The 144,179-nt window shown below is 35.3% G+C and overlaps 1 protein-coding gene across 7 annotated transcripts; it reads left to right on the top strand.

Moving 5' to 3' along the window:
- Nucleotides 1-20,619: 20,619 nt before the first annotated feature.
- Nucleotides 20,620-109,489, top strand: LOC307056842 (sodium channel protein type 2 subunit alpha; the record flags this gene model as incomplete). 7 transcript variants are annotated; one of them, XM_079709804.1, is made up of 26 exons in its annotated part: nt 20,620-20,886; nt 21,776-21,894; nt 32,183-32,272; nt 33,003-33,131; nt 33,520-33,611; nt 34,683-34,955; nt 37,894-37,957; nt 39,517-39,658; nt 39,799-40,005; nt 41,384-41,671; nt 46,615-47,001; nt 52,771-52,903; nt 57,187-57,425; nt 63,162-63,335; nt 65,247-65,603; nt 71,230-71,709; nt 81,416-81,536; nt 89,842-89,996; nt 91,591-91,764; nt 95,253-95,375; nt 96,376-96,657; nt 97,961-98,014; nt 101,034-101,175; nt 101,567-101,664; nt 106,421-106,691; nt 108,205-109,489. In XM_079709804.1, the coding sequence occupies 26 exons, from the start codon at nt 20,620-20,622 to the stop codon at nt 109,398-109,400; spliced, it is 6,057 nt and encodes a 2,018-aa protein (XP_079565930.1). In that variant the 3' UTR covers nt 109,401-109,489. The 7 variants fall into 7 exon arrangements, with proteins under 7 accessions (XP_079565930.1, XP_079565931.1, XP_079565933.1 ...); XM_079709805.1 differs by having other exon boundaries at nt 46,615-46,962; XM_079709807.1 differs by having other exon boundaries at nt 46,615-46,911.
- Nucleotides 109,490-144,179: the final 34,690 nt, after the last annotated feature.

Raw genomic sequence — 144,179 nt, forward strand, 5'->3', positions numbered from 1 at the left:
TTCCTGATGTTGGTGGAATATTACTCAGCCATAAAAAGGAACGAACTTGGGTCATTTATAGAGATGTGGATGGACCTATAGTCTCTCATACAGAGTGAAGTAAGCCACAAAGAGAAAAACAAATATCGTATATTAACGCATATATGTGGAATCTTGAAAAATGATACAGATGAACTTATTTGTAGGGCAGGAATAGAGACTAGACATAGAGAATGTATATGTGGACACAGCAGGGGAAGGTGAACGTGGGGCGAATTGGGAGATTAGGCTTGACATAAATACACTACAATGTGCAAAATAGATAGCTAGTGGGAACCTACTGTATAGCACAGGGAGCTCAGCTCGATGCTCTGTGATGGCCTAGATGTGTGGGATGGGGGTAGTCTGGGAGGGATGTCCAAGAGGGATGGGATATAGGTTTACATATAGCTGATTCACTTCATTGTACAGCAGAAACTAACACAACATTGTAAAGCAATTTTACTCCAATAAAAAAAAAATGTCCTCTTAATCTTAGAGTATATTTCAACATAGCATATCCTCTTTTGTAGTAATTTTGTTTCATAAGGAGGTATCTGCACCGATTATTACAAACATACACCTTACTTTAAACAATCATATGTCTGGTGATTTTTCCTCTGTTCATTCATCCTTACAGAGAAAACTCTATGCTGTATAATATTGGAATTTATGATGGTTCTATCAAGTATTGTTGGTTTCCTCTAATTATCTAGAGATCCTTTAGGCAGAAGAGAAAGCTTTAAATTCCCAGTTGTTATAACTTTGCCCTTTGAATGGTCCAGTGACCCAAGGAAAACAAGAGCTAATCACAGCAGAGACTGTGTAGGCTTGGCAGCCAGAATCGAATCTTGGGAAATAAAGCATTATTTCCTGAATTCAGTTGTCTTCATGGAGAGCAGTATTCCTTTTATTTGTCTGGCATGGCTGCCTGCACCTGTTGTAAGCTGTGCAGAGACTTTGCCATCTAGTGAACATCCCAGAAATATTGGTGAAATCTGCAGTGTCCTATGATTGCTACAAAACCTACACTCTTCCTTCAACCTTTGCCACAGGCTCCAGCAGTGATGATGCTGTTCTATGGGCACATTTTTCATTTATTTCTGAGTGAAAACTGATCTATCTTATGCCGCAGTTCTGCATATGTTTGGCTTTCCTTCAGTCTGCTGCTGGTGGTCTATATCTAGAAAGACACTTATGGCATGTGCAGATATGTCTTCCTAGTTTCCAGAAATGATACACATTTTCCCTCCTCAACTCGTCTCAGAGTATGCAACGCTCTTTTCACTTGTATCTGACATTTGAGAGGGTGGTGCATTGAAAGGAGAGGAATTCTGTGTCTGTGATTGAGAGACTGTTTCACCCAAAGTAAGTGCCTTCAAAACCTAAGATTAGTGATGAATAAAGGAAAGAGATATAATAGAAGTATTCACTGACTCTAATAAATATGTATAGTTTTATTTACTTAACAGAAAACACTTCCCATTTTTATCATTCAGTTCAAATAACTTTTGTTCCTTTTCTTTTTAAAAATCTCATAGCTTGTTTCTCTTCTTTAGAGATAACAAATCATTACCAGTGGAAAGAGGACTGGACTGGGAATCAGAAAAACAGAGCTCTGGCCCAGATCTGATACTAACTACCTATACTCTTAAATTCTATAAGCTTCAATTTTACCACCATTAAAGTGAAAAAAAATGGACTACATTCTCTCCTGAAGTGCTCCATAGTTCTTCTAGTTCATATTAATAGAACCATTGATGATGACATGTTTAAAAAACTATAGAGTTATAGGTGGACAAGGTTATTTCTTGTTTAGAAGACAAGAAGCTCCTCTCACTCCACGTCTGGAATACTAGTAAAACAGAAGTTATGTAGTAAACAGAGTGCTGTAAATGATTTATATTGGCTTTCCCCTACTAACTTTCTCGGTCCTATTGATTTTGTATCATTTGCAAAAATAAAGTATGCTGAATTACCTGAAGTAGGGGTACATCTATGAGGTGAGAGTGATTCAGGGGATACCTCATATGGACCTTTTTTTTTGCTGCAAATAATCCTTAATAGAGAATATTGCTATGGTTCCTTCTTCACGTGCTTGAGCATCCCATCACTTTATCACTCTGCATCACTGCGTATGATGTTGAATGTGTTTTAGCTGTTTGAAAAAGAGAAAAGGTATGATCTTTCCATCTTACTAAAGTGTTGATTTGTAATAAATAGTAATTTACTATCACTAATACTGTTTCTTTGGGTATTGCTTAATCTGTACGATGAAAAGTGGCTTTTGAATACTATAGTTATCTCTCAAATGGAATGGCTTCTATTTTTTTAAACTGATAATGAAAAATATTGCAAGTGAAAAAAAAAGTTGCAGTTCAAAGTCTTAAAGCCAACTAGTGTTTTGTCCAGATGGCTATCCTGTTTGGAAATGGTAAAAATGTACAGACTATGGTTCACAAAATACTGAAGTCTGGATGTTTTGCTTTTCTGTGTGTATGTCTTTTATGTTCATCTCTAATAATGATTGGTACTCTTTTAGCATGCTCTTCCACGTTATCCCTTAGTGATGAAGCTGCATTTTGTTGAATTTTTAAGTATTGGTGGCTTTTTTTTGTTTCATTATTGGCCTCTTTGGTGAAGCTTTAACTCAACTTTCCTTTAAATGAAAATTCATTATTCACTTTTTATATTGATTGACTGTTTAAAATATCAGAATATTCTTTCTGAATACTATTTCCATGTTCAGCCAGGCTAACAAAATTCAAATAAAGGAGAAGGTTATTTTTTTACTTTTTTGTTACATTTCTTTTTACTATAATAATTTTTAAAATATTTTATATTAGTAAAAGATAAATCTAATATTTCAACTCCTTTTTCTGGAAGACTATTATTTTTTTCCTTATTATAGAAAAAACAGTCTATGATAGTCTAATGAACTGTGGAAATATCCACTTACTCTTAAAAACCATATGTATCTAATATTAATAAAGGTTATGTTTATTAATCATTGAAACTTCACTCAGTTTTTTTTCTTTTATGAAATAATAAGAAATATTCATTCTTCACAGTTCAATATCCAGCTGACTTGGATTTCTTCCTGCAAAAAATTCCGCACTAGTATCCTTGATTTTAATCTTCCTCTTTCTCCAATATCTCAAAGCTGAATAATTTTTCTTTAATAAAACTTTCATTCTTTTTCCTCTTTAAATTTGGGATGGCTTCACATGAAATTAGACTTTAAAGACGAAGATTAGTGAGGGCTGGGAAAACCAGAGAAGTTGTCTACCCCCTGTGCATCAAGTCCCCTGGACAAGAACCCTGGAATCATTTTCAGCTTCTGCAGTTCTCCTCCACCAATGTGAAAACTTCAAGCTTTACTGAAGCAACCTCAGAAATGCTCAGATCATCTCCTCCTAATCCCATCGCTTCTGCCTCATTTAAAAAAAAATTTTTTTTATTAGTTTCTGCTTTATAACAAAGTGTATCAGTCATACATATACATCTGTTCCCACATCCCTTCCCTCTTGAGTCTCCCTCCCTCCCACCCTCCCTATCCCACCCCTCCAGGTGGTCACAAAGCACCGAGCTGATCTCCCTGTGCTATGCGGCTGCTTTCCACTATCTATCTATCTTACGTTTGGTACTGTATATATGTCCATGACTCTCTTTCGCTTTGTCACAGCTTACCCTTCCCCCTCCCCATATCCTCAAGTCCATTCTCAAGTAGGTCTGTGTCTTTATTCCCGTTTTACCCCTATGTTCTTCATGACATTTTTTTCCTTAAATTCCATATATATGTGTTAGCATACGGTATTTGTCTTTCTCTTTCTGACTTACTTTACTCTGTATGACAGACTCTAGGTCTATCCACCTCATTACAAATAGCTCAGTTTCGTTTCTTTTCATGGCTGAGTAATATTCCATTGTATATATGTGCCACATCTTCTTTATCCATTCATCCGATGATGGACACTTAGGTTGTTTCCAGCTCCGGGCTATTGTGAATAGAGCTGCAATGAACATTTTGGTACATGTCTCTTTTTGAATTATGGTTTTCTCAGGGTATATGCCTAGTAGTGGGATTGCTGGGTCATATGGTAGTTCTATTTTTAGTTTTTTAAGGAACCTCCATACTGTTCTCCATAGTGGCTGTACCAATTCACATTCCCACCAGCAGTGCAAGAGTGTTCCCTTTTCTCCACACCCTCTCCAGCATTTATTGTTTCTAGATTTCTTGATGATGGCCATTCTGACTAGTGTGAGATGATATCTCATTGTAGTTTTGATTTGCATTTCTCTAATGATGAATGATGTTGAGCATTCTTTCATGTGTTTGTTGGCAGTCTGTATATCTTCTTTGGAGAAATGCCTATTTAAGTCTTCTGCCCATTTTTGGATTGGGTTGTTTGTTTTTTTGCTATTGAGCTGCATGAGCTGCTTATAAATTTTGGAGATTAATCCTTTGTCAGTTGCTTCGTTTGCAAATATTTTCTCCCATTCTAAGGGTTGTCTTTTGGTCTTGTTTATGGTTTCCTTTGCTGTGCAAAAGCTTTGAAGTTTCATTAGGTCCCATTTGTTTATCTTTGTTTTTATTGTCTTTCATCTGGGCTCTTACAATAGGCTTTTGTCTTACCTTGCGCCCTAAAAGGCTTCACACTCCAGACCTCTTCCACACTATTAGAATAATATCTAGGAAATAAACCTGGTTGGGTTGCTTTTCTGAATAATGTTCCCCAAGAATTCCTGTGCCCTTAGTATAAAGTCCAGATTGCTTAACTTGCACGTGAACTCCACCCCATGGACTTTATACTCCAGTCTATATACATCCAGTTCTACTGGATATAAAGCCTGGGGAGATGGCAGTGGTCACAGTCTGACCTGGTATAGTAGACCTAAAATAAAATTTTGAAATCTTAACACTGTAGTAGGAAATAGAGCCATGGCTAACATTTTACAGTTTACATAGATGATTTTAGTCAGAGTCCAAGTTCTAATCTCTGAGTCCAAGTTCTTAACCATGACTAAAATAACCATTTTAGTCATGGTTAAGAACTTGGACTCAGACATTAGGTTGCCCCAGTCCAAATTCTGGCTTTTCTAGTTACTCATCTGTTCTTGGGCAAGAAATAAACCTCTTTGGACTTCCTTGTGTGAAATAATTGTTCCTACCCCATAGGTTATTGTGAAGATTGAATTAAATAATACAGTGTACATGTAAAACATTTAGAACAGTACTTGTCCTTAGTAAGATTTCAACAAGTATTAGCTTTTTTTGACTAATTTTTTTAAATGTTGGTTATTATGATGTTCCATTGTGTTACATTTCTGGAGAAGTGAGATAGTAAATTTTTCCTAATTTTAAGCTTAAATTCATCTCACACAAGGACATCATATCCTCTTTTATTGAAATGGGAAAACAATGCTAATATAATAATGATACTATGTATGTATGAATTATTACCTAAATTTATGTTTTTTTAAAAGTCTTCTCCATTTCTCTATTTTTATTATTATATCTTATTTCTTTTGTAAACAACCAAACAATCTGCTTCTTATCAGTGATAATTTAAATGACCTTATTATTCTTTCCTGTATTTTCCAATCCAAATCTTTTCTTCTTTTTTTTAAATCAATATCTGCACAGGACTTTACTCAGAAGATTGAGGTGATCAGATGAATTTGATCTTCTCTGTTGTCGATCTTAATTTAACTGTATTTTCATCCATTTACTTGGACTTTTCCCCATACTTAATGTTATTCTTCTTGATTTCAAAGCTTAATGATTTATTCTTTGTTCTTGACCCTATCCTATCCTCATATTCCAAGAGAAATTCCCCTTAAGCAAGTACTCTCTCCACATCTTTAATTTCCTATTTCATTAACTCCTTTTGTTCTGCCTTCGAGCAAGCATAGCTCTCTCTTACATTGAAAAATGATGTGCTCTTTGGTTCTATTTTGTCCCTGTTTTTCTTCCCTTGAAAGTGAATTTCTTAAACAAGTTTTGTGTACCAATTTCCTTTATTTCTTTATAACCTACTTGTTGCTTATCTACTCTCACTACTGTACTAAAATTGTAATCTTACTTGTATATTTAGTATTTTCATATTAATATTTTATAATATTTAAGATATTTTATAATACACACTTTTCTTCTTAATATTTCATTTTCCTTCTTAAAAACTTCAGCAAATTGCACTGACCTTTGGCATTCTATTTGACACCTTCCCCGCTCTCGCCTCTAATATCCTTCCCTGATTAGATCTAGGCAAGAACTTCCTCTTCAGTTCAATTGATCTTTTCATTTGCTATTGCCCTGACTTGTCTTGTTTTCTCTTGTAGGTCAGAGCCAAGCCCTGCTTAGGGCTGAGCCTTTGATTATGATTTCCCTTCCCATAGGAATGTCCTCTTCTTCTGGTACAGCTTTTAAAGCTTAGCCTGAGTTCCGCCTCATCTAAGAAGCTTTTGTTGATCACTTCAGCCCTCAATGCCTTTAACCTCTTATAAACAGTGAGAGGTATAAAATGAATTCTTTTGGGGGGAGAGTCAAAATATGTAAGTTGCACTCTTGCATCTGTTGTGTATTTGCTGTGGCCAGTGACATAGCTGACTAAAAACTTTAGCTTCTTCATCTATTAGATGAAGTTATTCATACCTCCCTGATCTACCTCCTAGGGTTGTTGTAAGTGATAAATATAATATATATATATACAAACATTTTGTTAAATTAAAAAAAATCTGTCACAAACAAATCAACTTGTTAGCTGTATTGTTTTTGTACATTTTTCTCTTATGCTGTTACTGTACTCAGTACTGTCATTTAAATTTCCATGTGTTTATTTGGACTAAATTAGGTTTCAAATTCTTTGGGTGAGGCTGCGGTGGGGGGGCAAGGAAGATTGATAGTGATATGATCAAAGACCAAAAAGAGCCATCTCCCAATTATCTTAGAGCTAATTATCTTAGATGCATAATTGGCTTGTACTTCCCTTTAAAGTGTGAATCCATGTCAGAGGAGCTTATATTCTTATCTCGACCACATGGAGAGAGTAAATTGAAGATACCTGATAGAAACACTCTATCAACTGAAAGAGGGTCAACAAGAGAGTGAACAAAGATGGTTAGCTTGCCTCAGCTCACCCTGGTCTGGCTTGGTGTAGTCACACAGACTTACTGGAAAACAGGAAGTAGAAGAAAGGCAGTAGAGCTTGGGCTCATCCCATTTTCTTTAGTTGAAGTATAATTTGCATAAAATAAGATATGAATTAGTTTGAGTCTCAACAACTGTATTCCTTGTGTAACCACCATCTTGATCAAGATGTAGAACACCTCTATGCCCAGAACATCCCCAATGCCCTTTCCCGGTCAATTCCTTCTGCCTCCAGAGACAAACACTGTTCTGATTTCTATCACCATATCTTAGTTTTTCCTGTTCAAAAACTTTACATAAATGAAACCGTAAAGTATGTGGTGTTTTTTTCTTGGCTTCTTTCATGGAACACAATGTTATTTTGAGATTCAGACATTTTGTTGCATATATAAGTAGTTCATAACATTTTGTCAAGTAGTACTCCATTGGATAAATACATCTTTATTTATTTTTCATTAGCCTATTGATGGACATTTGAGTTGTTTCTGAGTTTTAACTATTATGAAAAAGGTGCTATGAACATTCCTGTATAGGTTTTTTTCATTCTCTTGAGATTCTCAGCAGACTGGATAAAAAACAAGATCCAATGATATGCTGTTTTTAAGAGATACATTTTAAGTATAAAAATACAGACGGGTTGAAAGTAAAAGAATGGCAAAAGATATAGCGTGTAAACACTAAGCAAAAGAAAGCTGAAATGTCTATATTAATATCAAATAAAGTAGACTTCAAGACAAGGAATATTAATACAGATAAAAATGGTCATTTCATTGGGATAAAAGGTCAGATTTGTAACGAGACATAGCATTCTTAAATGTGTATGATGAAATCATTACATTCTAAAACAGAAGAAAAAATTGACAGAACTAAAGTGAGAAATAGACAAATGCACAATTATTTTTAGAGATTTTAACAGTCTTCTTTCAGTAATTGATAAAACAAGTAGGAAAAAACCTGTAAGGACATAGGAGACAAATAGTATTATCAATTATCAAACATGAGGCTCAAATTGACAGTTATAGAATATTACAATTAACTACAGAATATACATTCTTTTCAAGTGCACATGGAACTTTCACCAAAGATCATATGCTGGGCCATAAAATAAGTCTCAATCTATTTGATTATTTGGCTACAATGGAATTCAGTTAGAAACCAATAACAATAAGACATCTAGAAAAAGTCCTTTTTTTTTGAAAAATTAAGCAACTCACTTTTAAGTCAATCCATGAACCAAAGAAATCATAAGGAAAATTAGGAAGTGTTCTATACTGAATGACAGACTACAACATGTTAAAAGTCTGTGTGTTTATGTCTTTTAACTATAATGTTGTCTCAGGGACTAATTAATCAAATTTACATTTTCTTCAGAAGAATTGGGGAAGAGAATGGGCAGAAAAGCAGACTAAAGGCTTAGAATTATAGGGATCAACCCACCACCAGCCAGTGTTTTTATTTTACTACAGTTGTTATTGAGTCACTGTACCTTGGTTGAACTAATAGGTAATATCCTTTCAATGTCAATAAAAAGAATGCTAAATAAATGTTTTGGCAATTTCACCCTGATAAATCCCATACTGGGATGTGTATGGTGCTTCCATTTCCATCCAATGAAACACTAGCAGAAATAGTCTGAATAGCGTTAATATTAACAGATTATAACTAAAGAGTAAGTTAGATGGTGATTAAAGATTTGAATAGACAACCAATGAAAATTGAGAAATCTCTGTTCTGAGATCTGAGACAAAGCCATCTGTCTCTGATTTTAGTTCAGTCCTTAATGAATATAAGTAGTCTGACTAAATGATCTCTTGGGAGGCCCCCTTCCAAACACAAAACCTGTGATTTTAATTAGCATTGGTTATGGTGCCAATACAAGGAAAAGAATTTGCTCAGTGCCATAAAGAAAGTAGGGGTTTAATTCTAAATATAAATCATATCTTCTAATTTGCAAATTCTTTTATTTGGAAGAACATTTTCTTTATAGAACTCAAACCATTCTCTCTCTCTCTCTCTATCTTTTATGAGAAACCAAAAGAAAATTCAGTTTGCAATTTGTGATCATGATTCAAACTTTAAAAAAAATGTGTGTCATTTCTTGCCCTTTGATAATTTCCAAGTGATGAGGCTGCTTTTACAGATCGGTCCTTGCTTTTAATGATTTCAGTATATTTTGGTTGGGAGTGAGAAAAATAAATTGGAAATGTCATTCATGAGTATGAGCCTGGAAACGAATACATAGAAGGCAAATGATCACTTTATTGGGGAGAGGCGGTATGTCTTCCTGAGGCTTTTGCCCTTTTCCCTTTTTAAGCCTGCTATTTTTCCTGTTTTAGTTTGCAGATGAAACTGGTACAGCAATATGGTGGGAGGGAAATCATGTGACCTGACATATGTGGGCTTCTGCATCTATATGCATGGATAGGGAGCTGTTCAAAATCTAACCATCTTATGAGTTCTAACCATACTTTTATAATTCACATACATGGAGTTATGTAGGGAAACTTTTAAACATAGAACGTAAGTGGTCACTTCTTTTTGTTTAAAATACCCTTTCTCCATTCATTTCTACAGGCAAATTTAATGTTTTAATAATATGAAGAAAAATAATAAAATGAGTAAACAATGTTATAGGGCTCTACAGTTCAAAAAGTGGTTTACTTTAAATAATCTGATTTCATTCCAACAACAACCTTATGGATTTGATCAGGACAGGAATTATCCTTGTTCTAAAGAGAGGGGGAAAAAAAAGAAGAATTAGAAATAAAGAGAGAAGGGAGGGAGGGAGAGAGGCAGGAAGGAGCCCTTAAGGCTTGAGGGAAGAGTGGCTAATTCTCTATTTGTTCTCTCTAAAATGTATTAGGAGTGATTAGAAGCCAGGGAATATGCTAGTGAAGATAGCTGCCACCATGTTGAATAGACAAATGCATTAGCAGCACACTTTTCATACATAAAAACAAACAAAAAGTTTTATAAGCAATACCTGTTTCACAGCTGTGATTTTAATTGGTGCTATATCTTTTAATTGGTCTGTTTTAAAACTGCATCACGGTCCCAAAAGAATATCCCTTTTCTAATCTTTTAAAATTTCAACAAATATTTCTAGGCATTAAGGATAGGCAACATTTTGCAAGCTTTGCCTGCTTCTCTGATGTTGAGCTGTTTTTAGCTGCTAAATTTGGCTCCTGTATACTCCATATCTATCCATAAGGCGGTTCTTGGGTCCACTCTGCAGACGGCCATCCAGGTTTAGATTTTTCTGAGCCACCGGGCATGGCTATCCTGCTTTTAACATCTCCAATTTGTGCTCAGGCTAAGGACATTGAGTGGCAGTGAGCTTTCCTTCATTTCTGGGGTGATTGTTGCTTCTCAGGTTCTGGCTTGGGCTCTGATCTTGACATTTATGTCACAGGTGTCCCCGGTGAAACTGCTGGGAAAGCAGATGGCAGGCCTAACTGAGGTTGGCAGCATCTGCTGCTATACTCACTGTCCCTGCTACCTGCTCCACTTTCTTCTTCCTGTTGATAATGTGTTGCCTTGCATGGTCATTTCATTCTTTCAATGTTATTTACCGTTCTTTAGGCCTTTCCAAACCTGAATACCTTTTTGCAACTCTTTCGATGCATTTGCTTTGCTTGCGACCCTGTCATCCAGGAAGCCTCATGACATGGCTGGCTTCTGTGAGTCCTTCAGGGATTTTGCTTGAATGTTACTTCCTCAGCAAGACTTTCCTTGACCACTCTATTTCAAATTACAACACACCCTTCTTCTCCCTCACTCTCTACCCTGTCTTTTTTTCTCTCTCTTTCCTACATTATCTTTTTCTATAGCAATTACCACCACCTGCTATATTCTATAATTAATTTTCTTGTACATAATCTGTAGTACTAGGATACATAAAATATAAGCTTCATGAGGGCAGAGATTTGTCTGTAAGCATCTGGAAGAATGCTGGGTTTTAATGAGTGCTTAAAAATTTTTTTGTTAAATGATAAACTGGATTGTAAATTGCAAAAGATCGGACTTCTAGCTTTATATTTAGTCTTATTTATTCTGCTTCATACAGTGTTATTTGTAAGAACTTGAAGGGGTCCTAGAGTCTGTCATACAGAGTGAAGTAAGTCAGAAAGAGAAAAACAAATACCATATGCTAGCACATATATATGGAATCTAAAAAAAAAAAAAGGTTCTGAAGAACCTAGGGGCTGGACAGGAATAAAGACGCAGATGTAGGGAATGGACTTGAGGACACGGGGAGGGGGAAGGGTAAGCTGGGACAAAGTGAGAGAGTGGCACGGACATATATACACTACCAAATGTAAGATAGATAGCTAGTGGGAAGCAGCAGCATAGCACAGGGAGATCAGCTTCGTGCTTTGTGACCACCTAGAGGGGTGGGATAGGGAGGGTGGGAGGGAGATGCAAGAGGGAGGGGATATGGGGATATATGTACACATATAGCTGATTCACTTTGTTATACAGCAGAAACTAATACAACATTGTAAAGCCATTATACTCCAATAAAGATGTTAAAAAAAAAAAGAACTTGAAGGGTATAGGAAAAAAATGGAATAAGTAGCATCTTCTGTGTGTGCTGGGTAATTTACTTATCGTCTTCAATCCTCATTATAATCCAAGTACTTTGTTTAAAGAACCACAGCTAGAAAGTGGCAGAGTAAGGATGAAAACTAGTTCTGTCTGGCTCCAGAGTTACTGCCTTTTCTTCAGAAGCCTGGTGTACACCAAACAATAGTAAGTCAGTTAGAGCTCCTCAAAATGAGTGATGATGCGTAAATCAAGAAGATGAGTGCCAAAAAAGTTTGGTGGGAAAAAAAAGAACCTTAAATTAGCTCCCTAGAAAATAAGCAACAACCCCAAAAGAAGGAAATCCCAAACTATTTATAGCCATAACCCTCTTGGCTTAAGTGCCTGGACCTCCAAGGTAACTAATTTTTAAAAGGAAGACATATATCTGGACAGATATTTTCACATATTTGCTGAAAATATATTTTTACAATGTGAACTCAACAAAGACAAATAGATTCATTCTTTATCCTAAAAAGAGGCAACAAAAACTTCAACCATTGCTTTTCAGTGTTTTCTTATTGCATTCCAAGAAGCAGTAATTGATTGTATTTTTAAAACAAGCCAGATTTTATGTTAAGATCCTTTTTTACTGTGTCTTCTTTCTGACCTCTTTTGGTCTAGTTATGCAAATGCAAATTAAATCTCATTTTTAATGCAGTTCCCCATATTTATGGAGAAACCATATGATGCAATAAGCACTGGAGAAGAAGGCGGTTAGCAGGTCCAGACAAGCTCCCTGCCCTCATGCTGCTCATTACCAAGCAGCGGCAACCACTGATCGGGGAGACAAAATGTTTTATCACCATCTTCTGGTTGTTGAGTTATCTCTAATCCAGAATTTATGTAAAAGACCATAATAATTAATTTAATTTTGTCTTCATTTTTCTTACTTTAGTAAAAGATAATTTGATGCTCTGCTTTTTAGACAATCATACAATCTGTAGGTTGGAAATATTTTTGGAATTGTTTATTCCAATTATTTGCCCAGACAAGCATCCTTTCTATAGTATCAGCTTGAATATCTCTGGTAACTGAGAATTACTTCTTATTAAAGAGTAGCTCTTTGGTTTATGCAGGTCTAAGAATTTGAACATTATTTATATTGAATCAGTTTTTTTCCTGTGACATTCACGTGCATCTTAGATCTGTTCTCTTGAGTCACAAGAGCCAGTTGTACATCCAGGCCCCCTTCAACATCACAGCTTGTTCAATACTGTCTCTTTGATGTCTTTTGTTATTCAATTCTTTTATTGGGTATCTACTTTGTGCAAGGTATTGCTTTATGAACTTCAAGAGTTACAAAGAGGAGGACATCATACACTTACCTCAAGGCAGTTACATAAATACAACAAATAGTGTGTAAAAAACAAGTGTTATTTAGCTCAAAAAAGTGAAGGACATAACAGGATGGAAGGATGTGGAAGTATTTATGGAAAATGCAATATTTGAGATTTAAAACTGCTATTGTCTCATCAGGTTGAATTGGTAATATAGTGAATGTCAGGTCATGAAAACAGCATAAACAATTGTTTGGAAGTGAAGATACAGAGATCACAGTGCAAGTTTAGGAAAACTTGAACAAATTATTTTGTCTTTATGACATGTGAGGGTAGGGGTTGACAGGATGTAAGACTGGAAAGAAAATTTGGAGCGTCCTTTAAATGTTAGGCAGGGGAATTTGTACTTTATGTGGATGGTAATGGAGAATCCTTGACGATACTTGGATGAGGATGACAAATGTAAGTCTCTAGTTTCATTAAAACTGACCTAGAAGTAGTAATTTAGGGACAAATTAAAGCAAAGGAAAATGTATGTAGAGGTATGCATTAAGAAGTAAATACTGCACTATTTTTCTACCATAAATATAATGGAAATTCAGAAAATGAAGAAGAAATTTCTTAATGTTTTCCAGAACAATGGCTCGTGAAGAATTGATAAGATTGTGAAAAGCAAATTCATGAATGTTGAACTTTCTGGGCTGGTGAAATAAGCTAGAGAAACAGAAACAAACATATCTGTGTATATGTGCACATGTGTGTGGTGTGTGCATGTGTGATGGAGAGGAGAGGCAGTGACGATAGTAGTCTGACTTTAGGTTAAGGGCACGTATTAGGAAAGGTGAGGTCAGCTCAAACTATAGAGGTGCCATAAATGTATGCAGTCACGTATAAAGTTCTATATAACTGAAACAACGACCACAAAATCAGAAACCTAGAATTAGTTGGTGTCATGACACATAAATTATCCCCAAAAGGAAAGAAAGTGTACTCAGTAAAAAGACCAAGAAAGCTCCTGAATAAATATAGGGTTACGACTGTTAATTCATCAGTGATTTACTGAACGGTTTATCTCAGGTGAGTACTATGCTGGACACTGGAAACCACAAACAAAAATGGGATAAGATAAGGAAGATGGGATAATGGAGAGAGAAGCTTTACAGAAATAACTTTAATAAAAAGTTCAAATGACAAACAACAGCACTAAGGTGTCTCTGAAGAAAGGAAAAGAAGCCAGCATTTACTAAGAATCTGCTGTGTCCCAGTCATAGTGCTTAGTTTGTTCTTATAAATTTATTTCATAAAACTCAAAATTAGCCTTCATGTCTACTGATGAGAACACTGAGGTTCAGAGTTTAAAGCTTATTCCAGTGGAAGTCAAGCGAACCCCACAATAGCAAGATTAGGAAGGGGAAGCTGAATTACCCTAGTGGGTCACCAGTTTGTTTAATAGCAGTGGGCTTAGTGTACCCTACAAACATCTTAGCTATAGATGGGGATCCAGTGACTTAAAAAAATCAGACTTATTTCACATTATCCTTTTCAACTTGTGTATCAATGGTACATTTCTCACTCCTGAGGCAAAATGGGACAATGAAGTATATTTGAATTTGAAATCAGACACATGTGAGTTTAAATGCTGGCTCTGTGTGACCATGTCAGGTTACACAGCCTATATAAGCCTGGATCACCATCACATTAGAAAAGTGACCACAATACTACTTCCTTCACAAAATAGTACAAGAAATAAATGTAGCAACTAATAGCAAGAACCAGGTAGAGTGCCAGAATTTAGGTCATGCTAACATGATGTGAAGAAACAAATCCATGGTCTCTTACGCACTCATTCTCATTTCTAGTTCTTTGTCTCTCTCAGGCACACACATGCACGTGCACACACACACACAGGCATGCACAGGCATGCACAAATTTTGTATCTAGGACACTTTGGAATGTAGCTATCTTTTGAGTATCGTTTTTCATTCCAAAGACCTGCTCCTGGTTCTGCCTGATTGTTCTCTCCTGGGGAAGATACCCAGACATTCAGATTTACTATCCCACTTATGAGGTTAGAGGCCACTTTTTTCTCCCCTGTAAGAAAGGATGAGGGCTGAGGGGGACAGTTTTAGGTAGCAATCCTCAGTGAAACAGAAGGAAGGAAGAAAATTGAGCTGGAAATATTCAAGCCTTTGGAGAACATGGAAATGTCTCACTCTCATGGGGAGGACCATACCTTAGGAAATTTCCTTCCTTAGTTGACTCTTAAGATCCAGAAGTAGAATTCAACGATTCTAGTATGATCGATCCATCAAAAACAAACTAGAATGTAATCAGATTAGAGGTGAACTTCCAGTTGATAAGTCATTTTGGCAGGGTTGAAGTATTTCATGGATGTGAACATGCATTTAATATATCTGAAGATAAAGAAAGGATGTAGAAACAAGTTGCCACCCTACCTGCAATAAAATGAAAATGCTTGTATAAAAATATATTTCATATATAATTGATTTTTTCCCAGGAAAGTTGATGAAAGTGATTATTGTTACCTTGAATGATATTTCCCAGGGATCACGATAGCATTGGAGTACATCTCTGTTAAAGAAAAACAAAATGTGTTTAAAAACATAACAGTCATTTAAAGGAATATCTGTACTTTTATAAAGAATATTGCTCAACAAATATCATATGATTATAAAATATTGAAAATAAGGTTTTTAAAAAGTGTTGTAACTAAAACTAGCATTTAAAGAATAATGACATTTTATCTGAACAGTACGTACTGAGCATATGTCTTTTATTTTCTGTTATGCTCTTTTTCTAATCTGTAGTGAGAAAACATGTAAGTCTGGTAGTTCAGAACTTTCTCACTCTTACGGAAATTGTTAGTTACGGAAATGAGCTAGTGGATCAAGGTTAAAGAAAGAAGGATATGCAAAAACACAGTAAGTGACAATCAAAAAGTTCATGAGAAAATAGAGTCAAACCTATAGATAAAGGAAACTAGAAAATACAGAAAATAAATCTCCAGGTAATACTTAGCAAATCTTTCCTTAGCTTATGTTTCCAGTAATACTTTAATGTGTTGAAGAAAATTAAATATTACAATTGTAAAATAGGATTAAAAGATCACTTTCAGAAAAAGATATTCCTTAGTCTTTCTCAGCTTTCTTAACTCTTAGGTACAAAATCCTCTAAGGTTTTTGAGCACTTATCCACAATCATCAATTATAATATAAACTATTTTATAGTTATTTCCTTATCCATAAAATGTAATAAGCCACTAATTTTCTTAGTATAAGTTTAATTTTAGAGTACTTATTAATATAAATGTGAATCTTTGTGGAAAGGAATTGAGTCATATACTATTATTTCTTTGTTTTGTTATTGCTCTTTCATATCACTGTAATACAACTTTTTGTAGATATCAGCATGTGTAATAATATCATTAATTTTTCTTTTATATTTTAATTTAGAAAATTAATGTTCCTCTTTTATAAGTGAGACAAATTTTAAAAAAAGAAGACATCGAAAGGGAAACAAATCTCATTGGAATTTAGAAATCCAGTTCTTAATATTCTTTCCAACCACTTAAAATTATATTGCTTGCCTTTCCCATTATTTATGGGTCTTCCAAATACAGTGTCTGGCCTTAAAAGTTGTAATACAAAATCTTCTGTCTGAAAAGCAGTACAACTGAATGAAATTTAAAAACCATGTAACATATGTCATTTAGCATTCTCATAAAATGTCAGCATGATGTTAACAAGGGTCAAGGCAAATGCAAGAAAAACTAATATGCATGACTTCTGAAAACGTCATCCTGGGAGATCAGAAACAAGAGACTATGATTCTTATCTATATTTTACAAAAGACATTTTGAGACGGAAAAAGTAGTCAGGTGTTGTTCATTGTATGTCTTGGATGTTTTGGTAAAATATTTTGTGTTCACCATTTTAAATATCCTAAGACACATTCACTGGCTAGGATCAATGGGAGAGAAAGGGGTGACCCTACAATTAATGTACACGCACATATCTTGGTGTGTTCCTGATACTGAGTGATTCCACAACCCTGACTGTTCATAGGTTTCAAGTAGGATTTCCTCCCTAGTCCAGGATGAGGCATTGGCTTAGGAGAAGCCAATCAAAGCACAAAGCATGGCATCACCCTGGACAGCCTGATTACTTCAGAATGAGCATGTGACCCAACTGAAGCCAGTGAGATGCGGTGAGAGTTTTTCTGTGTCTTTGTTCCGATTGGATTTAAATCTGGGAGATTGGGAGGCCAGAGATGCTATAGCATCTTACTACAATGAGGAATGAAAAGCTATCACCATAGAAGTCAGAGCCAAAGGATGCAGTATGACTAGGTGCTCTTAACATCAACTGGGCATGCCTATAGCTAGCCCTAAACAATAAATCTTGACAATGAATTCCCATGTTGCTTTCCTTTCTTTTTTTTTCTCCCTTCCTCCTTTCCTCCTTTTCTTTTTCTTTCTTCCTTTCTTTCTTTCTTCCTTCCTTCCTTCCTTCCTTCCTTCCTTCCTTTCTTTCTTTCTTTTCTTCCTTCCTCTCTCTCTCTCTCTCTCTCTCTCTCTCTCTCTCTCTCTCTCTCTCTCTCTTTCTTTCTTTCTTTCTTTCTCTTACCTAAGCCACTTTGGGTCATTTTTTTGCTTCTATAACCAAAACAGACATGCTAGAATGAATTTAAAAATTCTTTTTGGCTATATCTTATTCTTGCTTGTTTCAATCAAATACCTTTTCTAATGAAAATGGTGAAGCTAGAAAATATGTAAAAAATATATTGACTTAATAATTATGACTGTTTCTGATTATAATTGATGCCATTTACTGATTTTTATTTAATCTTTATTTTAGGATTTAGTTACATGAGGTGTTTTTATTTTTTGTTTTTGTTTTTGTTTTGTTTATGACTGAATAAAGCTCACAGATTTTAAGTTTGAATCCTGCCTGTGTGATCTGAGGTAACTTTTCCTAACCTCAGTGTACTTCCTTTCTTCAGTCTTCAAATAAGGATCATGAAAGCCTTTATCTGATGGAGTTACGGGAAGGATGAAATGATATAGTGCATGCAGACTCAGCCTGCTCAGTGACTGGCACATACTTAGCCTGCAAATCTTAACTATGTTATTAATCTAAGTATTGGCATTTAGTATCTCACTGGCTTTCATTTTTTTCTGGTTGCTTTTCAGCCACTTAAATTAGAGATAAAATAATATTGGTGTCCCATTAGTTTAGTTTTATTTCTAGGGAAAGTTAACTTAGATAGCACAAAGGCCACCTCTTTGTTGAACTATCAAAGCCCTTTATTGGATTTCAGATACTCTGGGACTGAGGATGATGTTAAAGCTCATGTATGTAAGACTTTCATTAATATAATTGATGTTTTATGAGTTTTTATTTTTAACCCTTTATTTACTTTCTTTTTACTTTGAATTATTTGTATGATTCAATTTGGCTTAGCAAATAAAAAGCATGAATGGAAACATTATCAGTTAACAAAATTAGTAATTCAAACCAGCTAAGTCTTAATGTTCTGTTCTAAGAAAAGCTTGTAGAAGATTAGAGCTCCATTACTGAGAGCTTTGGGCTGCTTCAAACATGCTTCTGTGTGTACACTGAGGGGTTTCTCTTCACAGTTCCCCGCCCTCTAGTGGTAGTTATAATAATGCCATTTTGTAGTCCCCGCACAGGAAATGCCTGTTCTTACTTCAGTTACCAGAATCCTTTCACAGGAAGTTAGGTGTGGTCTTTGAAGGAGAATTAAAAAAAAATGAAAAAAAGAAAAAAAGCATGATGGAATTTTAGCTGCAGTCTTCTTGGTGCCAGCTTATCAATCCTAAACTCTGGGTGTAAAAGATTCTGCAGGGGTAATGTTTTAATATTCTTATTATGCTTATTCTCTGTGATGCTTCTTTACCTTTACAGTAGAATCCTTGGGGGAATCTGCAGAGGACCACTTTCATTTTGAAGCTGCTGTCTGCATGTTTTAGCATGTCTCTGCTATTAGAGCATCCAGGCATGGCAGGTTCCTCCTTGAAGTGTGCAGGGACCTTCTTCATGCCTATGCCTGTCACTAGGCATAAGGGTCTCTGGGGATGGGTGAGGAAAATGAGGGATGTGTTGGAGGCTCTGTGATACTGAGAGGGCAGTTTTCTAGCTGTTGGCTGAAAGGTCCTGGTCTACTTCAAAAAAAAATGTGGACACGGTACAGTAACTTATGTTATTTAAGATTTCCCTGTTGGATCTAGCATATCTACAGAAATGATCTGGATGTGAATGAATTTTACTTTTAGAAAAGACACCTCGTATAATTAAATGGTAATTCTCATTCCTGTAGGGTAAGGGTTAAAATGGATTGATATTTTAAATAGAAGGAAAAACAGATAAGTGATTGTATATAGATGGCATTCAGGAGTCAAGATTTTGGTTGTATTATTTCAAAAAGCATAGAAACTCATGCCACTGATTCAGAGATAACGTTTGAAATGATTAGTGTGCTCTCTTGAGCTATATATGTTAGCCCAGTAAAATATGATTAGAATACAGTAAAACTCCATTTATGTTATCACAAAGACCAACATTAATAGGAGTTCATGTAAAAGATAAACTATCTTAAACTTACTATTTTTTTCAAATCCAAATCTGCTACATGGATTCTTAAGAAATGGGCACTGTTTGAGAAAATGAGCTATCTCTACAGTATTTCCTAAGGTACTGCAAATTTGTTAATTTAAGAAACAATTACACTAGCTAGCAGCAGGTTGCTAAACCAGGGGCTCCAAGCTCCAGACCTCTTGACGTGGGTGACTTCCTGCCTGGTTTGGCAGGAGCTGGGTCCCTTCCTGTGCAGCTTCCGAGCAGCTCCAAATGCAATCCGGCATTCCCTGCTCCTTCCTGCTCCCTTGCTTTCAAGCAGTATCTACCTATGTTTCCACAGCCTGGCATTACAGGATTTCCAGAGCTCTTTACCAGGTGCATTGATTTTGAATAAGCTCTTTGAGGTGGGAAAGTAGGCCAAAGGGAACATGGAAAAAAATGGAGAGATACATGCAAGATCTTCGCACAGCCCAGGTTCTGCAATTTTTGATAATTATTCATCTCTTGTTACGGATTTCGGATATTTTTTTCAGAAGGGATGCTAAAAAAGATGGCTGCCAAAATATTCACACAAGTGAAACAGCAAGCACAAACCAGTATTCTCCATTTCTGAGCTCTGAGTTGGATATTTTCACTTAAAACATTTTGGGAGTGGGAGATTAGATTACCTCATAGACACCTACTGAATGTGAAAGATAGATCTCCATGCAAGCAGATGAATACATGCAGGAGAATCCCCCGAATGCCAAGTGCAGCTTCCTTAGTAAAATATTACAGATAGCTTGGTTTATATATTTTATCTCAGTATCATGTAATTGGCCACAGTCACATTTTATCCTAATGACCGTTGCTTCTCTCTCTCTCTCTCTCTCTCTCTCTCTCTCTCTCTCTCTCTCTCTCTCTCTCGTTTCCATAGCACTTTCTTATGCAAGGAGCTAAACAGTGATTAAAGGAGCAGGATGAAAAGATGGCACAATCAGTGCTGGTACCGCCAGGACCTGACAGCTTCCACTTCTTTACCAGGGAATCCCTTGCTGCTATTGAACAACGCATTGCAGAAGAGAAAGCTAAGAGACCCAAACAAGAACGCAAGGATGAAGATGATGAAAATGGCCCAAAGCCAAATAGTGACTTGGAAGCAGGAAAGTCCCTTCCATTTATTTATGGAGACATTCCTCCAGAGATGGTGTCAGAGCCCCTGGAGGACCTGGACCCCTACTATATCAATAAGAAAGTGAGTTCTTAGTCAAGTTGCCTTTACTTCCCCTACTTCCTAATTGCTTCCGGGCTAGGGCCAGGGATGTCAGGTGAAGAATGTTGCGCCTCGTCCCCTCTGTCTGAAGTATCATTAGGGTACTAGGTGGGCTTGACCATGTAATGGCCCCATTACCCTAGAAGCCTTTTGGAATCACTTATTTGAACCCATGTCCAGGACAGGCAGAGAACTGAAGGGGCATCCTGCAGTGGGGGAAATGAGGAAAGGCAAAAGTCTGTTCACCTTAGAGTGTGGTGAAGCAGAAAGTTAAGACGAGTATATTTTTTTATGCATTAAAAATAATATTTCCAGGAGTAGTATCCAAATTCCTCTTTACAATATCTAGCTCTACATAAGGTACTTTGATCTTCAGCAGGTTTATTCCTTCACACCCTAAACTTTGCCCATTCCATGGCTCCCCCCAGAAGAAATAAAAGCAGATGGCTTTTAAGTGCCCAAAAAAGAGTGTGATCAAACAACACCTCTGGAAAACCCTGAAGTTCCTCTGAGAAAATTTTTATCTAACTGAAAAACTAATCAAAGCCTCATTTTTGAGCTCTTTGTGAATTATAATTACAGTTTTAAAATACTGATATTAAAACTTGATAAGGATGCTAAGTATTCCTATGGCAGTGACTACAGATTTTCTTTATGTTCTTAAATCCTCATATCACTTACCAAATTAAGGAGAATTTATAGGGCTCAGAAAGAGAAAGCACATAGCATCATGTCATATGTTGGTAATTAGTATATTATTATATTATTTTATAAGACAATATTTCTAAAAAATTCACTTTTTTCTTAAAATGTTCTTAATTTTAATACTAAGATTCTAAATTCTGTTTTATGTGTTTGTTTTCTTTTTCAGACATTTATAGTATTGAATAAAGGGAAAGCAATCTCTCGATTCAGTGCCACCCCTGCCCTGTACATTTTAACTCCCTTCAACCCTATTAGAAAATTAGCTATTAAGATTTTGGTACATTCATATCCTTTTTTCGAATAGTCATTTAATATGATTTTGCTCTTTGACTGACTTATTGAGTTGGGAATTTTTCAGAAATATGCGTGGTTGGCAATGTTATGTGCTCTTTCTTTTTTTTTCCCTCTTACTCAACATTTAGCATTATTGCAAAATGGGATCATAGGTAAGTGAAACACTTTGCCCCATCTTCCGAGTATTTCTTCTTTCCCTGACTTACTACTTCTTTCTTTCTTCTTTCCTCCTCTTCTGCCTCTGAATTGCCTACTACATCCAAGACTTCTTCAATAATTTTGATGGTATTACCAGGCTCTCCTTTTACAAGTCTTCAAATTTTACAAGGTTATCTATATAATGGGTAAATTCTGTGAGTTAATTTTCTTCACTACTTTACATTTGGAAAATATATGCATAATCTGAATTATACAATTTTATATCTTTTTTATCTGAATTTTACTTCTTTCTGCTTTTCATTTTAGCATTTGAAAGCTTTGAGTTAGTAAATGTTTATAATTGTGATGGAATACACATTAGCCTTTCAAATGTCACTTTTTTGGGTCACTTGTTCCTATGTTTATTCAAGTCTCAGGTCCTGCTACAATTATCTCTTTATAAAGGCTTAATTTCTATTTATCCATATACATCCTCATTTCATGCTTCATTCTCCTCATGAAGTATCTACTTCCTAGAGATGGGATTGATGATGCCTTGGTGGGAGATGGTGATTTGATTTACTTCTGAAGGTTAAATAGAGTAGTTGTGAATGAGAAGTTTTATTCCAGGCCAGGGACAGTGATCTGGCTGACAGCCAGCCCTGGAACAACCAAGGAAGCAAAGGTTTGCAAGACTGGCTGTGCTAGGCAGAGGCATTTACAGGAAGCGCACAGAAGCCTTGGGATGAGGAACTGATATATATCAAGAACTAGAGGTAAGGAAGGGGAAACTGAAAGTTAAGCAAAGTCTCAGGTAGGACAACTTTAAATTTTGTTTCCTAATTAGAAAGAGTCATTGCCTGCAATTTACAACATGGTCAACCCAGGGCTTGGCTTTAAGGCTTACAAAGTAAAAACTTCCTCTAGCAGGCCCAGAAAATATTTGAATTAGATATGGTAGGGAATTAGAAAAGATAAGGACTTCAAGAGATGGGATAAGCTTGGTACAGGGAAGTCATCTAATTTCTGGGTGGAGGGGCTGTAAAGCATGTCCCCAGACTTGCCTGGCATTGTGGCAAATGATGTCTTTAGAAGCGTGGCATTCTGGAATTCAGTTTCCTTTTAACCTCTAGGTCATTCCTTTTCCACCACCACCCCAGTTTTGCATAGACATCAACATATTTTAATTTCATACTTTAATTTCATGTTTTAACATTTAATCATTTCTTGTGAGTGTTTTTTAAGCAATAATGATTCCTTACTTCTGTTTTTCAAGTAAGAGAACCTAGTTGTACAGGGAGAAAAAATGCTTTGAGTTAGCTTTAGGAATGAATAATGAAATTGAGATTTAGATTTGAGTCACTTGAACTATAAATTATGGTCCATTATTATGTTTGAGTATTTATAATCTGGGCACTGAATAAATCGTTCCATAAATTATTTATTATATTTAAAAATAATTGTACATCCCTATGTAATCACAATTTATACATGAAATTATGTGGAAAATTCAGACTTAGCCCAATGCTCTGTTCATAATAAATACTGAGGGAGTACATATTGAATAAATAAGTGACAAATGAGTCAAGTGGTTAAATAATTAAATGCAAAACAAGTGACAAAATGGAAGGTTTGAAGAGGTCAGAAAAATCTATTTTTCTTGAAAATGAATGATTAAGTAAAATTAAGAAAGCCCAATGTTAAAGGAAAAGGCAGGAATTTTTGTTGTTTTTGTTGTTTTAAAACTTTTGTGGGGAGATAGTATATTTTTTTGAAAATCTATAATCTCCACTCCAAAAAATTCTATATTAGGAGACCCAGGAACCCTAACTTAATGCCCTCTGGGAATAGAGACTTCCAGTGGTAGAGGATGAGAGCAGTTTTAGAAGTTCTGATCAGAGACTCTGGGCATTGAGAACCGAGTTTATGGTGGGGGCTATTCAGGAATCAAGATACAATTTAATTTGAAGGTTTGCACTTGCTTCCCAGAAAACAAATAAAACCTCCAAGGGGCAAAGTTGTTAGGAGGCCTGCAGTGGTGCAAGTTGAAATGTGAAGGCAGCCAGGTAAATCTAAGATTTGCCAAACTGAACGGTTGACTCTCCCAGAACCTTACAAATGGCATATAGTTATAAATTTCTTCCAACGTAGAAAAAGTAGATTCTTAAAAATCTCTGATTGCCTGAATTAAAATATTATATTTCAGATATCTCACCTTGGAGTAGAGATATGAGAAAAGGCAGGTAGACTGATAGACACATTCTTCAGTCTTTTGGTGATAAGGCACATTTGCCTGGAGATCCTAGTAAACTTTGATGTAAATAATACTGTACAGTTTGCAGGTGATTTTCCCAGTGATTTTGTCTTATTCCTCACAACACAAATCCTAAGCTCAAATCCTGGTTTTCTGACTTCAAGTGTCTTTTGCTGTAAGATAACAATGCTTGGGGTTGGTAATGGTGGGTTTTGGGCACAGTTAAGCGGTTGTTGTGTATTTATTATCACTAGATTATAATCCAGAAAATGGCCACTCACAATCAAGAAATTTGTATTTTAAACCTAGATTGGTATTTATATTTCCACCAAAACTCCTGACTTATTTCTTAAAGAGTTATCTTCATTAGGAGCTGTTGCATATCAAATTAGCTTTGTTTCTTGATTTTGGCAGAAAAATCTTATGCTTACTATATTTTTGTCAGGGTATATTTTGAAAACTGAAAATGCTGTTGATGTGCCCATTACCTTGTTTCAATAGTTAAATAAAATATGGTTATATTTTCTAGATAGTAAACATGTAAAAAATAATCCATATTCCTAAAATTCCCTATCAGAATTTTCAATGTGTTGCATGTCAGTTTTTATTATTTTACTTTAATATGCACACTCTCCTTTACTTTGCATTTGTTACTCATTCATTTGTTCATTTGCAAATATTTACTAAGTACCTACTGAGTGGCAGATGTTCTTCTAGACACTGGGATGCAACATAGAACCAAATCTAGTCCCTGCTCGCATGTGGTTACATTCATGTGTATGTGTGTGTTTGAGAGGATAGAGATAATAAAAATAAATCAGCTAGTGTCAGTTAGTGATAAGTGCTATTAAGAAAAATAAAGCAGTGTAAAAAGAGAAGAGTGGCAAGGTCCTGTTTTAAATCATATGATCAGGAAAGTCCTCTCTGAAAAAATAGCATTTGAGTAGAGAGCCAAAGGAAGTGAGGGAGTGAGACATGGAAATCTGAGGGGAAAAGGGAATAGCAAATATGAAGGCAAAGGATAAAAGTGGAAGTGTACCTGGTGTGCTCTAGAATCAGCCACGAGCCCAGAGTGCCTGGAGGGGAGTGGGAAAGGCAGAGAGTAGGAGAGGATGAGGTCAGTGAGAGTGAAGGTCGGGGCTGAAGTTGTAGGCCATGGTGAAGACACCAAATTTATGCTGCATGAGATGGGGAGAGATGACTGGAGGCTTTTCAGCAGAAGAGTGTCATCACCTGACTCAAATTTGAGAAAGATCACTCTGCCTGCTGCATGGAGAACAGACTGCCTGGAGGGGAAAGAATGGAAGCAAGAAGATAGTTTGGGGGCTTACTGCAATTATGAAGGCAGGGGATGCCGGTGGCTTGGCCTTTGGTGGAAACAATGAGGGTAGCAGATGTCATCAAATTCAGATGTGTTTTTCAGAAGAGCTGAATGGGATATGCTGAGCAATTGGACATGGGGTGTGAGGGAATGAGCAGAGCTAAAGAAGACTCCAAGTGTTTAGTCTGGTCAAGAAAGAAAAATGTAGTTACTTGAGCTTGGGACAACATTAGGTGGAGGGATATGCTGGGTAAAATCAAAAGCATGGATTTGAACATATTATTTTTTTGAGGGGTCTATTAGACATTCAGTGGAGGAGTTGAGAAGTTAAATGGAAATACAAGTCTGGAATTCAGAAAAGGGTTGGGCTGGAGGTATAACTGAGAGATGTCAGTGTATGGATGGTACTTAAAGTGATGGCAAAGACCTGAAACACTCCAAATCACACAATAATGCAGAACTACCTATCATTCATAACGGGTAGGAAAATAAACAGCTTTTGGTTTCAGAACACCTGGATTCAAACCCCACCTCTGAGATTTACTTCTTGGCTCCATGACCTTGGGCCAAGTTACTCCAACTGTTTTGAGTCTCAGTTTCTCTATCTATAAAATTGCAATTGTTATTTATACATCAGTAAAAATAACTACATAAGTACCTGACACCATGACTAGCACTTGGTAGGAACGTGATAACTGGTAGCTAGGACAGCTATTGTTGATAGTAGTAGCTACAATTCTAGGAGCAGCTGCTGCAAGATTGGCAAAGGAACACTCTCATATTGTTTAAGGAATTCCACAAAGAATTCTGTAGAAATCTCTACTGTCTTGAGGCTTGATTTTGCAAACAAAATGTTTATACAGCACCAAAGTTAGGAGCTGTTAATCGACCAAAACATAATGTGGTCAGTTCCAGCCTTCTCATTTTGCAGATGAGTTCATTGAAGCCCACACATGTTTAGTCTTTTTCTAAGACTACATTTTATACAAATGGCAGAGCTAAAACTTCAGGCTAGGTCTTTTGCAATTTCCATCTAACAGAAGAAAACTGATTTCTGAGCCCTCAGGTATAAATAATGTACTGGGGGCATTGCCAGTATCTCTGTCTCTGTGTATTTCAAAGGTTATTTTCAGTGGCTCCAGCTTACTATTTCATTAAATAGGAAGCGAGCTTTTTAGCTCATCCCAAAATTATATGGTATCTATGTAGAAATTTAAAAATCACGGTTTTCATCTATGTAGAAATCAAAACCCCAAAATTATATAGGTCTAAGAGAAAGGAAGGTAAACAGCTTATGATCTCTATTTTTCCTGCTTTCAATGCTCAAAAGTTATCACATAGTTAGGAATTTGTTAATAACAAAATTAAACAACTCAAGAGTTAACATTATGTGTGTGTCACATATATATGTGACATTTAGTCAATATTTCTGCTGTCTCACAAATATGCACCAATATGTAGAAAGAGGCCTGTCTTACTTTGCTTTGAATTCTCCATTTTTATGTTAGAAAAACTCTTACATAAAACTATCTTCTACCTTTAGTTCATATATATTTTAAGTTGAAAATTTCTCTGCAACTTCTCTGGATATTATGTATTATTACAAACCCCCTGGACAGAACAAACGATGTCTTCTCCTTAAGAATAACAAAGAAATGCCCTACATTTTTATGTTTAATAAACAAATGATTAGTAGTAATAAAAATGATTGTATCCTCTAAGAAAAGTATTAGTACTCTTATCTGCATTGACACAAGAAAACTGAGCCTTAAAGAATTAACTTGCTGAAGCCCATGTGTTTGGTAAAGGATGCATCTGATCCACAGTTCATCACTTTAAAACTCATGCTACTTCATCCTACCTACATGGATATAGGGGTAGACATCTAGTTTCCATGTCAAAAGTTACATAAACCATTTTCAGTATAAACTTGAAGTCTTTCCTCATCATACACACATAGGAAATATTTTAGACTTGCCAACTGATGGGTTAGTATCAATCAAAAGGTTAACACATTTTTATTAATACCTGGTATAGAGAAATTAATAGATTTAAAAATCCTTTTTTTCCTGATATTATATGAGGTTAACCTACCTCTATTTTATTTTATATACAAAGTCTCTTAAGGAAATACTATTGTAGGATTCATTGTTCTTTCGAAAAATATACTTTAGTTGATGTCATGGAATATATATTTAGAAAATAAATATATGCATTTTGTTACCAGTTCTAACCCCTTGAAATCTGCCTTGACATGGAGTTTCTATACTTTTTCAATGTATGGTATCACCAATACCATGTCTACATTCTTTTCATATTTGTGTATTTGTTATCATTATCTGAAATCCTACTATTTCAATCACTCACCAAACTCCAAGAATCTTAAAGATATGTGACTGATAAAATAAATTTATAGTGATTTTAAAAAGTAATTGACTTTGAAACTCTCTATTTAGAGATTATCTATTAAACTAAAAGCATAAAAACCTGACTCTAGTTATCTCTTATTTGGTTTAAAAGCAAAATAGTTTTATTTGCTTTCCTTTTTGAGCATCTGTCAGGATCTTTAACTTAAGCATATTTTTTATTATTAAAATGATAGTCATACAATATGAAAAACACGAGTTTGAGTGTAATGATTTATTAATTTTGACTTACTGGGTAATATTCACTCTTTCTATTATTTATTAATATTTGAATATATATTTTATGTTATTATATATACTTAATTTTTATCATTATAAGGAGTAAATATTTTTAAGGGTCATAAAACCATGGCTTGTCTGTTATGTGACATAAATCTCATGAGGCTATCAATTTCCACTTTATATTTATCCAGTGTTCTCTCTTTCAAAAAAAGTGTAGAAACTTGTGAACTTGATATATGTGAAAACAAATTTCATGCTGTATTTCTGATCCATATTAATAAATATATCATTAAAAAGGGAAAATTTACTTCACTTAGTAATAAACAATCTTCTGAACTGACATCATTCAATAGTCAATGGACACTGCAAAATGGCAAGGGTATGGTGGTGAACAATATAGACATGGCCCTCGTGAAGTTGACTGCCTAGCAGGAAAAAAATCAGTGTTAACATTAGTCATTGGAGGAATGGTATCAGGTGCTACAAGTATATATTACTGATAGACCTAATCAGGAAATGTGCTATTGTGCACAGCATTTTACTAAAAATAACTTCTAATCTGAGTGCTGGAGGAAAAGTTGGAATTGGCTAGGTGAAGTAGAGAGCATGTCCAGGGAAAAGAGGTGATATTTGCTAAGATCCTGACTTGAACAAGAGCTTATTTAATTCCATGACCTAAAACAATTGCAATAATATTGGACTGGGGAGAGTGGAATGAAGAGTAACAAAGCTGAAATTGGAGAAGTAGAGAGGAGTTAGATCTCCTAGACTCTTCACTCTTTGTAAGATATTTGATAGCCATCCTAAGGTAGTGGAAAGCTATTGAAATTACATTTACAAAGGTCATTTGGTACAGTATGCAGAAAGGATTGAAAGGAGTCAAACATGGATTCAGAAAGACCAGTTTAGATGAAATTGCGGTAATCTAGGTTAGATTTGATGGACACCTGGGCTATGTAGTGATATGAGGATTGGGGAAAAAGTTCACTGAATCCAGGCATAGCAGGTAGAATTGACAATATTTGGTGTTAAGTTGAATGTGGAGGTTTAGGGAAGAGAAAAATGCAAGATCGCTCCTAGGTTCCTGGCTGGATCATGAGCCATTTTCTGTGATACAGAGATGTCAAAGGGGCAGTATTTGAGAGGAGCAGAGGGATAGGATGAAAAGATTTTTTAGTTTAGTTTTAGAACTGAAAACATTTGAAGTGTCAATGAGATGAGTAAACATAAGTGCAGATGTAATATGTACAATTGGGTACCATGGACAGTTGAGTTCAGAAGAGAGGGCTAGTCTGGAGAGAAATACTTGAGATCAGTGGGCATGTAAATGTACTTGGAGCTATGTATGTTGATGAGCTTTACTAGGATAAATATAGCAGGAGAGGGAAAAATGGCTTGGATATCCGATGTCCTTTTCAAAAAGGGAAATATAACATTTCAAAGGATACAAAAAAATTGTTGTCCATGAGACATGAAAAATCAAGGGATTGGGACTTCATGAAAGCAAAAATAAGAGAACATAATGAAAGGGGGAAGAATCATGCTTGTCAAATGCTGCTGAGAGAGCAAGTCAAATAAGAACTCAAAATTATCCTTTTGTTTTCAGGGACAAAACATGAAGATGTTTGTCACATTTAGAAAGAAAACTGGTAGGCTAAGGATGTGTTAGATAAATGAGGGAAAGTAAAGATAAACATCTCTTCCAAGAAGTTTGGCTGTGAAATGGAAAAGAGGAGTAGTTAGTAGTAAGTAGTTAGAGGATTGTGGTTTATAGGAAAGTATTTTCTTTTTTTCCTCCAAGATAAGAGAGGCTTAAGCAAGTTTGTGCTGATAGGAAGAGATGGATAGAGTGGGAAGTGTTAAAGGTAAGAGAAGGAAGAGATAAGAGATTTCTGAAGTGTTCTGGAAAGGTAGAAGGTGTCCAGAGTATGAGTAGAGGGATTGAAAACTCCCCCCATTGAAACAAGAAGGAGGAAAGGATCTTAATACAGAGAGGTTTGTCACTTTGGGGGTGGGAAGTAAAGATATGGCATTCTGATCCTATCTCTTCTCTCAGTGAAGTAGGAAATAAGGTCATGAGTTTGAAATGGGGAGGGAAGGAAGAAGATTGGAGATCAGAGAAGAGTGGAGAATATTTGGAATTGTCTTTGCAGAGTAGGAGGTGCAGTGAAGTGGAGAAATATTTAGACTGTGTTGAGTGTGGGTGAGGCTGGGAACCATGTATTTTGAATGGTGCCAACCGACCAAGGGGAGTCATTTTCTCCAGTAGAGCCTAGCAGCCTAACAGACACAGAGGATCCTCTAGTTTTTTATACTAATAGCAAGTCATCTTTAATTTTGTCTTACTCTTTGTTTCTTTTTAGCAATAAAGGAAAAATGTTTCTTCTTTGAAATGGTGTTTTTCTGTGTTCTCTAGGTTGTAGTGCCCTCATGTGGCTGATCCACATCATTCACTTATGACTGTTTTCATGTGGATGCATTTTAACAAGCTGAGAATTAAGCATGTGCCTTGCATAGTGATTGCTTTGACTAAAGTCAGTTGCGGGTGCAAAGAAGCTTCCTTTATAGATTAACACATAATACATAACACAACATATAGACAACACAACACTATTCTATTTTACTACACTTAAAATCGTGCTGATATTTTGCTATGTGTAAGTAATGTGAAGATTTATAATAAAAATAAAGAGTGAGAAGTGATATTAATAGCATTTATTCACTGGAATTTTTATAAAGCTTCTAAATCTATATTGATAAAGCTCTTGTTTTGCATAAGTACAGCTGAATCCTTCTTGTGCTTTTTATTAACTATGAAAGAAAGTTATTTCAAGTATTACTACTGAAAGTTTTCTTAAAGAGCTTTTGTTGCTGTTTTTCAGTATAAAGGAGAGTGAACTGCATTGGCTATGTCTACACAGGCAAAGTGGGGTAGAGTGAAACAAACCACATGTTTGTTAGAAGTAGTGTTCTCTATGATTTAGGAAATTAAGAAAGTAATTTATTGAGTATCTACCATGTACAAGGCACATTACGTTGTAGGAGGTTTAATATATTTTAACTAATTTGATCCTGACAGCAATCCTGTGGAATGGTTATTCTTTCTCCTTTTTATAGCAAAGTGACCAAGGCTTAGGGAAATTATTAAGTAATTTGGCCACAGTTACAAACCCAAGAAATGTCAGTACTAACACCAGCCATCTTCTCTTACTATTCAGAATTTAATGAGCAATCACTGTATATTATATATTCCACTTAGAAAGAATTTTATTGAAGATATTCCACTCAGGTGACCCTTAGGATGGAGTTATAATGCATTCAGTTACAGTCGGCCCCCCCCATCCACGGGTTTCATATCCATGTGTTCTACATTCGCAGATTCAACCAACAGTAGGTGGTGTACAGTGTTCAGGATCCATGGTTCCTTGAATCTGAGGATGCAAAAACCATGGATACAGAGGGCCCACTATGGGACTTGAGCATCCATGGATTCTGGTATCCGCTGCAGGTCCTGGAACCAATCCCCCATGCATACTGTGGGACGACTGTAATTACTGGAATTCTCTTGTTGAATTTTTGTCAGTCTTCATACATGCTGAGCTTGCACTCCAGTCATTGAGTCTGTCATTAAAGAAAGAAAAAAACTTAAATTGATAAATTATTTACCAATGAGCTAATTTCTTTTCATTTAATCTTTTTCATTACTAAAATCACATAAGTAGCCTCCAAATAATTGATGGCTTGGCCTAACATGACTTGGTTATGGAGTTGTTAAAATTACAGAAATGGAAAAAGCAAACTCAATAATAAAATAATAAGGGCATAAGAGTTCTAAGCTTCATGGTGGTGAAAGACATAATGGTGTATGAAAGTGAAATTTTCCACTGAATTTTGTCTTCCTTGACGGTATTCTTCTACTTTATTCAATGTGCTCATTATGTGCACTATTCTTACCAACTGTGTATTTATGACCATGAGTAATCCTCCAGACTGGACAAAGAATGTGGAGTAAGTAGAAGATTTTTTTTTTAAATCTTGCAATATTGTTGTCCCTTTATGTGCATTTAACATCTTGAGACCTCATCAGTTTCTTTATCAAATCATACTAGCTACTACAAACCAGTTAGACAGTGATTCAAGTTCATTTCAACCACTGATTTCCTGTAGGACAAAGCTTGCACTGGCTCATTAAGTTGCTCCAATTACTGCACTGATTTGACTGCCAATATTTGTAGCTCTTTATCTTCCTTATGAGTCTCACACTCTTTCAAAGGTCACCAGTGATTACTAATATCTGATGATAAAAATTATACCTAGTTTGTATGTTCTTTTCCTCATGGCTATCACCTTTCTATGTTTTATTAGTATATATTTCATGGCTGTTAATGATGCGCATTTTATTAAACAAAAAATCTTCATTTATTTTTGTTAATAACTATTTCCTTAAATTAGACCAAAACTAGTGAATTTTAGGTAATATCTTCATATAGAACCATATTATTTGGGCCTTTAAATGAATTAATGTAGCAAGTACAATACTCATTTATAGTCAATGAGAATGTCTCAGAATGTAATGTTTCTTTCTTCCTTAACTACTACCTAAGGTCTACATTATAGGGAGACCAATATAGAACTATATGGAAGCCTCTAATTTGTATTTGTTGTTCTTCTCCTTTAAGATATGTACATGTAAATTACCTACTAGATCTTTAATGTGGGCTTGGCTATTTTCTCTCAGGTACACCTTTACAGGAATTTACACTTTTGAATCACTTATAAAAATACTTGCAAGGGGCTTTTGTTTAGAAGATTTCACATTTCTACGGGATCCATGGAATTGGTTGGATTTCACAGTCATTACTTTTGCGTAAGTATCTTAATACATTTTCTATCCAGGAAGAGTAAATCATTAGTGGGAGCCTACACTGTATTTCTCCTTGGTGGTTTCCCTTAACAGATCAAGCATTTTTCTTGGTTATTATGTGAATTTAGGATATTTTTCTTCCAATCAGATTGTGCACTTTGGAGAAATTATGGACTATCATAGTAAATTACATGGCTTTGATTTCAATTAGTGCTGTAAAGCAATAAAATAAATTTCCCAAGTAACAGAGATTATGATTGATGACAATGCCATTTTTCTCTTAATTGGGAAATCTGATGGCAACACTCATTGAAGTTGAAAGATCTTGATGAAAGACCAACTTAGACTTAGATTTCCCTAAATTCTGAATAACTCTGATTTAATTCTACAGGTATGTAACAGAATTTGTAAACCTAGGCAATGTTTCAGCTCTTCGAACTTTCAGAGTCTTGAGAGCTTTGAAAACTATTTCTGTAATTCCAGGTAAGAAGAAACTGGTATAAGGTGGTAGGCCCCTTATATCTCCAACTGTTTCTTGTGTTCTGTTATTGTGTTTGTGTGTGAACTCCCTATTACAGATATGTGACAGAGTTTGTGGACCTGGGCAATGTCTCAGCGTTGAGAACATTCAGAGTTCTCCGAGCACTGAAAACAATTTCAGTCATTCCAGGTGAGAGCTAGGTTAAACACCGAGGCTGACTTTAGCAGCATTGGTGCTACAATCACAGCTTTTGTGCGTAAGCCTTGTTGCTTCTCACCTATTGCAAATAAATTTGTTAAAAAAGCAAGAATCAGTACATCATATTTTGGGTGGATTTGATTCTTTGCTTTTACTAGTTGCTTTCTTTAAAATGATCTGTTTTAAATCAGCCTTTGAGTTTAACAAGTTTTTGCATGAGGCATTTGCAGTAACAGGCTACATGGTCTGCGTCCTGTAACATCAAGCTTTCTGCATAGAAGCTAAACTGTAAGGCATTCAAACTGCTGCAAATTTGTCCAGTTAGGTCTAAAACTGGTAATTTTCTTAACTTCAGATAAATGAAAGAGCAAGGGATAGCATGAGTGCTGCATGGGGCTCAGTTTTCAGATGTCTTCCTTTTTTAACCCATACTCAAGCTTGCAGAATTCACAAATATATAACCTCATAATTCAGTGACTTCAAGATTTCTTACTACTTTATTCATATAGATTTTTATAAAATCAATAAGAGGTTAGGGAGTAAGACATCTGCAAATAAAGGCAAAAAATTTATACAAGGTTGATGTTTAAGCATGAATAACAAAACCATTTCTTTTGCTCTAAGGAGTATTTGGAAATACACTTTTGGTTTATTTTCATTCACGGTTTTCTAATGAACATACAAATTCTGCTTTCATTCATTTTCACCAGCTAGCAGGCTTTTCATGAAAATGTTATTCAATCACAAACATTAAACTAATATTGTTGGCATTCTGCATGACATCTTTATTTTCCAGGACAAGCTCATGATGTTTTTGTCTGTGAAGTAGCTGTCGAATAGTATATTTAAATTCCTCCCTTTGATTTTATGTGTAGGCCTGAAGACCATCGTGGGCGCCCTAATCCAGTCAGTGAAGAAGCTCTCAGATGTAATGATCCTGACTGTGTTCTGTCTGAGCGTGTTTGCACTAATAGGATTACAGCTATTTATGGGCAACCTGCGAAACAAATGTTTGCAATGGCCCCCAGATAATTCTTCCTTTGAAATAAACATCACTTCCTTCTTTAATAACTCATTGGATGGGAATGGTACCACTTTCAATAGGACAGTGAGCATGTTTAACTGGGATGAATATATTGAAGATAAAAGTAAGATATACTCTTTTAACCATTAAGCTGTTTAGTCCTTTAAATATTAAAAAAATATATATAGTGAAAATTGTCTCAATTTTGATGTGAGCCAAATTACTTAGACCAATTTAAGATAATATATATGATACAGAAATCAAATGGTATCTTACTCCTTTTTCCTTATCTTTCAATCAACGTGATAAAAGTTACCATTTGAAGATGTGTTCTTTTCCAAACCAGTCTTGACAGTAATACAATATAATGCTTTATAAACAAAAATATTTATTTGTTAGGGATTGATCAGGAGTTTCCAGTCATCTTAATAAATAAATCAGTAGTTTGAACTATTCAATGTATTTTGCTGAAATGGATGATTAAGAAGACTGAGGAAAAATAATCTGGCCCTATTTGGTTTGACTCAATATATGTATTGAGTGCATATGATGTATCTGGAAATGGAGAAACTAAGATGAAATCTGAATTTGTGTACTCATCAGAGAGTTAAGCAACCTCAGTCCAGCAAGTTACTTATTGATGAGAAAGTGTAAACTCAAAACCTACCTTTATAATATTCTTATTCCAGTTTATCTCTTTGGTATCAATCATTGTGTTAGAGTTGTTTATCAATACAGTTTGATTTTATTTTAGAGATGGACATCAGAATATACTTATGCTTTAGTATAATTTCTTATCATTGAAGCCAGCCCCTCTGTCATTGGAATGTCCAAGTCCCTCCCTCTCCTTTTTTTTTTATTAATTTATTTTATTTATTTATTTTTGGCTGCGTTGGGTCTTCGCCGCTGTGCGGGGCTTTCTCTAGTTGCGGAGCACGGGCCCCAGGTATGTGGGCTTCAGTAGTTGTGGCACATAGGCTCAGTAGTTGTGGCTCACGGACTCCAGAGCACAGGCTCAGCAGTTGTGGTGCACGGACTTAGTTGCTCTGCGGCATGTGGGATCTTCCTGGACCAGGGCCCGAACCCGTGTCCCCTGCATTGGCAGGCGGACTTCCAACCACTGCACCACCAGGGAAGCCCCCCTCCCTCTCCTTGTGCAATTAGCTAGCCTACTTCCATTGATCTCTTCATTATCAATACTCCATTGGGGTACTTAGTCTGAGGTATCCTTCATGGTTTTTAGTACCATGTGAAATTTTATCACTTCTCACATTATATTAATGTTTTAAGAATTAGTATTCTCATGAAGATTTTTACTGAAGAGATTAAGATTCTTTGGACAAGTGAATAAATAAAACAAATGATTTCATTATGAAATCTCCCATTTATTAATGTTATAATAACAGCACAGTGACAATCTTTGCACATAAATCTTTTCTCTATTTCTGATTGTTTCCTTCAGATTTCTATTAGTAGAATTTTGTTGGGTTAAAGGGTATGACGAGATTAAGGCTAGGGAGACATAGTGTCATATTGCTCTCCAAAGAGGTCAGACCACTATATACCTCCTATAGCAGTGGCCATCTTACTGAATTCTCATTAATATTGATTATTACCATATTTTAACATCTTCTGATAGAAGGAAAAGTGTATCCTCTTTTTAATTATTAATGTGGTAGAATCTATAATTGTTTATTAGTATCATTAGCAAGTTATATATTTAATGTAATATGAATTATTTGTTGACATTTTAACCTGTTATTCTATCAGGTGATAGTATATTTTGGGAAATTCATAAGATCTCTATAATTTATCAAGTATGTTAACATTTTGTCTTTTTTTGGCGAATATATTCTCCAGCTTGTTTTTTCTTCTTATTGTTTGTTTTTGATCCCTAAGTGATTCTAATTTTTAGGCAATCAAGTCATAAAATTTGTTTTCTTTTTTTCTATATTTAAGATTATAAAATGCTTCTGGATTCAGAAATAATAAAAATTTTCACCTAGATATTCTGCATATAAAACAGCCACCTGTATATTCTGCATATAAAATAGCCACCTGTATATTCTAGATTGAAAAGAAAACCTGCATATTTTTATATTGTATTAATGGACTTATCTTTAAATCTTTAATCTCTAAATATCTAGAATGATTTTTTGATATATGTTATGAGGTAAGGATCTAAAATTTTTTGTGAAACTATGACCCAGATTGACCTACATAATATATTAGGGTATTCCTTGAATATAGGCTTTTAAGTATTCCTGAAAACTATAGTAAAATTTTTTGTGGGGGTTATGTGTGTGTGTTTTTTTAATGTATATGTGTCTGTGTGTTTTTGTATGTGAATATGTAAATATGTATGTTTATATATGTGTATGTTTCCTGATATCATCTTTGCAACTTATTAAATTTATATATAAGGCATTCCTTAAGAATAAAAAATAGGTATACTTAGAAAATACGTATCTCCAAAGAAGCAAGTTTATCTTGAAAGACAGTATTCAAGCCAAAACTCAAAGCAAAACACTTACTTACAGTATCACGGAAAGAGCAAACAGCTCAGTCCACTTTTCACAAGAAATTAAGTTAAAATTGGTAGGGAAAACAAAGGTCTGAATCTAGTTTGGGTCCAGGCAAAGCGTAGTTGTAAAATAAAATGTTATTTCATGGCAGCATTTAGAAGCAACAAGGCTTTCCTATCATTCACTTTTTGTGCCAAACAGCCTTAATTTGACAGCTATTTTTTGAATTATCCCAAGCAGTTTGAGTTTATATTTGCAATAAATGCTGATAGAGAATGCTATAATAGTTATTCCTTACCAAAAAAATTCTTTCTAAATCAATTTTCTAAACATTTGTTTAATCAAAAATGTTTTTTGATATTTGTTTAATATTCAGTTATTATTAAAATATTTTCATTTAGCCCTATACATATTTATTATTTTATCAATTTCATCATGGTTTAAAAAAAGGTAAGCTTTGTTACCTAGGCACAATGGCTGAAGTGTTTTGAGGGTTTTTTAAAAATGATTCTTTCTATTCTTTGCTCTTTTAAATAGGTCACTTCTATTTTTTGGAAGGGCAAAATGATGCTCTGCTTTGTGGCAACAGCTCAGATGCAGGGTAAGTGATGTTTTGTGTTGAGTCTCAGTCCACACTGTTCCATTGGCCTTAATAACCTGCTACCTTCCACCCATCCAGTCCCCGCTTGCTCCTCATTCAAAGCCCTGCATAAATTCCACTTCACGCTGACTCTCAAAATAGCTGGGATAAGTGTGGATTCTCACCTCCTTCACCCACTCACTCATACGCAGCAATTATTTTTCCATACTAGGTCACAACTAATCTTGCAAATTAGTTCAACGGAAAATATAGGGAAAAGCAATACATGTACATAAGAAGCTTAAGTTAATAGAATTCATAAGCATGTTCTTTTATAAGTGTGATATTCTATATAAGCTAATGTGGTCTCCATGGCATAAAATGTAAGATATCTGAAGATAATGTCAATAACTGAGGTGTGGTGAGTACACGTTTAGCATATTTTAGCGAAGCAGTTAACAGCATAGACTCGAGAGTTTACATGAATTCAAACCCTGACTTCACCATATAACGTCACCTCTCCTTACCTTGATTTCCCCATGTGATAAATAAGAATAATTATAGGGTGGCTGTGAGAATTAAGTGGATTAATGAATGTTTAGCTATTACAGCATTCAATAAGTACTTTTAATTATTATGATTGGCATCATGTGAATGCTTGTTATTAAGAAATATTGTACCTGGAGCTAAAGCAAGGAGGAAAATTCAGAGAAATAGTTACCTTTCTCTAGTTAACAAGATTTTAGAATCATAGACAGAAATCTAATGTTCTTTCTGTGGAAGATGATATTGTGGACATTAGTAGCTAATACCTGTAGCAAAATTCCCAGTGGTATCAGCATCAGGCTTTGCATTTGGCTCATGTGATAAAGATTGTGCTGCCTTTATCTCCAGATCTTAGTGATAAGTAAAACAGACTGATTTTAACTCTTTCTCTGTACTATACTAAATGTTTTACATATGATATCGTATTCAATGATTGTAAGTTTGGGAGGCAGGTTCTGTTATTAGCCGTTTCTTACATATGAGGTTCTCCAAGACTAGCAAGTGTGGGAAACTTGCCCAAGGTGTCGCAGCCCAGAAGTGTCAGGCACAATATTGAGGCCAGGTCAGCTTGATCATTAAGGTCATACTATGAAACCTTCACTCTGCAGACTCATTCATTCCTCTCAATGTGCCCCCACCATCTTTTCTTTAGCCCTCTTGCCTACCTCCACATTCAACACACTTCTGCCTCTAGATATCTTCAGTGAAAATCAGATTTTTCCCTGTAGACTTATTTTTCTGTTCATGTTCACAAATCCCAGAAGATAGTAATCATAATATGATTGCTTTTATATGGAGACATGATAAATATAATAATGACAATCATGAATCACAGAGGAATCCACAAATAGACTGTTGTTCTGTTGTTATGTAAATCAGTGCACTTAAGTGCTGGGTTGAGCACTGGCTAAAGTGAGAGAAATCTGCTTTCCCTGGTGTCTCATAAAATGGATATTGGCGTCTATAAAAACAGGAAAGCCAGCCATCCAACTTATAGTTACTGACTTCCTTTCTTTCCTTTAACCTAATAACAGCCAGTGTCCAGAAGGATACATCTGTGTGAAGGCTGGTAGAAACCCCAACTATGGCTACACAAGCTTCGACACCTTTAGCTGGGCTTTCTTGTCCTTATTTCGTCTTATGACTCAAGACTTCTGGGAAAACCTTTATCAACTGGTGAGAACAGATAAAATGATTCTTCTGGGAAGCATGAAATACTGAGATCAAGAGAATTGCTATAATATACTTTATTACTTAAAGTGTGAGCTCATAACATCCTGTATAAAATTTAATAAAAATCTCTTCCATTTCTGCAGACATTACGTGCTGCTGGGAAAACATACATGATATTTTTTGTGCTAGTCATTTTCTTGGGCTCATTCTACCTTATAAATTTAATCCTGGCTGTGGTGGCCATGGCCTATGAGGAACAGAATCAGGCAACGCTGGAAGAGGCTGAACAGAAAGAAGCTGAATTTCAGCAGATGCTTGAACAATTAAAAAAGCAACAAGAAGAAGCTCAGGTATAGTAGCAAGCTTCGAGCCTTTTTGTGTTTGGTTATCTCAGCTGTCTGACCACACTGTCGAGACCAGAGTCACTTAACACACAAAATCAGCAGTGGTAATTGATGTTCGAAACAAGTCATATGTATTTGCTAAGTGTTAGGAGCCTGTTTGGTTATTAGGAGATTATTATTTTATTTTGATGATTATTTATGGTCAATAGTAATGGCATCCAAACATGATGAATTATAATGACTTTGTTGACATTTTTTTCTCCCTTGTGACCCTTTATTCACTCAAGCTCACAAAGTAGTTATACCTACATGCCTTCAGTCGAAGTATTTTCTTAATCTTCTGAGGAAGCAGAATTCAGTTATAATTGCTTCTTCGTTAGTGTTGCTAGAGGTGGGAAAGGTCAGAAAACCAGGGTCAAACTGAGAAGATTATTTCATAGAGTCTGGAAGAAATACAAAGACCTATTTAATGTTTATTTTCTATTTCAAGTGTTTAAATGCAAGTGTGTGGATTGCATAGAGAAAACACTGGTACATAAACATACTAAATCATTACATTCTTTACCTACTACTCTGTAAATCCAATAATTTGGACTGTTGAGGCTTCAAAATAAGGCAAGAATTTCTCTAGTTATATTTGTTTGACTTAATATCATTAATCCAATTGCCTATATTCGTCTTTTCTTGAATGTAGAGTACAGTTCCCTTTTAACACAGAATATCCTAAATATCAATATGTAATAAAGATCAAATAAATAAAATATACTGGGCTAGCAGCAACAACATTGAGCACTTTTTCTTTCCAATAACTGTACTGTTGAAATTTACAAATTCATTCAGATGCCATGATCTGGGATTTTCTTATATACAATTTATAATCTGCTTTTGTTGTGCATTTCTTAGTGAAATAATCATTTTAAGTCAAAGAGAAAAAAAGGTTTATTTAAACAAAATACTTGACTGAATTAAATTTAATAATTTAGACTGGCACTAAAAGTCATTGTCAAGTGGAAGTGTGATGGATCAGGTTAAAATAGGAAACCTTTAGTTCTTAAATTCTTTCCTTCTTATGATATTGTTTAAATCACAGAAAAAAATCATGATATTTGAGTATCTTCTTCATCTTATTAGATAATTAAAAAGTGTACTGTGAGGCTACAGGTTGAAGATCTTCATTAAAGCCACATGATCATCTTCCACTATTCTGTTCATTTTCATTCTTTAACCGGTCTAACGACAATGCATTGTTTTCCAAATACATACTAGAATGGAGAATCATTTTTCAAAATCACATATTCATGATACCAAAGATAAAGTAAGCAGTAACATAGGTAGAGTTTTTCAAAGTGTATATGCAACTACCATCTCCCTTGAACCCTTCTAGGCAGCAGCTGCAGCAGCATCTGCTGAATCAAGAGACTTCAGTGGTGCTGGTGGGATAGGGGTTTTCTCAGAAAGTTCTTCAGTAGCATCAAAGTTGAGCTCCAAGAGTGAAAAAGAGCTGAAAAACAGACGGAAGAAAAAGAAACAGAAAGAACAGTCTGGAGAAGAAGAGAAGGAAGATGGGGTCCACAAATCTGAATCTGAAGACAGCATAAAAAGAAAAGGTTTCCGTTTTTCCTTAGAAGGAAGCAGGCTGACATATGAAAAGAGGTTTTCCTCTCCACACCAGGTAAAAATATTAGATTATATAAATTGCATTGTCATAACAAACACAATTTTTTTAAGATATGCCAGAATTTGGTTAGATAAAACTGCCTTCTTCCTGGATGGCACAATGCTTTCAGAATGGTAATGATCATTGAGTGTTTTGGTTATCACCTCAAGGAATTTGTGAGTTTTACAACTTTTTGGAATTCAGGAAAGCATTTTTAGAGCATAGATCCCAGTGGGCTTGGGAAGGCTTGTGATTCTGAGACTTCTCAGGGCAATTTTCTACATGAGGAATAATCAGCAGATGGTTACTGTCCCTTCTTAGCTGTGGTGCCTGGACCCAGTGAATTGTAGGTTTTCTGAGTGACAGGTTCCTAGAAGTGAAGAGTGGATTCTTTCAGACCATCTGTGCAGTTGTTCCCATGTATGTGCGAACTTCATGTGGGGAGTGTATTCTTCGTGTCCTTGTTTCAAGGGAAACCGAAGCAAAATTTTTCTAAAAATGTAATCAAAAATTTTAGGCAGACATGCACTGAAGAAGATTTATGACACTAAATAAACAGTTGTGCTTAATTGCTCTTGATTATCTGTGTCTCATGTTTAAGGAGACTTGCATGAAAAGAATACCTTGACTTACATAGTGCAGAAAATGATATCTAGATGCTTCTGGCTTATGTACCAACACAAGCTGCTGAAACTTTGAAATTTAGGATCCTTAATTGTCTTTGAAATTACCAAGAGAATTACCAGAAATACAGTTTTTCAGTAGTGAAAGCTTAATATCCATACAGTTAACAGTCACAAGTTGAACAACACCGATAACAGTGATAATAGCTAACACCTACGTGGTGCATTGCTACTTGAAGCCACTCACTACAGCCCTAGGGTGGTACTATAATCTTCATCCCCAATCTGCAGATGTGAAGACAGGGGAAGGCTGGTATTCTTCGCTGAGTGCCTGTTTTGTGCTTGGCATTCTTCTTACTCTACCATAATTAATGTTAACAGCCCTGCATAGTACTACTTTCACTATTTTTTAGGCTCAGTGAAGTTAAATAATTGCCCAATGTCATCTGGTTATTAAAGGTTGAAGCGGCATTCAGATTTGGCCTGACACTGATACCCTTGAACTTTCCACTGTATCAGGCTGACTAGAAAGAACATCTTTAAAAAATATCTTTTTTTCCCCCTGGCGGTCCAGTGGTTAAGACTTCACCTTCCAATGCAGCGGGGTGCAGGTCCGATCCCAGGTCAGGGAACTAAGACACCACATGCCATGTGACATGGCCAAAAACATTTTTTAAAATAATAATAATAAAAGAAAGAAAAATATTTTTAAAAATCTTAAGAAACTATTGAGGAAATTTACAATTTGATTTCATTTAAAAGATACATATATGTAGGATTATACATGCTCTTTGTACATTTTTTAGTATACACAGTCTCACATAGCCTTATGTTTAATACATATAAACTTTTATGTCAGCCTGATTCACTCCAAGTCCAGGTAACATTATAAAATAGGTTAAATTAAAGGCTTAGTGAGGTTGAATTCAAATTTGAAGTAGAATTTGTTTTTAAATAAATATCAACATTTACTCACCCCTATTCATGTTGTCACAATCATTATGATTACATTAGTGGAGATACTAATCTAAATAAATGTGAATTTAAAAAAAATCAAATCCCCTTTTTAGAGCATTATTTATTTTGAAGGAAGGGAAAAAGAGAAGGAGAGAGGGAGGAAAGAAGGAAAGTAAGTTACCTGAGGAAAAACTACCTAAATCTGAACTGCAAACCAACAGATACCACAGAGTTATTCCAATTTGCTTCATCTCAAGTCCTATAGAACTAATTGTAGGCAAAATAGTAAAGTCTGAAAATGTTAGGCTCTATCCCATCTGTTTCTGTAAATTTTGTCCAAAGATATAACATTTTCCCCATACTGTCTTCTTAAAACCTCTGCTTCCTAGTTGGGCATTATAGGTGAGCACTCACACAACATGTAATATCTGGCTCAAATTGATATTTGTTTCTGAAGTGGTATGTGTATAAAAATAGAACTAAAGATTTTTATCTGACAAAGAAGTAGACAAACAAGTAACTAAGAAGATGGAGAGGGCAATGGAGAGGCACAGAGAGAGAGAGAGAGAGATAAAGGAAGAGGAAGAAAAGGAGGGATGCTGAAATCATATTAATCCCACTGTGCAAGACCCTGTAAGTACTACTGAAAATAGTGAACCAGGTTCTTAACCTGGGAACAGTGATGAAGGATTCATAGCTTTTGTTAGATTTTTCAAGGGCCTAAGGCCCAAAAGTAATATAAACTATTGTTTTGTAGTGACATGATAGGCAACTGTGTTGGTAACCATTTCTACTTTCATATTGAAAAAAATATAATGTATACTTTTACCATAGGATTATAATTTTCTCAGTAGAGTAGGTGGATTGTATGAAATATTTTTTAGACTTCATTATGACTTGTTAGTGTGGGAGAAGGGAAAGAAGAAAGTCAAGAGTGCAATCTCTAATGTCTCAAGACAACCTGAATATTTTATTTTGAAGCCTTTATAAGATACTGTTGACTTTCTGAAGTTATTATTTCCCTCCATATTTGTGATAAACAAGGAGTTTTTAGAGATCCATTTGATATGGCAGATTTTTTCTTACTGTTCATCCTCTATTTGTGGCATAGCATCTGATTGCTATGGATTTATGTAATCAATGTAAACAGTGGAAGTTGATGCTAACAGATGGGAAACAATCATTTTTCATATAGCTGCCATATGTAAACTATGCTCTTGTGTGGCATAATTCACCTTTGAACTTTGAGAAACACTGTTTGCAATTTAATAACATTTCTCTCCAACCCTTCTGTTGGCTCTAATTGAGGGGAGTACTTGTAGTTAAAATAAAAACTCTTACTAAGAGTGGTACATATACATAATTTCTATTTTATTTCTTATTGCCAAGCATTTCTTATCTGGCTTCTTTTTGAGGTAATGATAACCAGTAGGTAAGAAATTCTGTAACTGTTATGTCCTTATAGCTAATTCAAAGTCCCTTGTGAAAGGAAAGAAAGGAGACATGAAAGAAATTGGATAGTGTAGGAGAAGTTGAAAAAAATACTCGTATTGGGGATTTCCCTGGTGGTCCAGTGGTTAAGACTCCACACTCCCAATGCACAGGTCCCAGGTTTGATCCCTGGTCAGGGATACTGTGTGCTGCAACTAAGACCAGGCACCCAATTAAATAAATAAATATTAAAAAATAGAAAAAAATAAATAATACTCATATGGGAACAATAAAAGAAAAGGATAATGAAGTTGATAACAGGATGAAAAAACATGGGTATAGGAAAAGAAGAAATAAGTTCTGCTGTGGGAGCAGATCAGTATTCTTAGATGTGTTTCTGTAAATAATGAATAAGATCATATAACATAAGATAGTGTTTAAAGATTATAGACATTTTATAGATGTTTATAGATGTTAATGAGAAAATCATTCTTTAGCTGAAAATAAAATTAAATGTATACTTATTAGGGAATGTAAAAAATAGGTACAAAATAATAATTTTAGTTAGCTTTAAATCCTTTGGAGATAAAAAGATGAAACTAGTAATGGTTAAATGATAAAGTTGATACTCTATTAATAATCATAGAAATCCAACTTAAGCCAGCTTAAGCAAAAAAGAGGATTAAATTATATAAATGATATCAATGAGTAGCTTTAGGCACAGCTAGATCCAAAGGCTCAAAACATGTTATCAGGGCCAAGTATTACTCCACATCTCCAGGTTCCTCCAATATGCTGATAAGATGCCCACCATGGCTCCAAACTTACATTCAATATTTTTTAGCAACCTCAATCGAAAATGCACCTCTTTCCCAACAATTGTACAAGAAATTGGTGACTGTCAGTGGACCATGCAGGGTCTCCTACCCATTTTCAAACCAGTCTCTATGGCCAGAGGCATGGAATACACTCATTGACTAGACCTGCACCATGGTCTTGCCTGGGGAACAGTTCTTGGAGATAATCGGGGTACTGTCCACAGAAAAAGGACAAATGGGTATTGGACAAACAGAAACAAGTGCTCACTAGAGTGAGGTTGTAAAAATAGACTAGTAATAAACAGGAAATGATTCGTTGTGCTCAATGGTACTATGTTTGAGAATCAAAGTAAACTGAATGATAACAATGACATTGTAGCCATCTAGAAAATTGTCACAAGGTTGTGACCAGATACTTAGTGAAGACCAGGTTTTTGTAAATATGGTGCTCTTTAGATTTCTTGAGACAGAAGAGTGAAAATCAGGGAATGAATCGTACAGTTCTTTCAGCTAGATTTGTTTAAATTATTCATGAGGACTGTTATAAAATATGCAAAGGGAAGGAGAGAAGTTGCTCCTTGTACTATAATTAAACAGACCTACTAGCAAGATTGGTTTTATTTTCCTCGGTGGTGAGATCTGCATCTGGGTGTGGGCACTAGTGAACTCTTACTGGTGTAGTTTTGGCTTCAAAGGATCAAAACTTAGTTGTGTACTTAACTGCTTTCCACTGGGTTGTTAAATAAGAATAGTTTCTAGAGAAGGGCCTAGCAAAGATTTCAGTTCTAGGTGCCAGAAGTGAGACAAAACAGTCTTTAGTGCGGGTACTTATGACTATCTGAAGTCATGGGTAAAGTGGTAGAAAATGAGAGCTCAGAAGATGAAAATGAAGGAAGGGAGGAAAAGGGAGAGCAAAAAAGAAAGACCTGAACCTAGTAGAAAGTGCCAGAACCCCACCAGCAGTTGCCACAGGAGCCCTTGCTTCCACCTGTCCAATGCCTTACCTTTGGTGAGTCAACAGCTATGAAATGAAGAGTCCAGGCTCATATTCTTCAGGACACCAGCACTTAATTCTGTTCATCTGTTTTTTGTTTGTTTGTTTGTTTGTTTCCTTTCTTGTTATTGATAGTCTTTATTGAGCATCCGTGGCTCCCTTTTCTCTCCAAGACGCAACAGTAGGGCGAGCCTTTTCAGCTTCAGAGGTCGAGCCAAGGATATTGGCTCTGAGAATGACTTTGCCGATGACGAGCACAGCACCTTCGAAGACAATGACAGCAGAAGAGACTCTCTGTTTGTGCCGCACAGACACGGGGAGCGGCGCCCCAGCAATGTCAGCCAGGCCAGCCGCGCCTCCAGGGTGCTCCCCGTTCTGCCCATGAACGGGAAGATGCACAGTGCTGTGGATTGCAACGGCGTGGTCTCCCTGGTCGGGGGCCCTTCTGCCCTCACATCTCCCGCTGGACAGCTCCTGCCAGAGGTGAGGCCAGTGAAACCTGCAGCTGTTGGCGAGGGAGCTGTGGCTGGTTGCAGGCAGGAATGGGTGTCGATTTCCACACGTGTGAATTTTACAGAGTCTAACGTTCAAAGGCCAGGGGTCAGTTCAATCAAGTTATGAACTTATTTTGTCAAATTGTTCAATTCAGACTTTTCTCAAATGAATTAAAAACGTAGGTTGGGTCTCATAGACTATAATTAGAAGTATTCCTTCTTCATTATTACTACAGAATGAAACTTGCCAAAAAGTATAGCAACAATTTATCATGCATTATGATTAGTTAATATAAGCAAAGTAAATGCAAGAAATGTTATAAATACTTAACTTAAGGATCTTGTTATCTCTGTTCCTTTAAAAGAAGAACTTGATACTTCCACTTGAAGTAGATAGTATTACTAAATACATCTAAATCCTGCAAGGCAACATTCTTCCTCTTGGAAGGTCAGAGTGCTGTAACATTTTTAGCACCCAGTCAAATGACCATTGTACATCTGTGTGGTAAAGAAGCCACTCGAAGTACCTGGTAAAGTCATGTGTTGTAATTGTTAGGGCAGATTTCAATTTTTATATTACCCTCATGAATTTTTTAATAAACATAGTGGCCCTAAATCATGCATATGAAAAAGGGTTTCAACTAAATAACAGGCACTTACAGGGATATGTTATTGACATTTCATTTGTAAAACATAGGTGCTTTTTAAGTTCGGTATTAAATAAGACTTCATTTGCCAATATAAAAATATTCTAGCAATGTCACTGGTTATACTTTATAGCTTACAGAATCATATTAAAATCTTCTCAGTATGATTTTTTTTTTTTTACACAATTCTACTCATTATAGTTAGACGAGCTCTTTCAGCTACATTAAAATCATATGGAGTCAGCTTTCAGTCACCTAATAGAGGAGATTCTTGCCTTGGAATAGCCACTGATCTTCTGACATAGCCACTGACATAGCCACTGATCTTCTTCACTTTTTTCACATAGCCTCTCCCCACCAGTTTCTCCCAGAGAAATGTCCAGGTATCCTGGAGTCAGATCAAATCATGAAAAAGATAAGACTCTGTTGTGAAAGGAACTGGAAGAATGCAAAAGGAATGTCAACTTCTCTTTAAAAATAGGAAATGTCAACTTCTCTTAAAAAATAATCATGGCTAACTATGTACTAGATACTGTCCAGAACACTTTACACGCATTAATTCATTTAGCCCTCACAACAGCCCTTTATCGTAGTTACTAATATTATCCTCATTTTATAAGGAGGAAACTGAGGCCTGTGCATGGTGGAGCTAGGATTTGACCCCAGGTGTGCTGACTACTGAACCTACATTCTATCTGCATTGCAATATTACCTCCCATTAATTTTCTTAAATGGAAAAGAAGACATGGCCAAGGAAACAAAAACTTTCATTTTAACCCAGTGTATCTCAAAATATATTTCATCCTCAGACTACTTACATCAGAATTCCCTGGGATACTTTTCAACGTGGAAATTCCTCATTTCCCCCTCCCTCCAACCCTGGCAACCACCATTCTACTCTCTGCTTCTCTGAGTTTGATGACCACAGGGTCCAAAATTTCATTTATGCAAGATAAATAAATTCTGGATATTTTACTATATAGTATAGGACCTAGAGCTAACAATACTGAATTGTAAATTTAAAATTTGCTAAGAAGGTAGATCTCATGTTAAGTGTTCTTACCCCAAATAGCAACAACAACAATAATAAAAGGAGTGGAAGGAAACTTTAGAAGGTGATGGAAATGTTTATGACCTGACGGTGGTGATGGTTCATGGGTGTATACTTATTCCCAAACTCATCAAGTTGCATACCTGAAATATATACAGCTTTTTACATGTCGATAATACCTCAATAAAGTGGTTTAAAGAAAGAAATGGAGATTTCTGGGCCCAGACTTACTCAGACCAAAAGGCCGAGGAGAGCAAGATCAGGGATTTCTTCTTCCTTGACAAGTATCTCACATGGTTCTTACACATAATAAAGTGTGAGTATCACTGATCTTGATAAAGGTTAATTGAACAAACAAAAATAAATCCACAACTTCTTTGCATAAATACAAAGAGAATGTCAGTCTGTCAGAAGATATTTAACATTTATCAGTAATTACCCCCAAATCCTGTCATATCAGTGAGGGTGGGATAAATCTCTGAAGGCAAGCAAATTGGGGCAGTTTGAAACAAAGCCTAGTGTGATCTCTATTTCCTGCTGCCTTGTGTCCATCCTTCAGTGCTGCAGTCAGGTGTGAGGCAGGGCACTGCAACATGAGCTGCAACATATGGTGCCACATGAGCTGAAAGTGCAGGCCAAAGAAGGGGCTTTGCAAGACTGCAGAGAGGAAAAGAGAACAGAAAATAAAGAGCTGCAAACAAATGCCACCCTCCAAAGCACACAATATCCTGCACTTTACACATAAATTCAACTGAAGCAATTTAACTTAAGGAAGAATTTCCTTGGTAATATCATTAGAGATTTTGGAATCTAGCACTACAAATTAGACAGATATAGGATTACACATATAATTTTATATAGAGCAGAAGCGACTAGATGACCTTTAAGTGACCCTATGTTTTCTTTCTTTCTTTCTTTCTTTCTTTCTTTCTTTCTAACATCTTTATTGGAGTATAATTGCTTTACAATGATGTGTTAGTTACTGCTTTATAACAAAGTGAATCAGTTATACATATACATATGTTCCCATATCTCTTCCCTCTTGCAACTCCCTCCCACCCTCCCTATCCCACCCCTCTAGGTGGTCACAAAGCACAGAGCTGATCTCCCTGTGCTATGCGGCTGCTTCCCACTAGCTATCTATTTTACATTTGGTAGTGTATATATGTCTATGTCACTTTGTCCCAGCTTACCCTTCCCCCTCCCCATATCCTCAAGTAGGTCTGCGTCTTTATTCCCATCTTGCCCTTAGGTTCTTCATGACCATTTGTTTTGTTTTTTTTTTAGATTCCATATATATGTGTTAGCATACAGTATTTATTTTTCTCTTTCTGACTTACTTCACTCTGTATGACATACTCTAGGTCCATCCACCTCACTACAAATAACTAACTTCATTTCTTTTTATGGCTGAGTAATATTCCATTGTATATATGGGCCACATCTTCTTTATCCATTCATCTGTCGATGGACACTTAGCTTGCTTCCATGTCCTGGCTATTGTAAATAGTGCTGCAATGAACATTGTGGTACATGACTCTTTTTGAATTATGGTTTTCTCAGGGTATATGCCCAGTAGTGGGATTGCTGGGTTGTATAGTAGTTCTATTTTTAGTTGTTTAAGGAACCTCCAAACGGTTCTCTGTAGTGGCTCTATCAATTTACATTCCCACCAACAGTGCAAGAGGATTCCCTTTTCTCCACACCCTCTCCAGCAATTATTGTTTGTAGATTTTTTGATGATGGCCATTCTGACCAGTGTGAGGTGATATCTCATTGTAGTTTTGATTTGCATTTCTCTAATGATTATTGATGTTGAGCATTCTCTCATGTGTTTGTTGGCAATCTGTATATCTTCTTTGGAGAAATGTCTATTTAGGTCTTCTGCCCATTTTTGAATTGGGTTGTTTGTTTTTTGATATTGAGCTGCATGAGCTGCTTGTAAATTTTGGAGATTAATCCTTTGTCAGTTGCTTCATTTGCAAATATTTTCTCCCAGTCTGAGAGTTGTCTTTTTGTCTTTTTTATCGTTTCCTTTGCTCTGCAAAAAGCTTTTAAGTTTCATTAGGTCGCATTTGTTTATTTTTGTTTTTATTTCCATTTCTCTAGGAGGTGGGTCAAAAAGGATCTTGCTGTGATTTACGTCATAGAGTGTTCTGCCTATGTTTTCCTCTAAGAGTTTGATAGTGTCTAGCCTTACATTTAGGTCTTTTATCCATTTTGAGTTTATTTTTGTGTATGGTGTTAGGGAGTGTTCTAATTTCATACTTTTACATGTACCTGTCCAGTTTTCCCAGCATCACTTATTGAAGAGGCTGTCTTTTCTCCACTGTATATTCTTGCCTCCTTTATCAAAGATAAGGTGACCATATGTGCGTGGGTTTATCTCTGAGCTTTCTATCCTGTTCCATTGATCAATATTTCTGTTTTTGTGCCAGTACCATACTGTCTTGATTACTGTAGCTTTGTAGTATAGTCTGATTCCTATAAGTCAGGGAGCCTGATTCCTCCAGCTCTGTTTTTCTTTCCCAAGATTGCTTTGGCTATTTGGGGTATTTTGTGTTTCCATACAAATTGTGATTTTTTTTTGTTCTAGTTCTGTGAAAAATGCCAGTGGTAGTTTGATAAGGATTGCCTTGAATCTGTAGATTGCTTTGGGTAGTATAGTCATTTTCACAATGTTGAGTCTTCCAGTCCAAGAACATGGTATATATCTATCCATCTATTTGTATCATCTTTAATTGCTTTCATCAGTGTCTTATAGTTTTCTGCATACAGGTCTTTTGTAGGTAGGTTTATTCATAGATATTTTATTCTTTTTGTTGCAATGGTAAATGTGAGTGTTTTCTTAATTTCACTTTCAGATTTTTCATAATTAGTATACAGGAATGAGAGATTTCTTTGCATTAATTTCGTATCCTGCTACTTTACCAAATTCATAAGTGACACTATTTTTTCCTTCGAACTTTGCCTTTCTCTGACAAGGCAAAATATTTTAAATTCTGAGAGACAACTTTTTGATTTAAAGAGCTTTAGTCTCAGAGAGGGGTTATTTCTTTTCTCATTAATTTTACTTTTCTTTCACAGTAAAATTAATTTTAGAGTGACCTAAATGAATGTTTATTCCCATTAATGACAATCCTATCAATTGAGTGGAAAGTCTGCTTTTGAATATATATGCATTAGAGACATGCAGATTAATAAAATAATGTTAATTATTCATAGCACAATAAAGTAGATGAACAGGACTCATATTACTCTTTTAGAAATAAGGAAAATCCTCAGAGAACTAAAAGTGACTTGTTATTTATTATTAGCACTCACACCCACATTAGGAATGCTTGAGTTTTGCCCTTTTTTCCTGTGACCATTAACTTCATTGCCTGAGCTCCTGACGTAGGAATAAATTTCTGCCCATATTGAAATTCTGGTGAGTTTATTTTGGAATAGAAACATGTCAAGTCATTACAACATTGCTAAAAATCAAAGACCCCCCCCAATTTGATGTTTTGCCTTAAATTAGAGTTTCAATGCCAAGGATGGGTTGTCTTGTAAGACAAAGTTATAGATAGTTCTAAAAATTAGTTTTATTATTAAGGATGTTGGGAAATGTTACCTGTCTATAATGAACAGAAGCATTTTAAAGTGGAATTCTCATTTTAGGAGAACATATTAGGGAAGCCTTTAAAGTTCTCTTCATACATTAAACCACATGAATGTATATAAGTAAAGATCTAATAGCTCAACCTGTGAGTAAATCAAAGAGTGATATGCTTCACTTTGAAGTCCTAGATAGGACTGGCTGAAATGCTAAAAGGTTATCTATCCTGTAATAGGCATGATCCCTCCAGCCCAAGGCTCCAAGATGGAGGAATTAGAAAAGTCCATCTTGATCACAAACCCAGGCATCCCTGAAAGCTGAGAATATTATGGGCTTTTAAACACTTCCCAAGAATGATGATTCCAGCAATGTCTTAATGAGCTGTTTACACCTGAGAAAGCATGTTGAATACTTAGTTAAGTAACACCTATTACAGGAACACTTTGGATTTTGCTACCCTTAAAAATAATAGTTATTTCATATGAAATTTTTTTTTAGGGCACGACTACTGAAACGGAAATAAGAAAGAGACGGTCCAGTTCTTACCATGTTTCCATGGATCTGTTGGAAGATCCTACAGCAAAGCAAAGAGCAATGAGTATGGCTAGTATTTTGACCAACACCATGGAAGGTATGTCAAAAGTCTTACAGCACAATTACTTGGCAGTGCTCTAGTAATGATGAAAAGAACTCTCATAAATTCCAAGAAAATTCTTCCTGACTTGACACCAAATCATCATTATGTCTTTTACTAAATAAAAGTAAAATCCATGTACAACACATGGATTCTATTGTCTCATACAGATTTCTACATTTAGCCTCCAGGAATCTACTGCAAATTCGAGGTATACTTGGAATACCACTTTGGTAGATTAAGTTCTAAATTGTTGAAGCTTGTTATGTGCATGACATAAAAAGGAATGTAATGATAAATGTTTATTTTTATGGTGATGCTAACCCATTTAAATTGTATTAACTGCTTGAGACTCAAGCTATAAACTCTTTTGATTTAACCAGATGTATAAATGAAAAAATGAGAATTAGGGTTTGATATTAACCTCTTTGAAGCAAAGTTTTCAAAATTTTGTAAAACTACTTTTGTCTTTCTCTGATCAGATATTACAATATCTCAGCTTTCTCTTTAGTTGCAGATTATACGTGAGTAGTGAATATATTGTTTAGAGATCTGGATCTTATAATTCCAAAATAAAGACTTTGAGGACAGCTTGATTTGCGATCAATCATTGGCTCTGTGTGTTAGTTTGGGACTCTACACTTGTTTCTTCATCAGTAAAGTGTGGATAATGACGTTTAGATTAAGGTTGTTGTAAAGATTAAATAAGGCCTCATATATAAAGCACCTATGTATGTAGAAGCATGTAGAAGACAGTCAATAAATATTATTATTGGTTGTTTTATTGTTGTTTTGTTAATTCACATGTTTGTGCCTTTCCATACTGTAAGTGAATTCAAACATCATCAACTATCAACTTCAGCTACTTGGAAAATACTTTCATGTAAAATATATTCTATCCTCCTCCCTTGCTGTCCTTTCCCCTTCTCTCCTTTTCTCTTTTATAACCCCTCCCTTTTCTTCCCCTCCGAAGTGTGTGTGTGTGTGTGTGTGTGTGTGTGTGTGTGTGTGTGTAGATGTGTCAAAGGAAAAAGAAAGATGGAGAATGAAGAAGAGAGCACGAACATGTGCTCATGCCTTTCTTCCTGTTAGTTATAGTTTCTCTTGACACTGGATAGATTCTTGCAATAATTATTTTCCAGTCTGAATGCAAAGATCCCGTGATACTAATATCAGTACCAAAAGCCTAAAAGTCACAGCCAGGAAAATCTCACAATGTAGATGGCCTTACATATCACAGCCATGTCAGTTACTGAACGACCCAATTTTCATCATGTCCTAATGCAATATCAGAAATCTTTTCACTGATTTCTATGGAATATTAAACTCAGTACGTTCTTCCCCAACCTCGCCTGCGTTAGCTTGCACTCCCTCTTCCCTCCCAGCTGCCAGTAGCTTGCTCCTCCCTGTCCCTCCAGGTAAATCTTTTGAAGATTCTCTGGTCTTCTGCTCCTTGCCATAGCAAAACCACTGAGAGGAAGCTGCCAGTGGTTCTGCTACCGATGTCAGCAGCATGTCTGCTCCCTAAAGCAAGAAGTAGAGAAGGAGACAGGGTAAGTCTAAATTAACAGTCCTACTTTGAACTTCTGATAGCATTAAGTTTGGGCTAACTTAAGAAATTACTTAAAAAACATCAACCCACCACCACAAGATTGGACTTGTCCACTAATTAAGATACACAGTTAAAAATAAGTGCACCCACATCACCCTCCATGCAAATGTGTCTCATGGACTTGCTTAGAATGAAAAGGATGTCCTAGAGATAAGTGTAACTTAGGAAGCAGGAGACTGAGTGTTTGGTTTTAATATCTGCAGAGCTTTTAACTTTATATTTATGTGAGGAAAAATGGCTGAGTTTTCATTCTGTTTTTCATTGGTTGTGTTGGATGCAAAGCCTGCTTTTTTTTATTCGATTATATCTAAACATTTTGAATCTGGCATTAATCAAGGCTTGTTGTTAGCAGTACATAGCATATACATGCAACTAGAGCTGTCTTTAATATAGTCCTTTTTTGTTCCTAATAACAGTGGAAAGGTGTCTTAGGTTGACATAATCTGTTTATTTGGAGATCCTTCCTTCTAAGTCTAATCATGGTTTAGTTCACCTTTCCTTTTTGGAAACAGGCTTGTTGATCCAGGCTGGCAACTTTTGTTTTCCTTCTTTTGAACTACAGCTAAGTCTTCATTGTCCAGGCAAAGAATGAATGACCTCCTACTTAATGACACTGTAGGAGATAAGGAAAAATGAATTGTTTGCTTTTCAAGTTTTTTAAATGCAAGAACCATATGGAAATGTTTCCAGGTCAAATCCTTGGGAAGGTGGTGGGAGGGTGAGGTACAAGCACTGAGGAATTGAGGGGAGCCAGCAAAAGATCTAAACTGGGCTGTAAATGATTTTCAGTGTGGATAACCCACCCAGGAATAACGGAGACGTGGCTGTAGTTCTCCCTGAGTACTTTGTTTTGTGTCAAAGTGTGATATTCTTTTTTTTTTTTAGCATGAATAATTGAATGATTTTATTTTAGAATTTAACAACTCTGCTCCACTTTTTCCTGGTGTCAAGATGAGCAACACTGGCTGCATTTTGCCTTTTGAACTTTTCTCTAATTTACTTTTTTCCACACAGTTTCTATTTGCTTCTCTTTATCTGCTAAATTACAAGTAACATTTTAAAAAATACTTATTCTGACTGTACATAGGCAAAGAGCTTTTTCAATTCTCTTTTGTTATTTACTGTAAGTAGTAAAGCCTTTTTACCTTCAGTATAAATATGGGTTTATTCGGGAGTCTTAAAAGCTTCTACAAAACAGTGCATATTAACTATATTTATATTTTTCTTCTGATTTACAATTCAACTATTGTTTACTGTTTACAAAATTACATTTAAGAGGAAAGGAAATAAACTGGGTGCTTGAAGAATTTCAGTATATAAAGACACGGTTGAAGAATCTACCTCTCATGGAATTCTGTTAAAAATAATAAGGAAATTAATTTACTTTAGGGAAGTAGTAAACTTTATAATATTGGTAGTGAATGTTTATCAGCAAAGCAAAAATCACTACCTATGGTCATGTTTGTCCATTGCATAAACTCTCTTGAAAAGTTTAATTCTTAGCAAACTGTACCAGGTTTGGAGGGATATTCCAGTTGCCACAGTAGTAATACTAAAGTGACCAACCAGAGTCATGCTATGGATGAACAAAGAATCTTTTCCTCTATTTTAGTGCTAATCGGTGATGGTCTCACATTTGGCAGAGCAGGTAACAGAGTGCAGCAATGATATTGGCAGAAAACAACAACTTCTGAATTCTTTTCTCACTCAAGAGTTGATTAAGAGAGAAATATACCAAAGGAAAAGAGCAGATAATTCCCCACTTCCTAATTCTCCCAAATTCTTTGACATTATTTACTAAGTTTCAGTATTTTGAGTATCACCTTATAGATCTGTGCATTTCTGTCTTTTCTCTCCTGTTATTTAGTTGAAATTCTTTTTGAAATCATATTTTTTTTAAATAAATGTATTTTTATATGAAATCTTATATCATAGGTTTGGTGTGATAGTTATACATTTTAATATATTAAAATAAATGCATACCATTAAAATTTATGAATTCTACGTATGTTCTACCTAAACTCCTCTTGTATTTTAACAGTAGTACATAAGTCCCATTTTGTGAAAGAGTGAAGTTCTCAGTTTCTTAGGTTTGATATTTCCTCTTCTTTTGTGCCATCTAGTTAAATTAAGAAATGCTGCTGAGTTTAATATTCAGGCCTATATCTAATTAGACTTAACTAGAAATTTTTTAACTAAGGCTGGTGACACTGACAAAACTATCTCATTAAAATACACAAAGAACATATCTAATCCAAGAAACTGAGATTCAGCATGACTGATAAAGGTTTTAAAGACATCTCCTGAGAGGTGTTCTTTGATAATATATGTCTTGCTCTATCTGGAACATAGATGAGCTTTAAGTATACTTAACACAAGTCCTACCCATTAATTTCTGATAGCCTTAAAGATAATTATCAGACTATTTAATATTGTAGATAGAATCTTGGAAACCATGTTTAACCAAGATAAATTTGGAAAGTTTACTAGCCTTTCTGTGCCCACACTTTTTATGACAGCTGTAAGTGCTTTCCTGCTCAACCATCTGATTAACCTATAATGCCTTTTAACAACTTTAGATTTTTTAAAAATCACTTTCAGTTTAAACCAAAGGCTGCTTAATAGGAAGGAAGCAGTTTTCATAAGTATTCTAACCTTTTTCTTCCAGAACTTGAAGAATCCAGACAGAAATGCCCACCCTGCTGGTATAAATTTGCTAACATGTGTTTGATTTGGGACTGCTGTAAGCCATGGTTAAAGGTGAAACATCTCGTCAACTTGATTGTGATGGACCCTTTTGTTGACCTGGCCATCACCATCTGCATTGTCTTAAATACCCTCTTCATGGCCATGGAGCACTATCCCATGACGGAGCAGTTTAGCAGTGTGCTGTCAGTCGGGAACCTGGTAAGGCTCACTGAGGGTTACTCTACCCATTGAAAGAGTTCATGATTGCCTTAATGAATTTCACATATCACTCTCAAATTGAATATGAATTAATTGGTCATATATACCTGGACAGCAAAAGTTCAGCATCACTTTTTTATAACAAAAATATACTGCTACAGTTTAGCAGTGGAAAAGGTTCAAAGATTTTATGTATAGTTTGATTTAGAATTAAATATAAATTGCCCATTCATTACAAAGATTATTATGAATTATGGAGGATATTGATTTATGGTAAAATTCTGATCTGTTTCTCAGGTATTTAGAATAGATTCTTTCAGACATGTCTACATTTGCCAAACAAATTATAAAATATGCCAAGTCAGATAATTTTGAAATATCATCTGTTCATAACTGAAGATGGATTTTTAAGAGAGGAAACATCATAGAGGTTATTTCTGTTTGAATTTGTCCTATAAATTTAAGAATTTATAAATGATTAATTTTTGCATACATTTTTACTTAAAATTTTGTATTAACATTCATGGATACATGGTAGAATGATAGAAATGAAAGTAAAGTGGTCTTTTACAGAGAAACAAAATGAATAAATTCAGGCAACAAAAATATATTAATATCAATATGAGGCTTATTGAGTTCTCATGAACCTCCCAACTTGATAAATGAACATATAAACAGGTTCTATATAGATAGTAAATGATATATTCTGAAGTATAATACACAATATTTTTAGGCTCTGAAGTAACCACTATTTTTTATTATAATCCAGATAGGTCTTAACTGATAAAGTTAACATATATATGCTGACCACTTATTTTGTACCAGGCATTGTATTAAATGGTTTATGTAAAATCCCTCTCTCTAGGTTCCCACAAAGTCAGTCCTCATAGATACTATGAATGTCTGCATTTTACGGTGGGAGAAATTATACCCATGAGAAATTCACAGAACAATGGAAGCTCTGAATACTATATCAGAGACTCTGAAAGATATTTCGGAGACTATTTTAAGCTGTGGCCAAAAATCACAAAACTTTAGGAAAGAACAATAACATTACCTAGTCCAAATTTTTTCACATATATAGGAATCACTTCAACATTATCTATAAAAAGTGAGCAAGGGATCAAAGCAGCATTATGGAGGTGGATATTACGAAATAACTCAAATGGGCTTAAGCAAAAATAAAGATAATTCATTACTTCAAGTAACTAAAGTCCATTTGGGCATAGATCCACATTTTAATCTGGATAGATTCAGGTTCTCAGTCAATGTCATTGGGAGTTAGCTTCTTGCCAACTTCTTCCCTGTATGTTTTTTCATCTCTGGCTGGGTATTCTATTGATGGCAACGGTCTACCAACTTTTATCCTGATACAGCTCTTTAAGCAGAAGGATTGTGCCTCCTAACTAGTGGTTCTAACAAAAGCCCAAGAATTGAATATCATTGGCCTGGTTGGAGTTACATGACCATTTCTAAGTCAGTCAGTTAATCTGATTCTAGGGTTAGAATTCCCTACTTGGCCAAACCAGAACCATGTCTTATCACTGGAGACAGAGTAAATGAATACAATTATGAAGAAGAAAATTAGGTCTACCATTATCAGAAGAAGAGATATTGGATGCTGGAAAGACATAAACAACAAGCGGGCAGTTCAAAATAGGACTTGTCTTATGTGTTAAGGAAGGTAATGAAATAGTAGAAAATATATAGACAGGATTCACATTCTTCTCAAGTACATATGGAATATTCCCCAGCATAAGCGATAGGTAGGTCATAAAACAAGCCTCATAAATCTTAAAAAGATTGAAATCAAAGTACTTTTTCTCACAAAAATGGAATGAAATTAGAAATCAATAAACAGGAATTTGGAAAATTTATAAATATATGGAAATTAAAAGCAGACTTGTAAATAACCAATAGGTTAAAAAAGGAATCACAAGAAAAATTAGAAAATACTTTGAGATGAATTAAAACGAAAACACACCAAACTGAAATAGTGCCTAGAGGTAAATTTATGCTATAAATGCCTATAGTAAAAAAATAACACCTCAAATCCATAATCTATATTTTCATCTTAAGAAACTAGAAAAAAGAAGAGCAAACTAAAAAACTAGCAGAAGAAAGGAAATAAAGAATAGAGTGGAAAGGAATGAAATAGAGAATAGGAAAACATCAGAAAAAAATCAACAAACCCCAAAGTTGATTTTTTTAAAAGAGCAATAGAAATGACAGATCTTTAGCTATACTTACCAAGAAAAAGAGAGAAAATTCAAATTACTAAAAGCAGGAATGAAGAGGGGACATCACTATTGATCTTACAGAAATAGAAAGGAGTATACAGAGTACTATAAATAATTGTACCAACAAATTAGATAACCTAGAGGAAATGGAAATATTCCTAGAAAGTAACAAACCACTGAAACTGACTAAAGAAGAAATAGAAATACAAAAAAACTTATAACAAGTAAAAATTGAATTAGTAATCAAAAAATGTTCCCACAAAGGAAAGCCTAGGCCCAGATGATTTCTTTGGTGAATTCTACCAAATATTTAAAGAATTAACACCAATCCTTCACAAATTGTTCCAAAAAAAAAAAAAAAAAAAAAGAATAGAAGGAAATGCTTCCCAAGAGTTTGGAATATAAAGCTGACCAAGATGGAGAAATTGAACAGACTTTGGGCTTTCCTTTAAAACCCCAAAGGGTTTTTACACTTAAGGAGTAAAGGCTATGTCAGAGAACCAGAAGATTCAACTAGGACAAAGAGCAAACCAAAATAGCTATGCCCTACTTAAGTATTAAACCTAACTGCTGTAAGTTCAAAGTGGCCAACCTATAATTTAACTTCCTGCTAGGACAAAAATCAGTACTTTTTAGAGGAAAATAATTGAATCAAAACTCTCTACAACACATTATTCACATCACATAAAAAATTACATGATATATGAAGAAATAGGAAACTGTAACTTTAGTTGAGAGAAAAAAATACTCAGTACTCAATAGAAATAGATCCAGAGATGGCTGAATTACTAAAATTAGCATTAAAGGACTTTAGAGGACCTATTACAAATACATTTAACAAATTGAAGGAAAAAAATGGTCATCAAGAATAAACAGATGGAGAATATGAGCAGAAAAAATGGAAACTATATAAAAGAATTATCTAGACATTTTAGAACTGAAAAGTACAAATTCTAAAATGAAAAATTCACTGGATGAGTTTAAAAGAAAATTGCAGATGTCAGAAGAAAGTGTCAAACTTGAAGCAAACCAATAGAAATTATCCAATTTGAACAGCAGAGAAAAACTTACAGGAAAAATGAACTAAGTCACACTAATCTGCAGAATAACATCAAGTGGTCTAATATTTACATAAGGGAGACTCAGAAAGACAAAAGAGAGAATGGAACAAAACAAATATTTGGAGAAATAATGGCCAAAATGTTCTCAAATTTGATGAAAGATATTAACTTAGACACCTTAATATTAAATTGTAAAATGTCAGTGAACATCAACAAGGATAAATATAAAATTAACTACATTGGGCACATCTTAGCCAAGCTGTGAAAACAAAAGAAACTTTTAGAAGCAGCCAGAAGAAAAATACATATTATATACAAGGGATTAACATCTCGTCAGAAACAGTTCAGGCCATAAGAAAGTGGCCTGATGAAAAAAAGAAGTTAAAACATTATTCTATGGTGAAACTATCTATCAAAAACTAGTGTGAAATAAAGAATTTTAATATAAACAAAACCTTAAAAAAAATGTTACACCAGAATTATGCTGCAAGAAATGCTAAAGGAAGTTCTTCAGGCTGAACGGGAAGAATGTATTAGATGGAAATTTGAGAATGATGGTCACTAGAAATGAATAAATGTGGTAAATAGAAAATACTGTTTTTTTTCCCTTATCTTAATTTCTTGAAAAGACAACTGATTATTTAAAGCAAGTGTTTATAGCATATGTAAGTATAAAATATATGAAAATTTTAGCACATGTGATTGGGGTGGCCAAGATTTCTTGGAAAAGAGACAAAAAGTGCTATACATTATTTAAATTTTTATAGAATATTCAAACAATAGAATTCTACTCAACAATAAAAGGAGGAAAAACTGGTAATACATGCATGGGTGAATTTCAACTTGAAGCATTCAAGAGATATTTGGAAAAGTTAGCAAGACTCTCATGTTTCTGAGCTGGCCACCAAGGTAGAGAGTCATTCCATTTACTGAATTAGCAAATATCAGAAGAGAAGCAAGGTTGTGCAGAGAAAGTGATGAAATGAATTTTGGACCTGTTGAATTTGAGGTACCTGTGAGACAGTTATCCAGTGGAGGTGTTGAATAAGGAAATAAGGATGTAGTTCTGGAATTCAGGAGATATGCTTGAATGGGAAAATAGATCTCAAAATGTAAATTTATTGTAAAAGGAAAATTAGATTAAGCAGGTTGAGGACAGAAAGACCTCTGAAGAAATCCAGTGTTGAATGATTTGTTGGAGGAGGAAAAGCAACTGAGAAGTATCCAGGGAGATGTGGATCACTGAAGCCTGGACAGAAACTATTTTAAGGAACAAGGAACAGACGGTGTTGTGAAAAACTCCTAAAGAGGCAAGCAAGATAACTATTAAAAGTTCAATTGAATTTATCAATGGCAGTTTCAGTTATGTTGGTGAAATTGGTTAAAGCAGTTTGTGCTGACTGGCAGGTCAGGGGGTAAGTTAAAGAAATGGAACTAGTGAGTACAGACAAGTACACAAACTCTTAAAGAAGTTGGGCTATGAAGAGAGGACAGATGGTGGTAGCTAATGGGGGAAGTAGAATGCAAGGAGAGTTTCTTTTATGATGCTGGTGGTAGTTTTAAGGTGGAGAGGGACTGAGTATCTGTTGATACTTGTAAAATCCCAATAGGAAGCAGTCAGTATCAGGAAGAGGTTGAAACTACAGGTTAATTGAGAAGGTGAATTCTTCAAGAAGTCCGAAGAAGATACATAATTGCAGCTGCAGAAATTAGAGCAAAGCAGTGACATGCCTTTAATTTTTAACAGGAAAAAAAAAAGGAAAGTATGGTGTGGATGTAAGTAGTTTGGTAGATATAAGGAAACTGAGTAAGTTCAGGTTGACTGACTTCCGTAACCTCTGAGATGCAGAAGTACTGAGAGTGGAGAATAAAGAAAAATGGTTGAAGACACGTGGAAAATTTTAAATAGTTGTAGAGAAAGAAAATGGAGACTAGAGAATGCTGCTTCTCTTTGGCCAGGAAAATAAAAAAATTTTTAAAAGCATCCTTAACATCTATAGGGCTAGGGGTGACCTTGTTTATTACAGCCAATATAAAGCCTTTTTAGCACCAGCCTTGCCTGCAGGGCCAAGGGAGGGAATCAAACTATTAGGCAATTATTTGGTGAGTTTTTGGAGGGCTAGGGAGATCAGAGGCAGAGCCAGGTAGTCGACCACAAAGAGTTAGCTGAACCTTTCACTTAAGAATATAGAAATAAGGATATTAATTTTATTGTCTTAATTTTTGTATTCTTTATCACTTGATAAACCTTAAATATAGTAAACAATTAAATATTGATTTGAATACAAACCATTTGAGGATACTAATTTCCTGGACCCAAACCAATTTTTAAAACTCAGAATTGAATTGTGATGTGTTGGGACTAAATTAAATTGCTTGATAGTTATTTATGTTTTCAAGAGTCTTCACTTGTGTAATAAACATTTCTCACTTAGGTCTTCACTGGGATCTTCACAGCAGAAATGTTTCTAAAGATAATTGCCATGGATCCATATTATTACTTTCAAGAAGGCTGGAATATTTTTGATGGTTTTATTGTGAGCCTTAGTTTAATGGAACTTGGTTTGGCAAACGTGGAAGGATTGTCAGTTCTCCGATCATTTCGACTGGTAAATTAACTGAGAGTAAACAATGTTTTTATAAATAATTTAATTAGTAGTCACTCTTTTCTAGGAAAAAATTACAAGATTTCCCATAGCTTTAATATTATTTGAATATACTTCTAACAAAGCAGATGGTAATTTCTTCTTCCTCATAGTTTTAATGCATAGATTAAGTTTATTTAAATGAACAGCCAATAGTTCTGTCCTTAGTAATTGAATAGCAAGGCTAATGGGGAGAGAGAAAATGGAGGTCATAGATAAATGCATATCAAATTAAACAACACAATATGTACCTCTCAGCTATAGGGGGTTTGCTTACCCATGATAAGGCTTGGTTGGGGCTTTGGGTGGGCTCATCTTTCTACCAGAGGCTAAGGGATTATGGAGTTGCCCACTTTGCCCCCATAGAAGCCAAGACCCGGGACTCGGTAGAGTGTACAGGGGAAGAAGACAGAGCTCCTATACATCTACTTCTTCAGCCAGGTCAGGAAGTCACCAAATACACTGTCTGAGAAGAGTTGCCTGTGTTATACTTTAATTTTAAAGAAAGGGTCTTTCATTTGATCTTTATATTTCAAAGTTTATGGATCTTTCACAGATGAGACAAAATATCACTTGACACATTTCCATTTGAAGTTTGGTATGTTTTATTGTGCTGTTTATTTGAGTTGGCTCTAACTTTTTGCAGTTTATTTTGAAACAACAGAGGTTGTATATAGTTAGTAAAGACAGATTCTTATACGCAACTTATCTTAACAGTGATTAGTTTCAAGACTTTGTTGTGAAGTCTGTTTAGAAACTCCCTTACCACTTTCAAATTTGTGTTAAGATCCTTAGAGCTGTGATTTCCTTTCCTGGTCTTCATGGATAGCTGTAGATCTAATTTGAAGCTAGAAGGATGCAAAAAACAAAACAAAACAAAACAAAAATTAGCAATGATTATATAACAAGTGAATATGGACAACTACTTTTAAGAAGCTTAGTAAATCTTTGTGATAGTGTGATGCAGTTTGGGGAGATAGAAGGCATAATATCATCAGTGTCTTGCTTAGTATATCAGGCCCTTTTGCATTAATTATTCTCTGGGAATAAATTAAAATTTTTGGTTCTTATATCTGCTCCTTTGGGTCACTTAGTTGCCATTAAATAATGCACTACTCTTGACCTGACATTTACTGAAGCATCGGAAATAAAATGCTGCTGCTATTAATAGTAAATGGTACTCTAGAGGCTTCTAATACAACCAATGTGTCAGGAACAGTAGTAGAGAGCCATTTCCACACTATAATGAGTTGATTAATTAAATCACTGAAGACATAAAGGTTGACAAAATACAGCTTTTTACTCAAGTTCAACTATTTCTTCCTTGAATATAATAAATCTCCTTTAAAATACAGCCTAAAATTACAGCAAGCTACAGATATAGCAGTCCAGAGATTTAAAGAAATTAGTTGGTTTTTCTCTTGTACCTTATATAAGTGTTGTTTGCACTTGTGCATTTCAGCATTATATCTCAAGTACACTGAAAAATATATCCACTTCGGGCTTTTAAATAATGAGAGCCTCTACTTCCCTGAAAGAGTCTTTTCTAATTAATCATCACTAATGTTAGATATCTCAGTTCCTTACAGAAAAACAAAAAGAATAGTATAAATGCTTATGTAAGATTCAGGAATATTTTGTGAATCTTACTCTTTGAATGCTGATGAAAAACTGAATAATTATTTTATTTACAATATAAACTATTTCAAAATGAAAAATATCCCATGGTAACAAACTAATACATTTGCTAGATAATAGTTTGGCACATGAATAATCCATCACCTAAAATTGAGACATTGTAGATTTTTCCTATAAACAAATATGCAGATTCTTCAGAATGCAGAGCAGTAATGACCTTCTTGCTTTTGTTTCCAGCTCAGAGTTTTCAAATTGGCAAAATCTTGGCCGACTCTGAACATGTTGATAAAGATCATTGGCAATTCTGTGGGAGCTCTGGGTAACCTCACCTTGGTGTTGGCCATCATCGTCTTCATTTTTGCCGTGGTTGGCATGCAGCTCTTTGGTAAGAGCTACAAAGAATGTGTCTGCAAGATTTCCAATGATTGTGAACTCCCACGCTGGCACATGCATGACTTCTTCCACTCCTTCCTGATTGTGTTCCGAGTGCTGTGTGGAGAGTGGATAGAGACCATGTGGGACTGCATGGAGGTCGCCGGTCAAACCATGTGCCTTACTGTCTTCATGATGGTCATGGTCATTGGAAACCTGGTGGTATGTGGTAAAACATTTTTCTCATTTTCAGTAAAAGACAGTGTAACCATGAAAAAGTACGTTCAACTGAGGAATGTTTTGAATGTTTTTTTTAAATCAATTCTCAATTTTCATGATGGCAGGAGTCAGGTATAGCTCAGACTGTTGAAATCCACATGAACTCTTTTTAAGTATTTCCTTATTCATTATTTTTATTTTTATTTTTTCCAATTTTATTGAGCTATAATTGACATGCAACATAAACTCTTAAAATGTCTTTTGAACCAAAGCTGTTCTTCATCTCTGTACCTTATTGATCATGGAGAGGGCCATTTTTGGCTTTTATGTTTCAGTTCTTACACTAAAGCATGGAAGTGCCATGAAGAACAGTCATTCATTTTATTTATAAGTACTAATAATAGTATCACTTGAAAATGTTTCAAATTTGGGTTCTCTACAAGTTGGAGTTAAAAAAAAATAGTGATAATCTCAGTCCATTAAAAGCACATAAAGTAATTGTTGCCTAGAAACTACAGTATGAACAAGTAACACTGACTCAAGAATCACTTGTTTATCATTTCTGTGTAAAATGAACCATGTCCAACACATTTCTGCTGAGTCCTGGAGGCATGGGAAAAATGATAGGAAGATATATATGGCATTGTGATATGACATTTACCTAAACAGGAGTAAAAGTAGGAACTAGTAAGTGAAAAAACGTGAAAGTGAAGTGTTATATGTCAAGTTCACAAGATGGAAACTTTGCTTTACAGTGGCAAGGATGATCAGGCAAGGCTTTGTCAAGGAGTTCAGACCTGAAATATCTTTACTGAGCTGTAAGATTTAGCTCGGTAAGAAGAAAGGTAGACTGTCCCAAGCCAGGGAACAGTGGACCCAGTGGTTGTGGAAGAAAGGACAGTAGATTCTCTGAGAGGGATCAGGCTCTTATACTTTAAATATAAAGTTATTATACTAAGGTTCTTGATTAGGCCCCAGTCCAGTGGAATAGTCATAACCAATATTTTAAAGTATGCAATTTATAGACTTAATTTCCTTTCACATCAAAGTAACTTCCAGTTCCCCAGAGGAAAAGAAAAGGGAGGGGGGGAAAAAAAACAAAAGATTATCATTTATTTCTATTTATCCCAAGATTTCAACCTCCTCGGTATTAGCTTAGATAATTCTGACCTCTTCTTAAAATAACAACAAACATGAACAGTGTACAATCCAGAAATATGAACAGTGACCTAAAGCAATAAACATTTATTAATTATTTCATAGTTTCTGTGGGTCTGAAATTGGGGGCACCTTATCTGGGTGCTTCTGGCTTTGGGTCTGTCATAAGGTTGCTGTCAAGATGTTGGCAGGGAACTCAGTTATCTTGACTAAGACAGGAGGATCAGCTTCTAAGAAGGCTCACTCTCATGGCTATTGGCAGGAGGTCCCAATTCCTCTTTGTTGGCTGTTGGTAGAAGGCTTCAGTTTTTCTCCACATGTTTCTCACCATAGGGTTGTTGATTATTTCATGACATGGCAACTGGCTTCTCCCAGAGCAGGTGACACAAAACAAAGGGCAAGGAGAAAGCCCTCTTTATGTTCTAGTCTTGAAGTCACGTACTGTCACTTCTGCCATATTGTATTCATTAGAAGCTAGTCACTAAAAAGAACTCACACTTAAGAAAAAGAGATAAGGCTTTCACTTTTGAAGGGAAGAGTATCAAATAATTTATATACATAAATATATATAAATATATATATTATATATATATATATATATATATATATATATATTTTTAGCCATGCTGTGTGGCATGCAGGATCTTAGTTCCCCAACCAGGGATCAAACTCGTGCCCCCTGCAATGGAAGTGTGGAGTCCTAACCACTGGACTGCCAGGGAATTCCCCTGTACATTTACTTTAAAGCCACCACAATTCCGAATACAACTTGCTTGCTTTCAGAAAAGTGCAATATTGCATAGAACAGAAAGAAATGGTCATAGGGTTAATAGAAAAGAAACAAAGGAAAGGTTATAGGTTTGATTTTAGATTTGATTTGATTTCATTTATATATTTGGCATACATTGGAAGAAAAGAATAAAAGGCAGAGAACAGAACCCTTTATGACAACAATGAGTGAGTAGATCAGACACAAGCAACAGAGAATTCATAGTGGGAGTAGTAGAAAGTAAGTTTGGGGCCAAACTGTGTAGAGTTTAATTTATGAAAAGGCTGACTCTGCATAAAAAAATTGGAGTTTTTCTGTAGGCAATTCAGAGCTACAGATGGCTTTTTATCAGGAAAGTGACAATGAGCAAGTGGGATTTTGGTAGAATTCATGTAGCCAGAAAACACAGAGTGAATTTAAAGAGAAGGAAACTCAACATATCACATGTCACCTATTAGTTTACTGAAATAAGACACATCTCTCTAACTGTACAGAGGATTCAAGTTGAAAAGAGAATTTCAGGAAGTATCCATACCTATGGATGACATTTAATATTAATTTAGATGGCTGTATATGCATAAAAAGATACAGCCTATAGAATAATAATTTCCATCTATTGGCATAAATTTAAATTCTGTACAGTCAAAATTTTTTTTAAAATTTTTGAGTGCATTGGGTCTTTGTTGCTGTGCGCAGGCTTTCTCTAGTTGCGGTGAGCTGGGGCTACTCTTTGTTGCGGTGCACGGACTTCTCATTGTGGTGGCTTCTCTTGTTGCGGAGCACGGGCTCTAGGCACACGGGCTTCAGTAATTGTGGCACGTGGGCTCAGTAGTTGTGGCTTGCAAGCTCTAGAGCGCAGGCTTAGTAGTTGTGGTGTATGGGCTTAGTTGCTCTGCGGCATGTGGGATCTTCCCAGACCAGGGCTCAAACCCATGTTCCCTGAATTGGCAGGTGGATTCTCAACCACTGTGCCACCAGGGAAACCCTAATTCTGTACATTTTTTTAAAAATTAAAGAATCTCCCTTTTTTTTTTCACTGTAAGTTAAAAAATATTCCTCCTTTTGTGATATCTTGGATATTTTTTCTGGAGTAACTAAGGTAGTAATAGTATCTGTCATGTTTACCACTATTAAGGAAATGTGTTCATATCACATTTGCTTAAATAAGACTGACTGAAACTGATGCAGTGCCTCCTACAACCCTTCCTTCTCATCCTCACCAGAAAGGGTAATGTCCCCCAAAGACAAGCTGTCATAACCTCCTGTTAACACATGTAAACTTCTGTATGGTGCTCCACCACGAGAAGTGTGAGTAACCACTGCCTAGTCCACAGACAAGACAGAGATTTGGCCACAGACTGCTTTTCCCCAGGCTATTATTCTTGGTTTGCTAACACTATGGCCAGAAACCCTCTTATAGGTTCAAGGCAAGTGCTGCAGAAGGAAAATATGATTTTTTGAAGTTTACCACTTCTAGAAGTAGCCACCACAGTCTCGTCTATGCCTAAGAGAAGGTGGAGCATTAGCACACAGGAGGGATCTGAAAGTTTTGGGTTCTTCTCACCAATTAAGAATCAGGATGGAGGGACTTCCCTGGCGGTCCAGTGGTTAGGACTCCACATTTCCACTGCAGGGGGCACCTTAGTTCCCTGGTTGGGAACTAAGATCCTGCGTGCCCGAGGCACGGCCACAAAAAAAAAAAAAAAAAAAAGAATCAGGATGGAGACAGTATTGATACATGCAATATATTTCAATCCTGAACCCCAAATGGAAATTATTATTCCAAGAGACTGGGGGACATGTGAGTCATTTTCACTCAATGAGCTATCAGGTCTGCCCATGACCACGTGTGAGACAGGTTTCCAGGTTTCAGTCCCTGAGTAAGCTAGTTGAACTGTATTCCCTTAAATTGCCTTTCATCACAACCAACACCTTGGCCAGTTGTTATGCAGATCAATCCCCTGTGGTAACAAATGAGCCCTAGAAAAAGAGATTAGCTTGCTCACACAAACATTTCCAAGAAAAAAAGATAAATTGAAAGATAGTATAACAGAGGGTAGGTTGTATCATAGTATTAATAACAGTGATAATAACAGCTAAACTTTCTCAAGCGTTTACCCTGTGCCAGTAGCTTTGTGAGAGCCACATGGATTTTCTAATTGAATCCTTACAACAGTCTTGTAAGCCTAGCACTGGGAAAATTGACAGAAACTGGATTCATACCCAACATTATAATTCTAATGAGAAAGGGGAGCAGGCCGTATAGATATAACAGTAAATGACACAAGTAGATACCTGTTCCAATGCTTTGAAGAGGAACTATAAGTTGGATCTCACTCTGGGGAGGTTGATTGATATTTGTCAAGAAAAAGTTCCTAATAGAAAAGTTCATTAATAAACCTTAGGAAATCAAATCTGGAAAAAAATTATGGTACCAAAATTCAGTTTTATAATGGATAAAACCCAAATGTAGCATTTAATTTTTTTCTCTTGCATCTGTTTTTTCATCCAAAAAGTAAATTTAAGGCAAATCACAATAAAATATAACTTTGTTGGTAAATTTCTGATGTGAAGGAGCAGGTCTTAGTATGAATACTAGCAGACGTGGTATAGCAATTGAAAGATGTCAATATAGACTCACAGAATTATGTGCAGTCCTTGTTGGGTCTTATAGGTTTTTACCTTTCTTACCACAATTGGTTAGACTAACTCGTACTGGTTAGACAAAGGAACTCTGAGCCTCATTAGCTTATTGGAAAGATAGGAATATAGCAAGAATGCAGCATCCTTTTCACTGGAGTTTTACTTAAAATTTTTCCTAGGATTCCTCTTCTGTACTATTTACTTTTTGTCTTTAGATCCCTTCAGGGCCATATCCTTCTCTTTTGTTCTGTATGCTTGAATAGTCAGGGACTCATGAACATTATCAATCAAATTCTGAAAAAAATTATATTACTTGGTCTTGTGCCTATGGGAGTACTCTGTTCCTTAGTAAATTACCTCTTTTTGAGTGTACACAGTGGATTTATGGTCACTAATCTTTTCACTCACTCATATCAGTGGGTCCTATTTTTGGAGACCCAAGTTATAGGCTAATTAGTGGTCTCTAACCATTTCTTTATAGTATTTCCAACCACTGTATAGATCTAGTAGCCATTATTTTCTGAACCCAAAACTGGGAACTTTGATCTAGCAGTAGGTATATATATTTTTTAAATAGACAAGTTATCTAAAGTACAAAAATTGGTACAAACACATAAAAATAAAATCATATTTAAATATATTGGAATCATCTTTGGCTTCAGGAATAAAACTGTAATAAATTATCAGTGTCCTGGAAAACCCAAGTTACATGGGGAAAATACTTAACATCCCAATAAAAGGTTTTTTTCTTTTTCACTGTATAGTTATCTAGATAGCTAAAATTTTAAATTTGGAATTGAACTTAATATAGAAGTTTTACACAACAGTGGTTTCAGTAATTTTGCAATGACTAAAAAGGAATTAGTGTTAATAGTATTATTTTATATTGACCAGGTATTTATTTCATTCACCTTTTTTTTCCCAGGATAGTTTACCATAAACTAGAAAGAATACCTATCAGCAAAAAGTGAGGTGTAAGAACAGTTTTGGAAAATTTGTAGTTCGGAGCAATAGAAACAACGGAATGTTTTGATCACCAATTTTCCTATTGTGTTTTAGGTTCTGAACCTCTTCCTGGCCTTACTCTTGAGTTCATTCAGTTCTGACAATCTTGCCGCCACTGATGATGATAATGAAATGAATAATCTCCAGATTGCTGTGGGAAGGATGCAGAAAGGAATTGATTATGTTAAAAGAAAAATACGTGAATTTATTCAGAAAGCCTTTGTTAGAAAGCAGAAAGCTTTAGATGAAATTAAACCTCTTGAAGATCTAAATAACAAAAAAGACAGCTGTATTTCCAACCATACCACCATAGAAATAGGCAAAGACCTCAATTATCTCAAAGATGGAAATGGAACTACCAGTGGCATAGGCAGCAGTGTAGAAAAATATGTTGTGGATGAAAGTGATTACATGTCCTTTATAAACAACCCCAGCCTCACTGTGACTGTACCAATTGCTGTCGGAGAATCTGACTTTGAAAATGTAAATACTGAAGAATTCAGCAGCGAGTCAGATATGGAGGAAAGCAAAGAGGTAGGAATTGCTACGTCAGAAGATATTTTGGTGTTATGTATGCTTTAAACTATCAGACTTTTAAAAATTATATTTTCTTTCTGTAAGAAAATAGGAAATATCTATTGACACAATTTCTATGGCAAAATTGATGATAGATAAATTGACAGTACCTTAATATATAACTAGACAAATGATATGTTGAATCATTTTTTCAAATATTCACCATTTTGAATTATTGATAATATGAATATTCAGATTAATATGAATTTTTGAGGATTTTAAATAATTTTTGATTTGTGAATAGTGCCTCAGTTTATACACTTTCTTCCTTATAATTCTCCCACAATGGTGGTTTTTTTGTATGTACTAGAACAATACTTGGTGAGAGGGCAGTTCTAATTCTCATTTTGCTACATTCTTGGCTCTTATGGAATAATTTATAAACTATGATCTTATTTAGTTTTCACAGGCATATTTATTAATGGAAGTATGATTGGGATATTGGTTTGATATTTACATATAGTTTCATGTTTCCTGAAGTAAATAATTTTTTAAAGGAAGTGAAGGTAGTGATGAAGAATCAGGTTGAAAATATTTTTAACCCTACTGAACCCAGTACATGCTCTCTAAACAAACAAAAAGCCTTGACACGTTATAGAATGTAAAATTCTAAATTTACCAACTACAGTTAAGAGTCTTGGTAGTTTAAAGAATTCTTTGATTTACTAGAAGAGTATAAATACCAGGGTATGTTCTTGGTTTGTTTATAGGTTAATAAGCACAGAGTTGGGACTAAAGAGAAGAAGGAACTAAAACCTTGATGTTTAACTACACAAAAATGAAGACAGAATTCCCAACAATTAAAGCTTGCATAAACAAATAAAAATAACAATGAAAAACAAAGATTCATTCTTTTTTGTCATTTGAAGTGATTGGCAGGGAACAAAAAGACCTCTATTATTATTCTCATCCTAAGAAAGATGATTTGGGGGAGTTTGAGATGCTGAAGGGTACAATTTAAGTAGTGCAACAAATTCACAAAAATTAGGGATCAGTTAATAAAATTATGAGCAAAAATATATTTCTAAGAAAGGAACCTTAGATATTTCAATCAGTATTACTATATTTATTCTGTAAGATTACTGAAGAAGACGCTATTTCCATTTGTTCTTGTTTGTAAGATAAGTAGTATTGCTAATTCAGTGATTACATAGAAGTAGATGTTAAACGTGAAATTCAGAGAAAGTTTAAATATAGGTACTAAAATTAGCATATAGGTAACAAGGCCATAACTACTAGTTTCACAAAATAACAGATGAGATTAAAGGGGAAAATTTTAAAACCTTATAGCCTGGGACAAATAATTGCTGTAATTAGTTGAACTCAATTGTTCACTAATAAGATCATTATTTTAAAACTGACTAATATCTTAAGATCTAGTTAATAAAATGTTGGATAAGCGTATTTGTTTGGGCTATGCTGAAAGGGTGGGGACTAACTTCTGGCATTGTATATTACTAGAAACTAAAGTCAGCATTTGGAAGATAGAATTCGGTCATTAAATTTTAATATATATTCCCCTCTCATTATTTTGACATTATACCTAATAGCAAATATCTCCCTTACAGTACGGAGGTCAATTTTTATTTTTAGCTAGTAAAAAATATATTAACTAAGAATGAATTATGGAGAATCAAATGTTGAAGCCATCAGTCAATTTAAACTTCTGGCTGAGGATCTTTTGAGGTATGGTTAACTCATCATCCAGTCTTCTTAATTTTCAGAAATTTTAAAGCCTCAGACTTCTCCAAAGGAGCATGTATTTTGCCTCATCTCAAACCATTGTGTTTGACATTAGAGAATTATCTAGTTAAGGTGGGGCTTATAGAAGGAAAAATCCAAACTCTCTTCCCAGTTTCTCTTGTTACCATTAAGCTTTTTCATCTGTTTTCTGTTTGAGTTAGGTACTCCAAAGTAATATATGTCAAGTCAATACTTTGGAATTGGAGGCAGAGAACTGATCTGCCATTTGAAAGTAGACAGAATTATTTTATTGCTTTAGCTGTAGAGTCCTTTCAATACTTTCCCATCATAGTGATTGTTACTTGTGTACTAAAATTTATTATTTGGTGAAATTTTTAATTATGGCTTTATATCAAACTTCCTAAATATAAGCTCATAGACAAATAAAGGATTAGAGCAATAGTCTAGGAAGGAACTATGTGCATGTTTTAATTTTTTGGTATTTTACCTTGTAACTCTACACTAGAAAACAAAAGAGAACTGACATAATTATTCAAGAATTGCAAATATTCCCACCTCAGACATCTTTTTAGTGTCCTGACTTCAAGTTACTTTTGTCTGGTCATTTTCTTAACTGATAGGTTTGGATTGTGCTGTTAAATATCACATGTGGAGTATTAATAAATGGAATAAGGCTAATTGACATTCTTTTCTAAATGATTTGAAAAATTAAAGGAAAAAAACGGAGCACCTTTTAATTTTTGGAATGCCTAATGAATTCCTTTTTATAGGGCAAGTGGACCCAGAGGTTGTTTAGGTGTTTGAACTAAATCCTCTTCTATTTTATCTTTGCCAAATTTGTGTGATTCTTTGACAGCTTTCTGTAGATTCTCTAGAGTATATTATTTTAAATTCATATCTTAATTATATGTTTTAACTCATGTTATTTTGACTATATATAATGTAATTCCTTTCATACTTTGTGATTTTGAATAATTGATTTTTCTTATAGAGTTTTAATAATGTTGAAGCTGCAATGATTATTTTTCAAAGTGAAATTTACTAGTGCAATATGGTGATCTTCACTGCTTACCGTTCTTACTTCTCACAGGGGTAAAATCAAGCTGGAGCCATCAAGAATGCAGCTCTGGTGTTTTTTAACCAGCCAGAGGCTCGTGCCACCACTTTTACCCAGGTTACCTAAGCAAGTTGTACATATATAAATACAATTAGTTTCTAAATGAATTTTGACTGGCCTGCATGTTACTCAGCTACATTCCTTGCCCATCCATTGGCAGTAAAATAAAAACATGCACAGCTGCTCTTATGCTGAGTCATAAAGCATGGTCAGGCAAGTCTGGCAACCCTAACTTTTTTAAAAAAATGAGTTAGCTGCTAATTTTCTTACATACATTTTTATAGAAATTACATTCAATGAAAAGTAAAAGTGCATGCCTTTATGAATTATTTAATTACCATTTAACATTACAGAGTTTTGAACATGCTAAGGGTCTAAAAGGAGAAATATAAGATACTCTTTGAAAAACTCTGGCAGAAAGCTTTCTCTCCCCTGCCCTTTTCTTAAATAAATAAAGCCCCAATGAGTGTACTTTGTTGGTATTTTTTTGTTCAGTGTCATATTAAATTTTTCTGAAGGGTAATCTGCAAATTAAAGCAATCCCTTATTCATGTGCAAATTTCCTAAAGGATGTTTTAATGTGATTAGAATGTAAATGAATTGGAATGTTATGTTTTGGCTGCTACCAGCATGGGTACAATTTTTATCTGCTTCATTTCAGAGAAAATGCCATCTCTCTATTTAGCACTTTACCAAAAGTTCTTCGTATTTAGAATACAAATCCCTTGGAGAATCTGTTGATATTTACCCCTAAAACTCTTGAGAATGAAAGAAAAGGAAATACATTTTATACACCAAAAGAAAAGGAAGGAAGGAAGGAAGGAAGGAAGGGAGGAAGGAAAGAAGGAATGCAGTGTTATAGGTGGTATATTCATTCTGAAAAGAGATCTGGAATCCACTTTCTTCATCGTGTTGCTCCTCTGTGCTTGGTGTTTTTGTCTCTCTTTTATTTCATCCAGACCTGCTGGGAAACTTTCTGTTGAAGAATATTATTTAAATATATCATGCACTGAAAATTCATACAGGAAGAGAATCAGTGTGAGCTTTTGTTCCTTTCATGTTTATTAAATGAAGGGACCTCCTAGTCACGCAACTAAGGCAGTGAATGTAACACCTTTCTGTGGGCTCCATTTGGAGGACCTTTCATTTCCTGATGTTGAAATCACAGTTTTGTGCTAAAATATATTAACCAAATTGCTCAACCCAATTTAATTATTTTCAAGAAATGTTAATTAAATGCTTTGTCACTTAGATGCAGTTTCCTCTCCTTCTACCATTAAAACTGTAAAACAACCCTAACATAAGCATATTTGCCTCTTTGGAAGGAGCAATAATCATGCCATTTTGGGAACATTCTTTTATTTCTTAGAACAAAGTATTCAGTCACTGGCACTTTACATTCATGAAAGATAATGCCTTATATTGGAGGAATGAAACCAATATCATTGGTCATATAAAGTGAGACCCAAGGTAAAAAATGCTCACAACTAAACACAGATACATACTAAAAACATATACACAGGGACTAGAGAGAATTATTTTTTCCTGTTATATATTAATTCTTCAGAAAAGTGTGAAATTTGACTCCTTAGGATAACGGCTTGTTTTTCCTAGTTTCTTATAAAGAGGTAAGTTAGTTTTCTTATTCTCTGAGTATCATTTTCCAAGTTCCTGTGTAGAGAGGTATATGAGGGAAAGTGACAATCAGGAATATCGTCTACCAATATTTAAGAGATTTAGCTGGAGTAAGTGTGGTGGAACACAAACTAAGGAGAACTGATGCAAATGACTTCATTTATTCTCACCCTCACATTATTATACTTTCCAATTTCCTTGAATATGTCTCTGGCCAGAAAACATTGTCTGCTCCCTAAAAGAGTAGTATACTGAATTCCAACACAAGGGGTAGGAAGGGAGAGAAGGATGTGTAGAGATGGTTTGGGTAAGCAGTGGTAGAGTGGTTTCAATAGAAACCCATCTATAATTTTATACTGGAGAATGTGTAGTCTTCAAGGGAAAGTTTTCCAGTGGGATAGTGATTAAAGGATAAAAAAAGCTCTAAATATCCTTAATGTAAGAACAAAATTGACCAAACATGTGTCTTTGGGGCACTGGTAATATGCTGAGGGGTAGGTCAGCACAACATAAGGGTTACTTTTGCCATCCCAAGAAATATTTAAGACCCTGCTATTTATGGATTATAGAATTTTATAATGTATCTATTATAAAGACAAAAATGATTATCTGATAATGTAGTATGATGATAATGATAGTTTTGATTTTGCCTTCTTCCTTATTAAGAAGAGCAGTTCCTTTGTAGTATTAATGTATCACTTTGGCCTTAGGCTTATCCCAAAGTAAGCATAACCATCACTTTCATTGTTTTCATGTTAAGATTTTTCATGTAAAATGACCTAGAGTTCTTTAAGTACAGATTAGGATTCATGTGGAACAAAAGATTGCCATTTGTGGTGACCAAAATAGTTAGATATGGAATATTTGATTTTATCTATATTTGAATTATCTCTTTTTTTAAAAAAAATTCTATTTCTTTTATTGACTAAGTTTAGAATATACATTTTCCCCAAAATATATACAATATTTACTAATTACATTTTCTCAAAAATATATCTTAACTTCATAATGAGAAAAAAAAAAAGTGTGCCTTTGAAAAACTTAACAAGAAGTGATGTTTTCCCTCCCTTTTTCTGTTGTGATTAATTATTTTCAAAAAGACTTTTACTTTCTGAAAGAAGGACTATGAGTTTGGCATGTAGATGTTTAACAATAGTTTGGAAAGTAAAAGTTAGAAGTATAATGTTTAAAAATGCGAAGTGAAATACTGTGTGTCTTGAAATTTATTTATTACATCATTAAGCAAAATATGATTCTGCCCTGTTTAACTCCTATGATTATAATTCCCCAGCACTTAGAGGAATCCAGCAGATTTTCAATAGTAAGAGCCCTGTAACATGAAGTTTTCACTAAAAAAAAAAGTTCAGCTAATATTTTCATCTGAAAATAAATGATTGTCAATGCCAGGCATAGCAAATAACAGTTTGTTATTCCTGTTTGATCTCTTGACTATCCTGACATTGAGGCAACATCCATATTTTCTTAAAGGTTGAGTAAGGAAGGGCTGTTCTAACAACATCATTCAATCCACTTGTCTTCCAGCAAATAAGCACAAATAATAAAAAAGGAACCTAAACATCTAAATTTTACCAAAGGGAAGAATAGAACTTGCAAATAAAAAACTGGTTCTATTTCTAAGTAGTTAATAGATTGATCTCTTACTCATGTGGCATTTTACAGTGAATGGTGCCTAGATTGGAGAATTTACAAATAATCTTTATTTGAAAATTCTTCTTTTAAGTATATGAGTACTAATAATTCCATAAAATGATGTGTATTTGATAATTCTAATTGGTGAATTTGCACTGTAGTTAAAATTAATCATAATTATTACCTTATCTTAAGCTTTATATTCTTAATTTGATTCATTTGGTTTTTATTGGCTCTTTATACATTTTAACTGTTTTCGTCAACATATTCTATGATATTATGATATTTGCCTCATGTGATTTTAAGAAAGTCATTGAATTGATGTTATCAAGAAAGATTTTATAAATCAGAATTTCTTGCCTATATCTCAGGCTTATTATTTAAAGTAAACTTTTGTTTATAAAATATCCCAACATATGTTTAGCTTCACTCTACATTAATACATATAAAGATATGAATATAAGAAACTAATACTAAGTTCATGGTCATGAAACATGGGAATCAACAGTATCCCAACACTATCTGGAACCTACAATGTTTAATTACATATCACATCTACTAAATGTTTTAAATTGATAAAGATTGGCTTAACTTATGGATCATCAAAGAAATTTTCTAGGAATCCTAGCAAAGTGGGGTACAGAAGACCTAGAGTCCAGCTACTGACTCAGTATGACTTTTGACAAGATGATTAAAGCCACATTTCCTTCTCTAACTAGACACTGGATTGGTTGGTGTTGAGGATTAATGTGTACCCTAGATTTTTTATTTGTAAACCAAATAAAGTTATTCAAGTAATAAATGTGACAGGTAGATCCTGTGCTGTTCCACATCAGGGAGAAGATGGAGAAGGATGAGGTATTGCCTTTCCTTAGAGAGGTTCCATTCTTTGCTGGGATTGTAGATCCATGTACACAGAGTAGAAACAGGAAAAACATTGTCAAAATGAGTCTGTCTTAGTTTTCCTGACTCCAGAGTTAAAGTACAGTTTACTTCATAGTTTCATCATAGTTCTGGTTAATTGGAAGCCTGATGTTTAGACAGCACTTCAAATTCTAAGGGTTGTTGGTCATTACCTACACAATTTAGAATCTTGAAGGATTTGTGTTTCTCTGTACTAACATGAGCATATTATGTGTATTCCCTCGAATGTAAAAGTAAGTATTAGATAGGAGGTGTTAGAAGTAGTCAGTGGAAGAATAAAATAGTGCATGCATTGGTCATTCATTCATTTACCCAATGAATATCTATTAAACACAAACATTGTGATGGGTCCTAGGGATGCAGAGATGGCAAAAGCATGATCTTTGCTTCAAAAGATTGTCTGGTGAGATACATCTTCTAGAAAAGCAGAATACTTTTATGTTGTACTTTTGAAAAAGTAATGATTTGACCTTTAAATATATAAATGTTTGGCTTCAATTAAAAAGATATCTATTAATTCTATGTCAGTACTAAGGCACTGCACTAAATGAAAGGCATTGTAGTTGATGTTACAGAGATCCTCTGGAAAATTTTGAACCAAGATTCCCTGTAATATGTTGTCTGGTGACTTCTCCCAATCACTGTCAAGGACTAGCCTTCATTCTGTTATGAAGAAGATCATTCATTCATTCATTTTTTTAAAAAAAAAAATTTGTTGAGTACCTGACGTGTAATATAGCCACCACTGATGCAGGCTCTGATGCAGTCATTTGCCAATGTGGAGCGCCCTGAATATGGATTCTCATTTACCTCCAGGTCATCCCCCAATCTGTAATTGCAGTGTTATCCTTTTTCCTAAAAGAAATGTTTTCCATTTGTTATTGTGGGCTGTTTGTAGTTAGATTATATATGACCAAACTTCACTTATTCTGATTACCTATGCCACGTTTCAATATCCAGTAAATTATAAGATCAGTATTTTCAGGTCCCTAATGTGTAACAGCTTTATGTGAATCAGATGGATGGGATTGATAGGATAATTTAGCCATTTCTTAGTCAATTACATGTTTATAAACACAGCTACACTTATCAAAGAAAGAGTCTAATCAAAAGATGAAGGACAGGAAATTAGAAAAAGTCATATAATATTTCATTTTAAAACAAAATATATTCAAATTTTAACAGTAAAGATATTATCATTGAGTATCTGTCTAGTATTGTGATATACTTGGTGAGTAGAAAAAGAAATCAACAAACTTCAGGCACCTTATAATATATAATCCTTGATTTAAGTAGTTTGGTTAGATTTAAAAATAATCCTGAACGAGTTCTAATTGAGGATACATATATAATATTCATGCTTCTATCATTGGTATTGTTAAATTACACACACAAAAGCATTTTCAAGCTTATCTATAGCTTATATAAATATTTTTACTTTATCAGCACCACTATGCCAAGGGAATATTTTATATAAAGAAAATTATTTTCAGGAAATAAAGGAACAAGCTTCCTCCGGAAATCCATAGAATCCTTAGCCCAAATGTTTCCAGTACTGACTACAACATCTATTTTAGAGTGGGTTCAACATATTTCAATGTGCATTTTATCATATGCTTACCCCATCCCCTTTATAAAGTAGCTCCTATCAGCTCAGCCATTTCCTAATGTTATGTACTAATGGTAATAACATTGTAACAGGTCTGAGAATGCTGTGGCCCAAACTACTCTGATTCCATGTGGCACTCATACCTGGCCCTGTGTCATTCCTGCAGCATTTTAAGACCAGGTTAAAGACTGGATCCCTTCATTTATACTGATCCCATGAACGACCTGACCTGGCTAAAGTTTGTTGTATTTCAAGATTTAAAACAACTTCTTTCTATTATATTTTTCTTTTGGTGGTATTTGATTTAACCTAAAGGAAAACAAAACAACAACCAAAGATTCATTTCTGCCTTTATTAACCGGAGAGGTAAGAGTGCCAGAGTAACAAGTAGTTTCCAAATGCACAATGAAACACAGGAGTGCATTGGCCAAAGAGAATGCAAAATATCAGCTCTTGCTATAAAGCTAACAATGTGCTGCTCTTTTCAGAATTAGAAAACTATAAAATATATTTAATAACAACAAGTGGTATATGTTTTCATGTCAATGAAAAGTGGGTAAATTTAGATTGTTGCTGTTTATGTGCATTTGATCAAATCTTTTCTGCATTTGACATGAAAATACACTCATACAGCTTTTGTTGGTTGGGTCACAATTTTAGAATAAAACAAACTAGACCATTTGCAAACTAATTTACAAAAGCAAGATCACAGACCACAATACTACTCTGGCAGCTTATGTAAGCTCTCTGCATGATTTTATTTCAGAATCTCTCTCTATACAGGAGCTTAATCAAAAATTATTTAAGTTGTTAGCACCATATTTTTAAAGGAAAAAATTTTGTGGTGCTGTATCTAATCTTGTGACCCCCACCTCTACTAAAGCGGACTGGCATTATGTTTAAGATATTCTTAAATTACAGATCAAGGAAATGAATACAGAAGACTTAAGGGCACGCCTTTGAAATTTTTATATTGTAGATTAAAGAAAATATTTTAAAAGCTTTTCTGTGGAATTGATTTTCAGAAGCTAAATGCAACTAGTTCATCTGAAGGCAGCACTGTTGACATAGGAGCTCCCGCTGAGGGAGAACAACCTGAGGTTGAACCTGAAGAATCTCTGGAACCTGAAGCCTGTTTTACAGAAGGTGAGGAAACAATGTGTGTACGCTCATTAGACTTCTCTGATCTAGCCATCTATTCTCTCCCTCCCGGGCTCGCTCTAATCGTCCATATCTATCCAGCAACTGTTCCTTTACTTGTCTGTTCATTGCTTTTTCTATATCAAAGATGATTTTTGAAAAGGTAAGATTTAATTTATGTAAACAGATATTCTATTTTTGTGAATCCTGTTCAACTTTAAGAAATGCTGTTAACTATCTGGGTTTTTTGGTGGCCTTCTAGAATCTTTCATAGGAGAGAAAGCCAAATCATACATCTCTCTCTTTAGCTTTAAAAAAAAATTTTTTTTATCAAAGAAGTAATTTATTGTTTACTGTTTTGTCATGTCATAATGGGTATAAATTGATTAATGTACATTTCAAACTGTCCATGAATAACAATTACCTGTATCTGTCAAGGTCAAATATTTTTTATTAGCTCTGAATGATACTATATTGTAGATAATGAAATGCCAAAATATACTGAGTTATATAATACAGGGCTCCATGCCATTGGAGTAATACTAAGAGGATTTTGTGAAGAAAACTAAAATTATGTTATTTGAGGTATGCATCAGTTATCTCTTGAACAATAATGTTGTATATCAAACCACCCAAAACTTCTTATCATGTAACAAAAAAACGTATATTTTTGCTCACAAGCCCATGGCTGGCTAGGTGGTTTTGCTGATCTTGGTTAGGATTAGTCATATGGCTGAGGTCTTAGATGAGACTGCTGCCTGACTCAGCTCCATCCACACACTGGCCCAGGCTTTTTCTCATAGCGAAAGCAAAGGAGCAGGAGAGGAAGGCTAAATGCCAAGCACTTAATCCTCCACTTACATCAGATTTGCTTCTGTCCTGTTCACCAAATCAGAGTCGCCAATCCAGATTCAATGTGGGAATGCGCTACATACAAAGAGGCGTAAAAAATTAGTGCAATATTACAGAGCATGAAATTCCTTATATTTCTTATATAAATCACTATTGTAGGTACAGAACTTTTCCTCTCAAGTCCTAGGAATCACTTCATTCTTAACTCATTTTTTTAGTTAACAGCTATTTAACAATTCATACTATGTCTTAGACCCAAATTCAAAAGTAATTGCTTAAGCAAAAGTTTATTTTAATAATAATGACTGTAGTAATGCTATTTAATTACAACTAATTCTAAAAGTGTTTCATTTTCATTTTATTTAAGAACGTTAAAGCTGTTTTAATTTCGACTTAAGCTAACTTTAAAAATATGTGATTATACAAATGTTAGAAATCAAAATTGAGGTCAAAGGTTCAAGGCTTTTGCAGATGATTATGTTACATACACCTATTGCTTTTGGACTTAAATGCATTGGAGAAAACATTTATATATTAATTGTCAATTTTTAAATTATTTCAGAGGAAGAGCTATTTGTTCAGCATAAGTTATGAGGGAAGCCACTTTTCTTCACTATTTCCTCCAAAATTCTGCACACGTTTCAGTGACGTTGATTATGAAAAAAATTATGACTTTACGAAACATTTAAGTGGTATATCACAAAAATAATTTCTGTAGTATTAGTTATTACTCCTTCCCAGACAATTAGCTTATTTTCAGGGTCACAATATATGCATAATAATATTTATGGTAATATCAACATTTGTCTTTTGTGAAGTTAAAAAAAAGCATTTAAGTATGAAATGTCACCAACATAACATTATAGAAAACAAAAATAATACATAGACACCCACCAACCAACTTTAACAATTTGAATATTTTTGTCATATTTGCTTCAGACTTTTTATTTAAGAATAAAACAGATACAGATTTGGCCCCTTTTGTACCCTTTCAGTATCCCATTCCCTTGCTTTCCTCTCAGAAGTTAATCAGTATCCCAAATTTGGCATTTATCCTTCCCACTAATGTTGGTCTTTTTATGTTAAACAGTGTTTTTTCATCCCATATCCTCTTTAGGGGGAAAAAAACCCTTAAATATAGTTCCATTTAATTCATTACAACAAATATTTTCAGGGCATGTAATTCTTCTTAATCATTTGGGAGTAAGAAATGTGAAAAAGATCTTGCCTCAAAGAAACAAGAAATACAATACTATTTCTTTCTTTCTTGAGAAATTAATAACATTTAAGAGAACTTCATTAAACCTTCATGAAACAAAGGATATGATCTGGCTGACATTATAAAGTAGCATCTGTTAAATATTTATGCATTAAAATATTAAGCTCCTTCAAAATGAGGTTTCCATTTTTCTATTCATTGAAGGAGAACTCTCTGTCATGGTTAAAACTCTATGTCATGACTCCTCTCTCACACCCCAGCTCCCCCATATACTGTGTGCTGCCAGGTCCTGTCAACTCAGCAGTATCTTTTGATTCCTGACCACTATCCCTAGCATTACCCTTGCTTTCATTTTCTTTAATGTTAAGTTGATTGAATCTCATAGACTCTGGACTCATTTTCCATCTTCTCTCTTCTAGTCATCCAATGCCTTGTGCAGATAAAGATCATTCTAAATCAGTATTCTTATCAGGTAAATCTCCATAACTCCCAAATAAATCCTTCAATGTTTTCCCCATTAGAAAGCACATAAAATCTAAGTTCTCTAACTGAATCATTGGGGTCCTTTTGAGATTGGCTTTAGAGTCTCTTTTCTAGTCTTGACTCCCAATTCTCTGCTTCATACAATTTCTAGACTTTTCCATCACCAAGGTTTATTAATACCACTTTTTCTGCATTCCTTTACAGCTCCATGTACTAGACCTGATTCTTACACATCCTTCAAAGTCTAGCCCCAAATCCACTTTTTCTGTAAAGCTCAGTATTAGAAATTTATTTTTTAACATCTTTATTGGAATATAATTGTTTTACAGTGGTGTGTTAGTTTCTGCTGTATAACAAAGTGAATCAGCTATACATATACATATATCCCCGTATCTCCTCCCTCTTGCATCTCCCTCCCAACCTCCCTATCCCACCCCTCTAGGTGGTCACAAAGCACGGAGCTGATCGCCCTGTGCTATGCATCTTCTCCCCACTAGCTGTCTGTTTTACATTTGGTAGTATATATATGTGCATGCCATTCTCTTACTTCATCCCAGCTTACCCTTCCCCCTCCCCGTGTCCTCAAGTCCATTCTCTATGTATGCATCTTTATTCCTGTCCTGCCCCTAAGTTCTTCAGAACCTTTTTTTTTTTTTTTTTTTTAGATTCTATATATATATGTGCTACAATACAGTATTTGTTTCTCTCTTTCTGAGTTACTTCACTGTGTATGACAGATTCTAGGTCCATCCACCTCACTACAAATAATTCAATTTCGTTTCTTTTTATGGCTGAGTAATATTCCATTGTATATATGTGCCACATCTTCTTTACTCATTCTTCTGTCGATGGACACTTAGGTTGCTTCCATATCCTGGCTATTGTAAATAGAGATGCGATGAACATTGTGGTACATGATTTTTTTTGAATTATGGTTTTCTCAGGGTATATGCCCAGTAGTGGGATTGCTGGGTCGTATGGTAGTTCTGTTTTTAGTTATTTAACGACCCTCCATACTGTTCTCTATAGTGGCTGTATCAATTTACATTCCTACCAACAGTGCAGGAGGGTTCCATTTTCTCCATCCCCTCTTCAGAATTTATTGTTTGTAGATTTTTTGATGATGGTCATTCTGACCAGTGTGAGGTGATACCTTATTGAAGTTTTGATTTTCATTTCTCTAATGGTTAGTGATGTTGAGCATCCTTTCACGTGTTTGTTGACAATCTGTATATCTTCTTTGGAGAAATGTCTATTTAGGTCTTCTGCCCATTTTTGGATTGGATTGTCTGTTTTTTTGATATTGAGCTGCATGAGCTTCTTGTATATTTTGGAGATTAATCCTTTGTCCATTGATTTGTTTGCAAATATCTTCTCCCATTCTGAGGGCTGTGTTTTTGTCTTGTTTATGGTTTCCTTTGCTGTGCAAAAGCTTTTAAGTTTCATTAGGTCCCGTTTATTTAGTTTTGTTTTTATTTCCATTTCTCTAGGAGGTAGGTCAAAAAGGATCTTACTGTGACTTATGTCATAGAGTGTTCTGCCGTTGTTTTCCTCTAAGAGTTTGATAGTGTCTGGCCTTACATTTAGGTCTTTAATCCATTTGGAGTTTATTTTTCCACATGGTGTTAGGAAGTGTTCTAATTTCATTCTTTGACATGTAGCTGTCCACTTTTCCCAGCACCACTTATGGAAGAGGCTGTCTTTTCTCCATTGTATATTCTTGCCTCCTTTATCAAAGGTAAGGTGGCCATATGTGCATGGGTTAATTTCTGGGCTTTCTATCCTGTTCCATTTATCTATATTTCTGTTTTTTTTTGGCAGTACCATACTGTCTTCATTATTGTAGCTTTGTAGTATAGTTTGAAGTCAGGGAGCCTGATTCCTCCAGCTCTGTTTTTCTTTCATAAGATTGCTTTTGCTATTTGGGGACTTTTGTTTTTCCATACAAATTGTGAAACTTTTTGTTCTAGTTCTGTGAAAAATGCCATTGGTAGTTTGATAGGGATTGCATTGAATCTATAGATTGCTTTGGGTAGTATAGTCATTTTCACAATGTTGGTTCTTCCAATCCAAGAACATGGTATATCTCTCCATTTGTTTGTATCATCTTTAATTTCTATCATCAGTGTCTTATATTTTCCTACATACAGGTCTTTTGTCTCCTTAGGTAGGTTTATTCCTAGGTATTTTATTCTTTTTGTTGCAATGGTAAATGGGAGTGTGTCCATAATTTCTCTTTCAGATTTTTCATCATTAGTGTATACGAATGCAAGAGATTTCTGTGCATTAATTTTGTATCCTGCTACTTTACCAAATTTATTGATTAGCTCTAGTAGTTTTCTGGTAGCATGTTTAGGATTCTCTATGTATAGGATCATGTCATCTGCAAACATTGACAGTTTTACTTCTTCTTTTCCACTTTGGATTCCTTTTATTTCTTTTTCATCTCTGATTGCTGTTTGAAAACTTCCAAAACTATTTTGAATAACAGTGGTGAGAGTGGGCAACCTTGTCCTGTTCCTGATCTTAGTGGAAATGGTTTCAGTTTTTCACCATTGAGAATGATGTTGGCTGTGGGTTTGTCATATATGGCCTTTATTATGTTGAGGTAGGTTCCCTCTACGCCTACTTTCTGGAGGGTTTTTATCATAAATCGGTGTTGAATTTTGTCAAAAGCTTTTTCTGCATCTATTGAGATGATCATGTGGTTTTTCTACTTCAGTTCGTTAATATGGTTTATCACATTGATTGATTAGTGTATATTGAAGAATCTTCACATTCCTGGGATAAACCCTACTTGATCATGTTGTATGATCCTTTTAATGTGCTGTTGGAGTCTGTTTGCTAGTATTTTGTTGAGTCTCTTGCATCTATATTCACAAGTGGTATTGGCCTGTAGTTTTCTTTCTTTGTGACATCTTTGTCTGGTTTCAGCATCAGGGTGATGGTGGCCTTGTAGAATGTGTTTGGGAGTGTTCCTCCCTCTGCTATATTTTGGAAGAATTTGAGAAGGATAGGTGTTAGCTCTTCTCTTAATGTTTGATAGAATTCGCCTGTGAATCCATCTGGTCCTGGGTTTTTGTTTGTTGAAAGACTTTTAGTCACAGTTTCAATTTCAGTGCTTGTGATTTGTCTGTTTATATTTTCTTCTTCTTCCTGGTTCAGTCTCAGAATGTTGTGCTTTTCTAAGAATTTGTCCATTTCTTCCAGGTTGTCCATTTTATTGGCATATAGTTGCTTGTAGTAATCTCTCATGATCCTTTGTATTTCTGCAGTGTCAGTTGTTACTTCTTTTTCACTTCTAATTCTATTGTCTTCTCCCTTTTATTCCTGATGATTCTGGCTAATGGTTTGTCGATTTTGTTTATCTTCTCAAGGAAACATCCTTGAGTTTTATTGATCTTTGCTATCGTTTCCTTCATTTCTTTTTCATTTATTTCTGATCTGATCTTTATGATTTCTTTCCTTCTGCTAACTTTGGGGTTTTTTTGTTCTTCTTTGTCTAATTGCTTTAGGTGTAAGGTTAGGTTGTTTATTTGAGATTTTTCTTGTTTCTTGAGATAGGATCATATTGCTATAAACTTTCCTCTTAGAACTTCTTTTGCTGCGTCCCATAGGTTTTGGGTCATCGTGTTTTCATTGTGATTTGTTTCTAGGTATTTTTTTATTTCCTCTTTGATTTCTTCTGTGATTTCTTGGTTATTTAGTAGCATATTGTTTAGCCTCCATGTGTTTGTATTTTTTACAGATTTTTTCCAGTGACTGATGTCTCGTCTCATAGCATTGTGGTCGGCAAAGATACTCGATAAGATTTCAATTTTCTTAAATTTACCAAGGCTTGATTTATGACCCAAGATATGATATATCCTGGAGAATGTTCCATGAGCACTTGAGAAGAAAGTGTTTTCTGTTGAATTTTGATGGAATGTCCTATAAATATCAATTAAGTCCATCTTGTTTAATATATCATTTAAAGCTTGTGTTTCTATATTTATTTTCATTTTTCATATTCTGTCCATTGGTGAAAGAGGGGTGTTAAAGTCCCTTACTATTATTGTATTACTGTCGATCTCCCCTTTTATGTCTGTTAGCATTTGCCTTATGTATTGAGGTTGTCCGATGTTGGGTGCATAAATATTTACAATTGTTGTATCTTCTTCTTGGATTGATCCCTTGATCATTATGTAGTGTCCTTTTTTGTGTCTTGTAATTGTCTTTATTTTAAAGTCTATTTTGTCTGATATGAGAATTGCTACTCCAGCTTTCTTTTGGTTTCCATTTGCATGGAATATCTTTTTCCATCCCCTCACTTTCAGTCTGTATGTGTCCCTAGGTCTGAAGTGGGTCTCTTGTAGACAGCATATATACAGGTTTTGTTTTTGTATCAATTCAACCAGTCTTTGTCTTTTGTTTGGAGCATTTAATCCATTTACATTTAAGGTAGTTATCGATATGTATGTTCCTATTACCATTTTCTTAATTGTTTTGGGTTTGTTATTGTAGGTCTGTTCCTTCTCTTGTGTTTCCTGCCTAGAGAAGTTTCTTTAGCATTTGTCATAAAGCTGGTTTGGTGGTGCTGAATTCTCTTAGCTTTTGCTTGTCTCTAATGGTTTTAATTTCTCTGTCAAATCTGAATGATATCCTTGCTGGGTAGAGTAATCTTGGTTGTAGGTTTTTCCCTTTCATCACTTTCAATATGTCCTGCCACTCGCTTCTGGCTTGCAGAGTTTCTGCTGAAAGATCAGCTGTTAACCTTATGGGGATTCCCTTGTAAAAAATATGGAACACTTCATGAATTTGCCTGTCATCCTTGTGCAGGGGCCATGCTAATCTTCTCTGTATCATTCCAGTGTTTTATATGTGCTGCCGAAGTGAGCACAGTATTAGAAATTAATCTTCTGGTAAACTCTCACAATACCTATTTTGCTTTCTACAACTGTAATATCTGTGGGCAAATCTCCCCTACTCAAAATACGCACTCTTTTTAGAACAAGGCTGTGTTTCACACATTCTTGTTTTATAATTTGTCCAATATAATTCCTTGAATAAACAGTTATTCAATAAATATTTGTTGACAAGCCTTTGATATAGTAGACTGCAAAGGTGTCTGTTACATTATTGCTGATAATAGCTAGAGTTAAAGAAACATAAATATTCAATAATAGGTGCTGTTATGAATTGGGAGACTGGGACTGACATATGTACACTAATATGTACATAATGGGTAACTAATAAGAACCTACCATATAAAAAATAAATTAAATAAAATACAAAAAGTATTCAATAATAGTGGAATCTTTATATAAATTTTGGTTATGTCTGGTAATCTTCTTTAGAGAAACATGTGAAACCTTTCAAAATTCTATTTACTTGTAACAAAAAGGCAAATGTTTATATTATACCATTAAGTTAACTAATTAGAAATCAAATATATATAAAGTCTGTATATGAGTGGAATCAATCTCATTGGAAAAGGATAGGATGGAAATATCAACTTTTGGTGATTACTTCTTTCTGTTCTATAATATGTTTTTATAATGCAATATAATTCATTATAATAGTCCCATAAACACTAAAAAATAGTTGTTGAATGAATGAGTAAAAAAGTATAGATGATTTCTATTTCTACATGTGAAAGCCATATTAAAAACTAGTTATTTACAATATATCAGGTAATAATGTAGATGAATCTCACACCAACACAAATATACACAATCAAAGAGTAATTTTTTCTTCATTTACTTTGACATATTTTAGACTGTGTGCGGAAGTTTAAGTGTTGTCAGATAAGCATAGAAGAAGGCAAAGGGAAACTCTGGTGGAACTTGAGAAAAACTTGCTATAAGATAGTGGAGCATAACTGGTTCGAAACCTTCATTGTCTTCATGATTCTACTCAGCAGTGGGGCACTGGTAGGTGAAATATGATTTACTCTTTTACTTTTACCTGAAATCCTTCACCTTTCCCCTTAATGAACCTCCTCTTACATGTTTTTACAGCAAGGTGTTTGTGAATATGAGAGACATTGTATGATATTTTTAGCACACTACTTAAATAGCAATTTTCATTGTTCTGGAATAGGCCTCAGATTGAATCAAATTTAGATCAGTATGATGTTTTGTGAGTATTTAAGGAAGGATCTTTCTTTTAGTCATCAGAACCAGTTCCTGTTAAGAATGAGTATGTAGACATGATATGGGATTATCAGCTAAATATCAAACTGTTTAACATAAGCTCCATTGCTACATAAAACCCACCTGTCTTGTTCATGCTGATTCACTAGTGCCAATCACATTGAATGGCAAACAGTAAACTAACTTAATTACCAATGAGTAGCAAAGTGAAAGCATTACAAACTTATTTTATATCTGCTTTCATTCCACAGAATGGTCAATTTGGTCAAAATATTGATTAATATAATGAAAACAGTGTGTCCCGTTTTCCCTTTGGTAATGTAAATGTGGTTACATTTATTTGTTTATTTTTCTATTAGTTGCTAGTGTTTGGTGAGTTGATTTTAGTAGGAGGATCATGGCATTATATCTGGAGGCCTCAAAGCCCACCTCTGATTTGATTAAGGATCCTGCAGCCTGTCATGTACTTGGAGCAAAGAAGGTCAGCTCTGTGTTTTAATGCCAAGTAGAGAGGGAACTGTGACATCTTGTTGGTGACTAGTGCCCTTGCTGTAGCAGCTCACGGTTATCAATTACACCCAGTCAGAGATCACCAAAGTGTACCAACATGCACAAAGGCTGGCTTCTGAGGGGCTTCTAGCTTCAGCTATAGATAGAGTTGAAAAGCATTTAGGCTCTTGTATTGAGCCCCACTTACAAGCCCAGATCCCCCTTTTCTCCAAAAAAAAAAAAAAAAAATTCTCCTTTCTCCTTGATCCAGACCACCAGGTTACCCTGATAGTTTTTCTTGTAAGAGGACTGAATTAGATAAATGCTCTTTTCATTCCAGAAGGCCTAGGGACTCCTGCAAATGAATTCTCCCTCCCTTTCCAAAGAGCTCTGCAAAATAGTGGCAAAGGGAGGTTCTAGATATACACCACACACATGCCCAGATTGAGCAAGAGAGATAGAGGAGAAAGCTAGAGATCATAATCCGTTCCCTTTCCCAGGCTAAGGGGGCTCCTTGCCTTACATTTGCATTACTGAAGGGCTACAGTACACAACTCTGCACTGAACAAAGCAGATCTGCTTGCAGATGATTTTCTGCCTCCTGCTGTAGAGAGAAGCAGCTGGCAGTGTCTCAAAAATTTTAAGCTCTTTTGGGGTACCCTGATACCAAAATATAAAAATTATTTGAATTAACTGGTTGATAAATGCTCAGTCAACAGTCATTTGCATATAGATAACTATAAAGCAAAGTGCTGCTCTGGGAAGCACAAAGTGTTCTACCCTTAAGCACCTGAGAAGAGGCTGCAGCATGTTTTTCTCTAATAAAATACCAGTTAGAGACAGTTTATGAAAATGAAATTCAGTGAAGCTTTTTCACTTACAGGCCTTTGAAGATATATATATTGAACAGCGAAAAACCATTAAGACCATGTTAGAGTATGCTGACAAAGTTTTCACTTATATATTCATCCTGGAAATGCTTCTCAAGTGGGTTGCATACGGCTTTCAAATGTATTTTACCAATGCCTGGTGCTGGCTAGATTTCCTGATTGTCGATGTGAGTATTCTGCACATTCTTGTTTCATTCTGTTGGCATGTGAATGATATGTGCTAGCAATGGTGCCTGGCACATAAAAGGCACTCAGTAAGTACTGCATGGCCCCAAATATAAATGATGGTTCCCATCATGCCAATAAGAAAATGCCCCAAAACAATTTTTTTGCTGGTTTAGATGTATATACTTTCAGAGATGAAACAGTCAAATGGAACTTATTGTATGTATTGATTTAGTTTAAATTAATATTTAAGATTCCAAGTTATACAAAATAATATATTAACATAGAAGTTTTGCTTTTATCACTCTCACATTTCATACAATAACTGTATTTAAATTCTTCAAGGGCATCTTTGATGTTACTATATTCATCATCACCAGAGCCTGTTGCAAAGTGTTTGTCCCACAGGTGGATTACTAATTCCAAAAAAATTTGAAAGTCCAAATAGCAAGAGACACTTCTTGATTTGTATGATGGTAGAAACAGATTGGCTATGGACCAATTATTTAAAAGTTTTGTGAAACCACGATGGTGTTGAAAATAAAGAGGCAGTATCAGAATATAAAGCTTTAAAAATATGAATATGAGGTTATTCCCTGATTTTTGAGGGAAAATTTTGAGGAAGATCTCACCTTTTTTTAATGCATATAATATCTTAACTAAAAAATTTTTTTAAATCACTTTCATTTAGTTTTGAAGATTTACTTCTTAAACCTCTTTTAAATTAATAGTCCATTTTGAAAGACTAGAAAGGAATTTAAAGGCCTTTTGTCTAGAAAAGACTAGGCGAGCCAGTAAGAATAGGGGACAGGAAACCTGGGGGGAGGGGACGGGGTGATGCTCAGAGCTAAGGGAGGAGGAGGACTCTGGAATTTTCAGGAAAGCACAATGTATTAAGTAGTGTACTTTAAAGATAATATTCTGTTGATTATAATAATTCCTTGGCAATTAAAGATGTATTTTGAAATATAAAATTTATGTATGATGTTAGCAAAGAAAAAAATTGATCATTTCATGGAGAAAATTAATTTTTACAACTTCAGGTGAAAAATATATGAACTTTTAATTTAGTAGGAGTTTTCTAATCAACAAACAGAGGAAAAAATTTGTAAGAGACAAAGAGTATTCTTTGAATTTAAGAGACAAGATATCTTTTTCCCCTTGAATCTGCTTAAAGCAAATCTATTCTCAAATAACATATAGAGCTACATGCAGAATTATATCAAAAGTTTACTGGCAATGAAATAAGACAATAACTAATACTTAAAACCACATATGTGTGGACATTACAAACAAAGGAAAAATATACCAAGATAGTACCAGTTATTTTATTTGTATAATGATATTATGGATGATACTTTTCTTTATTTTCTGTATGTGGTTATGATTTTTAATAAAAATATCTGGCATTTAATATATCTATGTGACAATAAAGGCATTAAGTCAACACTACCTAAATATAAACAAATTCTTAAGAGAAATCTAGTTGAAGTCTATAAGCTGCTACTCATATTACCTAGCATATCCTGATATTTACCTGCTTAGATTTAAGAAAACTATTATGATAATGTATTAAACTAATCAATACTTTGCTTTATGTCAAATATATTTATTGAGCATCTATTTTGTTATGGAAGAGACAAGTATGAATGCCATTTTTCTGGGCCTGTGGGAGCTTACAGACAACTAGTGAGGACAGATAGTATACAACGAGAAGATGACATCTATATTAAAAGTGCCGTGTGCTTCACTGAGGAAGGAGCAAAGGCTTCATGAGGGCAGTTCAGTGTGAGCTGGCTTTTGAGGAATGACATGTCAGCAGGTACAGATGAGGGGAAGGACACCAAAGCCTTAAAGACACTGATGCATGCCAAGCAGGGCTTGTTCACAAAACAAGTGAGGGAAAGCGTTCTGTAATTGGATGATAAGGTAAGAAAGGTAAGTTGGAGAAGAGGTTGAAGGACCTGAGATGCCATACAAAGAGATTTAGATTTATGATTTAGTAATGAAGCCACTAAAGAATTGTCTATGGAAAGTGACAAGAAAAGCTCACTCTTTCAGGGAGAGAAATTTGGTGGAGATGTCAGTGATGGAATAGAAGGAGATTACTATTTACAGGCCAAAGACCAATAAAGATCAAAAAGAGAAGAGGGTCTACAGGTATCTCCTTTTCATATTCAGCTACACAAGACATGTAAAATTGAATATTTTACTACTTCTTTAGCCAATAAATACTGCCCCGGTTCAGAATTTTTTTTCTTATGTCTAACTTTTATCTTTCCTCTTTTAATTTATGCCTATCTCTTTTTCATTTTGTCTTTAGAGAAGATAAAGTACTATAGATCCTCTTGTTTTATATGTAGAAGATCTTCGCAACAAATGATAATTCAGTAACTATTTTTCAGTTATCTGTGAAGAGGCGACTTACAAAGCCTAAGAGTTTAGATTTTAGGAAAAATATAAAAACCACCTCAGAAATTTTTATAGATTAATTTTTTCTAAATTTAAAGGTTTTTCTATCTCAGAGGACATGTGCAAAATTAGTTCGAATAAGTCAAGTTTTGTTTTAAAAATTTCTCTGTGCTTCACTTATTTTTCTTAAAAAAATGTATTTTTTAAATATACACTAACACCATATTCTTAAAGCCTATATTACACATCTGTTTTCATTTTTCTACTTTTGAAATTCAGGTGCACTTTAGGAGAAAATATCTTTTTTTAGTTTATATAGCTTTAATGAGTTTTCTATGTATTTTCAAAGGAAATCAGACATTTCTGTGCCACCTATGGCAGTTGTTCTTTTCCTTTTTAGCTGAGATTTTAGAACTTCTATCAACTGCATTAGTCATCTGTGTAAATGACTAAAGAAAACATTTAGTTATACTAAAATCTCAACTTTTTTTTACTGAATTATCTTAATTTTCCCTAATTAATGATCTTATGCCCTCACACTGACATTTACAGGAAGACTAAGCCACTGTTTAGAAACCTAGATCTTTCTGAATGTGTTTATATTCAGAGTCAATAGTGGTTTGCGTAGTTTACTTGCATACTTGTACTAAGTTTTAATTTCTCTTTCAGGTCTGCTCAGTAATATGAGGAATGATAAAGTTTTGCAGATCTATAGATGAAAATTTCATTTCGGTGTCATTCTTTTTCTTGCTTTACATTTAATTTAAAAAATTTTTCTTGCCAAGAATCTTGAAAAAAAACACATATAGCTTCTTCTTTTTCATAAGTTTATAGCAGTGGTTTTCAAAGTGTGGCTCACAGGCCAGTATCGTTAGCCTCACCTGGGAACTCGAAGAAATGCAAATTCTCAGGCCCCACCTCAAACCTTGGCCAGCGATTTGTGTTTACAGCAAGCTCTCCAGGTGATTCTGATACTCACTAAAGTTTGAGAACTACTGGTTTATTACATAAAGCAAGGTTGAATTGTGTAAGCATTTTTGTTTGTAAATGAGAAAACTGTGTTGCTTTTTCTGTATAGGTCTCATTGGTTAGCTTAACTGCAAATGCTTTGGGTTACTCAGAACTTGGTGCCATCAAATCCCTCAGAACACTAAGAGCTCTGAGGCCATTGAGAGCCTTATCCCGGTTTGAAGGAATGAGGGTAAGACCAAATGCTTTAGAATTTGTTGGAATTAGAATTGAGAACAAACTGCTTCTTTGAACCTTAGACATGACAAATCCGTGCTGAATTTGTGTCTTCTACATTCAGACTCACATAACCAATCAATCAGTAATATTTGTCAGACATCCATAAACTTGACATTGTTGGAGGCACTCAAACAGAACATAATGCCTGAATGGTTGCTTCTAATTAGAAACAATTAGATTGCTTCTAACTAGATTTTTTCACTCTGTGGGAAATTTCTAGCATGTTGTGTAGGCTTCTGATGTGAGTCAAGATTAGTTATGTTTCTTCCATTTATAAACGTGCACGAAATCCCACTCACTGTAATTTGAAACCACCACATCTTTCCTCATCATTTTTCTTCCCGGTTCCATATGATGTATTTTGAGCCTTTTAAAGTTCAAATCTGGCCTTTTAGCTTTCAAACGAAGGCTGAGATGGCTAAAAAGTAGGTCAACTGTGGAAATCTAACACTCATTTAGAAAGGTGGTACAAAAGAACTCAGAGGAATTTGTGCTGCCATTTGTCATCCCCTGGGGCACAAAACCTGAGACCACATACCCTCAGCACTGAGGAAATGGTGATGCCCTATCTCTGTACATTTAGCTATTCAAAAAAGAACTTTTAGATGCTTTTTTTGTGATATTTTAAAATAGTTACTTAGGACTTTCTCTGAATGTTGCAAAAACAACCAGAAACAGATGATGTGTGTCGGTGTGTGTGCTCCTATGTTTGTATGTACATGATTGCATAGAAAGGAGTGGCTAGCTCTTAAATTCTTTTCACTTTACCAATTTAAAATCTACTGTTTTTGCAGTAGCTGTTTTAGTTTTTTAAAAAGAGAATCAAACTTTCAGTACTAGAATGATTTTCATATTTTCTATATCAAGTTTGCATATATGATGACCTAAATTCCTAGTCCTTCCATAGATCTGACTCTCTTTTCACTTCTTTTTCCATCTCATTTCTGTGCCAGGTTGTTGTCAATGCTCTTTTAGGAGCCATTCCATCCATAATGAATGTACTTCTGGTTTGTCTGATCTTTTGGTTAATATTCAGTATCATGGGAGTGAATCTCTTTGCTGGCAAGTTTTATCACTGTATTAACTACACCACTGGAGAAATGTTTGATGTCAGCGTGGTCAACAACTACAGTGAGTGTAAGGCCCTCATAGACAGCAACCAAACTGCCCGGTGGAAGAATGTGAAAGTCAATTTTGATAATGTGGGACTCGGGTATCTTTCTCTACTTCAAGTAGTAAGTAACCACCTTATTATTCACTGTGATGTATTATGAAAAGGAGTCCAAAATTCTTCTTTCTCAGTGTTTGCAAATACATACTTCCTCAAGCCCATCTGCCTAGATTCTTCCTCAGTCATGGCCGAACTGTCTTCTCTGTGCCATGTTGAAAACTGGACAGCTCTACAAAGTTTATAGTCTCTCAGACTAAGCCTTAGGTTCCCAACACAGGTCTTTGTTACTGAGATTTCTGTGTAGGTTCCTACTGTTTTCCCTCATCCCTAATCTGAGCAAAGTAGAGGCAGTGGCCTGAGGGTGGGGTTGGAAAGGTGGTAGGGAGAGGGGTGGTAGATTTCTGTCCTCCTTCTCAGGTACCAGACAGTCTCTAAACCCTCGCCAAGTCTCCACAGGCCCAACCTTCACCAACATTGTAACCAAATGTACCCTCACACAAACTCCTACCTTGATTCCCCTCTTTCTTCCTGCTGTTTGAATGCTTTCAGATAGGGAGATTGCTCTCTTGCAAATGAAAACCTTCCTGTCAAGTCTATTATGTCTGCTATAATTTCGTAAAAGTCCATTCAACTTCTCAACTGACCACTCTAAGTCATGTCCACATGCTCCCTGAGATGATCCACCTACACAATACCCAACACTAGGTAAATATTTCAGGGTCCTGTGGCACTGAGGAACTGAAAAAAAATGTACAAGACTTGTCTTCAGGATTACTATGCCCACACAAACATGCAAAACCAAAATATTTTAAAAAGTAAATTGCAATTAAATATAATGTTTGCTTCAGATTATAATGCTGCTTCTTATAGAATAACTGCCTCAAAATAGTATATTTAGCAATACTGAGGAGAGTTTCAAGAACAAACCATCATGATTGATGGTTGGTGATAATACCACTTAGAAAAGGATGAGCAGAAAAGAAAGCATTAAGATCAAACAACACAGCATATTTTTTCATTTGTCTGAAGGTAGTACTATATACGTGAAATTATTTCATGTTATATTCTTTAGATACAGCAGAGTCAAAAGTTATTGATAATTGCTTTTATGATAGCCTATTGTTGTAATCCATCATGATTTCATTATAGATGTTAAAGTTGCATAAAAAGATGTTATAGAAGAATACAAAGGAAGAGTTTTCAATGAATGTGTTATAAAACTTTGCCCAAAGAGTTTAAATATTAATTCAGAACTATTTTATATACCTGTTTTTAATGAATCTTGGTCAATCAATCTGATATTTAATCTCTTTTCTAGAATTATAATTTGTGAGGGAAAAAATTAAATGATGTGACTTTTTTTACAGGCCACATTTAAGGGATGGATGGATATCATGTACGCAGCTGTTGATTCACGAAATGTAAGTCTGTTTAGAGAGAAAATTGTTTAATTTGATCCAGTGAATATTTCTGCAGTGTTGTTATTTAGTGATATTGTCAATAAAATGAAATCATAGGTAAATTTATAGATTACATCTATATTAGAAAAATAAAATATTCAACCTTACATTACACTTTCCAAAATTTGATTTAAATGTATTTCTCTACTCACTGTGAATCTTTTAACATATCTTTCCTAGTATCTAGCATGGTACCTGGCACTTAAAAATTTGTTGACTCTATTTGTAAAATGAGACATCTTATTTTTGGTTCTCATAGTTCTGGCCATGAATTAAAAGCCTGCACAGGCACTTTCTTCATCTGTCACAGATTTCTTCCAGCTTTTGATCTTTCCTCTGATAGGAAGGATCTGACTAATGGTGAAAAAAGCAAACAGAAAACAAAATAAACATATAAAAAAATCCTAATGGTGTTTCTTTCTGGGAAGTGAGATTTTTGTGGTAGAAAAAGGGGCTTTCATAATCTACCTTATACACATCAGCACTTTTGAAATTTTTTGTATCATCTCCATTAATTTCTCGCTAACAATAAAGGAGGAAATCACATTTTGAAAAAGAGATTGGCTTCTTATATATTGCCAGAGTATAATAATTAAGCTCAAAATATTATATTCCTGACACCAAAAACCAGGTGGTAACTTAGAAAGAATTCCTGGTTTTTTTTTCACCTTATTTAAAAAAAAAAAAAAAAAAGAATAAGAGCGCTTAACACCCTGCATTGTATCTATTACTATCAGGAATCCCAGTTATGGGTTTTTTGAATAATAGTTACAATTTATTATTTATTACCACTCACTGTGCTGGCTTTCTTACATTATCTCATATTCTGCAGTGGTTTCCTACCTATTTGATTAATTCATTTAAAATTCTCTCCACCTTTCTTATCAATAACCTACATGACACACAACTTGCTTTCAGTTTCTTCCTTAATAACCTAGCATACACTATCTACTATGTAACCCCTCAGCATTCAAGCACTTCACAAAAGATGGAGTCCAATTGGCCACTATAATTATGACAAATTATTCACTCTTACTCTCATTAGTTAATAGAGAAATGCAAATTTAAACCAAAATTAGATATTACATGCAAACCTTCCTGATTGGCAATATTAAAAAGTTTGACAATACCAAGTGCTGCTAAGAATAAACAGCAGCAAGAACTCTAGTATCCTGGTTGGGGGGAAATGGATAAATATTCCTTTAAAAAAGTTGAGCATTACCAACATTATTCATTGAAGTTCAAGATATTCTTTAACCCCACAATTCCATTTTTAGCAATATATTCTATAGAAACTTGTGTACATATATAGGAGAATCTATGTATAAGAATGAGCATAACTTTTTTTGCATTAGTGAAAAACTGGAAACAGCTCAAAAGTAGTAGAAATAGGCAAATATTGAATATTAAACAGTATTGAAAATTATATATGAATCCAGTACACATAATAATGCAGATGAATCTTAAAATGTAACTATTATAACAAATGTGTCTACTAGACAAAATGTAGACACAACTAACCTTATTGTTCAAGAATGCATACTTAGGTTCTAACTAGAGAAAAAGCTAGGAAATAGTTAGTGTAAAAGTCAGGATAATGATTACCTCTAGCAGGAATCATAGAATTTATGTTTGGGAAGGATACACCAAGGGTTTCTGACATCTTGGGTTGTAAAGTTCACTTTAAAAGAGTTTATTACATCTAACACTTATGTACTGTGCATTTTTGTGTTTGCATTGTATTTAACTTTAAGACATTTAAAAATATTTTATATCACTGTCCACTACACACATGCATAAATAAAATAGAAGTCTTATCAAAGAATAGGCAGTTTTACAATATTTCCAATATTTTCTATTTTACCCGATTTCATTAGAAAAAAAAAATTCCATGTTGGCCATTACCCTCTAAATTGATTTCATGACACAATGGGTCATTACCTGCATTCATTGTCACCTGTGACTAGTTAACTGAGTTGGTTAGAACAATGTCCTGTGAGACCTGAACTACAGATTACAGCCAAAGCTTAAACCAACCATCATACTTTTTTTTTTTTTTTTTTTTTTTTTTTTGCGGTACGCGGGCCTCTCACTGCTGTGGCCTCTCCCGTTGCGGAGCACAGGCTCTGGCCGCGCAGGCTCAGCGGCCATGGCTCACGGGCCCAGCCGCTCCACGGCATGTGGGACCCTCCCGGACTGGGGCACGAACCCGCGTCCCCTGCATCGGCAGGCAGACTTTCAACCACTGCGCCACCAGGGAAGCCCAAACCAACAATCATACATTTTTCATCAGAACTGTGCTGGATGAGAGGGCATCATTGTTACAAAAACAATGCCTAAGGCCTGCTGAATAGGATGAATCAATAAACTCATTTTCAGGATGGAAGGATCCTACTGATGTACCTATGTCCACACGTACAGTAATAATTCTAGTCTATCAACAGAAATATGTAATAGAAATCAAACCTTTACTCTTAGCCTATTACTATTGGCCAGGTGCTGTTCTAACACCTCTCATATACAATAGTAACATTTAACCTTCCCAACTACCATATGAGGAGTAGGTTCTATATTTTTCCATTTTACAGATGAAGAAGCTGAGTCAGAGAGGGTAAAATTTGAAAGTTTTAACATAGAGTAGTGTGACTACAACACCTCTTCTGTAGGAAGAGGAAATCCTCACTTTGCATGCCCCATTGGGGTCTTGAAACTGCATTGAAAGTGCATTCATCATCTAGGCATTTATTGGTGAAATTAATTTTAATTATTCAGACTTTTCTATGAGTTGTTTCATTTTCTCAAGTCAGTGAACCTTATTAGAGACTCTTCAATAGGTGTTAGATTTGATGTTTCAAAAAATCTGTTTAATTTTTTTTAATTTCCAGTGATAGAGACATGCTTTGAGAATCGAAAATTCACTGATGTCTTTTTTATGAAACATGGATTAGGTCTAATAGTTATCATTTTTCATATTTTGTAGGTAGAATTACAACCCAAGTATGAAGACAATCTGTACATGTATCTTTATTTTGTCATCTTTATTATTTTTGGTTCATTCTTTACTCTGAATCTTTTCATTGGTGTCATCATAGATAACTTCAACCAACAGAAAAAGAAGATAAGTATACTAAAACTTCATCTTTACTCTAAAATGTGAACTAAACATATCACACTGTTTCCTTTTGGCTCCAAATGCAATCAACAAAAACAAAGAATATAAAATTCAGAAATTGTTTTGAGAGACTTAATCATCTATGAGTTTTTAAGTGATTGATAATTCAGATAGCATGTACTGATATTTCCAGTATAGAAATCTGACTAATATGGCATAATTTATGCATTGAATATATGCATCTCTAAAATATATATATATTTTTAAATTCTATTCTAATATTAATTAGTAGCATTAGAATAGAATGTGGAGCCATTTTTCACACAATTACTAAGATGAATTTTGTAGCTAGCAAAGAACGTGATTTTTACAAGTTTTTCTTTCATTTCTTTACTTTGGAGGTCAAGACATTTTTATGACAGAAGAACAGAAGAAATACTACAATGCAATGAAAAAACTGGGTTCAAAGAAACCACAAAAACCCATACCTCGACCTGCTGTAAGAATAACATACTTTCATCATCAATAAAAGCTATGCTATCTATCACTTTTACAGCCCAAATTGCTAGATACTAATTTTTGTGCATTTGCAAAACAAAGTTTTTGCCTTAGCAATGTGACTAGCTAGCCTAAATAGCCTAAGTATTTGTAATTTATATATACATACTATGTAGAAATTATGTAATATATTTTATATACAGACATAAAATACATATTAATAATAATGTTCAGACTTATATGCCAATATTATTCCATAGGACTGATGTCATTGAGGAGCTTCTAATAATGCAGAGAAGAAAACATATTCATATATACATAGTGTGGGAATACTGAATGTTCTCAGAGTGCAGTGGGGACCAATTGGGATAATTGGTACCTCTTGGATATGCCCCATATTCTGTCCAACTCCGCAGATTGAATGGAATCATTAATGGAAAAAGTCACAGGTCTTGTTTTTTCCTGATTTTTAAGAAAAATCTATTTCCTCCTAGCATCTTGCCCCTAAATCAGATGACATCATTCTTTAAGACTTTTTATGGCTATTCCAGTTGTATATTTGCCAATGACTACTGGTTCTGTTTGGTTGCTGCAAGGAATTGTTGTCAGGAGAGTTCCTGAGTTTTTCTGTGTTTCAGAAGTCCTCCCCCAAAGTATACATGGTACAAGGCAATCCACTGTTCCCAAGGAACCATGACTCTATGACTCCATTAGTGATGGTGTAAAACTGGCCAAGCTAAAACTGGCCATGCCCATGTTTTGTTTGTAAGTTAGCCAAAACTCAAAGAAAGTGGATAGTTATATTGGACAAAACATTAGGAATGGACAATTTGAGCCTACTCTTTGAGAAATAATACAACTTGAATGGATGGGAAGTAAAGCAGAGTAATGCCCTATATAAGAAAATATATACTCCAAAGCCATGGAAATAAATATTGCAGTGGAGAATAGTGATATATTTGAAATAGTGAGTAGTAAACACCAGGTTTTCTGGGTTAAATGAGTCAAGGTTACCACTATGAGTCTGAAGAAATCAATCTTAATTAAGCCAAATGAAAATATAATATAGTTAAGTGAACAGCATAGTAATGTGAAGAAAAAGAATTTTAGAGACTGGCATGAGAAGATGTTAGAGACAAAATAATGCTGGGCCTTGGACAAGAAGATGAACACTTATATACAAGAAGATGAGTCCACAATATGGGGTCATGCCAATAGGACTGGAACATAGGAAATAAATGAGCCAACAAGAAGACTCAGTGGAATGAGGCAGCTATAAAATATAGGAAAAGAGGGAGGACATGTAGATAATGAAAAATGTAAAACAGTTAATGTTTTGTGAAATTACTGATTGCACTAACATAAAGTCTTATAAAGGCATTTGGAAAAATTAGGTCTTATGAATATGAGACAAAGATTTTAGAGTTGTCATTGTCAGACATAATTCAGTTGAGCTCTGAAGCTTAGATTCATTTTTGAAAGATAATTAAAATATATATATTAAAAAAAAAAGACCCAAAAAGTGCTGAGCATGAAGCCTTGGGCACTTCACCATTATAGGAAGAGGTAAATCAGTGAAGGAGTGAGATTTATCAATAGGCAACACATATATGTAGATAAATGATTGAGAAAGAAATTTTTAAATGGCTGTTTAATTACATCAAATGACATAGATTTACCTGGACAGGGACAGGGATGCACAGGAAACGATCAGTGCACTTAACTAGACTTTATTGGCAACAATTTGGCAAATTAAGAAATGATTTGGTAAAATCCATCCTTTCAGTCATTCATTAACAATGTACTATGCTAAATATTCGGATTTAAATATCGAACAATAAAGAGTCTATTTGGTAATCAAATAGTCACCCAAACAAATATAGAAATATCGAAGAAGGAAAGATCCATTTGGCTATGAGAGCTGATAAGGAAGAGGGGACTGATGAATCAGGGAAGTTGGGAAGGCTTCACTGAAGCATGACCTGAGGCATGGAGAAGAATGAGGAAGCGTCAGTAGGCAATGTGGGAAGAGAAGAGGAATGTATATGTGAAGGCCCTGAGGTAGGAAAGCCAGTGAGCTGGAGTGCAGAGGTTGGAGGTTCATTTGGGCCATGGGGAGAATGAAGAGGTTAGGATGGTCCACACTTTTCTGGGCTTCATACGCCATGTTCAAGAGCAGTCTTTGTCCTTAGAGCAATGGGAAGCCATTGAAGGGGACCTGGTTCGTTTGGGTTTTGTGAATATCACTCAACCAGCACTGACAGAGGCAGTATGTGCATTGTAGACTCGTTTTGGAACTATTTCAGAGATGATAGGTAGAATGGTGTGGAGATGAATAAAATGGATGGATTTGTAAGCTATCACAGGAATGAAATTAAAAGGTTTATTAATTGAATATGAGAGATGAAGAAGGAAGCAACAAAGATGACTTATGAGTTTCTGCCTCACACAACTGGATGAATAGTGGTGTCATGCAGAATATGAAGTAGCGACATGAATGGAGAAAAAATTGGGGATGCTAGTTTACAGAATTTTACAATCAAAAAAGGAGTCTGAAAGAGAATGAATGTTTAGAAGAAGCTGTAAAATAAAGTTTCTAAAGATTGAGAGATTAGGTTCAGAGCAAAGCAGGAGTTCTGGAGAAGAAGAGATTGAAGGGAAAGGGAATAAATATAGAATAAAGTTGTGCAGGATGTGGCTCAAGAATAGTGTAGTCTAGGTTAGAGAGCAAAAGGGACTGAGTCCTCCAATGAATTTGGAGTAGTATATAAAAAGATAGGTGTGGGAGACAAGATAATATGAAATGAAAAAGGAAGTAGAAGAGTTTCTTTACACCAGTTGACTTTGGTGTTCTCAAAAAAGGAGAATAGAGAGCAAGAGAATGGGAAATTTCTGAGAAGTTTGAAATTATCCTGGGACCAAGTGAGGGACAAAGGATTGCTAATCATTGTCAAGGGCCAAGGTAAAGTGAGAGAACATAAATCTTTGGTGAACAAGGCCTCCAAGGTTATATAGCTTCCTCCAGCATATTCTGGGATTTAAATTGGAGACAGTGATCTATAACTGGGAATTGGAGTTGTACGTTGAGGTAATCCACTAGAAAACTAAATGGACAGGGAATCTAAGGAGCTTTTTATTGATCATGCTGATATGAAAATAAACACCAAGTTTCTGACTTTATGCAATTTTGAATCTACTACACTGTAGGTGCTATATCTGTGGAAGACAAAAAGGTTTTAATTAAATAAGAGCAATTGATGTCATAAAATGTCATCACTTTTATGACAAATATAAGCACAAAGTTTTCTGAGATCACAGAGTGCTTAAAACTGAGTTAGGATTCACCAGACTGAGAAGGGCTGTCTGATAATACCCCTTGACAGAGGTGTTAGGACAGAGGAGACAGATAAACAAGATAAAATGATATGGTACAAGAGTGGTAGGAAATATCAGAAGGGTAGAAATAAGGGGACCATAACTAGCCTTGGAAAAGTAAACTTCAGTACATAAGAGCTAAGAACGAAGTGTTTAGAACTGGAATTAGATGCATTTATTAGGTTGAAGAAGGCCCTAGAAGGACAGACCCAGCTGAAACAATGTAAGTCCGACCCAGCAGGCTAAATATGTATTCAGAGAAAATAGCAAAATATAACAAACAGGTGGTATTTGATGTCCCAGAATTTCAATAGGGAGTAATGGATGCTTCTACTAGGGAGAGGACAAAACACTAACATAGAGAATCCAGACCAATAAATGTGTCGATCTGGGAAAGCAGACTATGAGCGTAGAGGCAGCAGAACGTCTGTAGTTCTAGTTGAGAAGGTAGAGGACAACCTAACAGAGGTAGGCCAAGGCCCAAGCTCTAGAGTGCCTCAGTACCAAGAAGATAGAGGCAAAAATGAAGAAAATGGGGTCCAATGGGCTTATTGGTTTACAAGATGAGGACTTAATTTCATAAACAAGACGTAAGGCCAGTTAGTGCTTGGAATAAGGTCCAAATTGAATAGGGCAGAGTTTGAACATTTGAATTGTGAACTGTAATTTTTTAAAGATAATTTTATTCTTATAGAAGAGTTACCTCACAAAATCCTCACCCTACTTTCCTTTATTTTAACCTCTTACATAACCATAGATTGGTTAGCAAAACAAAGAAATTAATCTTGCTGTAATACCATAAAATAAAATGTAGAATTTAACTGGAATTCACCAACTATTCCACTAATGTCCTTTTTCTTGAACTATAATTCCAAAAACTTCTTCTCAACTGAACCTTGAGGTAGAATTAAGGTAGAATTTAAGACGCTTTGGCTTTGCCGGGGGTTGAGGGGTATATAAAGGGAGAAACTAGGGGGGGAAATGACAGAAAAAGCAAGAGAAGTATTTATTCATTAGTTCTTCAAAGTTAATTTTGATGCTCACCCCCAACACAGGCAATAACAAAGACTCATTATAGTGGCAAATATTTACTAACTGTCCATTGTACACATGGTGATGTTCTGGGCACTGAGAACTTAACAGGTGGTTCTTAACATAAAATCAGTTTATAAAATCTGGTATCATGAACAGTATAAATAAAACAAATACATTTGGAAAGAGTTGGATATTCCAGTATACAAATTTTCTTCCAAGTGTAAAACAAACATAGAGTGTTTTTTAATAAAAGCTACATTTTCATATTGCTATATTAAAATCAGATAAGTTGAACTTGATTTTTTTTTTTCAGTTTCTAAGTGAACTTTACATACTCTTTGTTTCAGAACAAATTTCAAGGGATGGTCTTTGATTTTGTAACCAAACAAGTCTTTGATATCAGCATCATGATCCTCATCTGCCTCAACATGGTCACCATGATGGTGGAAACTGACGACCAGAGTCAAGAAATGACAAACATTCTGTACTGGATTAATCTGGTGTTTATTGTTCTGTTCACTGGAGAATGTGTGCTGAAACTAATCTCTCTTCGTTATTACTATTTCACCATAGGATGGAATATTTTTGATTTTGTGGTGGTCATTCTCTCCATTGTAGGTAAGAAGAGCTGCTTTTACTCAGTTAAGGAATTTAGTAGTGAAAATTGGTGTTTTAAAGCTTTAAAGTTTTTTTCACTAATCTTACTCATTCACCCCGAAATTTCAAATAAAAGTCTAATTATTAGTCCATTCTCAGCTTGTCATTTCTCTAATTGCATGCTGTGTATGAAATGATGTATAAAAATAAGAATTTATATTCTGCAGGTTTCATTTATCATCTTGTCTCATTTCAGAAGAAAATAACTGCAACTTTGGCATAATACTCCTGTACTCAGTCATACTCTTGTAGTATAGACAAGTATTGTTTTGAATAAACAATTCACACACACGTACACATATAAATCCTTACAAGTAGTCAAATAGTCCATAAATAATTGTCCTTGATAATTGGAATATCATGTTGTGTGTTTATATATATTCACACTCATACAAGCTTCATGTTATCTTTGGGTTCAGATAGTTTTCTATGGTGTGTAATATTCTTTTTCACAAGTACATATTTTGTTCAAAAATTCAAAGCAAATTCATTTCATCAATACATATTAGGTGTTTGTGTGTAGGACATTAAATCAGGTGCTAGAAGTAAGGTTCTGCTTGTTTGAGGAAAGAGAACATATACATAGAGAGAAAAATAGTATTCCACTATTTATACACTTTGCTGGTTAAGTAGAAAGACAAGGTAGCATTCCATTTGATCCTGATGACTGTGATATGCAGGATAATACAGTGATTAAGGGATGAGACTCCTGGGTCATACAGACCTGACCGAGCGCTTCCCTATTTTCACTACTTACCAGCTCTGTGACCTATGGCAAGTTACCTCACCTTTCCAATCCTTAGTTTTCCAAGGAATATTTTTGTGAAGTGGTGTTGTGAAGATTAAATGAGATTATGAAAGTAAATGCACTTAGCACTGTGCCTAGCAGAAAGAAAAGACTTAGGAAATGTTAAGCCTAACAACGACAGCAAAGTAGCTATTATCATCATCATTTAGCAATGCATAAAATCATTGCCAGGATTCAGTCCCAAGTATGTCTGTCTGTCTTGAAAGCCTGGATTGTCTCCAGTACATTGTTCTGCCACCTCTCAAATAAAATGGATCAAAACCATCTCAGAAGAATAAGAACTCTCATATTCCTGATCCAAAAATCATATGCTTTATCCATTAAATCTTATGCAAACACTAGAACTAGTATTTAAGAAACATAAATTTCTGTGCTTGGCTGAAGTATACATTGTGTCCTTTATAGATGCTTTTCTTGAACCAGGAAAAATGACCATTAATACCTTCAGTTAGTATAAAGGTGTTAATGTTATAACACTAAACATACCAGTTTCATTTTGCTAAACAAATATTGCAGATTGTGTGTATGTAAATGTGTGTGTGTGTGTATACCTAATTCTCATGTCCACACTTTGTAAAACTAGTTAGTGCTTATCTTAGAAATGTAAATTTTCATTTGCTGCCATTAAGTATAGCCTTATTTTTGTTTTATCTTGGCTTTCCATAGGTATGTTTCTGGCTGAGCTGATAGAGAAATATTTTGTGTCCCCTACCCTGTTCCGAGTGATCCGTCTTGCCAGGATTGGCCGAATCCTGCGTCTGATCAAAGGGGCCAAGGGGATCCGCACGCTGCTCTTTGCTTTGATGATGTCCCTGCCTGCGCTGTTTAACATCGGCCTCCTGCTCTTCCTGGTCATGTTCATCTACGCCATCTTTGGGATGTCCAACTTCGCCTATGTTAAGAGGGAGGTTGGAATTGATGACATGTTTAACTTCGAGACCTTTGGCAACAGCATGATCTGCCTGTTCCAGATTACCACCTCTGCTGGCTGGGATGGATTGTTAGCACCTATTCTTAATAGTGGACCTCCAGACTGTGACCCTGAAAAAGATCACCCTGGCAGCTCAGTTAAGGGAGATTGTGGGAACCCATCTGTGGGGATTTTCTTTTTTGTCAGTTATATCATCATATCATTTCTGGTCGTGGTGAACATGTACATCGCTGTCATCCTGGAGAACTTCAGTGTTGCTACTGAAGAAAGTGCAGAGCCCCTGAGTGAGGATGACTTTGAGATGTTCTATGAGGTTTGGGAGAAGTTTGATCCCGATGCCACCCAGTTCATAGAGTTCGCCAAACTCTCTGATTTTGCGGCTGCCCTGGATCCTCCTCTTCTCATAGCAAAACCAAACAAAGTCCAGCTCATTGCTATGGATCTGCCCATGGTCAGTGGGGACAGGATCCACTGCCTTGACATTTTATTTGCCTTTACAAAGCGTGTTTTGGGTGAGAGTGGAGAGATGGATGCCCTTCGAGTACAGATGGAAGAGAGATTCATGGCATCGAACCCCTCCAAAGTCTCCTATGAGCCCATTACAACCACTTTGAAACGCAAACAAGAGGAGGTGTCTGCTATTGTTATCCAGAGGGCTTATAGACGCTACCTCTTGAAGCAAAAAGTTAAAAAAGTTTCATGTATATATAAGAAGGACAAAGGTAAAGAAGGTGATGGAACACCCATCAAAGAAGATATCCTCACTGATAAACTAAATGAGAATTCAACTCCAGAGAAGACCGATGTGACACCTTCTACCACGTCTCCACCTTCCTATGACAGTGTGACCAAACCAGAAAAAGAAAAATTTGAAAAAGACAAATCAGAAAAGGAAGACAAAGGGAAAGATATCAGGGAAAGTAAAAAGTAGAAAGAAACAAAAAATATTCCATTTTGTGATCAATTGTTTACAGCCTGTGATGGTGATGTGTTTGTGTCAACAGGACTCCCACAGGAGGTCAATGCCAAACTGACTGTTTTTACAACTGTATACTTAAGGTCAGTGCCTATAACAAGACAGGGGCCTCTGGTCAGCAAACTGAGACTCAACAAACCAGAGAAATGACATCGACAGGAGGTTTCTGTGTTCACAACCAGCTGACACTGCTGAAGAGCAGAGAGTAATGGCTACTCAGACTCTAGGAACCAATTTAAAGGGGGGAGGGAAGTTAAATTTTTATGTAAATTCAACACGTGACACTTGATAACAGTAATTGTCACCACTGTTTATGTTCTAACTGCCACACCTGCCATATTTTTACGAAATGTATGCTGTGAATTTATCACTTTCTTTTTAATTCACAGGTTGTTTACTATTATATGTGACTATTTTTGTAAATGGGTTTATGTTTGGGGAGAGGGAGTAAAGGTAAGAAATTCTATGTTTCTCTACTGTATAACTGGATATATTTTAAATGAAGGCATGCTGCACTTCTCATTCTCACATGAAAAGAAATCACATCACAAAAGGAAAGTTTACTTCTTGTGTCAGGATGTTTTTAGATTTTTGAGGTGCTTAAATAGCTATTCATGTTTTTAAGGTGTCTCATCCAGAAAAATTTTACTGTGCCTGTATATGTTTCATAGAATTCACAAGCATTAAAATGTTGTTTTATTTTTTCATAATCCATTACATGTACCTGTATATATGTATATATGTATATGTGCGTGTATATACATATATATGTTTACACACATCACACACACACACACACACACACACCATTACATAGTCATTCAGAGTCCTGGCAGCATGACTTTAACATTTTTGATAAGTGTCCTTTGACATAAAATAAAAATATCCTATCAGTCCTTTCTAAAACCTGAATTGACCAAAAAGCATTCCCCCCCCGTCACTTTATAAAGTTGATTCTGCTTTTTCCTGCAGTATTGTTTAGCCATCTTCTGCTCTTGGTAAGGTTGACATAGTACATGTCAATTTAAAAAATAAAAGTCTGCTTTGTAAATAGTAATTTTACCCAGTGGTGCATGTTTGAGTAAACAAAAATGACGACTTAAGCACAGTATTTATTGCATCAGATATGTACCACAGTAAGTATAGTTTGCAAGCTTTCAACAGGTAATATGATGTAATTGGTTCCATTATAGTTTGAAGCTGTCACTGCTGCATGTTTATCTTGCCTCTGCTGCTGCATCTTGTTCCTTCCACTGTTCAGAAGTCTAATATGGGAAGCCATATATGTCAGTGGTAAAGTGAAGCAAATTGCTCTATCAAGACCTCATTCTTCATGTCATTAAGCAATAGGTTGCAGCAAACAATAAAGAGCTTCTTGGTTTTTATCCTTCCAATCTTAATTGAATCCTCTACGGTAAAAAGCCCGATGTACAAACATGTTGCAAGCTGCTTAATTCTGTTGAAAATATATGGTTAGAGTTTTCTAAGAAAATATAAATACTGTACAAAGTTCATTTTATTTTATTTTTCAGCTTTTTGTACATAAAATGAGAAATGAAAAGTATCTTCAGGTTGATGTCACAGTCACTACTGTTAGTTTCTGTTCCTAGCACTTTTAAATTAAACACTTCACAAAATAAGAAACAGACTAACATGCAGTGTAGTTTCCTGCTTTTTTTAATTAGTACAGTAAACTTTGCACACATTTCAATGTGAAACAAATCTCAGACTGAGTCCAGCATTTATTTGCTTTCAAATCGTGATGCCTTATTATCAAAGGAGGCTTAAGGAACGATCAGTTGATATTCTTGGCATCGCTTTAATCAGATGTTTCCACCTAGTCTTTTATTCAGTAAATCATCAGTCTTTTCCAGTGTTTGTTCACACAGGTAGATTTTATTCTTACTGACCCATATGGCATTAGAACTTTATCAGATATGATATGAGGTCCAAGCTTTTCTTTTCAACAAAAATTATATAAGTGAAATTATATTACCAGTTATAGCAAAACATTTTGTGTTTCTTTCACAAGCAACATTAAATGTAGATTCTTTACACTAAAGCTATTGACTTGTAGTATGTTGGTGAAATGCATGCAGGAAAATGCTATTACCATAAAGAACAGTAAACCACATTACAATCAAGCCAAAAGAATAAAGTTTTTGCTTTTGTTTTTGTATTTAATTGTTCTGTCTTTGTTTCTATCTTTGAAATGCCATTTAAAGGTAAATTTCTATCATGTAAAATGATCTGTCAGAAAAAATGTAAAAATACATATTGAATATAATAATTCATCTTTAAATTTTTTCATTTAATGGAAATTAATTAAGAGTGTACTGGATATCTAGTTTTAATATTGGCCCAAAACCTAGATATGGTATTGGATAGAGTAGTGGAAAATTACAAAAATTAATAAAAGATTGACTAGCATTTTAAATTGTGCATCCTTTCTCCTTCCCGTCTACCTACTGCTTTGTTTTGTTTTGTATTCTCTTTTCCATTTTGGTTCCTTCCCTATGTATTCTTGATGTACTTTCTATATACTTTTCCATCACTTCCTTGGGCTCTCAGTATTTTTCATTAAGGATATTCTCATTTTTTCTTTTCTGTTCACCAAATCTCTTGCTTATTATAGTCTGTAGACAACAGATCTGTACACTTAGGCCCCTAATAATCTGCTGCACTAGAAAAGGTTCATGTAATATCTTCATATTCATTTCTATAATTTTGGAAGCAAAAATTCCAAGTGAGCTTAGATCTCACTCTTTATAATATATAAACAAAATTTCCCAAATGACACAGATTTGGTTTTTCCATTTAATTATGAGAAGTTTGAAATGTTTTTCAGTTCTGATTACTTATTAGAAATACCTGAGAAGCTTTAATAAATGCCAATGTTTGAACCAAAAGCAGACCAATTGAATTCATATCTCTAGGGATGAAACTTAAGCATCTAATTTTTTTAACGCTCCCCATTGATGTTGATTTATACTTAGGGTCAAGGACCAATGAGTTAGGGTACCCTTGCTCAATATGAAAAAATGTTCTACAGAAAATGCACCTGTTCCCTTCAGCGCTTCATTGTATAAGTCATCATATACAAGTTCCTGATATGATGGCTTTGGGGGTGTTTATCTTGTAGTGAGAGAGGTGTTTATCTTTTTTTTTAATTTTATTGAAGTATAGTTGATTTACAATGTTGTGTTTAATTTTTGCCATACAGCAAAGTGACTCAGTTATACATATATATTCTTTTTCACCATGGTTTATCACAGGATATTGAATATTGTTCCCTGTGCTCTACAGTAGGAGAGAGGTGTTTATCTTTTTTTTTAAAGATTTCTAAAAATATATTATTTATTTATTTATTTGGTTGTGCCGGGTCTTAGTTGTAGCAGGCGGGCTCCTTAGTTGCGGCTCCAGGGCTCCTTAGTTGCAGCTCACGGGCTCCTTAGTTGTGGCATGCAAACTCTTAGTTGTGACATGCATGTGGGATCTAGTTCCCTGACCAGGGATCAAACCCAGACCCCCTGCATTGGGAGTGTGGAGTCTTACCCACTGCGCCACCAGGGAAGTCCCAAGAGGTGTTTATCTTGAAGTGTGACATTGACCCATTTGTATCAGGGATTCTTTTCTGGTACTGTAGTTGGTGGAAAGGAAATTCTATCAGAATAGTTTAGAGATCTTCAAATTATACATACACACACATACAAAATGGCACCCCCACTATCCCTAGTGCATATGGGGGTGGTTTAAGAAACAGTATGGATTCATAGAAATAGTCCTCCAGATGCCCTGTTGGGTAAGAGCCATTAAATCTGCACAATGGAAGGCAGCTTATATAAAACGTTCATTCGATTTGTCATTGTCAAGTTACATCTAAACAGGAAAGACTTCCATTCTTATCTTGGGCACCCCTCATCATCACTTGTTTTCCTAAGCTCTGGTATAATATAGATCAATGTACAAAGAGAAGGAGGAGTGAAAAAAAGAAGGGAGAGGATGAAAAGGGAGAGGAGAAGGAAGAAGAGGGAAGAAAAACAGGAAAGTCAAGGAAAGAAAAGGAGTATAAGAAATAGGAGGGGATGCTTCATAAATTATCCTCTGAACAAAAGTCTTTTGTTGTTAATATGTACAGCAATAGTGGGGGAAGAGGGAAGGAAGAGGCGTGGGTGAAAGAAATTTTGCTTAGCTGTCAATATGTCAGATCCACAATATAAATGTGCTTCTCCTCTCTTTTTTTAAAAGAAAAAACACCTACGAAAAAGTTGAAAGGACATTATGCAAGTAAATGTTGTGATTGCATGAATCGTGAGTTTTATTTATTTATTTATTTTTGGCTGCGTTGGGTCTTCATTGCTGCACGTGGGCTTTCTCTAGTTGCGGTGAGCGGGGGCTAGTCTTCGTTGCAGTGTGCGGGCTTCTCATTGTGGTGGCTTCTCTTGTTGTGGAGCACAGGATCTAGGCACACAGGCTTCAGTAGTTGTGGCGCATGGGATTGGTGCTCCGCGGCATGTTGGATCTTCCCGGACCAGGGCTCAAGCCCATGTACCCTGCATTGGCAGGCGGATTCTTAACCACTGCGCCACCAGGGAAGTCCCTCGTGAGTTTTTTTCTTTCATCTGAACTAAATAAATATTTGAGTGTCTACTACATATCAGCTTTATGATAGGAGCTGAGAGATCAAACATGAACTTAACTGTCCAAAGGAGGGTTGTAGCCAAAGGTGAAGAAGCTTGAAAGTTATGCTAAAGAGTCTGGAATTTATTCTGTTGGCAATGAAAAGTGATTGATTGCTCCAAGCAGTAGAATGAGCAGTGAAATCAGATACATCTGTACCTATTTAAGCTGATAGTAATAAGGGTAACTTGCCTGTTTTTTGCTAATATTTTACAGAGATCTCATTTTCCCATCTCTTTTTTTTTAAAGATGTCTGTGTTTTTATCTTTTTAGTACATATTTTTAAAAGAATATACCTAGCTTTTGTTTTATAAAACCCAATTTGACATTTTCTATTAATAGCCTATCTTAATCTACTTACATTTATTTTAGGTACAGATATATTTTATTTTATTTTTATCACTATTTTGTGCTTTCTATTTTTCAAGCTTTTTTCTTTGTTTCTTCCTTCTTTTCTTTGTCCTCTTTTGCATTAATTTTGTTATCATCATTTTCCCCCATCTCTACTGTTGTGAAGATGCATATTATCTCCCTTCCTTCCTTCCTTCCTTCCTTCTTCCTTATTTCCTTTTATAAGTGATTAAAATTTTAACATGTATGCTTAATTAGTGAAATATAATCAATAGTTGTACCCTTATCTGGAGCAATGAAGTTCCAAGACCGATTTCATATCATTGCTCACTTGTGTTATTTTTGTCTACTGTTTTAATTCTACCTTGTCTGGCACCCAATGAATTAAACAGTATTATTATTGTGGATTTATGTAAGCAGTGCTTATTTAGACTTATTTAGATGTTAATTTATTTCTTTCTTTAAATTTGCTTCTTTTGCTTACTTCTTCATTTTGTGTTCTATTTCCTTCTTGAAATAGATGAGGAATTCTGTTAGCAAAGTTTGTAGATAGCAAACTCACTCAGTTTTTCTTTTCCTGAAAATGACTAGTCAGCCACATTTTTAATACATTAGCTTATATTATAATTATTTTTGATGTTTTTAATTTTTTGCATCATTATAAAATTACTTTTATTAATCTGACTTAGAATTTATGCTAATATAATTTGAAGATATTTATTAGTATCTTTAATTAAGACAATTTCAGGAAAACGCTTAGCTTTTAGCATTAGAAATATTTTCTCATCCCATACTTTTCTATTCTCTCCATCTGGAACTTTTGAGGATTACATGCTGAAATTTCTAAATCTTTCTCCCATGTCTCTTAATGTCTCTCTCTTATTTTTAGTTCTTTTTCTGGATAATTTGTCAGATTTTTTTGTACCAAGGTAATGTTGTCTTCATAAAACAAGTTAGGAAGTGTTCATTCCTGAAAGAATTTCTGTAAGAGTGGAATTATTTCTCACTTAAATATTGATAGAATTCACTAGTAAAGCCATCTGTAACTTGAATATTCCTTGTGCAAAATTTTAAATTAAAGATATTAATTTCTTTAACAGATATGGGGCTACTGAGATTTTTTTCTTTTTTTTTTTTTTTACTTTTGATAAGTTGTGTTTTTCTAAGAATTTCCTCATCTAAGTTATTGCATTTACTGCATAAATTATTCAAATCACTCCCTTTTTATGCTTGTAATGTCTATGGCCTCTCTAGTCATATTTTTTTTTTTCATTTCCGGTATTGAAAATTTGTAATTTATCTCTTTTTCTTGATTAGCTTATCTAGGGATTTCCTCAATTTTATTAATATATTCAAAAATACTAACTTTTGGTTTACTGATTTTCTCTACAGTTTTTTGGTTTTCTGTTCCATTGATTTCTGCTTTTTTCAATTCCTCTACCATCATTTTCTTTCCTTACTGGACTGACTAGACATCCATTATAAAATTTAAGAGGTATGATGATAATGGTTAGCTTGTTTACTTTTGATCTGAGTATGGGGAAGATTTTAATAATTCACTATTAAGTATACTGTTTGGTGTAGATTTTTTAAATAGATATGCTTTATCATCTTAAAGAGGATCCCTTCAGTTCCTAATTTTCTAAGAATTTTTAAAAACATTTATAATACTGAATTTTATTAAATTTTTATTGTATTATATTTAGGTATTCATGGTATTTTTCTCCTTTATTTTTATATTGCAGTAAATAACATTCATTGATTTTAGAATGTTATATCTAATTATTTTCCTGGAATTGAATTCAATTTGGTCACTTGCATTATCAATTTCATATATTGCCATGTTTCATTTTTTTCATATTTTGTTTCATATTCTTACATCTATTTTTGTGAAAGAGTTTGGCTTGTAATTTTTCTTTCTTTTAATGTTCTGGTTAGATTTTGATTGTAAAGTTATGCTAACCTCTTAAAACAAGATGAAAAAGGTTTTCACCTTTTTGTTCTCTAGTAGAGATTAAGATTGGTATTAATTTTCCCTTAACTGTTTGGATAATTTACTAGTGAAGGCTTCTGGGGCTGGTTGGTTTTGTGTACAAGTTCTTAGTTTTTGTTTTTTTGTTTTGTTTTGTTTTTTTTGCGGTACACGGGCCTCTCATTGTTGTGGCCTCTCCCGTTGCGGAGCACAGGCTCTGGACACGCAGGCTCAGCGGCCACGGCTCACGGGCCCAGCCGTTCCGTGGCATGTGGGATCCTCCCGGACCGGGGCACGAACCCGCATCCCCCCTCATCGGCAGGCGGACTCTCAACCACTGCACCACCAGGGAAGCCCAAATTCTTAGTTTTTTTCTTTAATAGAGAACCATTCAGATTTGCTGTTTCTTGTTTCAGTTTCTGTAACAAATTTTTCAAGGAATTTGTCCATTTCAAATGAAATTTCAAATTTATTCACATAAAGTTGTTTGTAACTTTGTTATCTTCTACAGATCTGTAGAATCTGTATTAATGACCCTTTTTTGATTTCTGATATTGGTATTTTGTGACATTTTTCTTTTTGTTATTCAATCTTTCAAAGAACCAACTTTTGGCTTTTGACATCTTTTCTACTGTATATCCTTTTCTATTTCATTGCATTTTTTTTTGCATTTATATTTATAACTTACTTTCTTCTATTTCTATGATTTTTATTTTGCATTATTTTCTAAATTATTGAAATTGATTTGTAGCCTTTATTGTTTTTTTAGTAAATGCATTTAGGCTATATATTTCTCTCTAAGCATGACTTTAATAACATCTACAAATTTTGTTATATTTTATTTTGTTACCATTCAGTTAAAAATATTTTCTAAGTTCTATTCTGATTTTGTCTTATCTTATTGGAAGTTTAGAAGAGTACTGCTAAATTTCCAAATACTTCAGGAGTATCTAGATATATTTGTTTTGACTTCCAATTTAATTTCTGTTTATTCAGATAATATACCCTGAATAATTTTAACCATTTAAGATTTGAGAGGAATTGCTTTTTAGCTCAGCATCTATCAAATATAACATAAGTTTCATGTGTAATTGAAAATGAAATTCATTATTCATTTATTAGATGCAGTGTTTTATATGTTTAAGAGATCAAGTTTATTGGCCTTCTCATTCAGAATACATCTTTACTGATTTCTTCTGTTTTTTCAATCATTTACCAAAAGGGTATGTGAAAATCTCCCAATGTATTTATGAATTTGTTTGTTTCAATGTTAAGTCCTGTTAACTTCTGCTATATATTTTTTGATTTTTATTTTGTTATTTGATATTTGTTAACACCTAAAATATATAATTGCTACATTTTTGTAGTAGATAGACCCTTTTATCATTATGAAATAGCCTCCTTAATTTCTAGTAATAATAGTAATAATAATTGCTAGAAATAATCTCTAATAATTGCCCTAAATTCACTTTGTCTGATATTACTATATCTACAGTGGCTTTCACTTAGATGGTGGTTGCATGGTATATCTCTTTTCATTGTTTTATCTTTAATGTTTCTGTAACTTCATATTCAATATTGAATATGGATGTTTTATTTTGTATCCAGTCTGACAATCCTTATCTAACAATCTTTCACACACACACACACACACACACACACACACACACACAATACATTTAGATTTAAATTGATGACTTCTTTTGGATTCATTATTGGTATTTTTTTAATTTTATACATTTTGTTATTATATTGTTTTTAGCTACCCCACCAACTGCCACATGCTTCTGTGACTTATTAAATTCTAAAATAAATTAGGGGGGGACCTTCAAGATGGCAGAGGAGTAAGATGTGGAGATCACCTTCCTCCCCACAAGAACATCAAAAATACATCTACATGTGGAACAACTCCTACAGAACACGTACTGAACGCTGGCAGAAGACCTCAGACCTCCCAAAAGGCAAGAAACTCCCCCACGTACCTGGGTAGGGCAAAAGAAAAAAGAAAAAATAGAGAGAAAAGAATAGGGACTGGACCTGCACCTCTGGGAGGGAGCTGTGAAGGAGGAAAAGTTTCCACACACTAGGAAGCCCCTTCGCGGGAAGAGACATGGGCTGGGTGGGGGTTGGAATCTTTGGAGCCTTGGAGGAGAACACAGCAACAGGGGTGCAGAGGGCAAAGCAGAGAGATCTCCACACTGAGGATCAGTGCCGACCAGCACTCACCAGCTCGAGAGGCTTGGCTGCTCACCCGCCGGGGCAGGTGGGGGTTTAGAGCTGAGGATCGAGCTTCAGAGGTTGGATCCCAGGGAGAAGACTGGGGTTGGCTGTGTGAACACAGCCTGAAGGGGGCTAGTGCACCACAGCTAGCCAGCAGGGAGTCCAGGAATAAGTCTGGACCTGCTTAAGAGGCAAGAGACCATTGTTTCCTGGTGCGTGAGGAGAGGGGATTGAGTTCACCATTTAAATGAGCTCCAGAGACAGGCAGGAGCCATGGCTATCACATGGACACCAGAGACAGGCATGAGACAATAACACTGCTGCTGCAGCCAAGAAGCCTGTGTGCAAGCACAGGTCTCTATCCATACACCCACCCTGGAAGCCTGTGCAACACGCAACTGCCAGGGTCCTCTGATCCAGGGACAACTTCCCCGGGAGAATACAAGGCATGCCTCAGGCTGTTGCAACATCACACCAGCCTCTGCTGCCACAGGCTTGCCTGGCATTCCAATTATAAGTACCAGACCCCTCCTTTCCCCTGGACTGAGTGAGCCAGAGCCCCCTAATCAGCCGCTGCTTTAACCCCATCCTGTCTTGGCAGGAACAGAAGCCTGAGGGCAACCTACACACAGAGGTAGGCCAAATCCAAAGCTGAACCCCAAGAGCTGTGCGAACAAAGAAGAGAAAGGGAAATTTCTCCCAGCAGCCTCAGGAGCCCTGGATTGTATACCCACAATCAACTTAATGTACCCTGAATCTGTGGAATACCTGAATAGACAACGAATCTACCCAAAATTGAGGCAGTGGTCTTTAGGAGCAACAGTAGACTTGGGGTTTGCTGTCTGCAACTGACTTGTATCTGATTTTTATGTTTATCTTAGTATAGTTTTTAGCACTTGTTATCATTGGTAGATTTGTTTATTGGTTTGGTTGCTCTCTTTAGTATTATTACTTTTTAAATTGGTATTTTAATAAGCTTTTTATTCTTTATTTTATTTATTTATTTATTTTTCTTTCTTTTTTTTCTCCCTTTTCTTCTGAGCCATGTGGCTGACAGGATCTTGGTGCTCCAGCTTAGTGTCAAGCCTGAGCCTCTGAGGTGGGAGAGCCGAGTTCAGGACATTGGACCACCAGAGACCTCCTGGCCCCACGTAATATCAACTGGTGAGAGCTCTCCCAGAGATATCTGTCTCAACGCTAAGACCCAGCTCCATTCAATGGCCAGAAAGCTCCAGTGCTGGATGCCCCAGGCCAAACAAGTAGCAAGACAGCAGCACAACCCCACCCATTAAGAGAGAGGATGCCTAAAATCAAATAAGTTCACAGACACCCCAAAACATACTGCCAGACGTGGCTCTGCCCACCAGAAAGACAAGATCCAGCCACACCAACCAGAACACAGTAACCAGTCCCCTCCACCAGGAAGCCTACACAACCCACTGATCCAACCTTACCCTCTGGGGGCAGACACCAAAAACAATGGGAACTACAAACCTGCAGCCTTCAAAAAGGAGACACCAAATGCAGTCAGTTAAGCAAAATGAGAAGACAGAGAAATATTCAGCAGAGGAAGGGGCAAGGTAAAATCCCACCAGACCAAACAAATGAAGAGGAAATAGGCAGTCTACCTGAAAAAGAATTCAGAGTAATGATAGTAAAGATGATCCTAAATCTTGGAAATAGAATGGAGAAAATTTAAAAAAAAACGTTTAAACAAGGACCTAGAAGAACTAAAGAGTGAACAAACTATGATGAATAACACAATAAATGAAATTAAAAATTCTCTAGAAGGAATCAATAGCAGAATAACTGAGGCAGAAGAACAGATAAGTGACCTGGAAGATAAAACAGTGGAAATAACTACCACAGAGCAGAGTAAAGAAAGAAGAATGAAAAGAATTGAGGACAGCCTCAGAGACTTCTGGGACAACATTAAATGCACCAACATTCAAATTATAGGGGTCCCAGAAGAAGAAGAGAAAAAGAAAGGGTCTGAGAAAATGTTTGAAGAGATTATAGTTGAAAACTTCCCTAACATGGGAAAGGAAATAGTCAAGTCCAGGAAGTGCAGAGAGTCCCATACAGGATAAATCCAAGGAGAAACAGCCCAAGATGCATATTAATCAAACTATCAAAAATTAAATACAAAGTAAAAATATTAAGAGCAGCAGGGAAAAGCAACAAATAACATACAAGGGAATCCCCATAAGGTTAACAGCAGATCTTTCAGCAGAAACTCTGCAAGCCAGAAGGGAGTAGCAGGACATATTTAACGTGATGAAAGGGAATAACCTACAACCAAGATTACTCTACCCAGCAAGGATCTCATTCAGATTTGACAGAAAAAGTTAAACTTTTACAGAGAAGCAAAAGTTAAGAGAATTCAGCACCACAAAACCAGCTTTAAAACAAATGCTAAAGGAACTTGTCTAGGCAGGAAACACAAGAGAAGGAAATGACCTACAAAAAAACCCCCAAGACAATTAAGAAAATGATAAAAGGAACATACATATCGATAGTTACCTTAAATGTAAATGGATTAAATGCTGCAACCAAAAGACAGAGACTGGCTGAAAAGATACAAAAACGAGACCTGTAAATATGCTATCTACAAGAGATCCACTTCACACCTAGGGACACACACAGACTGAAAGTGAAAGGATGGAAAAAGATATTCCATGCAAATGTAAATCAAAAGAAAGCTGGAGTAGCAATTCTCATATCAGACAAAATAGACTTTAAAATAAAGACAATTACAAGGGGCAAAAAAGGACACTACATAATGATCAAGGGATCAATCCAAGTAGAAGCTATAACAATTGAAAATATTTGTGCACCCAACATAGGAGAACCTCAATACATAAGGCAAATGCTAACAGCCATAAGAGGGGAAACCGACAGTAGAACAGTAATAGTAGGGGACTTTAACACCTCAATTTCACCAATGGACTGATCATCCAAAATGAAAATAAATAAGGAAACACAAGCTTTAAATGTTGCGTTAAACAAGATGGACTTAATTGACATTTATAGGACATTCCATCCCAAAACAACAGAATAAACTCTCTTCTCAAGTGCTCGTGGAACATTCTCCAGGATATATCATATCTTGGGTCACAAATCAAGCCTTGATAAATTTAAGGAAATTGAAATCATATCAAGTATCTTTTCTGACCTCAAGACTATGAGACAAGATATCAATTAGAGGGAATAAACTGTGAAAAATACAAATGATGGAATACAAATACAAATACATGGAATACAAATATAAATACAAATACGCTACTAAATAACCAAGAGATCACCGAATAAATCAAAGAACTCAAAAAATACCTAGAAACAAATGACAGTGAAAACAAGACAACCCAAAACCTATGGAATGCAGCAAAAGCAGTTCTAAGAGGGAAGTTTATAGCAATACAATCCTACCTCAGTAAACAAGAAAAATCTCAAATAAACAACCTAACCTTACACCCTAAGCAATTAGAGAAAGAACAAAAAAACCGCAAAGTTAGCAGAAGGAAAGAAATCATAAAGAACAGATCAGAAATGAATGAATAAAGACCTACTTGAGAATGGACTTGAGGATATGGGGAGGGGGAAGGGTAAGCTGTGACAAAGCGAAAGAGAGGCATGGACATATATACACTACCAAACGTAAGGTAGATAGATAGTGGGAAGCAGCTGCAGAGCACAGGGAGATCAGCTCGGTGCTTTGTGACCGCCTGGAGGGGTGGGATGGGGAGGGTGGGAGGGAGGGAGATGCATGAGGGAAGGGATGTGGGAACAGATGTATATGTATGACTGATTCACTTTGTTATAAAGCAGAAACTAATAAAAAAATGTACAAAAAATAGAAATGAATGAATAAGAAATGAAGGAAACAATAGCAAAGATCAATAAAACTAAAAGTTGGTTCTTTAAGAAGATAAACAAAATTGATAAACCACTAGCCAGACTCATGAAGAAAAAAAGAAAACTCAAATCAATAGAATTAGAAATGAAAAAGGAGAAGTAACAACTGACACTGCAGAAATACAAAGGACAATGAGCAATTACTACAAGCAACTATATGCCAATAAAATGGACAACCTGGAAGAAATGGACAAATCTTAGAAAAACACACCCTTCTGAGACTGAACCAGGAAGAAATTGAAAATATACACAGACCAATCACAAGCACTGAAATTGAAACTGTGATTAAAACTCTTCCAGCAAACAAAAGCCCAGGACCTGATAGCTTCACATGTGAACTCTATCAACCATTTAGAGAAGAGCTAACACCAATCCTTCTCAAACTCTTCCAAAATACAGCAGAGGGAGGAACACTCCCAAACTCCTTCTACAATGTTCCCATCACCCTGATACCAAAACCAGACAAAGATGTCACACACACAAAAAAAACAACTACAGACCAATATCCCAGATAAACATAGATGCAAAAATCCTCAACAGAATACTAGCAAACAGAATCCAACAGCACATTAAAATGATCAAACATTATGATCAAGTGGGGTTTATCCCAGGAATGCAAGGATTCTTCAATATACGCAAATCAATCAATGTGATAAACTGTATTAACAAACTGAAGGATAAAAACCACATGATAATCTCAATAGATGCCAAAAAAGCTTTTGACAAAACTCAACACCCATTTATGATAAAACTCTCCAGAACATAGGCATAGAGGGAAGTTACAACAACATAATAATGACCATATATGAACAACCCACAGCCAACATCATTCTCAGTGGTGAAAAACTGAAACCATTTCCTCTAAAATCAGGAACAAGACAAGGATGCCCACTCTCACCATTATTATTCAACATAATTTTGGAAGTTTTAGTGACAGCAATCAGAGAAGAGAAAGAAATAAAAGGAATCCAAATCAGAAAAGAAGTAAAGGTGTCACTGTTTGCAGATGATATCATACAATACATAGAGAATCCTAAACATGCTACCAGAAAACTACTAGAGCTAATCAATGAACTTCGTAAAGTAGCAGGATACAAATTAATGCACAGAAATCTCTTGCATTCCTATACACTAATGATGAAAAATCTGAAAGAGAAATTAAGGAAACACTCCCATTTATCATTGCAACAAAAAGAATAAAATACCTAGGAATAAACCTACCTAAGGAGAAAAAAGACTTTATGCAGAAAACTATAAGACACTGATGATAAAAATTAAAGATGATATAAACAGATGGAGAGATATACCATGTTCTTGGACTGGAAGAATCAACATTGTGAAAAAGACTATACTACCCAAAGCCATCCACAGATTCGATGCAATCCCTATCAAACTACCAATGGCATTTTTCACAGACCTGAAAGAAAAATTTCACAATTTGTATGGAAACACAAAAGATCCCAAATAGCGAAAGCAATCTTGAGAACGAAAAACAGAGCTGGAGGAATCAGACTCCCTGACTTCAGACTATACTACAAAGCTACAGTAATCAAGACAGTATGGTACTGGCACAAAACCAGAAATATAGATCAATGGAACAGGATAGAAAGCCCAGAGACAAACCCACGCACATATGGTCACCTTATCTTTGATAAAGGAGGCAAGCATACACAATGGAGAAAAGACAGCCTCTTCAATAAGTGGTGCTGGGAAAACTGGACAGCTACATGTCAAAGAATGAAATTAGAATACTTCCTAACATGATACACAAAAAATAAACTCAAAATGGATTAAGGACCTAAATGTAAGGCCAGACACTATTAAACTCTTAGAGGAAAACTTAGGAAGAACACTTTGACATAAATCACAGCAAGATCCTTTTTGACCCACCTTCTACAGAAAGGGAAATAAAAAGAAAAATAAACAAATGGGACCTAATAAAACTTTAAAGCTTTTGACAGCAAAGGAAACCATAAACAAGATGAAAATGCAACCCTCAGAATGGGAGAAATGTTTGCAAATGAAGCAACTGACAAAGGATTAATCTCCAAGATATATGAGCAGTTCATTCAGCTCAATATCAAAAAAATAAATAGCTCAATCCAAAAATGGGCAGAAGATCTAAATAGACATTTCTCCATAGAAGATATACAGATTGCCAACAAACACATGAAAGGATGCTCAGCATCACTAATCATTAGAGAAATGCAAATCAAAACCACACGGAGGTATCACCTCACAATGGTCAGAATGGCCATCATCAAAAAATCTCCAAACAATAAATGCTGGAGAGGGTGTGGAGAAAAGGCACCCTCTTGCACTGTTGGTGGGAATGTAAATTGATACAGCCACTATGGAGAACAGTATGGAGCTTCCTTAAAAAACTAAAAATAGAACTACCATATGACCCAGCAATCCCACTACTGGGCATATACCCTGAGAAAACCATAATTCAAAATGAGTCATATACCACAATATTCATTGCAGCTCTATTTACAATAGCCAGGACATGGAAGCAACCTAAGTGTCCATTGACAGATGAAAGGATAAAGAAGATGTGACATATATATACAGTGGATTATTACTCAGCCATAAAAGGAAACAAACTTTAATTATTTGCAGTGAGGTGGATGGACCTGGAGTCTATCATACAGAGTGAAGTAAGAAAGAGAAAAACAAATACCGTATGCTAACACACATATATGAAATCAAAAAAAAAAAAAAAAAAAGAAAAAAATGGTTCTGAAGAACCTAGGGGCAGGACAGGAATAAAGACGTAGATGTAGAGAATGGACTCGAGGACACAGGGAAGGGGAAGCTTAAGCTAGGATGAAGTGAGAGAGTAGCATTGACATACACACACTTCCAAATGTAAAATAGATAGCTAGTGGGGAGCATCTGCATCGCACGGGGAGATCACCTTGGTGCTTTGTGACCACCTAGAGGGGTGGGATAAGGAGGGTGGGGGGGAGGCACAAGAGGGAGGGGATATGGGGATATATGTATACATATAGCTGATTCACTTTGTTATACAGCAGCAAATAACACAACATTTTAAAGCAATTATACTCCAATAAAGATGTTAAAAAATAAAATAGAATAAATTAGTACTTTTACCAGCGTCTATACTTTTCTAGGACATGAGAATACTCTTTTTCTACTTCACCCCTGTCATCTGTTGTGCTATTATTGTCTTATATTTTCATTTTACCTATATTTAAACTCTGGAAGGCATTATTGTTACAGCCAATACTCACTTAGATTTCCCATAATATTAATGCTTTTTATTCCTTCTTGAATTTCATTACTTATGAATCATTTGTCTTCTGCCTGAAAAAAAACTCCCTTTAGTATTTTCTTTACTGTGGGTCCACTCTTATTGAGTCTCTGAAGTTTAATTTGCCGAAAAGTGTTTCTTTTTTATTTTCAATTTTGAAGGATATTTTAAGTAGATATAGATTTCTAAGGTAATATTTTTTTCTATATTAGTATTTTGAGGGTGACATTATTTTCTGTAAAATGATAATTTCCCCCAAAAAAACCTTAAGCCATGTCTCTCATACAAATTTTTTAAAAGTCCAAGATTTCATTTAACTCCTTAATTAATGAGAAAATCCATAAGAACCCAAACAGCAGGATCAAGTGAGGACTGACTTACAGAGATCTATGATCTCTATCTGACAACACTGATTTGCTTTGCTATGAACAGGAATCATTTGCTGGCCGCAGATGGATTTCACATGAACAGAGACATTGAAGTTTCTTGATTCAAATTCCCTCTTTTCCACATAGTGCCTCCAGATATCTCTGATCCACTGTGTTTTTAGCTCTTTCATACTTTGCCTTCTACCTCTCCCATGCCAGAGCTCCAAAGAAAGTCTGGATCCTCTTACCTGTTAGGAGCAGACCATGTGACATTGTAACCACTCTCTTGATTCTTCCTGTACCTACAGGACAGCACCACATTGCTCCCAGGATTTGCCAAATGGGGTCATCTCTAAACATCTTTCAAATTTCTTAGGCTATGTCCTGAAAAGTGCAGAATATGCCCTCTGCTTGAGAGTCACTTAAATCTATCCTCGAATGGTAATGGTCTACCACCACCACCTCCAATATTAGTTTCAACTATGAGGTGGGAGAGAGAATCAGGTCACTCATATCTAATCCCCTTCTCTTAATTTTTTCTCTTCTTTTGCTCCACTGACCAGTAACAGGAAATGTTTTCCCTTTCCTGTGAGACAAGAACTTCTCTTATATAATAAACTATTCTTCCTATTCTAGAGCCTATACTTTATTCAATTCTCTGAACTTTGAGTCTTAATATGCAAAAAGTCAACATTACTATAAGTTTATAAATATCAAACTTGGAGGGGAGCAATGTTTTTTCCCCTCCAAATTGATGTAATTGATATCTGAATTCCTGTTATTTGAAACAAGAAAATGTCATGTTTTTCAGATAGAAAGGATTCAAGAAAAGGAGAAAAACTTATTTAGAAGTCAAAATGCAACAGGAGATAACTCAAACATCTTGGTATACATAAATAATCATATATATTTTAATTGATAAATCTTATAGCATATCATTGAACTCAATCTTCATGGGGTAAGAGAGATTATCACCACATGCTCAATTCTAGAAATGCTTTCTATAAAAGATTGGCATTATTAGAGGGAAATATAAGTAGCTATAACTATTCCCTTTATTTTCCCCACTAACAAGCATTCTCTTGCAAAACATGCCAATATTTTAGGAAACCATATTCTGATGTGTCTTGGTTGGCCCCTTTTTTTTTTCTATGGTTCCTCAAAAAGTTAAACATGGACTTACCATATGACCCAACAATTCCACTCCAAGGTATTTAACCACGAGAAATGGAAATATATATTCACACAGAAACTTGTACACAAATGTTTATAACAGGATTACTCATAACAGAAAAAACGTGGAAACAACCCAAATTTCATCATTGAATGAACAGGTAAACAAATTGTGGTATATACATACAATGAAATATTATTCTACAATAAAAAGGGATGAAGTACTGATATAAACCTTGAAAACAATATGCTAAATGAAAGAAACCAGACACAAAAGTTCGCATATTGTATGTTTCCCTTTATGTGATATATTCAGAATAAGCAAATCCATAGAGACAGAAAGCATAGTAGAGCTTACAAGGGGATGGGAGGGCAGAATAGGGAGTGATTACTCAATGGTTATGAGTTATTTATGGAGCAATTAAAAAGTTTTGAACCTAGTGAGAGCTGGTTGTTGCACAACATTGTGAGTACACAAAATACCACTGAATCATACACTTTAAAATGGTTATATTATGTGAATTTCACCTCAAAGAAAATTTGTTTTTTAAAAAAGTTTACATTATTGAAACTTTATCCACTAGAGGGCGCTGCTTCTATTGAGAAGCATGACTAGTTGTTTTTGGTGGAGTAGAAGGAGTTAGTCTTGCAAAAACATTTTCTGCTTATTTTCCTTCTATTTTAGGTGTTAAAAAAATGTAGCAAATTTTTTTCTAGGAAACATTCCTGGAAAAACTATGAATTTGCATTTGAATATACCTCTTCAAGAAAAAAAGGTTGTGAAACATGTGTATTAAGAAAATATTTCTTTCCTTGAGTATAGAAGACCTCTTAGTTCAAAAATTAAACCAACATGAATAAATTATGAAACTAAAGAAAAGGTTAATGGAAAGCATTTCAGAGACTCATAGAAAACTTAATGAACAAAGTGTCCAAGCATTCATATAAATACAAAGTTTCAAATACTTTTTCATTATTACTGTAAGTACTTGAGAGAGTCTAGAAAGTGTTTATCCATATTTTCATGAGCACAGTAACATTTAGTTATCCAACTCAGCTCATGTCTTAACTTCTTTCTCTGATTCATGAAATACTTCATCATGTATTAAAATTAATAAAGCTACATTTGTGGAAGTCATATCAGGAATAAAATAATTAGACCATAATCTCTCTGAGCTACTTTGGCTAGGGCTTTTAACAAAGTAAGACAGGAAAGGTCATGTATCCCCATGTGTGGAATATTTATTTTCAGCTCCAAAACCACACAATAAGCTGCTCTTCCTACAAAACGAAAATCTTCCTGACACCATACACAACAACTTCCAATTGCAGCAGGGAAAAATTAGCCCAAGGAAACAGAGTCCACAAAGTAAATCTGATCCAAAGGGCTCTGATTAGTACCATACAATTATAGTATTGTACAGCCATTGTTGGGTTAATTTATAAAGTGGGCAGTCAGCCTTTTCCAAGGCATACTAAGAGGAAGCAAAGTCTTCCTCGGGAATCAGCTGATAAACACTATAAACACCATGCTCTGAGCAAAATCAGAATGATACTAAGTCCTCTATGAAACAAGAAGCAGGCATATCAGTTTGGGACAAGACTCAATATGGGCCTGGCAAAAAAAAAAAATTCCCGAAATCCAGAAACATAAGCTTAATCATAGGCCTTTAGCAACATCTGGAAATATACCAGAATCTACTCTATAATCAATATATAAATCATATATAGATTTTCCTAAGGTGTTTCAATTCAGTCATTCTAAAAACCAACAAATGGAATATCTATTTGTCATCTCCACCAAATAACTTTCAGATATTTTTATGATAACATATTGGTTTTCAATTGCTGAGTAATAAATAACCACAACATGGTGGTTCAGACATGTTTATTATCTCCCAGTTTCTATGGATCAGGAGTTTGGGGACCGCTTACCTGGATCCTCTGCTTAGGACATCACAAGGCTGTAGTCAAGGTATTGGCCAGGGCTGAGGTCTCACCTGATGCCTGAGGTCCTCTTTAAAGCTCATGTGGTCATTGGTAGAATTCAGTTTCTTTTAACAGTAGAACCCATGGTGGCTTGTTTCTTCAAGGCCAGCAGAAGAGAGTCTTTTCTGCTTCAAGTCTCTGAGTTCACTATAATGACAGACACATGCCATTTTACATTTGCCCAAACCCACAGAACATAAAACACCAAGGGTGAACTATAATGTAAACTATGGACTTGGGTGATGATGATGTGTCAATGTAGGTGAATCAGTTGTAACAAATATACCACTCTGGTGGAGGACATTGATAATGAGGGAGGCTGTGCATGTGTAGGGGCAGGAGATATATGGGAAATCCCTGTCCCTTCCTCTCAATTTTTCTGTGAACCTAAAAGTGCTCTAAAATAATTAAGTCCTTTAAATAAATTTAAACCAGTTGGATACCTTCATTACATCTCCAAAATGTAAAATATTTTATGAGACACATATTAATAGTATGCCCTATGATGAAACTCACCTGCTTTAGAGTTAAAAATTGGAATGATAATGTATTGCTGATTCTTGCTTTTCATTGCTGAAAAATATAAGTCCAAATAGGCTACAGAGAATGGTTAAAAACTAACAGTTGTATGCATTTCTGTTTGAAGTTATCACTGTGTTTAGTACTTAGTCATTGGGATAACAATTACTGATATCACCGAAGCACATGCCTCGCCCACCTGCCATGTTGCTGTGGCCACGTGAGTCTCTCTGCCTCAGTTCCTGTTTTGCCTTAATGGGTAGCAGCACTCCCAATGGTTATTGCTCAGTCTCATTCTACTACTCTTCTTCTGGTCCCACTCTAGCTCAACACAGAGGAGTAATTCAAGTCTCCTGTTGTCACTTATTTCTTACGCCAAGCTCACTGGTGAAAAGTGGCAGGATACACATTCATACATGTAAATTGGCAGTGAGCCCAAACTTCAGAGTCTGAGATCGTGTCACCCCTGGGTAATCATCTGGGTTTACAGGCCATGTTCACTCAGCAGCTTAGAGGCAGAGTAGACACAGTCCTGGGGAGAAGCTTGGCTTCCTGCTATGAACAAGTGAGAAGAGTTCTTCCAGTTAGCTAACGGGAAACATGGAAATAATTTGTTCCCTAGACAATCTGGGTCTGACATTATGTCCTCTGGGTAGCCTTCCTAATGTCTCAGGATTAGAAGTCTGGCAATCTGTCTCTTGGAGTCTGTGCTCTTGGCCGAAGAGTGGCAGCAATAGAGTCAGAGAAACCGGAGACTTACCTCTTGAGAGATATCTTACCACCAGGTAGGTAATGCTATACTAAGCAGAGAGACAGTGATGTTCACGATACCCAACAGAGAAGCAGGAAACTCTAACTATGAAGTAGCACAGAATAGAGCAGCAACAGTTGGGGACTGCCACGTGGAACAGTGCCAGTGCCAGCAGAAGTAAATATGAGCACGTATATGTATTTATACAAAACACAAATTTGTAAGCACATATGAAAATTGGGAACTCCTAGAAATATTTGTGAGGCTGGAGACCATGTAGAACAGGAAGAACAAAAATTAGAAATACTTGGGTAGCTAAGGTGACCAACCATCTAGTTTACTTGAGAATTTCCTGGTTTTAGCACTGAAAGTCCCATGTCCTGGGAAATCCCTCAGTCCCAGGAGAAGGGTTGGTCACCCTAGTTATAACTCTTACTGTGTTTCAATTTGTCCTATATTCTGATTAGACCTGGGGAAATTTGGATCATACATTTTAAAGTTATATCTACATTTTATTATTTTCTTAGTTAAAAATTCTAGAAGTGAAATTGCTGGGCCAAAGATTATAGTTAACTTTGTCATTTTTGACACATTTTCAAGTTGCCCTTGAAAGAAAAAGAATTAACCTCCTACCAAATATTAAGGCATTTTCAAAGCTATAGAAACTTAAATAGCTTGTACTGGCACAGGAATAGATATATCAATGCAATTATATTCATTCAAATCCAGAAATAGATTTAAATATGTATAGGAGTTAAGATATGATAGATGATATTTCATATTAGTTGGGAAAATATGGATTATTTAATGCATGTAGTTGGGCAGCTGTATAGTCATCTGAAAGAGAAGTGAATCCCAATCTCCCTCCTTATAACAAAATAAATTCTAAATTTACGAAAATTTAAATATTAAAATAAAAACATAAAAATATAGAAAAACACATCATTTTTTAAATTATCCTTGAGTAGAAAATGACTTTCCAAGTATACAAAAATCCTCAAAGTCCAAAGCAAATGACTGATTCTCTTGAACATGTATAAATATTTTTTAAAAGACATGCGTATTCAGGATAACATTCAATAAATAAATCGACAGGAAAAGTAATAAAGTGGAACAATATTTTCAACACAAATGACAAAGAATTTTTTTAAAAGAATTCACAGAAAACAAAATTCAAATAACCAATAAATATCTGATGTTTGGCATCACTAGCGCTTAAAAATGCAAATTAAAACAGCATATTTTTGACCATTATATTGGCAAAGATGAAAAAATTTGATAATATTCAGTCTAACATGGGTGTGGGAAAACAGGCATTTTTTTTTACAAGGTTCTTGTAAATTGAAATAACATTTTGGGATGGCAATTTCACAATATTTATGACGTTTTAAATTAACGTACATCCTTTACCCAGCAAATCCATTGGTAGGTGTTTATCCTTTAAATATATTTACTCAAATACACAATGATACAAAAAGAAGAATGTTTGTTTCTGCATTAGTTATAAGAGCAAAGAACTGAAAATAATACTTGTCAGTAGAGTTCTGGTTAAATAATGTGACAACTACTTAATATAACACAACACAACTGTTTTTAGAATGAGGCAGATTTACATTAACAGAAATGGATAGTTGCTGTAAGAAAATAAAATTAAAGAATAACATGTTTAGAATGAGTTTATTTGTATAAAAATGTATATACAAAAAGAAATATCCTGGAAGGATAAACATGAAACCATTACTCATTACTTCTGGCAAGTATCAATAGAAATAGGGGCTAGAGGTTGGGCTGGAAACTTTTATTTTATATTACACTCATCTGGATGATTTTGTTTTGGCCACAAGCATGGGTTTTTAATAATAGAATACTACTAATAGGATTTTTAAAGGACGTACCAATCTGTTCTTTCACTTGTTTGCCTACTTTCATGATATCTTCCCAACAAGAATGGGCATTTCCAGAATGGCTTCATTCAGGTTGATCACAATTGAATGCCAGGGAGACAAGGAAGCATATCAGCCTTTTGCAGTGTGTGATGTTCATTCTGTTTGCCCCACTTACATGAATTTTTTCTAAATTAAGTGAATACAAAGGTTCTGAGTATATCCCCTAGACTTAGTTCTGGAACATTCCTCTTAAACTCATAAAAAACAAAAAAGACTCCTCCTACCCCCACCATCTCTCCCTTTTTACTAATCAGTAATCAAATCATTAATAAATGGCCCTGGATCCGTGGGTGGTGCTGTCTGTTGGTCAGAAACAGAAACTCAGACTACCTCACACTGCATAAGTTTAATAGAAGGATACATGTGGAAATCAGGAAGGCAAGAACCCCACAGAAACTCAGGAAGAGTTGAATGGTTGAGATGCAGTGAAATTGAACAAAGTGAGGTAGAATTATCCACACAGCATTAGGGTTCATTTATTTGGTCACCTCATTAACCGAGCACATCCTTCTTGGGCAATGATGGAGACTTATCTCTGCTCTTACCAGCCCCCACCCAGCTCGTGCATCTCATTTGTAGCTTCTTCTTCTTCTTCTTCATGTCTTCACTTCACTCATGGCTCTCATGGCCCTGCCTCAATATGTCTCCTGGGTATCTTCTCAGCTTCTGTTCCCACATGGTCTTCTCCTGCAGATTCTCTCTCTGTTTCCTGGCTTAAATTCCAGAGAAGGAACCTAGCTCCCCTCATGACTTACCTGTGCTTAGAGATTTATATTCCAGACCACTTTCGATGATTGCCTTTGAGATAGGAACCCGTCTTGTGCACATAAAGGATTGGAGAATATAGAACTGACTTACCATAAGTTGGGGCCAATGTGTAAAAGTGAGAGAATTATTCTGGATTTTTTGCCTAAATAGCTTTAAAAGATCTCTGCAAGGAACTGTGGAATTTATATAACAACAAGAAAATGACACCTCTGCTATTACGATTTAGACCTCTCCTTCAGCCATATAATCAGGTAAAAGCAATGAATCTTACCTGATAAAAAAAATCATATCTAATAAAAAGTTGTCCAATAAACATTAGACATTATCAAGTCTAGAAAAAGATTATGTAATTTATCCTTCTGATTCTCTGGTTTTTATATATTTTATAATATACACAATATACTAATACACTATTAGATTAGTAATTACTAAGTATCCATATGTAATTAGGGTTATGTTTAAAAATTAACTGATAGTGTTTATATTCAAAAAAGTTATAAGCTACCCACTTGACTGTCAGCTTTATGAAGTCAGGGCTCCTTTCATTTATCCACATTTCTCACTTAGCACCTAGCATTAAACCATGTTGAGAAGCTCTTGTAAGCCAGACCAGATACTAGTTTGTTTATTGTATACCACAGTCCTGAGGATCCATGTTGTTTTTAGAAAGGGGTAAATCAGTATAGTAGTCGATGACTTCAGCAGAAGTAGTACTTGTGGATATAATGTGACAGAATCAGTGTGCCCATCCTGTACAAGGCACTGTGCCTGCCCAAGCAGTGTACAAGGGCAGGAATCCCACCCCATGACTGAGAGCTGAGAGCTGGAATGGAATGAAGGGCTCTTGTCCAAGAAACATTCAATTACCTCAGGAAAGGGATGCAAGGCTAAAGAGCTGAGAGGTAGCGTCTTGTCCTGGCATGGCCACACTGATCACAGGGATGTATAATTAGGCCTCTGGCTGTGTCGCCATCCTGGGAGGTAACATATAGGTAAGTTAACAGGTCAGCAGGGACATTAAGTTGAGGCACAGAAAAAGGTTTCAGGGAGATGCCAGGAATCTGGAATCCTATAGAAAAAATTGAGTCAGGAAAAAAAATGGATAGCTGTCTAACAGAGACCAGAGCAGATAGAGAATCCAGGGATGAAGCTAAATAGGTACTCAGCTAAATAACTGCATCAGGATGGCCCTTGTTAGTTTTGTTAAACTGCTAGTTTCTCAGTGACTTTTCTTGGACCAATTGGAAACAATTTATAAGTATGAGGTAGATTTTCAGAAACATGGTCAAGGGCCATTCTCCCTGTTAGAATCTTTTTAGATGCTATAATCTCACCAAACAGAAGTAATTCAGGTATGGAACATATATGGAAATATATCCGGTAATAGGAAGAGATTTTCTATTATTAAAAAGATAAAGTTCTTAGGCTACTTTCAAAGATGCTTCATAAAATGTCCCCAAACTTCTGTCCATAGCTTAGCATTCATTTTTATGTTTCAAAATACCTTGGAGTCAAGCCACACAGACTGGAAGTCTTTACTCATGCAAGACACGCATGTTCAAGTCTCTATATTTCAGTGCCTACATGTTGGTCCCTGTTGTATAGTGAAGAATTTAGCTGGTCTTTGTCTTCAGTTTCTGGGAAGTAACCTCTAAATCCTTGGAATTTCCCAAGTGATGAGGGTGTTTTTGTTATTCACGGTGGTGGTCCCTGACACTTTATACTTGTGGCCTACTAGTTACCTACTCATAGGGGGGCCCTAGAGAGTTTATGCTGAGATGACTCAGGACCAACCATGTAATTAGAGGGTTGGGGCTTTGAGCCATGTGACAGAAGCCCAATATCCAGGGAGAGGAGGGTGGGTATAGATTTAGTTCGATCATATGGCCAGTGACTCACTCATCCATGCCTATGTAAAGGCAACACAATACAAATTCTAGACACTGAAGCTTGGGTGAGTTCCCCTGGTTGGCAATACTCTGTTGACTTAAAAAACAAGCAAACAGGGCTTCCCTGGTGGCGCAGTGGTTGAGAGTCCGCCTGCCGATGCAGGGGACACGGGTTCGTGCCCCGCTCCGGGAAGATCCGCGGACATGCCGCAGAGCAGCTGGGCCCGTGAGCCATGGCCGCTGGGCCGCGTCCAGAGCCTGTGCTCCACAACGGGAGAGGCCACAACAGTGAGAGGCCCGCGTACCGCAAAAAAAAAAAAAAAAAAGAAAAGAAAAAAACAACACTCTCAAATACCATGTATTAAACATCTATTCTGTTCCAGGCACTATACCAGATTACAGCAGTGACAAAAGCTGCCAGTGCCCTCTGCAGAGTGGAGGTGAAGACTTTGGGGTCCTCTGCTGTGAAAGTTGCAGAGTTCGCAGCTGTCACCGGAGCTGTTGAGCTCCTCAGGGACAAAGGCTGCCGGTGTCCTCTGTACAGCAGGTCACTGAGGATCTCGATGGCACCCGCCACGTGGTTGGTGTCGATACTGATTCTGAGAGCCCCTGACCTTCTTTTTTGTTTCCCGCTTTCTCCAGATGTTTCAGCCAAGCCAATCCCCTCAGCAATCCTTTCTGTGCCGTTATTCTCTCTTTTTCTTTCCTCCACTGAGTTGCTGTAGGATCTTAATTGAACTCTTGAGTCCTCCCAGGGCTATTTTTGTTCATGAATAGCAATCTGTTTTTATGGGAGGATGAAAACTAAGGATTTCCTACTCTGTCTGCTTGCTAAAGTCCTAGATCTGTCTCTCTAATCACAGAGTACTTAAAAGACATGTACTTAAGGGTCAAGATTTAATAAAATTAATTTTTACTGCTACATTAACATTCTTAAGTGAAACTGGCTTTTTCTGTCTTTATTTTTCCCATGTGTTTGTGGCAGGAAGAATAAAATTACTAGAAATGGAGGACAGTAGGGTGCCCCTGATGGTATTTGTGCTAAAGCACCAGCAGTTTTACAATTATTGCTTCCGCATCATCTATGCAAATGTCAACAAAGTGGGAAAGAAAGCAGATAATGTCTTAGTGTTATTATGAAAAGCATTTTGATCTCATGGACCCACTGAGAGAGTACTGGGGGCGCCAGAGGGTCCATGGAACACACTTTGAAAACTGCTGGTGAAATAGCACTCCCTGTTGCTTAGTGATGCTTCCAATAAAATATAAGCTTCTTGGAGTCAGGTTCACTCCTGTCTTGTTTGTCATTTTAGTTTCAAAGCCTAGAAAACTGCTCAGCAGAAAATATTGCAAAGTAAATATGTATATAACAAACAATGAATTTAATGTTAGTCATATTTGAAGCTTGCACTCCACTGTTTTACTTTCAGTGTTCCCCTAATAAATGTCTATCAGTTATTTTAGCTGATAAGACAAAACAAAACAAAACAAACAAACAAAAAAGCAGACTCTATAAAGCTGGTCTCTTAAAAGGCTTACCCTGCATGTGATGATATCCTAAAAATTACATAGTCAAAAGAGATCATCTGGGCTTCCCTGGTGGCGCAGTGGTTGAGAGTCCGCCTGCCGATGCAGGGCACACGGGTTTTTGCCCCGGTCCGGGAAGATCCCACATGTCGCGGAGCAGCTGGGCCTGTGAGCCATGGCCACTGAGCCTGCGTGTCCAGAGCCTGTGCTCCGCAACGGGAGAGGCCACAACAGTGAGAGGCCCGCGTACCGCAAAAAAGAAAAAAAAAAAAAAAAAAAGAGATCATCTTTAATTCCATAGTGGAAATGGTCTCGTGCCTGAACGCAGAAGTGGCTTCTGATGCATGCTCTAGTAACTTCCCATCCTTGAGCCCTGCATGGAAGGTCAGCTTTTCCATGGCAACCTCCATAACAAATGGTGCAAAACACATTCTTTCCTTTTTTTTTTCTTTCCTTGACAATAGCTTCCCTTAAAAAGGCACTGGGGAGGGTAATTATAAAACATTTAATATCCACTTGCCTTTTAAAGCACTTTTAAAAAAAATGTACTTGCTTCTTATTTCAATTATTAGTTGCTGTGAATAATAGAGTATTTTTCACCACAGCTCTGACTGTATTTGTTCCGTAATGAACTTGTCTGATGGAGAGCATAACATCCCCATCAAAAACCATGCTGCAAGGGCAAGTGCCTCCCCGCATTTGCACCTGCTGTTTTCTCTGCAGAGAACGTCCTCCTCCCCTAAAACCTTACCTGTCATTCAAGCCTTAACTCCAGTCTCACTTCTTCTCTATGGCCTTGTGGTCTTCCCCACATGCAAGTTATGTTTCCATCTGTTTACCCCTGTCATTTATACATACCCTACTGCAGCACTGATCATGATGAATGTTAGATCTTTACCAGCAGGGATGATGTAATCTTCAACTTTGGGTCCCCAGGACCTGGTACAGTGCCTGAAACAAAATAGATATTTAACAAATGGTCTTTGGGATTGTTGTTGTTGCTGTTTTTTAAGTCAATACTACTATCCTATTGAGAGAATCTAAGCAAAGTTGTTTTATCTTCTGATTATCATACAGATACATCATGATACATGCTCCACTATGAGATACATTATCACCTCAGAGAAACCAGATTTCATAAATGCTATATAAATCCTGGCAACATGTGGTCCAGTCCTGCCTTGAGTACATGCAAAAAAATAATAAAGCAGCAAGAAAAACAATAAGAAGCAGTTTCATTCTTCTGTGTTTTCCAGAAACTTCAAGGAAAGTGTGCTTTAATAAAGATAACAGCCCAACTCCTTGATACTGAGGCAAAGAGTGGTCTATGGACCAGCAGCATTAGCTTCACTGGGAGCTCATTAGAAATGCCAAATCTCAGTTCCCAGTCCCAAAATATCTAGTTTAACAAAATCCCCAGGAGATTTGTATGCTTGTTAATGATTGTAAAGGACTAATCTAACTTCTTTTTTTTTCTTTTTTTTTTTTTTGCGGTACGCGGGCCTCTCACTGTTGTGGCCTCTCCCGTTGTGGAGCACAGGCTCCGGACGCGCAGGCTCAGCGGCCATGGCTCACGGGCCCAGCCTCTCCGCGGCATGTGGGATCTTCCCGGACCGGGACACAAACCCGTGTCCCCTGCATCGGCAGGTGGACTCTCAACCACTGCGCCACCAGGGAAGCCCTAATCTAACTTCTTAAAAATCACCTTCATCCATTTCTCTCATTTTCATTGTTTTCAAAGCAGCTGCTCCCATATCTCTCATCTATGAGGGCTCTGTGATTCTAAATTTCTGCCAGTGGGTAATAGAGATATTTCTAGAAAGTAAAACAAATCCCACTTCATCCCCATCCTTCTACAGAGGAAGGAAGGACTGTGAAGGTAAGAAGAAAAGGACCCTGGGAAGGATGAGGAAGAAGCAAATCTGAAGAGGGAAGGTGCTTGTAGGTGTGAGTGGTTTACTCTGGAACATCTATGCTTTGTTGTATAGTCAGTGAAAAACAGAACAAATTTTATTTTTATCTTTTGAAAAAGTGTACACTCTTGAAGAAAACTACTTCCCTATTAGAATCCAGATGACTCTGCTCAGATTCAGCTTTTTGGAAACAGTATTAATTAAAACAAAACTACTAAATCACCATTGGTGATGGTCATGTGAGTTCAGAAAACATTGCAAAGTCTCTGATCTTTAAAGAGTAGAAGGATAAACCACTGATTTACTCTAATTATTTTATTTCGGCTCACCTGTCTGTGATCTGTGATTTAGCAATTCAGAAGAGTCTCCTTAAGAAAAAAAAAATGTGTTTTTCCCTAAGCTTATTAAACTGTTGACTCGTGGTTCTAACTCATTACACTTAGCAAAAATATGAACTTCAATAAGAATCTGATACAGACGATCTAAGGAGCCTTAGATGTTGACTTTTCACAATGCAAGCTGTCTTTTTTTTCATATATTCATAGCTTGTTGCTTTATATTAAAGGGATCCAGAATAAACCACTGTGGCATAAAAAATTATTTTGAGCTGAAGACCTTTGAGTTGCTGAAATCCCTTATCTGCCTAAAAACAGAGCCTCCCCAGAAGAACCCAGCTGTCACAAATCACCTCCCGGGAGCAATGCTAATTTCTTCTTGGAGACCAGAAGTCAGTACTGCACCCAAGCAGACATTGCTACAAAACCATCCTATCTCCCATCTATTCTCCTAAAGCCCATTTATCTTTTAAAAAGTCATTTGTTTTTCCATAAGTGGCCTTTTTAATCCCCTTCTAAGGAGTCATTTGTTCTCCCAGAAGTGCCACTCTGCTCTCCCCACCCCCTCTTAAGATGGTATATAAGCCCCAAATTCGCCGCCTTAAGTCACATTTCTTTGTGAACTCCCTTGTGTACACATGTAATTAAATCTGGTTTCTTTCGTCTTGCTAATCTGTCACTTGTTAGTTTAATTGGAGGTCCCAAACACTTAACATAAGAGGGTAAAGTTTTTTGGTTTGCCGACAATATTCAATCTTATCAAATTTGAGGCAATCTAAATTGGTATTAAAATGGCAGGCATACCCAGACCAGAATTAGTATGATTTAACCATTATATAACTATTTACTCTTAAAAATTTTGGCAAATGTGAGGTGAATTCACTCTGCATAATCAATAGAACCATAGGAAGCATGGATTAGCATCAGGGACACCAATAGTGCATTTATGTGACTCTGATTCTTTAACCATTCAGGGCTCACAAATTGGTTTTTCTTCAGCCGCATGGTATTAAAAGAAACGACAAATTTTGACTACCTTTATGAGAGGCATATACTCTGGTTTTATATCATTCCTGCTCCTCTGTAGTATTCGACATATTTACATCTTACATATTTTTAATAACTTATAGCCCCTGAAGGCAGTTGAGCAAGTGTCTCCTGATTTTAACTGGATCGCTCAAGATAACTGTAAATATCCACTCAATTCTGAATAATATCAACCTAAACAGAGAGCTAGACCTAAATCCATATCGTTAAATTTCATTTCAGCAGATTTTTGTTACGGCAACATTATACAAAAACAACAGTAATTCCCATTAACAATAAAATAGTACTCAAATTGATTTCCTATGTTAATAGTTCTAAAACTTTTGGGGGTAACACACACTAATTAAGAATGTGATAAAGGCCATATACTTTCTCTCCAGCAAAATGTACTTGCTTTCCCTGTCCCCCAAGTACTTCACAAGCAATTTTAAGTTGTTTATGGGCTTCCTAAGGCCCATTTGTAGAGTGCTTTTCCATTAAGTACTTAATATGGTGAAAACTAAGCAACTCGCAGTTAAAAACTGAGCTTCTGAACAAGCTACTACATTAAGTGTGTGTTAGTGTAATGGTGACGTTATCTCAGATCTCATATTGAATATTTTAGGTTATAAACTCTTGGAGAAAAGACTATATCTATTATATTTCTTTTCCAATGCAAAGCATAATTCCACACCTGGTATTACTACTAATAATACTGCCTTCTTAATCTTTAATATTTGACAAGTATATTTGAAAGTTGCAGATGGGTTGGAAAGTTGATGTATAAGGGATTTGGAAAGCTTTAGTATTTGCTGTTCATGGCAGAACAATGCAAAGATTATTCTTACAATACATTTTTATAAAAGATGTGACTTTATATTAATTTAGTTATCACTATTTTGAATCCATGGGCTTATCATTGGCAGTTATGCTACATTATACTAAATCTATAGATATTTTATTTTATCATGCATGTTTCTACATGATTGCAGAGACCATCTCTCACAGGAGGCATCCATCCATTTAGTATTTTTTAAATTTTTTTTTTTTTATTGAAGTATAGTTAACTTACTATGTTGTGTCCATCTCTGCTATACAGAAAAGTGACTCAGTTATACACATATAGACATTCTCTTTTTGAATATTCTTTTCCATTATGGTTTATCACGGGATATTGAATGTAGTTCCCTGTGCTATACAGTAGGATCTTGTTGTTTATCCATCCTATATATAATAGTTTACATCTGCTAATCCCAAACTCCCAGTTCTTCCCTCCACTACCCCCCTCCCCATTTAGTATTTTTGATAGTTGATTAACAAAAGAAAAGAAATGGCTACAGCAGAAACTTGGATACATGTTACCAAACAACCACAAAACTGCTATCACATACAAAATCTGTCCTACTCTTACTTCAAGAGCTGTGTTGATATTAAATGATTTATACTTAACATGTGTGATTTATAAAACCCCCATTAGGAAGAAGCAGTTATTACTGTATATCGAGATTTTGTTTTATTTCTTCTAACAATAAAAATTAGGCTGAGGCTACTTTGTTCTTTAAAAAGAATAAATTTAGACTATATAAAAAATCTTTGGATTCCAAGAAAAAATTAACATAAGAATTTTAATATGCTGGATTATTTTTACTCATTGTTAATCTCAGTAAGTGCATTCAATTGAATCGTGACTCCACAACTTAACAAATGCAAAATTTTTGAAAGTTGACCATGCATTATATTGTAAAGATTTTTAAAAAATTAAATTGAACACGTTGGCTGGTGTACAGTAATTTTATTCAATATTAGTTCTATTCTCCCTCCCCTATTGATGTGATGGAGTAAAAGCTTCATGCAAAATTTTCAGAGCATCAAAGTCTGATAGTCTTTTAGAACAATAGCTGTGCAGTCTTTGTAAATGTATAAAATCAACACTGTTCTCTAGAAGTTTTCCTTCCAAGTACTTAAATAAGTATGCAATTATTTCCTTTGTGGAGAAAGTATGACAAAGATTTGATAACATCTATCTGGGATTATTTTGGTTCACTTTTCTCTGAGGAATTACTTGATTTTCAAACTTAAAAAAATAAACAAGGGACAGTTTGTTTAAACAACACCAAATCTTGGCTTCTCCTCACTTCTATCTCTTTCTATACATCCCTATCCACCAATAATTGTGATACTTAAAGGGGCTTCAATGAACTCCTAAGACTTTGCAGAGTACAGTTTGAAAATAATTACAATTTCTCTATACCTACACGTCTCTGCCAATAGAACAAAAATTTAAAATAAATTTTCTTTTCCACCATGTTTATGTTTATAAGAAGTTTTATTTTCATACTTCCTATCTCAAATTTAACTGAAATTAACCCATTTAAAAATATTCGATTAATGTTGGCTTTTTAGTCATTAAGGTTTATATGGATCAGTCACTGCATTCAATTGATTATTTGTGGGTCAGATTGAGTAGTGTTGAAAGTAATGCTAAAACTCTACTAAAGAAATCTGGGAGAGGGCTTCCCTGGTGGCATAGCGGTTAAGAATCCATCTGCCAATACAGGAGACACAGGTTCAAGCCCTGGTCCGGGAAGATCCCACATGCCGCAGAGCAACTAAACCCGTGCACCACAACTACTGAACCTGCTCTCTAGAGCCTGTGAGCCACAGCTACTGAGCCCACATGCCACAACTACTGAAGCCCACGTGCTTATAGCCCATGCTCCACAACAAGAGAAGCCACCGCAGTGAGAAGGCCATGCACTGCCACAAAGAGTAGCCCCAGCTCACTGCAACAAGACAAAGTCTGCATGCAGCAACGAAGACCCAATGCAGCCAAAAACAAATAAATTAATTAATTAAAGAAATCTAGGAGGGTAATTAAAAGGTAAAAATGATCTAACAAATATTTATCAAGTATCTACCAAGTATAAGGTACCACAATAGGCTCCATGTAACCTAGGGCATCTGCACTCACAGAATTTATATAATATAGTTGAAACTTAAATAAATAGCTTATATTATAATACAAAGTGTGTAAATGCCTTGAGTTATTAAATAGAATAAGAGTTCAGAAGACAGAAGAATGATTAAGGCTGCCAGAATGGTTGACCATTTAAGCAACATAGACCCTGAGGAATTATCAAAGCATAGATAAAGAAAATGTTAAGGAAAAGAATGTAATAGAACAAAGGAACAGAACTGGCTAAAACACAGATATGAAGAAGCAAAAAGCATACATGGAAAATGGTGAGTATCTAGAGTGGTCCTATAGGACAGCGGTTGTCAAATTGTGTTCCAGGAAACACTACAGTCATGTAGAGGTAAATGAAGTACCATGATAAAGGGGAGGAATGCTAAGTAATTGGATCTTCAGAGAGCCCTTCAACACCCAAAAAACTAGACCACCTCTATTTTTGTTTCTATATATATTGAGGTTCCATATATAATTCATTTTGAAAAAACTTCTCTGCTGAAACAAAAAATAGTCAGTGTTTTAGGATTGTTGTTTAAAACTAAATTCAGCTAGCTTAAGGAAGATAAAGATGATTTATTATAAAGAAACTGGGCATTTCTCAGAAACCAAGAACAAAACTGTGGGCAAGAATTGAGCCTATTACTACAAGGGTAAGAATTAATAAATCCTCAGAAAGGAACTTAAACCAGGAAATAGAAAAATATCAAGAGTTCAGAAAGCAAGCTTTCTCTGTTTCTCAATTTTATTTCTCTCAGTGAATAGACTTCATTATTCTTTCTTCTGCAGAGAAGTTTTATTTGCTTCTTTGTCAACACAGTTGGCAGAAGCAGCCAGATCAAAGCTACCAAGTGCTTCCATGGTACGGGGACTGGCTGACTGGAGCTGTGATAGGTTAAAAGTCATGAAAATTAAAAAGAGGATAAAAAAAAGATAAACAGAGAATCTGTGACCTGTGGGACAACATCACTTGGCCAAATTTATGTGTAATTGGTGTCCTACAAGGAGGGTGGTAGGAACAGAAAAAATATTTGAGGATATAACAGTTGAAGTTTTCCAAGTTTAATAAAACTTATAAAACAATAGTTCAAAGATGCTTAACAACCCCAAGCAGAATAAAAGAAAACCATATAAGGCATATTATAAT

Source organism: Hyperoodon ampullatus (genome assembly GCF_949752795.1).
Source record: "Hyperoodon ampullatus genome assembly, chromosome: 8".
Classification (NCBI taxonomy): Eukaryota; Metazoa; Chordata; class Mammalia; order Artiodactyla; family Ziphiidae; genus Hyperoodon; species Hyperoodon ampullatus.